Source organism: Sceloporus occidentalis, unplaced genomic scaffold, assembly GCF_023333645.1.
Source record: "Sceloporus occidentalis isolate IW3139 unplaced genomic scaffold, rSceOcc1.0.p SCAF_169, whole genome shotgun sequence".
Classification (NCBI taxonomy): domain Eukaryota; kingdom Metazoa; phylum Chordata; class Lepidosauria; order Squamata; family Phrynosomatidae; genus Sceloporus; species Sceloporus occidentalis.
In genome coordinates, this window is record NW_028317149.1 from 505,221 (window position 1) to 619,421 (window position 114,201).

At 40.6% G+C, this 114,201-nt stretch overlaps 4 protein-coding genes across 5 annotated transcripts; 1 reads left to right on the forward strand and 3 right to left on the reverse strand.

Annotated features, from left to right (window-relative positions):
- Window positions 1-47,337: 47,337 nt before the first annotated feature.
- On the reverse strand, window positions 47,338-52,309 carry LOC149279358 (anti-Muellerian hormone-like). The gene is made up of 5 exons (XM_089501263.1): window positions 51,874-52,309; window positions 50,180-50,358; window positions 49,507-49,627; window positions 48,450-48,651; window positions 47,338-48,229 (listed from the first exon to the last, which is right to left on the reverse strand). Exons 1-5 carry the CDS (start codon window positions 52,307-52,309, stop codon window positions 47,338-47,340), a joined length of 1,830 nt encoding a protein of 609 aa, XP_089357389.1.
- A 1,062-nt stretch (window positions 52,310-53,371) lies between these two features.
- Window positions 53,372-58,083, reverse strand: LOC149279359 (splicing factor 3A subunit 2-like). Of its 2 annotated transcripts, none has more exons than XM_089501291.1 (9): window positions 57,958-58,083; window positions 56,933-57,004; window positions 56,628-56,674; window positions 55,857-55,966; window positions 55,620-55,669; window positions 55,302-55,442; window positions 54,479-54,547; window positions 53,746-53,932; window positions 53,372-53,532 (listed from the first exon to the last, which is right to left on the reverse strand). In XM_089501291.1, the coding sequence occupies exons 1-9, from the start codon at window positions 58,081-58,083 to the stop codon at window positions 53,372-53,374; spliced, it is 963 nt and encodes a 320-aa protein (XP_089357417.1). The 2 variants fall into 2 exon arrangements, with proteins under 2 accessions (XP_089357417.1, XP_089357416.1); XM_089501290.1 differs by having other exon boundaries at window positions 53,728-53,932.
- A 1,426-nt stretch (window positions 58,084-59,509) lies between these two features.
- Window positions 59,510-64,836, forward strand: LOC149279360 (pleckstrin homology domain-containing family J member 1-like). Its single transcript, XM_089501295.1, has 6 exons — window positions 59,510-59,603; window positions 63,309-63,376; window positions 63,550-63,616; window positions 64,357-64,447; window positions 64,625-64,688; window positions 64,771-64,836. Exons 1-6 carry the CDS (start codon window positions 59,510-59,512, stop codon window positions 64,834-64,836), a joined length of 450 nt encoding a protein of 149 aa, XP_089357421.1.
- An 8,798-nt stretch (window positions 64,837-73,634) lies between these two features.
- On the reverse strand, window positions 73,635-107,353 carry LOC149279361 (histone-lysine N-methyltransferase, H3 lysine-79 specific-like). Its single transcript, XM_089501264.1, has 28 exons — window positions 107,273-107,353; window positions 97,844-97,887; window positions 96,342-96,416; window positions 95,416-95,479; window positions 93,024-93,252; window positions 91,422-91,516; window positions 90,957-91,019; window positions 90,290-90,345; window positions 89,838-89,917; window positions 88,846-88,914; window positions 87,476-87,582; window positions 87,279-87,320; window positions 86,807-86,890; window positions 86,112-86,346; window positions 85,264-85,377; window positions 83,527-83,618; window positions 82,877-82,978; window positions 82,487-82,624; window positions 82,225-82,350; window positions 81,370-81,839; window positions 81,023-81,155; window positions 80,762-80,910; window positions 79,905-80,020; window positions 79,098-79,624; window positions 78,587-78,792; window positions 76,154-76,224; window positions 75,391-76,041; window positions 73,635-73,669 (listed from the first exon to the last, which is right to left on the reverse strand). The coding sequence occupies exons 1-28, from the start codon at window positions 107,351-107,353 to the stop codon at window positions 73,635-73,637; spliced, it is 4,254 nt and encodes a 1,417-aa protein (XP_089357390.1).
- Window positions 107,354-114,201: the final 6,848 nt, after the last annotated feature.

The window sequence follows — 114,201 nt, forward strand, 5'->3', positions numbered from 1 at the left end:
CTGCGTATGCCGGGCTTGATTCACTAACCTAACTAAATCAAGCCTTAGAAAATACATTTCTTCTAGGAAGAAATGGTTTCAATGTTCTGTGCATTTGAAGCTTAGAATATAGAATCATTCAATTAAGTTTAGACAGGCTGTTGGATTGCTGACTGTTTTATGTTACATCATTTAGACCAAGTAAGGTTTAATCAGGTTATTGAATCAAGCCCATTATAACATATTGATACACACAATCTATGTTAACAAAATTCCCCTTAATGCAGTAATAGCACACATTTTGCAAAACTGTTACCTTGCATTTTATACTAGTTTTGGTTTTTCTCTCCACTCCTACTATACTAACTGCCTTTTCCCTTACAACCGAAGAAGAGATAGCCACTCTTCTTTCTTCCTCTCACCCAGCAACCTGTCCCCTCGACCCCATCCCTTCACACCTCACAAAGTCTCTATATCCATCCCTTGGTCCATCACTTACCCACCTATTTAATCTTTCTCTATCATCTGGAACTGTACCATCTGCCTTCAAGCATGCGCTAATCACACCAATTCTAAAGAATCCTTCCTCAGATCCCGTCTGTTTGACTAACTACCGCCCTATCTCTCTGCTTCCTTTTATCTCTAAGCTGCTTGAACGGATTGTGTACAACCGCCTCATTAACTTCCTCTCCTCTAATTCCCTCCTTGACCCTCTACAGTCTGTTTTCAAACCCCTTCACTCTACTGAAACAGCTCTAACAAAAGTCTCCAATGACTTGCTCTCTGCCAAAGCAAAAGGTCACTTCTCTATTCTAATTCTACTGGATCTCTCTGCTGCTTTCGATACTGTTGATCACCACCTTCTTCTACACTCACTTGCTTCTATAGGCATTCGAGATACAGCTCTCTCCTGGATCTCCTCATATCTGTCTAACCGTTCCTTCTCTGTCAACTTCTCTGGCAAGACATCATCACCCCTTCCACTTTCGGTTGGTGTCCCCCAAGGTTCAGTCCTTGGCCCTCTGCTGTTCTCTCTTTATACTTCCTCTCTTGGCAAACTAATCAACTCATTTGGCCTCCAGTATCACCTATATGCAGATGATACCCAAATCTACCTGTCTTCTCCTGATCTCTCCCCATCTCTCCTGTCCCGTATTACCAATTGCTTGTCTGCTATTTCTTCATGGATGTCACAACACTACCTGAAACTTAATCTTTCTAAAACTGAACTCATTATCTTCCCTCCCTCCATCTCCACTCCACTCCCTGAATTATCTATCACCATTAACAACACGACTATCTCTCCTACTAACCAGGCCCGATGCCTTGGGGTCATCCTTGACTCAAACCTCTCCTTCATCCCTCACATTCAGTCCCTCGCCAAATCCTGCCGCTTGCACCTAAAAAACATCTCTCGTATCCGCCCATTCCTCACCCAAGAATCCACAAAAACCCTCGTTCATTCCCTTATCATTTCCCGTCTTGACTACTGCAACACTCTTCTGGTTGGCACTCCACTGTCTCGACTCTCTCCTTTACAGTCTATCCTAAATGCCGCTGCTAGGCTCATCTTCCTTGCACGTCGCTCCTCTTCTGCTTCCCCCCTCTGTGAAACCCTCCACTGGCTCCCAATTACCTTTAGAATTAAATTTAAGATCCTGGTACTGACATATAAGGCCATCCATAATACTGCTCCTCCGTACATTTCTGACCTCATTAGCAAATACTCTCCTACTCGATCCCTACGTTCCTCCTATGGGCTAAGGCTCTCCTCCTCACTCATCACCTCTTCCTTTTCCCGTCTACAAGATTTCACTCGAGCTGCCCCATATCTCTGGAATCTACTCCCAAGGAACCTTCAGCATTCTCCCTCCCTCCCAACTTTCAAGAAACATCTAAAAACCCACTTCTTCAGAGAAGCATACCTTCTTAGCTGCTAGAACTTCCTTGTCATCGATACAACCCCCACAATACCTCTCACCCTTTCTCTATGCCTTATGTTTGTCACCCCATTTCCCTCTAGATTGTAAGCTTGCGAGCAGGGCTCTCTCCACCAAATGTATCGGTTTGTCTTAGTCTGTCAATTCTTGTCTTGTCATATCCCTTGAATTTATGTATTGTATTAAGCGCTGCGTAAACTGTTGGCGCTATATAAATAAAGGATAATAATAATAATAATAATAATAAATTACCGTTAGTTTGTGGAACAAATACATTATTTTGATTACATTTTCGCGGTAGTGAGTAAGAAGTGTTGTGACAATTTTTGCAGTCTTTACGTTTAAGATGTTTTACTATTATCTCTGTTGTTGTTATTGTTATTTATCCACTTTGGGGATCTTAATTGTCTAGAGGGTACCTCTGATGACATCATGGTGACATCACTAGAGTAACTGTAGCCTGGTCTCCATAATCATTTACTCTGGTTTATTTCCCTTACTAAATCTTGATTTGTCTACATAAATTTGGTATGGATCGTGAATGCGTTTTGACATCCAAAGTCAGTAGTTCATACCATGAAAGGGCCACTCCAGCCATCATATGCCCTTTAATGCATATGATAGCTGAGTGGTTCCTTTAAGCTTTCGTGTTGACTATTTTGTCTATGAATGCCGGATTCTGCAAAATGCCCCTATATGCATTTGCCCCTTTTGTGTGATACACATACACTGTATATTAAAATGTATTCTTTATTAGAGGGGGTGTCAGGGACATTAGATTGTCCCTCTATTGAATTCATTTGTAAGTACTTTAATATGCTTTCCTCCCACCTGTAGGCAAAAAAGTGACTTACCTTTAAGACAAGCTGCAGCGCAATACTCCCACTATGTGGTGCTGTTTTCACTCCACTGATTGGCTGCCTAAAATACTCTAGTTGAAATCACACGGAAGCACGTGAACTCTGTTAGAACCCCCCTCGGAACCGTCGCTGAGCTAGAGCTAGTGCTGGAGCTCGCTGGTGGTGAGTATATCACATGAACACAGGCTGCAGGAGATGTGTTCAGCGGAACTAATCTCCTGCAAGTCAAGTAGCTTGAAGTGGGGAAAGAGGCAAATGCACTCGCACGAAAACTACACAGAAATTTAAAGGCGTTACTCAGCTATCATATGCATTAAAATGTATATGATGGCTGGAGTATTCCTTAGTGTCCCTCTAATCCACCAGTTTCTGGTGATGTGATACCTCCAATGATAAAAGGGTGCTGTTCCACAAAACAAGTGGTGCTGGCCACCACCCCCAGTAAAGAAGAATGCATATAAAAGTTATGTGAGCACCAGCAGCTACCTCCTTACTCCGTGGTCCAACAATTAAAGCAGCCAGTCAGTGTCATGAATAAAACCCCGCAACGTTTGCCTAGCCAGCGCTAGAGGTAACTGCAGGAACGTATATTGCGTGCAAGGAGATGTGTTCAGCTGTTGAATGTATTAATATAATCGCTATAGTGTCTCTTTGAGAAGCTCTTTCAGTTTCAATTGCAGCAACTCACCTGAGCTTGTTTTTTGTGTTGTATTACAATAAAATGTTTTTGGCAAAATTATAAATGAGGCACAATTTTTACTTAATTATATAATTATTTCTGAAAAGGGTTTGGACATTCAACACAACAAAAAATTATGTTTTTAATGCTGAATTTGGTTATACAAGTACTACATTCAGCAGTGCCTTTAACACCTTAAGGACCGGTGAGATTAGCAAAACTAGTCCATGAGGTCAAAGGACATATCCCCTACGTCATGGTGTTTTATCATCAGCATGCTTAAATCCCTGTGGAGGAATTGAGATCAGGCAGTGACATGACATCAAATGTGACGTGACTCTAATTGAGTGCAGTTACACTCAATAGTGACCAAACCTCAGGGCCGGATAAAGAGCAGAGGAAATAAATAAAATACACAGAATGGACAGAATCTTAACTCCTTGACATCCATGTGTAATGGATAAAGAGAACATCAGTGCTCCGCAGATAGTATAAGATAGAGTGGGAGTACATCAGTACACTAAAAAAAAAGTCATCATACAGGGGACCCCTGAAGCCACAAATTAGTGCCACTAATCCTTTTTAATAAGATACGCAGGTTGAAATAGAGTAAATAACACAATACCTTTACTTTTGCTCTCACTGATTTCTTGGTCTAGAATGTTTTGTCCTCTGAAGTGGCTACAAATTCAGGAGTGTGTTTTATCTCTGGATAAGTAAAAATTAAGTAGTATAATTTATTCCTACAGAAAGTAAAGTGCCAGAAAACAGATGACTAAATACACACCAGGACAGGCTCTGCCACCCAGACACACACACGCACACAAGGACAGACTATGCCACACCGACACCCAAACACACACACCAGGACAGGCTCTGCCGCACTGACACCCAAACACACACACACACCAGGACAGGCTCTGCCACACCGACACCCAAACACACACACAACAGGACAGGCCCTGCCACACCGACACCCAAACACACACACAACAGGACAGGCTCTGCCACACCGACACCCAAACACACACACACCAGGACAGGCTCTGCCACACCGACACCCAAACACACACACAACAGGACAGGCTCTACCACACTGACACCCGCATCCGGACGGTTTCCCTTTGGTATTGATTTATGTGATGGCCGCAGCTGGCCCTCTTGTGTATTGATGCTGCCAGCCCCCACGTGTATTTGTGCACTCCAGAGAGCCCCCCCATTGTGTATTTATGCCCCAGCCAGCACCGGCTTGTGAATTAATGCCCCCACACCCTTGCGTATTGCCCCCAGCCAGACCCACATTGTGTATTTATGCCAGCCACCCCCCTTTAGTATCAAATGAGATTTGGCACCCAGACCTGCCTAGGTCCCAGATTGGAAGAAAATATATATGGTATAAAAAATTATACATTAATTGAGTTAGAGGGATATTGCAGTTGAACAGAGATAAAGCAAAACACAGAAATTGCTCTGGTCCTGTAGTGTAAAATGAAAATATAATTTTTAAAGGGGTTAAATGAAAACATAATGACATTCTTCTTCAGAGTATGTGTGCTATTATAGGCTGTAACTTTAAATATTATGAGCAAAGCAGAGACTGGGGCAGGCATAAAATATAAATATTTGCAGGTATGTTGTTGTGTGGGAGCAAATATGTTAAGGTTGCTGCCAGAAAGCCAAAGTAATTTCTTTCTCCCTGAGCATTTTTTCCTTAAATAAATACAAAATGCTGAGCCTTCTGCTATGCAAATCTTTTTTTTACACAGTAATTGATTTATCAGAGAGTTGTGTGCTGCTATACAAAAAATATCTGGCATTCTTGATCATTTCTATAGCAGGCTAATATCCGAACACAAAAGATCAACAATTTCCCGCAAGCATATTCTCTCAGGGTCATTGTTGCTCTACGTGAAAAAAAGTTAGTACCAAATCGCGCACTTTCTATTCTCTAATTGAGAAAAACAGTTTCTTACCACATCAAGTATGAGCGAAGCATCGAAAGCAGAGAATACGTTCACACCAAAGTATGATGCAAAGTCAGATACAGTGTTTGATTTTGGAGAATGGGAGGACTTTATGTTCTGACTAAACTCCTCCTGCGCTAGTCACATTGGTCCATCAGGAAGTATTTTAACTTTTATGTTTTATCAATGCAGCAGGGAAGCCATCTTTAACAGTGGGTGGTATACATCTCTGGTCATGATGTATTTATTTGATTACATCTCAAATAAAACCATCTTTTCTTCTAACAGCTAAGACAGTCACATTGTGTAGCCAGAGGGTCAGAGTAAACAGATACCGTTGTCAGATAGAAAACGCACCAGTATGGGCTGGACACAGTCAGCATTGTTCAACCAGTTTGCTATATCCTCACATTAAATCTCTGCTTTGTTTGCTCAGTTTTCTTAATGCCTCCAAATGCTTTGTGCCAAGTATCTTGTGTCTAGGCTATGGTGACATGTCTTGTACAAAGTGTGTACACCCAAACACCTGCTTAAAAATGTTCAAAAACGTATATCAATTTAACTAAATTCAAATGGCTAGCTATGGGATTTTTATTTCTGCAATATCTTATACTGAAAACCCTTATTAACAGTATACCACTGTTCCCGGTGTATGTTTGAAAATTATTCACTGGGATAGACCCACCACCACTGATCTTAAGCAAGTATATACCCAAGGGCCCAGGTTGGACAGCCCTTCACAGCGTGTTAGCTGAAGACCCATTCCTAGCAGATCTTGCATACAACACATGAGTGTTAAGCATTTTTGCAGGATATGTTTGTTGAGGTACAGTGTTTAATGTAGACTTCATTTATGCAGAGATTTGATGAAGAGGTAATATTACTAGAGAAATAACCAATCGATAAGTGGATTTCATCTAACAGGATTGGAATATACTCTTGAAAATTATAGTGTTGTATTGTGACAAACATCAGCTTAGTCATTAGAGTCCCTTTTCTGGTTTTCTAGTGCAGTGGTAGCCATTCTTTGGCCCCAATATATTTCAAAGTCAAGATTAAAAAAACTTTTTCTTCATTTATTGTTTAACATTTGAGTAGCTAATAGTGGTCCCCAAAATATAATATCGGGAACAGCCTGTGTGTTCATAATTTTGTTTTGGAATTGTTCCTGTGTAAGTAAAGCTAAATAAGAGCCTTTAATACTCTGTAGCTCTCTAGCTATTGCTGACCAGGCGAAATTCCCACCGGGGCTTCTATGATGGAGCACCAGAAGGTAACGCCGGCGCTCCATCATAGAAGCCCCCAGAAAAAGTGCCGGCAGCAGCGGAGGTTTCCAGAGAGTTGGATCCGGGTCCCCTGCAGCACTGCGGGGGATCTGGATCTTAGTCTTATAGAAAGACCAGATTATAAGACGGCTTTGAATATAAGACGAGGGGCATTTGCTCTGAAAAAAAACAAGTCTTATAATCAAGCAAATACGGTAATACTAAGGGGGGGCTGTTTTTTGGCATTACAAAAGCAATATAAGCAGAAACAAGGGGCTGGGTGGCTGGGTTTAATATACATGGCAGTGGGGGCATCAGTAGAAGAGAGGGTGGTTGGGCATCACTACATCAATACAAAAGGGTCTGGCTGGGGGGAATACACAAGGGTATGGGGGCATCACATTAGCGAACACTAAAGGGATGGGGGCATCAATACACAATGGAGGTGGGGTTGGCTGGAAGATTGTGGGGGGGACACATTATTAATACAAAAGGGGGGCCTGGCTGGGGAATTTATACACAAGGGGCAAAAATATAAAAGGGGGGTTAATGACAAGAGGGGAGAAAACACATTTTTTTATGCTTTGTTGTGGCGTTTGTGTGTCGGTGTGGCAGAGCCTGTCCTGGTGTGTGTGTGTTTGGGTGTCAGTGTGGCAGAGCCTGTCCTGGTGTGTGTGTGTTTGGGTGTCAGTGTGGCAGAGCCTGTCCTGGTGTGTGTGTTTGGGTGTCGGTGTGGCAGAGCCTGTCCTGGTGTGTGTGTTTGGGTGTCGGTGTGGCAGAGTCTGTCCTGATGTTTGTGTTTGGCTGTCGGTGTGGCAGAGTCTGTCCTGGTGTGTGTGTTTGGTGTATCGGTGTGGTAGAGCCTGTCCTGCTGTGTGTGTTTGGTGTGTAGGTGTGGCAGAGCCTGTCCTGGTGTGTGTATGTTTGGGTGTCGGTGAGGCAGAGCCTGTCCTGGTGTGTGTGTGTGTGTGTGTGTGTGTGTGTTTGGGTGTCGGTGTGGCAGAGCCTGTCCTGGTGTGTGTGTGTTTGGGTGTCGGTGTGGCAGGGCCTGTCCTGGTGTGTATTTAGTCATCTATTTCTTGGTACTTTACTTTCTGTAAGAATGAAATTATTAATTTAATTTTTACTAATCCAGAAATAAAACTCCCTCCTGAATTTGTGGTCACTTCAGAGGACAAAACCTTCTAGGCCCAGAAATCAGTGAGAGCAAAAGTAAAGGTTTTCTGTTATTTACTCTATTTCAATATGCAGATCTTATTACAAAGGTATAGTCACAGGAATTTGGATGGCGGTTGGGATTTTCAGAGGTGTGATTTCATTTTGCTCTACAGGGAGCAATTCCCTGTCCTTCCCCCTGAAGGGAGAATCTTTTACACACACAAACTGGCAGAACTGGAATTTATAGTGATTTGAATGGCAAATAGTGTGACTCAGGTATGTGTGAGGGCTGCGTGTGGGTACAAAAGCTCGACCACAAGATAAAATATATGGGGCTTGTGTCCAAATGTTTCCAGGGCTGTTTTTCATTACCAGTCCGGCCCTGCACATCCCCATCAAACTACCTTCCAGTTTCCCTTCTCTCGTTAGCATCCAAACTGCTGCAAAGACAAGCTTATAATTAACCCCTTAACGACAATTGCCGGTCCTGGCACGACACGGAAAAGCATGTGCTTTACGACAACTGACGTGCCAGGACCGGCACGTCTTTAAACGGGTGCAGAAAGCGATCTGTTTTCGCTTTCTGCACCCAAAAAATGTTGCTGAATGCCTCGACCTCGAGGCATTCAGCAACGCCGCGATCGGAACGAAGGGGCCATCTCTGGCCCCTCCACGGGGCGTCAACATCCGCCATACTTTGTATGGCGGCGGACGCCCGTTTTAAAAGCGTTTAGGAGGTGATCGATGATCGCCTCCTAAACTTAAATGGTGTCGCTGGAATGCCTCGATCAGGAGGCATCCAGCGACACCAAACACTTACCTTTCGATGGGCTGTGACCACTCCGGAGAGCGGTCACAGCCGCAGCTGCCGATGATCTTCGCCATCAAGCAAGATGGCCGCTGCCCTGTAACAGGAACCAACAAATTTTAAAAGTTCGCTAGATGGTCCAGACCATCTAGAGAACTTTGGCTCCACTTGCAGGTTGAATACAGGTACTGCATTCACAATGCAAGTCAATGGAACCCAGCTTTCTAATCACAGTGTGATTAGTAAAAATAAATTAAAAAATAAAATAAAATTAATAATAATTAGAAAAAAAATAGTAAAATGTAAAAATCATTTCCCACTGATGTCACTATCAGGGGAACCTCCAAGTTGAAAAAAATTTTTAAAATTTTTTTTTTTTAAAAGACAAAAAAAAAATATATATATATATATAAAAAATATATTTTGGTGAGCAAGTCCTAAAATTAGCATATTAGCTTAAAACAATTCTCGCATGGAAAGAGTTAAAATACTGGCATATTAAATGCCCGTGGGGTGTCTACTTTTAAAAAAGGTATGATTTGATGGGGTAAATTGAATTGGCCTGGTTCAACAACGTCCCAATTAACACCGGGGGAAGGATGGCCACACACCTAATTTCCAATTAGAAAAATGCACACGTACCAAATGTGGCCTTTTAGTTCCCACATAAATGACACACCCATGCATGTGGGATATCACTGCACTCAGGAGATGTTGCTGAACACATTATGGGGTGTCGTGTGACAGCGGCATATACCAGGAGCTGTAAATTCATACATAAAGTAGGTGTGTGTGGGAAAAATACACACACAAAAATACTACTGCAAAGTTTGAAAACATTCTGGTGGTAAAATGTGTGCATGCAAAGAGTTAAAATACCAGCATTTAAAATACCCTGTGGTGTCTAGTTTTGAAAAATATATGGTTTTGTTGGGCACACTGAAATGGCCCGGCTCAAAGATGTACCAAATAGGGCATGGGCAGTGGATCCCCAAATGCCAAAGTTAAACATTGAAAAATGCGCATGCCCCAAATGTGGCCCTTTTGCCCCCAAACGGCCAGGCAAAATCATTCATGTGAGGTATCGCTGTACTCAGGAGATGTTGCTGAACACATATTGGGGTGTTTTGTGATAGTGACATATACGAGAACTTTTTAATTCATACCTGAAGTAAAATGTGTGTGGAAAACCAAATGCAAAAAAATGACTACCACAAAGTTTGACAAAGACTGGTGGTAGATATGGTGCATGGAAAGAGTTAAAATACTAGCATTTGAAATACCCTGGGGTGTCTAGTTTTCAAAAATATATGGCTTTATTGGGCATACTGAAATGGCCCGACTCAAAGATGTACCAAATAGGGCATAGGCAATGGATCCCCAAATGCCAAAGTTCAACATTGAAAAATGCGCATGCCCCAAATGTGGCCCTTTTGCCCCCAAACAGCCAGGCAAAATCATTCATGTGAGGTATCGCTGTACTCAGGAGATGTTGCTGAACACATATTGGGGTGTTTTGTGATAGTGACATAAACGAGAACCTTTTAATTCATACCTGAAGTAAAATGTGTGTGACAAAACAAATGCAAAAAAATGACTACCACAAAGTTTGACAAAAACTGGTGGTAGATATGGTGCATGGAAATAGTTAAAATACTAGCATTTGGAATACCCTGGGCTGTCTAGTTTTCAAAAATATATGATTTGATGGGGTAAATTGCATTGGCCGGGTTCAAAGATACCCGAAATGGCACATGGGGGGAAGAATTACCAGATTTGGAAAAAATGGCTTTGAAATAGCAAAACGCTACCTGTACTTATTGCCCCATAATGGGTAGAAAAAGGCAAAAAAACATAAAAACATTGGGTATTTCCAAACTCAGGACAAATAGTAGAATCCATTTAGCAGGTTTTTTCATTACCTTTTATAGATGAGTAAAAGATTTTTCAACTAAAAGTTAGAAACAGTCATTTTTTTCTAAATTTTTCACCATATTTTATACTTTTTTTAGTAGTAAATAATATGATACAATCAAAACAATGTCATCTAAAGAAAGCCCTTCTTGTCCTGAAAAAAACAATATCTAATGTGTGTGGGTTCAGTAAACGGGAAAGAAGAAAATTACAGCTAAACACAAGCAGCGCAGAAATGTTAAAAAGGCCATTGTCACGAAGGGTACAAAAAGTAAAATCAGCCTTTGTCACGAAGGGGTTAATTAACTAATTTCCACTTTTCAAACTCAATGTTTGACCGTCTACAATCAGGTTTCCATCCACAGCATTCAACCAAGACTGCACTCACTTAAATTACTCATGATCTCCTTGCAGCTAAAACAAAAGGCTACTTCTTACTGCTTATACCCTTGAACCTCTATGCAGCCTTTGACACAGTTGATCACACCCTCCTCCCAAACAACCGTCCATGCTCATGGCATCCAGGACACAGCTCTTTCCTGACTCGACTCCTACCTCTCTGACCGTATTACCGTAATTTTTCAGTGGAACTTTCTCCTTCCCCCAACTTCTTTCTGTTGGTGTTCCTCGGAGCTTAGTTCTTGGGCCTCTACTATTCTCCAGCTACACCTCTTCCCTCAGACAACTGGTATCTTCTTTTAGTTTCCAGTACCACCTATATGCACAAGACACCCTAATCTATATTTCCTATCCTGACCTTTCACCCTCTCTTCTAACTCGCCTCACTGTCTTTCAGGCATTGCATCATGAATTGTGCCCCATTATCTAAACCTCAACATCTCCAAGACTGAGTTTATGGTAATCCCGGCATTCGCTCTGTCCATAATTCCTGATATATCTCTTACTGTTGACAATGCCACTATCTAACTGACAGACCAAATTTGCTGCCGTGGTTCCACCCTTGACCTCATCAAATTCTGCTGCCTTCACCTGAAAAACATATCCTATATCTGCCCATTACTTGCACAAGAAACAACTAAAATATTAATCCACTCCCTGGTGATATCCCTTTTGGGTTGTTGCAACCCTCTACTAACTGATCTCCCCTTTTGCTGGTCCTTAACACTGCAGCGATATTAATCTTTCTCTGTCATCGTCATCTGCCGCTCCACTATGCCATTGGGTCCCCATACCCTCCAGAATCTAATGCAAACTTCTGACCTTGACCTACAGAGCCATTAACAACTCTCCACCCCCTATATCTCTACCCTTCTATCCACATACACCCCTAGCCACTTTCTTTGTTCCTCTCATGACTTAGTCTCTCTTCTACTGTTCATTACCTCATCTTACTCCCATATTCAGGATTTTTCCTGTGCTGTATACCTTCTGTGGAATTCCCTTCCCCATTCCCTCAGACTTTCTCCCTTATCTGAAAACCTACCTTTTTCAAAAAGCATACAATCTTTCTTTTTAACACGCTATTATAAACGCAATGTCTCCATCTTTAATGTAAGCCTCACATTGTAGGTAACAGAAGAATTTAAGATGGCTTTAGTTAGCTGCTATGGAGAGGCCACTACTTGCCTTGTACAGTGTTGGCATTCAAAGCCCACATTGCCAACTACATACAGCTGTGTGGATTTTCTGTATAGAATGTCACTACATAAATATCACACCAGCTTGTAATTGCCACTTCTATCAAAACCCATGTTTCTTCAATGCTACGCTATTCCAATGTATACAACACTGTTTAGTGTCTCAGTATTTTTGTTACTACACCCCAGAAAACTCCTGCAAAAACAAACACAGCCCAAGCTAATATCCAAGAAACAGACTTTGTATCAAAAACCTCCCAAAATTACAAGAAGACACTGACTCTTCCCTTACTAAATTATCATGCTCTTTGGTGAATTGAAATCTATTGTTTCAAATTAGAAGATGGTTTTCTCATAGGGAAATCTGAAGGTCATGTCTATCTTCACTGATACTGCTTTCGATGACTGTAATTTTATAGTATCTGCTCCACAGTGTCCTAGGGAAACAAGAAACAGTCACTAGCTAACAGAAACGTAGCGCTATTAAATCATGTGGAGGAACACAAACTCTTCGTATTGCTGATGCATGGGAGAACATACACATAAATGGCTACATTTTTTATGTCTATATGATTCTTTTACTTTGTTCCCTAATTTTCTCTTTTTTGTAACTTTTGGTTGTCAAGCTTTGGTGACATTTTCCTGTATATTTCAATGGCCATTTGTTACCTTAGAAATCTCTGCTGCAAGCATGGTGAAGCATGGTGAATGTAATAAGCAACATATGGGAAACATAGCAATACCCATGTGATTTTATAAAGCTGTCCTCAAATGCTCCTTCCCTGCAAGCACTCTGTCCTCCAGCACAAAATGTTCTCTTTGGGCCAGTGCTAGCTAGGAGGAACTGGTTCAGAGCTGGCTTTGTTTTCTTGTGTTTCGAAAATTAATATTAAATCGCTTAAATGAAAAGTCTAAGGAGGGACATTAACAAGGGGGGGCTGCATTGGGAAAATTAAATAATACAAAAAAATTATGGCTGGGGACATAATTACACATCAGGGTGGTTAGAAGGATGTCACATATATCAATACACAAACGGGGGGGGGGGGTTAATACACATGGGTCATTATATTAACCAGTACAAGGGGTTGGTGCATCAATACACAAGGGAGGGGGGCTGGCTGGGGGCATCAAATTAGGGCTGAAACAACGAATCGATAAAATCGATAATAATCGATAACGGAAATCGTTGTCGACGATTTCCGTTATCGATTAATCGAGTGATCGATTCGTTGTTGGCTCCTTTTACTTACCTCCGCGAGCGTTCCCTGCTTCCGCTACACGCTCTGCACTGCGTGACGGATGTGACGCGTTCCGGAGGTAAGTATTCTTCATGTCTGTGCGAATCGCTCTGTGCGAGTGGCTCCGTTCGCACAGAGCGGTTCGCTCTGTGCGAGTGGCTCCGTTCGCACAGAGCGGTTCGCTCTGTGCGAGTGGCTCCGTTCGCACAGAGCGGTTCGCTCTGTGCGAGTGGCTCCATTCGCACAGAGCGATTCGCGGGGGTGGGGGTGGGGTTTCAGGGGATGCAGGGCAGAGTGGGGGTGGGGGGGCAGGCCAGGGTAGGAGACTGAGTGCAGGGCAGAGTGGGGGTGGGGGTGCAGGGCAGGGTGTGAGTGTGGGGACAGGGCAGGAGACTGGGTGCAGGGCAGAGTGGGGGTGGGGGTGCAGGGCAGAGTGGGAGACTGGGTGCAGGGCAGAGTGGGGGTGTGGATGCAGGGCAGGGTGTGGGTGCAGGGCAGAGTGGGTGCAGGGTGTGAGTGTGGGGGCAGAGCAGAATGTGGGGGCAGGGCTGGGTGCAGGGCAGAGTTGGAGACTGAGTGCTGGGTGCAAAGTGCCAGGGCTGGGTGCAAAGTGCCAGGGCTGGGTGCAAAGTTCTGGGTGCAAAGTGCCAGGGCTGGGTGCAAAGTGCTGGGTGCAAAGTGCCAGGGCTGGGGCAAAGTGCTGAGTGCTGGGTGCAAAGTGCCAGGGCTGGGTGCAAAGTGCCGGGTGCAAAGTGCCAGGGGTGGGGCAAAGTGCTGGGTGCAAAGTGCTGGGTGCAAAGTACCAGGGCTGGGGCAAAGTTTCTTGAACAATAATAGTCCACCTCTTTTCAGAATGTTTGGGGTTATTTTGTTTCATAAATATTGTGTTTGGGTTTTTGTACTTTGAAAATATTGTTTTTTTATTACATCATAACAAAATAAGAATGTTAATGTAAATTTTAAGTTGTTTTTTAACATCCAGTTCATTAAATTATTTTAAATAAACTAAAAATTTGCATATTGTTTTTTTTTATCCGATTAATCGATTAATCGAAAAAATAATCGGCTAACTAATCGATTATTAAAATAATCGTTAGTTGCAGCCCTACATCAAATAAATTAATACACAAGGAAGGGGGCTGGCTGGGGGCATCAAATAAATCAATACACAAGGGAGGGGGGGCTGGCTGGGGGCATCAAATAAATCAATACACAAGGGTGTATTGCAAAAATGCACAAAGGGGGGTGGCTGGGGGGGCACAAATACACAAGGGTCAATACACACAAACAGCAAAGCAATGTGGAAGGCATTTTATATGGTTATCCCATCCTGATGTGGGGGTCCATGTGGCAGCAGAGCCTGTCCTGGGGTATGTGTTTGGGTGTCAGTGTGGCAGAGCCTGTCCTGATATGTGTTTGGTCATCTGTTCCCTGGCACTTTACTTGCTGTAGAGGGTTAAATAGAACTTTTGTAATTTTTATTTATCCAGATTTTGTGGTCACTTCAGAGGACAAAACTTTCTAGGCCTAGAAATCAGAGGAAAAGTAAAGGTTTTGTGTTATTTCAATCTGAATATATTATTAAAAGTTAGATGTTGGTTCAGAGTTTGTGAAACTCAATTCTTGATTACAGTATACAGGACGCTATTCCCCTTTGGTTTCACAGGCCTTCACAGACCAAGTGGTACTTAGCTTAGTTATATGCAGCTGTATGCATTGTGTTATCTGTGATGAGGTGTTCATTTGGTGACGCAGCGCTAAGATGGTTGTGATGCATTAATGGCTAAAAGTTTTGTTGAAGTTTTCATTATGTCTAATCTCCTTAATTTATTTGGGCCTTTTAACTTTTTTGATTTCTGGGATTTTAATAATGTGATAAAAAAGAATGATTTATAGTTGTTTGGATGTCAAATAGTGTGTCAAATTCTGTTGATCTGTATCTGCTATGTTTCCATACATTATTTATGTATACCTGCAAATACAGGTTGTTTTTTTTTTTATCTCATTCAGTTGCGTGTGCTGTTTCCATGTGTTGTTTATTTGATCTATACCTGAACTACAGGGTGTAAGTAAAAGAGCGGTATGGTTTAGTGAATGAGGGGACAAAGGGACTCTGGGGATGATTACAGGGGAGAGGACCTCTCAATGTCATGGTGCAGTCAGAAGGAGAGAACACTGCACTGACTCTCACTGTCTTCCCCTGATCTGCAGTCAGTGTGGCAAATATATTGGCAGCAGGGTCTAATATTAATATATATTGGCTGCAGGGGCTAATATTAATATATATCGGAAGCTGGGACTAATATTTATATATATCGGCAGCAGGGGCTAATATTAATATATATTGGCTGCAGGGCCTATTATCAATATATATTGGCTGCAGGGGCTAATATTTATATATATTGGCTGCAGGGGCTAATATTTATATATATTGGCTGCAGGGACTAATAATATATATCGGCAGTAGGGGCTAATATTAATATATGTTGGCAGCAGGGTATAATTTCTATGTATATCGGCAGCAGGGTATAATATAAGTATGTATCCGCAGCAGGGGCTAATATTAATATATATCGGAAGCAGGGTGTAATATTTCTATATATCTGCAGCAGGGTCTAATATTTATATATATCGTCAGCAGGGGCTAATATTAAAGAATGAAAAATAACTGTCACTTTAGCTGTTATTCTTCAAAGAGATAAGTGCATATTATGTAGTTAAAAATGCACGTCTAACGTGTGTGTGTGTATGTATATATATATATATATATATATATATATATATATAGTGTATATGTACCGTTTTATAATTGGCCCCCCTACTTTGGTCCCTGGCCCCCCATGTGCCCCCCCTAAATATGAAAGCTGGAGACGCCACTGCACAGAGAAGAAGGGCAACTGCAGAGCTGCTGCTTCTACCTCAGGTATTTACTTTTCTGTTTTTAAAGAATGCATATTAAAGTATTAGCAGAGTACCATTTCCTTTTCCAAACCTGAAATTTTCACATTGTAGTTTATGAGGCCTGTACCTCTGATGTTTTTTGTCCTGGCATTGCCTAGCAGGCAAATCTTATTTTAGCCTTTCAACAGTATATAATTTGGAAAAATATAATAAGAACTGGTATTTTCTGGTCACATATTGATGATAAAATATGTATTTGTAATATATATTTTTTTGTGCTCACTAACTTCATTGATTATTGTTTTATTGTATTTTGTTTTGGGGTGTATCTTAAGTGTGGTTTGTAGCAATTCATAATGGAAGTCTTGCTTGATCGTGTGAGACTTATGGCATTTAAAGGATGAAAGGCAGTCCCCTGCGACAGGAACTGCCGGATAGTGGTGTGCAGTGGAGCATAAACTGCTACTTTCTTCATGACATTCTATGGGCCCCTTTTTCATAAAGGCATGGAATATCATGAAGGTTTTAAAGGGTTAAAACCCTTAATAATAAGGTTAATTGTTCTTTAGAAAGATTGTCAGGGACAGAAAACTGAAATTCCTTAATTGTCAAACTAACGCAAGCCTTTAGTTGTGTAAAAAGAATCTCTGTAACTTAGCATCAGGGGCAGGCTAACCTATTGGGCAGGACCACAAACCCGCCTGCTAATGGTATGCGCCCCCTCGTGCCGCTTGAGGAATAGGACTGGTAAGGCTGATCATCTCCTTTGAACTGGCCTAAAATCAAGGGAGCTGGAGTTCTGTTCATACAGATTTCTGTATTCTGCTCTCTTGCAACTTGCACTGGCTGCTGATGCTTAGCGCCTGGAAATGATGTGAAATTGAAAGCACAATAGTTTCTAAGCAGCGGCAGCTTAGCCACTAAGCGGAAGATCACGCAAAGTCAAAGAGCGGGGTTACTGAGTGCGCATGCTATGTAAAAGTCGCCAATGCTCTGCTGATTCCAAACCTGAAGAGTTCCAAACTTCCACTAGCATTAATATCAGCACAAAACCTGTGCGGCGGGAGCTTCATGGAATGGGTTTCCATGGCTAAGCAGCTACATGCAAGCCTCACATCCTCACAATGCCAAGCGTAAGTTTGAGTAGTGTAAAGCACGTTAAACGTTACCTACCCGGCCAATAAAGTTTGGTGGAGGAGGGGTAATGGTATGAGGCTCAGGGGTTGGACTAGGCCCCTTACTTCCAGTGAATGAAAGTCTTAATGCTTGAGCATAATAAGACATTTTGGACAAATGTTATCTTTCCAACTTTGTGGGAAGAGTTTAGGGAAGGCCCTTTTCTATTCCAGCATGACTGTGCAAGGTCCAAAAAGACATGGTTGCATGAGTTTTATGTAGAAGAACTTGACTGACCCACACAGAGCCTGACCTTAACTCAAACACCTTTGGGATGAACTGGAGCGGAGATTGCGAGCCAGGACTTCTCACCCAACATCAGTGTCTGACCTCACAAATGGTCTACTGGATGAAAGGGCAAAAATGCCCACAGAAACACTCCAAAATCTTGTGGAAAGCCTTTCCATAAGAGTGGAAGCTGTTATGGTTGCAAAGAGTGGACCAATTACTCTTAAATGTCTATGTATTTAGAATGTGTAATTAAATTAGTGTAATGGTCATGTCTCCTAATACTTTTGTCCATATAGTGTTTAATTAATAAGAATTTTATGTGATGTGTGAAAATCTGTTTAAGGTACATTTTTATTCCTACAAATGCTGAAAAATTAGATATGTAGGTGTGTAACCACAAGTTAGGGGCTTAACCAGGAAGAGGTGTGGACATGGGGTGTGGCTAAGGGAGGGGTATTTTCAGAAGAAGCCCATGACTATTTGTTGCCTAGGGCCCTGGATTGTGTCAATCCACCTATGCTTAGGATACAACTTGATAACTGTGGTTTGGGAATGCTAATGGTATGAAGACTTTTCCTGTTAAACTTGTAAAATGATATGTGATTAATAAAGACCCCATAATAACTTGAGAAAACCCCTAGGTGTAGTGGCCCAGAGATCTACTATTTTGACATTGGGACCTGAAGGAGATGGGCCTGACTGGGGAGGTAATGTTAGCTGCACATGTGCATATGGCAAGCTCTGGGCAGATAATTAGTAGAGTGAAGGTAGAGCTCAATTCCCAGAGATCAAAGGACCACCTTGGAGGCTGTATTCTTCTTATATTCGTTTCAGTTTGTATCAAGGGGATCTGGACAAATTTTTACAACTTGTTTAGCTTAATTCAGCCTTGTTGTTTGAATTGCTTTGGTTTGCCTTGATCTGCTTAGACGAGCTGTGATTGTTAGTTGAAAAAAGTATTCACCTGTTAAAATGCCAGGTTCTTGTGATGTTAAAGAATGAGACAAAGATAAATCATGTTAGAACTTTTTCCACCTTTAATGTGACCTATAACGTGAACAATTCAATTGCAAATAAACTGAAATCTTTGAGGGGGAAAAAACTCACAATAACGTGTGCACACCCTTAAACTAATACTTTGTTGAAGCACCTTTAGGTTTTTATTACAGCAATCAGTCTTGGGTAGGAGTCTTCTTTGCAAAAGCGCTCCAAATCTGTCAGATTGCGACGAGGACATCTCCTGTGCAGAGCCCTCTTCAGATGTTCAATTGGATTCCAAAACCTTAATCTCCATTCTTTTGTGGATTTGGACGTGTGCTTTGGGTCGTTGTCGTGCTGAAAGGTGAACTTTCTCTTCATCTTCAGCTTCCTAACGGACGCCTAAAGGTTTTGTGCTAAAATTGCCAGCTTGATGCTGCCACCACCATGCTTCACTGTGGGTATGGTGTTCTTTGTGTGATGTGCAGTGTTGTTTTTGCACCAAACGTACCTTTTGGAATTATGGCCAAAAAGTTCAACCTTGGTCTCATCACAACAAAACACATTTTCCCACATGCTTTTGGGGGACTTGATGTTTGTTTTTGCAGACTTAAGACGGTCTTGGATGTTGCTTTTCTTTGTAAGAAAAGGCTTCCGTCTTACCACCCTACCGCATAGCCCATTCATGTAAAGAATACTGGAGATTGTTGTCACATGTAGCACACAGCCAGTACTTGCCAAAAATTCCTGCAGTTCCTTTAATGTTGCAGTAGGCCTCTTGTAAGCCTCCCTGACCAGTTTTCTTCTCGTCTTTTCATAAATTTTGGAGGGAGGTCCAGTTCTTGGTAATGTCTCTGTTGTGCCATATTGTTAAAGGTGTTAAAGGTTAAAGGTGGAAAAAGTTCTGATATGATTTATCTTTGTCTCATTCTTTAACATCACAAGAACCTGGTATTTTAACAGGGGTGTGCAGCGCTGCGGGGGATCTGTATGCTAACCCTGGCGCCCGGGCGTTGGGCGATACAATTTGTGCATTCTTGCGCTAAACCTCGATTATAGGCCGCACCCCCACTTTAAAGACTTAAAGTGTGGGGGGGGGGAGTGCGGCCTATATCCGGGCTTTATGAGCGTGAATACAACTTGTAGGACAGAAAAGAGTCAGTTCCATAACTCTATTCATAGAAGTTTTGATGTTTACGCTATGTCACAGAAAACCCAACACATCATTTTGATTTTTAGGAAATAGGTATTAAATAATCCAAACAATTAGGATATTTGGTGTAATTATCCACTCTTTAGATGTCTCCTGTTAGAAAACATTTTTTCCCCAAGAAATCCCAGTAATAACATATATGCCATTTTTTTAAATGTCATCTTTGTTATTTGTAGCTCATTTGATATCATAGCTAAGGGCTAACCCCTGTTTACTGCTTAGTTACTGACCATTTAACTTTTGCCACAAGGTATGCAAATGGGTCAAATTATTGAAATATCACAACTTTCTTTTTTGCCCCAGACAGCATGTCACTTCCATACCAGGGTATGATCACTACATCCACTTGGGTCGTATTACCCGATTGGCTGTCATTTCAATCTGGTACAGCTCTGCACCTGTCCCTGTACATTTAGCAGCTTGAACAGCACTAGAGGGGTGTGGACATCATACAGTGGATCTGAAACGGGAAGGTAAGAGACCTCCTTGTGATTTTACTTTCTTTTGACAACAATTAAGTATTTTGATGTAAGAATTAGACAGCATGACTTTGAGTAAGATGCTTGTTGAATCATTCCGCAAGGCTGTCGGTAAATTTACTTATGGAAGAACTGCAATCTATATCTATATTTAGTAGGCTGCTAGCAGGCGCTGGCATATCCGTATTTCAAATAAGGTTCCCTGCCTCCTCTTAAAAAAGAGAGTGAGACAGAACTGAAAATTTGATTCCAGATTTTCGGATTAGCTGTTTTTTGGAATTTATCTGCCTCTGTAAATTATAAGAGCTCAGCAAGAATGTGTTGCAGATATACTCATAACCACTGAAACTGCCCATTCCTATAGAATAGCAGAGCCTTTCTGTTTTATCAACATATGTAGAGTCATAACAAAAATGTAAAAAAAAAAAGAAACGTAAACCACTTTATACATACTGTCTAATATGACAGCAGGAACTCTTGTATGAAACTTTGGACTGCAGCCCTTTTCACTTCAGTGGTGATAACAGCTGCCACAGCTTCAAGGCAGTTGTGGGAAGCAACATGATGAATCTTAGAATAAATGTTAGGTAGACAATAATTTGTGTACATCTCTTAATTTACTTATGACAGATTAAGTGTGACCATAGCCAGGGGCGTAACTAGACGCCTCAGGGCCCGGGTGCGAGAATCTGTTAAGGGCCCCCCTACCCCCTCACCCCCCCCCAAAAAAACATGATTTTTACCCAACAATTTTTTTTCAACTAATTCAACAAATTCAATTTACATATTGAATCATATCTGTAAAAAAATTTAAGAAAAAGGGGCGCATGTACAAAGGGCATAATCCAGGGGTGTCCAAGTTTTTTCTGCAGTGGGCCACTTCATCAGAATTGTATACGTGCGCGGGCCGCACTCATTTTTCACTGTGACAAAAAATATGGCCTTTAATAAAATATGCAGATTAAAATAAAGTAAAATGACACAAAACCTTTACTCTTCCTCTCACTGATTTCTGGGCCTTGAAAGTTTTGCAACTACAAATTCAGGATTCCCTAGATTTATTCTAGGGATGAACTAAAATGAAAATTCTGGACCAAAACATTCAGGGTTCACTTAGCCAAAACTGAAAATGACCCCCACCTTTAAAAATAATAATAAAAACTCACATGTTTAATAAAAGTAGGTAACACACAATTGGACAAAATTAGCAATATGACTTGGCATGATAGGAGTGTGATTGCTAACAGCAATCACACTCCTATCATACCCAGGCAACCAGTAAATGCTGGTACCTAGGCATGATGGGACTGTGCTCGCTGTGATTGCTGTTAGCAATCACACTCCTATCATGCCAAGTCAGCCAGTACATGCTGGTACAGGGTGGCTGTAAGTGATGTGCAGACCCCATACTGCTGGCAGCATCACTACACAAGGGGGGCAGCTAGCTAGGTTTCAGCATGTACTGGCTGACTTGGCATGATAGGAGTGTGATTGCTAACAGTAGTCACAGTCCTATCATGCCTAGGTTCCAGCACTTACACATCCATCCAGTAAATGCTGGAACCTAGGCATGATGGGACTCTGATTGCTGTTAGCAATCACACTCCTATCATGCCAAGTCAGCCAATACACGCTGGTACAGGATGGCTGTAAGTGCAGACCCCATACTGCTGGCAGCATCACTACACAAGGGGGGCAGCTGGCCAGGTTTCAGCATGTACTGGCTGACTTGGCATGATAGGAGTGTGATTGCTAACAGCAATCACAGTCCCATCATGCCTAGGTTCCGGCACTTACACATCCATGCTATCACACACACGCACATTTATTCATATAATCATTAATTCACAGATTCATTCCCTCAATCACACACACTCATTCAAATACCCTCCCCACCCCCTTACCTGCACTGCAGCTCCCTCGATGCCGCTCACAGACTTCAGCAGGGGGCGCGGCCTCCCTCTGCCTTCTCTGCTAAAGCACAGAGGAAGTAGGATGTCACGTGAACTCCGCTTCCTCTGTGCTGTCCAGAAGACCCTCCCACAAGTAAGTAGCAGGGCTTGAGGTGCGGCTCGTGTAAGATCGGTTGCCCTGGCTGCCGATCTTACGCGGGCCGCACCTCGAGGTCTCGCGTGCCGCATTTGGCCCGCGGGCCGCATGTTGGACGCCCCTGCCTTATTTAAAAAAAAAAAAACTTAAAAAAGATTTCGGGTGGCCCCTTGACTTGGTCCCCCCTGCCGCCGGGGCCCGGTCGCAGTCGCGACCCCTGCGACCCCGGTAGATCCGCCACTGACCATAGCCTTACTTATCGTTGCTTTTTTCTATAAAAGTAGATTTCTCACTTGCATTTTAAACTTCTACACAGTCTACTGTCCTATCATTAAGCTTCTGACTGTTGTTGATTGGTTAATTCCCCCTTTGCAACAGTGGCATTTTCTAGCCTAGGGCAGCAGGCCCAGGGAAGCAGCCTATCCAGGGAGCCTGGTGGCATATTGGGCTCCCTGTAGCACCACATCTCAATGGGGAGGTTAAAAAGAAAATCTCCTTAACTAGATGAGGCATGGTGGAGGCAGCTGGGGCACTGCCCTGGCAGCGCCGAAGATAAATATGCCAATAAACCACTAGTTTGTAACGGTGTGGTGAGAAAAAAAAGTTTGAATTTCACAAAAGAAATTTGAGCAGATAAAGTTGTTCATGCATTGATCTCAGCTACAAAATCTATAAAATAGTCTTAAAAATAAGTAAATACACTGCTTCACAACCGAAAAGAACAAGCTACACGTAGTTTTAATTAATTCCTTGATTTTGTTATGCAAAAAGCTGTGAAAACAAGTTGCAAATGATAGGCTAACCTTATAAACCTTATAACCTTATAAAACCAGGTAGCTATAAGAGGTTAAACTAGAGCAGAATTCAGTATAAATCAGATTTCTTCATTATCAGTATGATATGTGACGTAAAAGCTAAAACATCCAACCCATTGTAATTATAAGAAGAACTATAAAAGATTGCAAAAAACATTTAGGGAAGAAACCAAGTCAAATAGAGGATTACTGTATTTCTTCCAATCCCTTTAGATATTGTTTAATATTAAATTTACAGTAAAATGAAATTTTTTTTCCACTTTTACCGTTATATTTGATGTGATATATAATGATATGATATGATATAATATATACACTGCTCAAAATAATAAAGGGAACACTTAAACAACACAATGTAACTCAAAGTCAATCACACTTCTGTGAAATCACACTGTCCACTCAGGAAGCAACACCGATGGACAATCAATTTCACATGCTGTTGTGCAAATGGAACAGACAACAGGTGGAAATTATAGGCAATTAGCAAGACCCCCAATAAAGGAGTGGTTCTGCAGGTGGTGACCACAGACCACTTGTCAGTTCCTATGCTTCCTGGCTGATGTTTTGGTCACTTTTGAATGCTGGCGGTGCTTTCACTCTAGTGGTAGCATGAGACGGAGTGTACAACCCACACAAGGGGCTCAGGTAGTGCAGCTCATCCAGGATGGCACATCAATGCGAGCTGTGGCAAGAAGGTTTGCTGTCAGCGTAGTGTCCAGAGCATGGAGGCGCTACCAGGAGACAGGCCAGTACATCAGGAGACGTGGAGGAGGCCGTAGGAGGTCAACAACCCAGCAGCAGGACCGCTACCTCCACCTTTGTGCAAGGAGGAGCACTGCCAGAGCCCTGAAAAATGACCTCCAGCAGGCCACAAATGTGCATGTGTCCACTCAAACGGTCAGAAACAGACTCCATGAGGGTGGTATGAGGGCCCGGCGTCCACAGGTGGGGGTTGTGATTACAGCCCAACACCGTGCAGGACGTTTGGCATTTGCCAGAGAACACCAGGATTGGCATATTCGCCACTAGCGCCCTGTGCTCTTCACAGATGAAAGCAGGTTCACACTGAGCAAATGTGACAGACGTGACAGAGTCTGGAGATGCCGTGGAGAACGTTCTGCTGCCTGCAACATCCTCCAAAATGACCGATTTGGTGGTGGGTCAGTAATGGTGTGGGGTGGCATTTCTTTGGGGGGCCGCACAGCCCTCCATGTGCTTGTCAGAGGTAGCCTGACTGCCATTAGGTACCGAGATGAGATCCTCAGACCCCTTGTGAGACCATATGCTGGTGCGGTTGGCCCTAGGTTCCTCCTAATGCAAGACAATGCTAGACCTCATGTGGCTGGAGTGTGTCAGCAGTTCCTGTAGGAGGAAGGCATTGATACTATGGACTGGCCCGCCGGTTCCCCAGACCTGAATCCGATTGAGCACATCTGGGACATCATGTCTCGCTCCATGCACCAACACCACATTGCACCACAGACTGTCCAGGAGTTGGCGGATGCTTTAGTCCAGGTCTGGGAAGACATCCCTCAGGAGACCCTCCGCAACCTCATCAGGCATTGTAGGGAGGTCATACGGGCACGTGGAGGCCACACACACTACTGAGCCTCATTGTGACTTGTTTTAAGGACATTACATCAAAGTTGGATCAGCCTGTAGTGTGGTTTTCCATTTTGATTTTGAGTGTGACTCCATATCCAGACCTCCATGGGTTGATAAATTTGATTTCCATTGAGAATTTTTGTGTGATTTTGTTGTCGGCACATTCAACTATGTAAAGACGAAAGTATGTCATACGATTAGTTTATTATTTTGAGCAGTGTGCAGTGTGTGTGTGTGTATATATATATATATATATATATATATATAGGTATCCCTAGGTAGGTGTAAGGTTGTCACTTAACTATAACTGTAGCAAAAGTATGAAAACTGTCCTGGCACAAAGCGTTAACTGCCCCGACCGCATTACACAGCACTTGCACCTCACTTCTTTTCTGTATTGCTGATAAGGAATAGTGTAGCTGTAAAGCTCAGTGTGTCAAGGAACTGGAATCCAGCAGTCTGTAAACTGAGACCTACTAACATTGAGAAAGCACAGCAGCATGGGAATTAACACATGCTGTAGCTATAAGAAATTTTTTGCATTTATGTATTCAGTTTCTGTTTCAAATATAAGTGCTAAAAATGTTTAATAAGAGGTAATTTCGCATACATTGAGGCAAGAGAAGAGCAAAATGTAAATGGAAGCATTGTAGTCCTTAGTAGCAGTATAATAATTACATTGAGAGTGAATGAATGAATCAGTGATCCTAATATTACACTATGGACATGGCGCTATATACACACATAGACATATGCACCTAATATGTGCTAACAATTTTCTTATAGTACAAACGTTGAAAGGGTATAACAACACGAGAATCAACATTATATTGTTCATCACTAGATGTGTGGGTAGGGTTCTTAATTTTTCAAAATTTCAATGTGCCAGAGTTGTTATGATCTAACCCAGTCCAGCTATGTAGGCTTTCTGGCCAAGGCTGCACAGTAGTAGGGTGAGTAGTACACCACCTGCAAAGCTTGTATTTGAAGTAGAACAGCAGCCTACACAATCTTTACCTTATGTCTTTTTGAACAACAATCATAAACTTAATAATAGAGGGTAGATGACGTAGTGGGTAGAAAGAATCAAGCAGCGTATTAAATGGTGTATTCAAATAGCTTTCCCCTTGGTATATGTATAAGACGTAATTTATTGCTTTATGTAGCTCCATCAGATCCAGTAGTGCTGTACAGTGGGTAAACCATACATAACAAGTAGTACATCACTTAGCAATACAGAAAATATTGGATTTTTTTTTCTTTCATGAATGTATGTTAAGAGGGTGTTCCAAAGAAGGAGCACCAGTGCCTTTGTGTTAGACAAGAAGTGAGTAGGGTGTAGGCTTGGGACTGGCCAAAACGTATCGTGCATTTTTCAGTATCCACTGGCTACATAAAAAGGTCTTCTACATGTTAGACATCTCTTTTTATTGTTTCTAAATGAGCAGGAACTTCTGTTGACCAAACAAAACAGAAGGAATAGGTGAAATGTTGGCTTGTCCAAATTGTTTGAGAAAAAAAGTATTAAATGTATATTTTATCATTCACAAAAACACATTTTTAATTTCATATTTAATTTTATTTTTGTTATTATTATGGCAGTTGTCATGACTAAAGTCCACTAAATCACATGCTTTTTAGGGTTACTTTCTGGGAGTTGGTGGCTTATGATTGCACAAAGTTGGGACTGTCCCACAAAAAAACAGGGAAAAACATTTGGCAGGTATACTGAAAATATAAATTGGTCCCATAGACAGGCAATCTTTGTCCCGAAATAGCTTCCCAGTGCCATATTTGTCCCCAGACATCTTGTCACTTGCCAGTACCATTGTTGTCTACAAACAGCTTAGTCCCATATTTGCATCCGCCCAGCTAAATAGTGCCATCTTTATACCCAAACTGCTAAACGGTGCCATCTTTACACCCACAGAACTAAACCGTGCCATCTTTACACCCACAAAGCTAAACCGTGCCATCTTTACACCCACAAAGCTAAATGGTGTCATCTTGCTCCACAAACAGCTAAACAGTGCCATGTTTGTGAACAGTTTAAACAATGTCATCTTTGCCACTAAACAGCTTACAAAGGCCATCTTTGTCCCCAGTTTCTTATTGCCAACCTTGTCACCTAACAGCTGCCCGTTGCCAGCCATGTCCCAAAAAACTTTCCATGGCCAACCATGTCCACAGTTTGCCAACTTACCTGACTGAAGTCTCTTTAGGACACTAGGTCTGGTTTGATCCCTCCACACACACTGACACCTTGCTGGTTTCCGCACTGACGCCACTGCTGGCTTAATTTTTTTTTCCGATAGACAGGGCCGGCTTCTTAAAGTGCCACCCCATGGTACAGCTCTGCTGAGAGCTCTCTTTTTGGGACAATGGATTATCCCAGATTGAGGCTGCCCAGGATGTGAAGTCCCATTGCAGCACTGCCCCTGGCATTCTGTGACGTGTGATGACCCTAGTAGGGTGTGGGCTTAGTTCCACTACAAGTAAAACTTCCTTTTATCCCTCAATAAAAAAATCTATTGCTTAGTAAGTCAAATTAGAGAACTCTTGATGTTTGTTGATTTACATAGTGTCATCATATTCTGCAGCAATGTACAATATCGGATCCTGTTTTACTGGCCCCAGACATTTTTATTTTCAGAGGTGGATGGCGTTTCAAAAGCTGTGCCAGGCCTTGGACTTGTCAGATAAAGCACAAGCCTTTTACTTGCAACACAAGGCACAAGGGCATCCATATAGTCACTTGCAATGACCTTAATACTTAATGAGAGGAAGGATTTGAGACTGCTGTCCTCTCGCTCGTTCTGTTCCATTTCCCATGAGTTAAGCTAGGCACACTTTAGACCTGAGCATCAGTTTAATTAACTATATTATATATACTATTAGTTGTAATAAGGGGAGAAGTTCCTCCCACTAAATGTAAATCATTACGGTAAATGAAAACACCAAACGCCAGTGCTCTTTAAATGTATTCTCAAAATAGAAACAAAGCCCTGATTATACATTACTAATAGGATTTATGTGCAAAGGAATGTTCAATCTCTGCAAGAGATATGGGCAGCACATTGGAAACATACAGGTTAATAGTGTAATTATTCCAGTCAAGTCTATTTTTCCCTTGAGAAGGCAAATCTTAATCCCTTTTTTGTACATGGTGTTCACTGCTTTTGTTGCGATGGTAACAGCATGGTCTCTGAACAAAATGTTTACCAAACAGTTTTAAGCGCATGAAATGTGATTGATAGCACATGTAATAGCAATCAATGGCTATTCGGTAGAAAGTAAAATGTGTTCATGTATAATTGTTGCTATGGTGAAATAATAATGAGATAAATGTGACCAGAATTAAACCCATTATTCAATGTTACCCCCTGCCTTGAATAAAGTGGTTTCATCCACACCACACAAGGATAAGTGGGGCATTTCTAGTTCAATATCAAGGAGGTAGATAGCAGGCGCTGTCACAGTAAACTAACCGGGGAAACCAAAGAAAAGTGTGAGCTAAGTCCTCTAGTAGTATTTCCCTTGAAAATGCAATTTATTACTTTTAATTAGAGTGTAGTGAAGCCAATCATAATTTTAAGTGAAACACCAGTCATTTAGATTAATGAAAGACATTAGTGTGGCACTATTTGCCCCACTATTGCCTAAAAAAAATTGGGAGCTAGGATTAAAGTTTGTCAGTTCCATTGATGACAAACACTCTATTTTTTATGATCCTGTTTTGGAGCAAAGAAAATCACATTCATACAACAGTATAGGAATTTTCTAATAACTATAATTATTGTTATCATCAAAGCTGTAATAATCAAAGCTGAATATTAGTGATTGTTTACAATGACCTTGATTGCATTAAAGTGAATTTAATGCATATAATAGCTGCATGCTCCCTTTAAATGGTCATGGTTTTGCTTTTGAAAATGCATGGAAGGATGCCGCAGAATCTTACAATTATCTGCATTGTGCCGATTCATAGAAGAAACATTTTACCAGACAGGAACGTTACCCTCCAAGCAAACTCTGCCCAGGCATGGTTCAAAATGCTGTCCTCTGAACTACATCTAGTTGTGGTAGGTCTCGACCTCTTGTGAATAACCTGTCCCTGGAAGATTTGCACTGGGTGATTTCAAACAGTTCTAGTTTTTGCATTATATAAGGTTTTCAGGTGCCATCTGTATGATTGTCTAGTAGATTGAGTAGAAAACACTCCAACTCTTTATCATACTCCCTGCCGTAAACAATACAATGGCTCATTGTTAATCACCCTAACGGACACTCTGGCTAATAGATCTCTATGAAGGAACAGACATCATTAGCATTGCCATAAAGAATCAGCTCATAAGTGGTGTTTGGGAAAGTGATCACAGCCGACAACAACAGGAGCTTCCAGGTCTACAAGCGAAGGATGTTTAGTGGAGCAAAATATCAAACTAGGTTTGGTCCCCACCAAAAATCTGTTGATTTAGTATCACTACCTACCATCACCAAAGAGTTTCCGTAACATTGGATCGTTGTATCTGTTGAATACACAGTACCTCTCTTGCTCTAGGAATCATGGTTGCACGCATGCTTGTACCTTCTGTGTAACGCAACAATAATGCCTCGCAGAAGATTCTGTTAGCAACCAATGCAGTCAATTAACCACTAATAGGTCAAATGCAGCATATAAGACTTACAACAGTAATTGTTATACACCAACATGTTATTTTAGTGTGTACTAAACCTTCATTTGAACCATTCATCTTGTCAGGGGGCCCTTGGAGTTTCCCACTATAATATACTATGTGTTGGAGCTATATAAACAATACTAATACAATTTACGTTCTTAATGGGGATTTAAAAGCTTCATGACTTAACATGGTTCTTCAGGTTATATGTTAATATTTTCTTATTGTTGTCCTTGCAGTGAGACACCTGAGGATGGAGAGTGAGGTGCGTGAAAAAGAGATGGCACGTCCCACATATGTGGAAGACCTTCCCATCCCTAACGAAGGCGCTATTAAAGAGTCCAATGTGGAAAAAAAGAAAGGTGCTCATTTATACAATGTTTTGTAATACAAATTTTTTCACAGGGTTTTTTTCTGTGAAATAAATGATTGTGTTAAACAGGTGCTGTGTGGCTCAGTTGTGGAGCAAGCTTTGGAGGAGGAATTAAAAGTTGTAAATTGTTCATGAAAACCTCTACTCAAAGCAGTTCATGGAAAAATGGATACCAGTTTGTAAGGTCTAGAACCTCATTGGCTCATTTTGTCTGCAGCAAGCCCTGCAAATAACGTAAATGGCAAGCTTAATACCATGATTAATGTATTTGTAAAAAACAGGCAGAATAAGTCCATCTGTGTTTTTCAGTGTTCACGTGAAGTTACTCTGTGGAAGGTAATTGCCTTACCATGCTTAGTTACCCAGTTGGCACAGCAGCAGCAAATCATTTTTGTCAATATGCTGAGATGTAACCAAAGCAATTGGGTTACAGCGCACCATGCAATCTGTTAAAATCAATGCACACATTAATGTTAACATTACCCTAATTTATAGAAGTTTTACACCAGATATGCTACCAGGGGTCTTCTACAGAGTTCTGGCAGCCTGTTTTTCAAAGGGTTAATATTACCTTATTTAGAAAGTGCCAGCATACAATACAGCATTCAATGACTGAAAAGTAGTTCTGCAAATTAGTTTTAAGTAGAATACTAAGATGTTTTAGTGATTGTTAGACAAAACCCTAGCAAATGTGTTAGCCTAGGAGTGAAATTATGATATTTACACCCTGCTAGAATGCAAATTTGTGTTTTTGCAAATATTGAAATACCAGGGAAAGATTTTAAATGTTTTTTTCTTATATTTGTTTTGTAGTGAGCCTGTTGACTGATGACAGGCAATAGGAAACTAGTTTGAAACTCAAATCATAACACAATATTGTCATGCAAGACTGTTGGGATAATGTTATGTTGATTGGAGGTATTATGTTTTGCATTGTTTTCAGACTGAAATTCTAGAAAATATATTACTGTGGAATCTTTTTTGAAGTTCTTATTTGAAATGTTTCCTCAGTTAGGTAGCAATTATTTTCATTGACATTCATTGGTGTTTTTTTTAGTTTAACTGTGTAATACCTAAAAAATAAATGACAGATTTTATATAAGATTTTTTGGTCAAATTCAAAGCGTGCAAAAATTGTGAATCTCTCTGAATGGACTATTTTAAAACTTTTTACAATCCTAACTGGAAATCAAACATCCCTGCATTGCTTCCTTCTGTTAGGAGATGTATTTTTGTAGCTCTTTGGCAATTTATTTCTCAATCCTGATTGTTTTGCAGTTGCTGGAACAGAGGTGAAAATCAAAAAAGGAGCATCAAAGGTAAATACAGTGTCTCTTTAACACCTCACTAGGTATGATCTGAGGCTAAATACGCATATCAGGCTATCACTAACAATGAATTTACATGTAATTGTAGAGCACCAGTACAGCCTTTACTGGGTTTCATCTTATTTACTGGCTTTCCAGCCATCATATGCATTTTAATGGATATAGTAGGTGTGTGGTCCTTTAAATTTTTTGTGTGGTTGGTTTTTCAAATAGGGATTCAACACCCTCTCCCTACCCCCTTGTAAATGCTCAAATGCATCTCCCTACTCGTGATATACTCATCTTCAGTCAGATTCAGCACTGGCATGCAGGAGTCTATAACTAGCAAAAAAACATTGGGTATTTCCAAACGCGGGACAAATATTAGAATCCATTTCTCATATATAATATATTATATATATTTTTTTTTATTTTTTATTTTTTTTTATTATTTTTTTCATTGGTTTTTGTAGGTGAGTAAAAGATTTTTCTTTTAAATAAGAAAATAGACTTTTTTCACAAATTTTCACCATATGTTATGCAGTAAATGATATGATACAATCAAAATAATGGTATCTAAAGAAATGCCTTCTTGTCCTGAAAAAAAACAAAAAAACTTGTGGGGGTACACTAAATAAGAAGGAGAAGAAATTTACAGCTAAATATGAGCACCACAGAAATGTTAAAACATTGCCACAGGTTACAAAAAATAAAAAAGTTCTGTCCTTAACAGGTTTAAGTACCGACATGGTACTTTAATATGCATTCTTTTATAGTGAGAAGACTAAACTATTCCTTTTAATACACCATAACCTTTATGAGCTGAATGTCTGCCATAGTATTCTCTGTTCTTATATCTGTTAGCAAAAATATTATCTTGTGTTTTTTAACCAATTAACTCTTTACCCTCCCAGGAATCTGAATCCAAAAGTACGTGTGAGCTGCAAATTACAGAGGAGCTGGATGAGTTTGCGGAAGTGGGTCTGAAAAAAACCAATGATACTGCAGAAAATCCCACTCGTCCAGTTTCCAAACCAACAAAACGAAGTATCACCGAGTCCAAGCCAGGTAAACCCTGACATTTACTTAATAAGTGTTATTTCCTACATGTGAATTTTCTTATGGAAGCAAATGAAAGTAACTCTTATGAGTCGTCTGAATAGAAACATAGGATTTGATGGCAGATAAGAAGCATTTGGCACATTTAGTCTGCACGTTTTTCAAGATGTAAAGACTCAGACCTTAATCAATCCTTGGTATTGTCTTCAGATTCAGGATAGCTTTATATCTGTCCCATGCATGTTTAAATTCCCTCACTGTATTAGCCTCCACCACTTTTGCTAGGAGGCTGTTGAATCTACTACCTTCTTCGTTTTCTTTCCGAAAACGATGACTTTCATTAGGCTGCAACGAGGTAGCTGCTCCACTAAGTACTAAATCCTGATCCAGAATCCGGTTGTCTACAAATTGTTTAGCTACCCAAGACCATCTGTTGCACCCTGGGCTCCGAGGCAATCGGCTCTGCCCACTGGCCTAGCGGCCGCTATCCATGTCCATCTGACTTAAAGGTCTTTCATCATAATCCCACTGATGGTAGCTTTACTCTATTGGCACCAAATGTCCGAACCTGCGGTTCCTCCTCTACTGAGCAGGATTACACTACAGATTATCAGTGGGGTAAAACTAAATTGTCTCTTGGTCTCATACACGCATTACGTTCTATAAAAATTCTTTTAACACTCTTCCTTAATTATACAGGTTTGCCTACTGATTGTAAATTGCAGATTTATGATAAATTGCACTAGTTGTTTATCTCACAGTTGTGCATGTACTTGTTACAGATTCCTACCAAAGGAGTATTTAAAAATTGAATACAGTAGAGCAGTAAATTATATATCCCACTGGCAGAGGTTTGGTTTTTTAACCTAAGTCATAAATAGACTTCTGGCTTACTACTATGACTATTAAGGTTATCTTGCAATTGCTTGGAGCTTACTTTGCCAAAATGGAATAAGATCTATTGTCAGAAGTTTCTAAAAACAGCATAAGCATGGTGAAAGATTTTTTGTGTATGAGTCATTGTTTATCGTGTTAATTTCTGTTCCAAAGGAATGGTCACCTTAGCAGTTAATAGGAGTACAGCGGATAGCAAGAGAATATTTAGTGGAGCTTGATGCAGGGGCGTACCTACAGTATTTGGCACCTGGGGTGGAACCTGTATGTGACACGTCACCTAAATTAAAAAAGTTAAGACACACACAAAAAATTTTGGCAAAAATATTTATTGCATACATTTGTAAACTGTATGTCAATTGGAAAAATAACTCATATCACTATTTATTGAGCCAGACATTGACGGTGGTACAGCATAACTCCTCTCACTATACACTGAGCCAGACATTGATGTTAGTGCAGCATAACCCCCATCACTATATACGAAGCCAGACATTTGCGTGGTAGGCTTCCACCATGCCAGTGTCTGGATTAGTCTGCAGTAGAGCAGCAATCTCTTCTTTTCTATCTTACAAGAGTTTGTGGCAAGATGCTGGATCTTCTGGTGTTATAGGAGAGCTAGAGGAAGCTAGAGCTAGAGGAAGGGAAGCTTATATTTTACTGAGAGAAGTCCAAATGCCTTTCAGGACAACATAGCCCAACTATACATACATAGTTTAGAGCAAACTGTGCTTCAAATAAGAAGAAATAGTGGTAAAAACACATAAAACATTTAATAAGTGTGTCTGTACACTGTAAGCACTGCACAGGGACAAGTGAACAGAAAATTGTATTTTGATATTGAATTGGGTTACCGTTACATGTTATGAAACATATAACATACACAAAACATGAAATAATGCAAACAAAAGGAATACTTAAGCACTAGAACAATGATGCAGTTTTTTCAAGTCCTTCTCCATGGGCCTTCATGTTTTGAGCAGCCTCTCTCCAGTCACAGCATTCGCCAGGACACCATCTTCTGCAGCTTCTCTCTAAGCTTCCTGACTTGAACACTTCTACTCGCTGAGCTCTGCTCACCAAGATGACTCTTGCAGCCCCTATCTAGTTGGCCCAGAATCCCTTGTGCCTTGTAGAAAGTGGTTCACCAGTGGTTTTCCAGAGTTTTCCAGCAAACTTTTATAACCCGGTTGTGGAGGCGACTTTGTAAAAATACAACACCCATTGTTTCAGGTGCTTAATAACTTGGAGATTTTTCTCATGAGAATCTAAGAATCCTATCTCTGCTGAAGCCTTGTATTCCAAATCATTTGTAGTATATTACTCTGCAAATTACCTTACATTGTGAATCCAGATTGAGATGTCACGTACACACATATACACATACCTGGGAACTCTCTGGGTTTGGCCCAGAGAACTCCGGAAGAAGCACCACTTCTCTGGGAAAACACCCGAATCTTCCAGGTTGCAGAAGCGGGGTCCTGACACCTCTTCCCATTCCCACTGGTATTTATTGGGGGACGGTTTTAAAATTGGGAGCATGGTAGCAGGGGTCAGGCTTTTTTAGCAGAATGCTAGCCAGATCATCTTACATTTAATATGCTGGCATATTTTTCAAACTTACTACTGGTCCGTCTCACGCTCAACCCCGTGGAAGTAAATAAGCTGACAAGTGGAGTATTTGAAGTAGTTAGAAGGAGCCCAAATATTTGATCTAATAAGGTGTATGTAGGACAAAAAAAATAACATGCTAAAAAGGTTTAATTGTTAAAATAATAATATTGAGAATGCAAGATTTTCAGTTCACCAAGATGTATAGTCATAAAAGCTATCAAAAAGCTTTGTCTTTTCTCAAAGTAGCATCTTTGTTCTATATTTCCTTTTTGTTTCTGTTACAGGTATATTTGAATCTTAAACTTTTTTTTTCATCACCAACATTTAGCTATACCAAAATTTTTTAATAAATGCTTTAAGACTTTTCCATCCAGATTATTTGCTTCTGTATTGATGAATATGTATGCTTAGAAAATATTGCATTAGTAACATTTGTTTCCTTTGTCTAAGTACCCAAGACTGCAACTGTGAAAAAGAAGCTGGAGCCCAAAAATGTGGGGCCGGTGAGAGATGACGATGCTCCCCCATGGAATGGAATCACACTTAATAGATGCTTGGTTGTTGCAGCTTTTCTTGCTCTGCTCAGTGTTGGGTTCCAGGTTGTGCAAGGTGTGGACTTTAGTGAGGTTCTTATGGGCTTTTGTATATATTGATATAACTGCACAGTGCTTAGTGTGGATATAATTTTGTTCCTGTTCTTGAGCCATCTGGGAGGCCTTGTATGGCAAGCAGGTGCAATCCTGATTGTGTCTCCAGCTCTAAGTTAATTATGGTTTGCATGCTTTTCAGATATTTGGCTTAAGAGCTACAGTTCAGCTGTATAACTACATTTTGACTGCCACTGGTGTAAATGATTACTATAAAGGCAGTTCCACAACTTTTTGCCCAGAAATACCATTGTAGATCCCTAAAATAAAGTGTAGAGAAGCAGCAGGAGAAGTTCCAGCTTATGAAGGAGACATTTTGGCATGGCTGCATTTTTTTGGGCCATGATGGGTTTTGAAAAACTAGTTGTAGGGCATAATATTGAGGTCCTGATACTGTGGGTTTGGGAGGGTCATCAAAGAAAAGCCCAAGATTGTTTTTTATTCTAAAGATTTGTGACACTAAGTGATGCCTTTTCAGAGGTAAGGATACAAAATTAGCTCATTATTTGTAGAAAACATTTGTATTTCACCTTTCAGATGCTGTAGACATGGATGATGAATTAGCAGAAGTAGAGGCTGGACTTTGGACTTCACATGACACCACTGACCAGCAGGTAAAACACAACAAAACAGAAGCAAATGTTGCTGTTTTTTCCTCTAACATTTCTAGGAATGACAAAGCAATCCTGTGGAAATATATTGTCGTTTGTGCGATTTTCTGTAAATTGCCAGCACTGCAAAATTTCTATGATTAGAGCTTAATGAAGTGGACTACATTGGTTTTTGAAAGCTGTTTATGTCTTTCCATTGCCATCCCTGTAGCACATAGTGAGATACAGTATCTCACAAAAGTTAGTACACCCCTAACATTTTTGTAAATATTTTATTATATATAGTAAAGTAGTGAGTGTACAACCTGTATAACAGTGTACATTTGCTGTCCCCTCAAAATAACTCAACACACAGCTATTCATGTCTAAACCTTGGCAACAAAAGTAAGGACACTCCTAAGTCGAAATGTGCAAATTTGGCCCAAAGTGTCAATATTTTGTGTGGCCACCATTAACTGCCTTAACCCTCTTGGGCATGGAGTTCACCAGAGCTTCACAGGTTGACACTGGAGTCCTCTTCCACTGCTCCATCCCAACATCATGGAGCTGGTAGATGTTAGAGACCTTGCGCTCCCCCACCTTCCATTTGTGGATGCCCTACAGATGTTCAATAGGGTATAGGTCTGGAGACATGCCTGGTCAGTACATCATCTTTACCCTCAGCTTCCTTAGCAAGGAAGTGGTCGTCTTGGAGGTGTGTTTTGGGTCGTTATCATGTTGGAATACTGGCCTACGGCACAGTCTACGAAGTATGTCACCGTACATGTTGGCATTCATGGTTCCCTCAATGAACTGTAGTTTCCCAGTGCCGGCAGGCCCAGACTATGACACTACCACCACCATGCTTGACTGTAGGCAGAACACACTTGTCTTTGTACTCCTGACCAGGTTGCCGTCGCAGACGCTTGACACCATCTGAACCAAATAAGTTTATCTTGGTCTCATCAGACCACAGCACATGGTTTCAGTAATCCATGTCGTTAGTCTGCTTGTCTTCAGCAAACTGTTGTGCATCATCTTTAGAAGAGGCTTCCTTTTGGGACGACAGTAATGCAGACCAATTTGATGTGTGTGGCGTATGGTCTGAGCACTGATAGGCTGACTCCCCACCCCTTCATCCTCTGCAGCAATGCTGGCAGCACTTATGTATCTATTTCCCAAAGACAACCTCTGGATATGACGTGCACTCAACTTCTTTGGTCGACCATGGCGAGGCCTGTTCTGAGTGGAACCTGTCCTGTGAAACCGCTGTGTGGTCTTGCCCACCATGCTGCAGCTCAGTTTTAGGGTCTTGGCAATCTTCTTACAGCCTTGGCCATCTTGATGTAGAGCAACAATTCTTATTTTTAGATCCTTAGAGAGTTCTTTGCTATGAGGTGCCATGTTGAACTTCCAGTGACCAGTATGAGAGAGTGTGAGAGCGATAACACCAAATTGTACACACCTGCTCCCCATTCACACCTGAGATCTTGTAACACTAAAGAGGGAGGGGAAATGGCTAATTGGGTGTACTTGGTGTTGCCAAGGTTTAGACATTAATGGCTGTGTTAAGTTATTTGGAGGGGACAGCAAATTTACACTGTTGTACAGGCTGTACACTCACTACTTGTACTACTACATTGTAGCAGAGTGTCATTTCTTCAGTGTTGTCACATATAATAAAATATTTACAAAAATGTGAGGGGTGTGCTCACTTTTGTGAGATACTGTAGCTCCTCCTGTCTACAGCAAGCACCAAAGACATAATTTGCTAAAACCCCAGACCTCCACTGTTTTATACCTGCCTGCCTGTCTGGACTGACCAGGAGCCACTGTTAGGAAGCAGCTTGCTCTTCGGGGCAGTTGCACATTCAGATCTAGCTGCTGCTAGTTTCAGCCACACGGAGCCGTTGTAGGGCAGTTATAATTTGGACCTGACTATGGTTATCCAATTAAACGGACAGTTTTGGAGGGAATTTTTTGTCACCACTTTCTTCATACCGATCTCTATTCCAATGTTCCCAAGTCCTGTGTGGCTGGTGAGAGTGTATCCAGGTAGGATTCAACCTGACTTTACCTATATATACACTCACTGGCCACTTTATTAGGTACACCTTGCTAGTACCGGGTTGGACCCTCTTTTGCCTTCAGAAAGGCCTTCATTGTTCGTGGCATAATTTCTACAAGGTGCTGGAAAAATTCCTCAGAGATTTTGGTCCATATGGACATGATGGCATCCATAATGCGACTCTCCCATTCCACCACATCCCAAAGGTGCTCTATTGGATTGAGATTTGGTGACTGTGAAGACCATTGGAGTACAGTGAACTCATTGTCATGTTCAATAAACCAGTTTGAGAGGATGTGAGCTTTGTGACATGGTGCATTATCCTGCTTGAAGTAGCCATCAGAAGTTGTATACACTGTGGTCATAAAATGATGGACATGGTCAGCAACAATACTCTGGTAGGCTGTCGGGTTTAAACTATGCTCATTAGTACTAAGGGGCCCAAAGTGTGCCAAGAAAATGTCCCCACACCATTACACCGCCACCAGCAGCCTGAACTGTTGATACAAGGCAGGATGGATCCATGCTTTCATGTTGTTTACGCCAAAGTCTGGCCCTGCCATCTTAATGTCGCAGCTGGAACCGGGACTCATCAGACCAGAAAACGTTCTTCCAGTCTTCCATTGTCCAATTTTGGTGAGCCTGTGCGAATTGTAGACTCAGTTTCCTGTTCTTAGCTGACAGGAGTGGCACCCGGTGTGGTCTTCTGCTGCTGTAGCCCATCTGCTTCAAGGTTTGACATGTTTTGCGTTCAGAGATGGTATTCTGCATACCTTGGTTGTATCGAGCGGTTATTTGAGTTACTGTTGCCTTTCCTTCATCTCGTGCGTGAAAATCGCAGTAGATCAGCAGTTTCCGAAATACTCAGACCAGCCAGTCTGGCATCAACAACCATGCCACGTTCAAAGTCACTTAAATCCCCTTTCTTCTCCATTCTGATGCTCGGTTTGAATTTTAGCAAGCTGTCTTAACAATGTCTACATGCCTAAATGCATTGAGTTGCATATTCCCAGAATAACAAAACATCACTTCAGACCAGTGGGTGTTGAGTATTATAACAAAACATTCTTTTTTTCTACCTAGACTCAAGTCTTCCTCAAAAGATTTTGTGTCTACAACCAGTTCTCTGTCAATTATAGGTGGAAATAGCATAAAACAACTTATTACAAAACAGAATAATAGAAGTAGTGCCTTTGCATTAAAGAAGTTACAGTGCATACTCCAGCTTATTCCTGGTTCCGAAACCAGATGGTTCATTCCTATTTTAGATTTCACCTTTGTCTGCAGACAAAGAACATTTCAAGATGGAATCTGTCTTTTCAGCAGGTTAGTTTCTCTCAACAGGGGACTAGATGAAGCTTCTAGACTTAAAGGATGTCTATCCCCATGTCTTTATAGCAGTGGATCACTGGAAGTTCTTTAGGTTTGCAACCATTCGGTCTCTCCTCCGCACACCAAGGCGCTTTACAAAGCTAGTAGTGGTTAAAGTAGCTTGGTTGGGCCAACAGGGTTGTTATATTTTATCATACCTTGACGACTGGCTTAGAAACACGGATTCCAGACAATTCCAGCCCATTATTTATTCACCAAGGTCATCCTATTATCTATAATTATATTATTCTTATTATTCAAATAATATAATTATATATTATTATTATTCTAGAACATCAAGGTTAAGTTTTAAATCTTGACACATCTGTGCTGGCACACTCAAGAAGTATACAGTTTCTGGGTGTCGTTTTCAAAACAGAATGCATGAAAATTTTTCTTCACAGGAACAAAGTACTGAAGAGTTGTCAAGAAAGTTCAGATAGCTCTCAAAACGGCATGTTGGGTACGCAATGAGATTTTTGGATCTGTTAACAGCCACTATTATAGCCATTCCTTCAGCCAGGCTCCATTTCAGACCCTTGCAGGTGAACTTGAAGATCAGAGACCAGAGCACCCTACACTGCTTGATGGCACTTTCTGCAGAAGTCACACATGCGCTACATAGGTGATGGAATGTTCAGAACCTGTTGCGTGACAAATCCTTAGAAAAGAATCTGTGGTGAGAATCTGCTGTCGCGTTGGAGAGCGCATTTCTATTTAGATGGAATCCAGGTTACTTGGATAAATCAAGACGTCTGATGTCTTCAAGTTCCAAAGGAATAAAAGCAGTATGGTTGTCATTCAAATACAGTCAAAAAGTATAACAATGTTGGCATATATCAACAATCAGGGCTGTGTGAGGTCTACTAGATTGTAATGCCTGGCTTTCAGATTCTTTTGTGGGAAGTTATGATAAACTATTAGTGAAGTCCTCCATTCCTGATATACGCAGTTGGGATATATTGGGTGTTACAAACCTAACATAATTAATCTGTGCTACAAAAGACAGAAAAAAGAAATATCCCTAGAGAAAAGTAAAACTTAACTTTTAACCAAAATATTTTTAAATCCTCATAATATTTCCAATATATGCTTCAGTTGAACAATTTATATAGCAGCCACCAGGGCGAAAAAGTGTATCAAACATTACAAGTTGGACCTTGAAGCCTCCGGTGATGCTGCATTTGGTGTGAAGTCCTCCCTGCGTTTGTGCATTATCAAACCTCCCTTGGAAAGTCAGCTCTTTGCAACTCCGTTGTTTCTGCCACATGAATTTTAGGGAGAGAAAAAAAATTACTCTTTACTCTTCTTTTTTCATTCCCTTAATAAACTAGTATTGTTTTTGTATTATCCTGTGTTCTCTTACTGTGTACAACACAGCAAAGTTAGGTAAAGTGGCTGCTATATAGTGTGAGGGGGCTATGGCTTTATATTGGATCCATCTTCTTTGGGACCCTGATTGCATCCACAGGATCTGCCCAACACCCATATTGGAAGCATAGGACTTGCCTCCTTTGCTGCCAAACAACCTGCCTGTGGCATCCTAGCCTCAAACAACCTCCACATGGCATCCTAGCCTCAAACAGCCCCTGTGCAATGCTTTCCCCTCACTTACACATCCATGCAATCACACACATATTCATTCATTCATAAACATTCATTCACTTATTTATATATTCATTCATTCCCTCAATCACGCATACTCGTTCATACAACCTCTCCCACCCCCTTACCTGAATTGCAGCGCTCAGGACGGTGCGTAGACTTCCACAGGGGCTGCTGCTTCCCTCTGTGTTCCTTGCACTCTGTGCGAACAACTTCTCTCGTTCTGCCCAGGGCAAGCAGGGACGGAGCAGGGTCATGTGACGTGACATAAAATCATGTGACTCCGCTGGGTTCCTGCTTCCCCTGGGCGAAGCAACAGACGTTACAGGTAAGCAGCAGGGCCCTTGTGGAAGTGATCGCTGGGGTTGCGACTCCTGCGATCAGGGTTGCTGCAGGCTTTTACCCTGCATTAGAGACGGCTCTGGCGGTGGTGCAGCTGCATCGGCCACTTTCTGGCTGAAGTGATGGTGATAAGAAAAGCCATTTTTAGACCAGTGGGCTGGGTCTTATCCAGGCTATGGCCCTGCAAAAATGCTTGACTGATTTATCTTCTGCCAGACGCAAACCTGGAAATCTGCTTCCATGTTTTCTGTGCCACGAAAATGAACTGCAGATAGGACTTTTCTTTTTTTGCACTAGTGCACAGTCATGCTGGGATAGAAAAGCATCTCCCCCAAATTGTTCCCACAAAGTTGGAAGAATATCATTTTCCAAAATGTCTTGGTGTGCTGAAACATTAAGATTTCTCATCAATGGAAGTAAGAGGCCTAGCCCAAACCTGGCATTCAATAATTAAGAGGTGTGTCCCAATACGTTTGTCCATATGGTGGTTCACAACGCAAGGTCCATAAAGACATGGTTGGATGAGTTTGGTGTGGAAGAACTTGACTGGCCCACACAGAGCCCAGACCGTAACCCTGATTGAAATGCTGTGTCGGGACCTTAAGAGAGCCTTGCATAAACAAATGGCTACAAACCTCAAAGAACTGAAGCAACATTATATAGAAGAGTGAGCCAAAATTCCTCTTTGTGAGAAACTGATAAGGTCATACAGAAAACTATTACTTCAAGGTAATGCTGCTAAAGGTGGTTCTGCAAGCTATTGAATCAAAAAGTGTACTTATTTTTTCACACTTTGCTTTTGCATTGTGGCTTTATTTTTGTTAAATAAATCATGACATGGTGTAATATATCATGTGCCGTTCATCTGAGGTTTTAGTTACCTAATTTTTAGACATGTCCTGATATGCAAAACCATAGAATTCAAAGAGGGTGTACTTTCTTTTTCACATGACTGTAGCTGTAGGTGAATGCGCGGTGTCCTGAAATTTAGCCCAGGATGCGGCCTACCTTGTGGCTGCGGGAACCTGCCATGACCTGTGACAACCTCTGAGTGCGTACAGAAGCCGGTCTGGCCAGATGGACTTTGTGGATTTTTTTTTTTTTTAATCCTAACTAGGGAGCTCAAAACATATGCCGGACTGTTGATATTTTAGGAAAATAGGGGTACCGTCCTAAATCTTTAGTAAAAACCTTTGTAGTCTCATATGGGCCAAAACCCAGGGAACTGCATGACGTGCTGCTACCATTAGGCCTATTAATTATAGGCAGTTTCTGATGGTCACTTTTTGGGGGGGGGTGAGAGGAGAAGGAAATGACTTGCAGGCCAATATGATGCTGCCACATGCTTTTCTGCTGTCCATGTTGGACAAATCTGCTCACTGTCTGAAGAAGCTGGTATGGGTCAATGCCATCTTGCATGACATGATTCAGTCATGGATGTCCTGGTCCACACAATGCGCTAGGACATCCGTGTATGGTGTCCATTGCCTGCGAGTTGTTCTGGGAATCCTGGCCACTGAAGGTCTATGGTCTAATCAGGAAAACAATAAATTGTGAACAGTTTTTCGCATGACAGTTTTGGAGTTCAATCAGAACTAACAGGAGATACCAGAACTCTGGGATTATAAAATTGCACGTGGGCAGTAATCATTGAGTGTTTATGTCCCAAGAGGCATTCATTATTTGTATAAAAACGTATTTTTGAAGCTGTGAAAGGAGACATATGAAGTGATTAATATCAAGGAGTGTGGTCACTAAACTGTTGAGTTTTGTAGAACATTTTAATACAACCTGCTGTTAATGCATGATATACAGCCACCAAGGTCCTTTGTGTAATAGGATACTGAATAGTGATGCTCTTTTGTAATCCCTCATCTCATTATTTTTTTGGAACGCTTCGATTTGAAATGGCAAAGGGAAAATAAAATTCTTTTGTAGGAATTTATTTTCCTTGCCCATACACCTATCAGCCTACAAAAATCCATTATAACTTTCACCTTTACATAGAGATAATTAGTAGTGTAGTTTGGTTGGGGCTGCCCTAGCCCTGACCCAAGAGATTGTACCCAGCCATCCAATCAATGCTGCTATCCTCTTTTCCAAGTAATGGGATATGCCATCATATCCTCCTTCATTTAAGGATGCACATGTCTGAGTGTACTGTTGTCCCGTGACTTCACCCTGCAGTTACACAGATACTCCCATGATCAAAATTCAAACTAATTTTGTATTAACACATTTTATCCTAGCATAGCAGCATATATAGTTAAATATCCATGTCCAGAAGATACTTATTTACCACTAATATTTACCACTTTCCTTTTCTCAGCAGCCTGAGCCTTGGTTTTTTGAAGGTTGGTTTAGCACATCTCCAGGAGAGGAACCTGATGTAATGGAAGACCCAGAGGAACCTGGAGAACCAGAGGAACTGGAAGAACCAGAGGAACTGAAAGAACCAGAGGAAACAGAATTACCTGAAATGGAACATGAACTAGCAGAAGCTGTAGATGTTTCGGTAACACCAGAACCTTTAGAATCAAAAATTGAAGATAAAAAAGAAAGTCAGGACAAACCAAAACAATCTCATCAGTGGGGTTTGAAGCCCAAAAACAAGTACATGGAAACAAAGGCAATCAAAATCCGCAGGGCATCTGAAGGTGCATCCCAAGAAAATGTGCTCTTCCCATTTATGAAGCGACCTAAGGAGACATCCAAACACCCACGAGAGTTACAAGAAAAAGCATACAAAGATAAGGGTTCCAAGAAAAAGGATAAGGATAAGCAGTATGAACATCCAAAGAAGCAGGAAGACAAAAAGCAATATAAGAAAAGAAAAGAGGAACCAAACAAATATGTCAAACACGACAAAGAGAGAAAAGAAGAGAAAGATAAAAAGAGGTTTAAGGAACACCAACAAGAGAAAGGCTACAGGAAGCAGCATGATGTCAAGCATCATGGGTAAAAGACATTTTAAACAAAAATCTCACAACAGTTTGAAGTGATTCTATTTATATATATATATATATATATATATATATATATATATATATAATATAAACAATTTGTGATTTAGTGGATTACATTTTGCTACTGAAACACTTTGATTATTCTACTCTCTTCATTAAATACCGGTAGTATGGAATACTGTCATACTAGTACTTTGTTTCTTTTGCATATTCTTGGAAATTTGTATATAACTTAACTCGGTCCCTATCACCACTTGGCACACAGCAATCACCAATATGACTAGTATGGGAAAAAAAGATGTTTAATCGCACATAGAATAACATTAATACTGTCACAAATAATTCAGTTTTTAAACAGATTAAATTCTGTACAAAGTATTACAAACAAAAGCATTCTCTTAGAAATGTTTTGGTCAGTGTTGAATACACAAGCTGCTCAACTGTTTGTAAATGTTTTCAGAGTTTTGTGCAGAATCTACAGAACAGACAATTGAGCTGAATTAGATTATTACCCCCAAGCCAACATTGTATAAAGAATTTTTATGACGTATGTTTGATGTGCACTTATTTTTTTTTTATATTGTTAAGAATTTGTTTAGAATAAAGTATTGTTCATCAAACCACAGTAACTATATTAACCTATAAACTGCTAATCCAACACAACTTGGATACAAGTGATGGCTGTCTTTGGCCCCAACAATGCAGTTATTCAGGATTTCAAGGTATCCTCACTTATGTTTAGACTATAAAAAAGGATTTGTCAGAAAGGCTGAATGGATATGCTCAGGGGGGATAAACTGAAAATGGAACAACCGGGGGCCTAGACAAGTTATCTTGTATCCTACCGGCCCTAGTTGGCCCTTTCTAATGCACAGTGAAGTCTGTGAGATTAAATTTCCTCTTTAGTGAAAAACTCCCCAGGAAGACCTAGTTCACTTGAAGCAATTCCAGCATGCAGTTACTGAGAATATTAAAAAAAACAATGATCTCAGTGATGTTTTTTTGTGTATATATACACAATATATAAATATTTTGTTGCACTAAATAGTAGAATTCATAACTTTTAAAAAGAGCTCAAAATATCTAGCAGAGCGCAGTGTTTCCCAAACCAATGATCAAGTGCAGCATTTTATTACCGCATTCTATTCCAATAGGGATATTTAAAAAAAAAAAAAACAACCTGGACCATCGGCATGCCTTGAGAACACGATAGTGAACGACAAGATGTAGGGAGATATACAAACATGCAAATACATGAGAATACAGATTAAATAGACTGAAAGAGGATAGAATGTTTGAAATACAAATGAAAGGAAACCGTGTCATAGTCTAAAACTAGAAGTGACATATCTGGGGGTAAGTATGCTACTTAGATTTGCTCCAAATAAAGATTATAGATTGTATTGTATAGATTATGCAAAGAGGAGATTTAAATCTGTAAATCTTTGAGGTGTTAGCAAAGATGGGTATGTGAGACTGAAGACCAAATATGATCGGTTTACCACAAGCAGTATCATAGAAAACCAGATGGTCAAACAGTCTGTCAACAAAAGGGACATTTTTCAATTGATCACTCTTGATTTCTGAAAGGCAGTGATTATTGTCCTTAGCTGTAGTTCATTTTTGTATAGGTGAATTATTATAATTGACCCTCTGTTAAACATACTTAGACCATAAAATGTATAAACTGTTCTTACATTCCTTTAGAAGAACATCAAAGATGCCATCAGAGTGCTGTACTCGTCTTGACTTTGTATCATACCATAAGCTCTCCTAGTTACATCATTATTGCAATGATTATTATTAAATGATTTGATGAAAGTCACATTCATACAACTTGGTTTAAAATCCCATATATATCTAAAATTGAATTATTTTCCTTATTTTAGTATGTTTACATGTGAATGTATAAATGTAGGCCAATGTGATGGCAGACACAGGTATCAGGAATTTATTGAGCTGTTAGTTATGCTACTCTGTCACAAAGAGAAGTGGCAAATATTGTGGTAGGAAAAAAAACCAAACACAGATTGTAAGTGGTATACAAGCACAAATTATTGTCTTACCTTACACCATGCAACATCTAATATAGAAGTACAATTCACATTTGGGATTTAACAGGTAGTTCACAAAATGATTTGAACAAATACTGTCATGTTTAAAGCCCGAAGTTTTGGGCCCTACATTAGTAACATCAAAAATATATAACAAAGATTAGGTCAGATGTACTGTGCTCAGAATAATTTGTACGAGCCAGAGTTCTTGTAAAAGGCTGTATAGGAGGAATGCACCGATCAACACTATACTGTGTCTAAAAGAGCAAAAGAGGGAGGCCATGCAACGATAGGTAAGTAACCAAATCTTTGTGTTCATGTTTCATACTCAGACATGTCCATATTTGCATACATATATTTTATTTTGCTTGCCGTGCTCCATACACTGGAGGGCTTTTGTCACTTCTGCCCCACTAGAAGCATACAATATTGTTGGCAAAATAATGGACAAGACTCAAGTACAAGACAAATCCAGGGTAACAGGAGATGGATTTTAATACTCTATCAGTTAATGTAAATATACATTATATTTTATTCTGGAAACTATTAACTTGGTTGCAGATACTGCAGAGCCCAGTGGATTTGTGGGAAATTATTTGCCAGTAGCCCCATTTAAATAATGCATTTGATCATTTGCTGGATATTCACAAAAAAGCTTAAAAAATGAAGCTATTGCTTGCATGTTAGGAAAATAATTTAGAAACTGCTAATGCTCTATCAACCTGCTGTTAAAGACATGTAAAGCATAGACTATTAGAAACAAAGGTAGTCTCTAAATAAAAAAAAAAAAAAGCTGTCAGTACATGAACAAGAAGTACAGTACATTTTTTGCAGAAGTATATTTCACACTAACATCTTCAATCAAGGCATTCAGCATCCTAAAACCAGTTGACAAGAGCGTAGGACTTCATGCACTTATCGGCAGCCACATTCTTTGGCAACCATGTTAGGATAAAGTTGAAGCCTAAGGCCGTTTTCATCTGCTACCATAAGCCATTGTCCTTGGTATTTCACAGGTACACAGCAGGGGGGTCTAGTAAGATCCAATTGCCTTCTCTCCTGGAGCTGGATTAGCAGAACAACATGGGCCTGGTAATCACTCTGGGTCGTTTGTGGGAAATGGCAAGGTCCCACACAATTGTTTATGTTTATTTTATCTGGGTGGTGAATGTTCTTATATTCTGCATATGGTCTAAGGTTGATGATTAGCTCCTGGAGACGACAGTGAGGTTTGACTCCAGCCCCCCGGTGTTGCCTGGATAACTTTGTGCGGTCTTGCCAATAAGAACGTATGGTCTGCAAGGCTTTGAGAAGCATCAGTGAATGAAGCTTCCTGTGCTGGCCTTTTCCCAACTGGGGCAAATTCTCTTCTGTGGACAAATAACTAACGTTAAAGGGGCCATGGCAAAAACTTAAAAGATGTTGAAGAATTTGGACATGTTCTCCTCCGGATAAGAGCTCTTCTAATTCTTCCAAGATATTCTGAATTTTCACTGTCATTCTTTCTAGCAATGCCCCATCCAATTTCTCTTGGAATTTAGTGGCCAACAGACATTTACTCCCTGGTAGAAAGAGAAAAACCAATGGCTCTTGAGACTCAACCAACCACTCCAATGCTTCAACCTCTGTAACATTGAAGAGATGAGGACGCAAGTCTCCAAGGCTGTGATCGGTAGGGTCAAGTGGAAGGTGGATAGTGGATGCAGCTTTACCTTTAGACCTCAGCATTATTGATGAAAAGTGGGACAGGGTCTCCAAAAATTCATCTTTCTCAACAGCAGGAAGAGTTGCCATGCTTCCTTGCAAACTAAAAACAAACATATATGAATGAGAATATCTAAATGATGGACTCTAGATAAGTGGTATGTCAGAATAACTTTGCAACACGCAGCATAGAAACAACTTATATATAATGTTTATATTTCTATATATAGATCCTTATATATTTAGAACTTGTGAGCAATCACAAATTCATTTTTGGATATCACCAGCAGAAAGATATAGATATGTCAGACATAAACCCACACCTGATATCAACGTTCCCATGGTCAGCGCCACCAGGGACTGGGAGGGAAGCTGCTGCTTGGTGCTTGTGTCCTACAACCATGAATAAAGCTGGATACATCTTGGTGAGACACTTGTCCGTACCAAAGAAAAGCCTCTGAGCTTCAGTTTTTGATAATGCAAGTCCTGACAAAAACGAGACATAAATGAGAACTTCTCTTATTGCTGTGAAACATGAAAAAGAGTTCAAAATTTACTAATGTCAAAACATGGACTTTTAAAACATATCCCATAAGTGAACACCTTAGGGTAGATAAGCTACCCTTTAGAACATCAACAACCCTCCAGTGTTCATACTCTCTGCCTCAAGTTGTGCACTCCTTTCCAATATTGACTGTTTTTACTGAAAATATTAATAGGGATAAGAACACGAGATGTGGGATAAATCATTTACAGTGGAGATCAGTAATTAATGACTGGAATTTATTAGCTGCTTGGCTAGGTAGACATGACAAGTAGGTAAGAAGAATACATGGACTACAGTAAATGTAAAAGTTGTGCCTAAACTCAATGTATATGAATATTATTGGATTTTCCTATGTTATCTTCATTGCACCAATAAATTTGTGTGTTAGAGGCAGGGGATGCTACTTGAAATTCTGACCTATAATCTGTAATTATTTTACCATTGCAAATGCCAGTCAGTAATTTCCCGTCGTCTGGCCACAACTTGTTGACGTCTCAACTTACGCATGCTGTGAACACCAATAAATGCAAAGCTCCATAACTGTTACATTTATTTGGCATGGTGGGTCAAGTGGAATGTGATATGCTACCCATAGGGAATCTGTTTCAGCTACATCTGTTCTTTTCAGTTAGTATGTAGCATGTATCCTTCAAATAACTTATGCGTCCTATACAGATCTTCTGCCCACATATTTTAACTCTCCTTTCTGTTATTTTATTGTAGTCATTGCTTTGAAAATGTTCAACTTACATATATATTGAAGTGTAACTGTTTAAGTTTAACCAACAAAACTCATAAATTTTTTTGCTTTTCTCCTCCATCACGTTACTTACCGTTTGAATGATCTTTCATATGAACACATAGGCGTATTTGCAGATCCTGAGAAATGATATTCCTTACATTCTCTCTGACTCTTAGGATGAGATAGTGAGTGTCCAACGACATGCAGACAACCTACAGACAATGGGTCATAGTGCATGAGAGACAGTAACCTCTGTACTCAATAAGTGTTCAACTTTAAAAGCTCAAAATTTAGCCCAGGGGGCATGTCCAGCCAAGTTATCCAGTAATAAAGCACCCCAAACATATCGGACAGTGCCATCAATGTGCACAATTCACTCCTGTCCAAATAGGCAAATACAAAAAAGAAATGCATAGAAACCCCACAAAAGAAGCACAGGAAAAATCCTGTTGATACAACCACCGAGGTGCCTACGTGTAAAAATAAATAAAGGAATTCAAGCACTCAAAAAAAAAGCTTGCATCAAAGAACCAAGACGTTTTGAGAAGGGCAACCGGAGGTCACTTGTCCTCCTACCCAGCCCTTCTCTGCTCTTTACTTTGTATATAGGAACTGGGTGTCATACCCCGGGCAGTATGTATATTCATGGTGCAACATGAAGAAATGATCATAGTAACTACACCATATTTAAAGAAAATGTTATTGTGATTGTTTAAAAATGCGGAATAGAGTGTAAGTCATATTGTTAAATGGCTGTTTCTTACCTGGCCATGTGGATCACCTTCCACCGATACAAGAATTTTGGATGTGTGGCTCTTGGCATTGCGCTTTTGTGTGTCCAGGTAAAAGACAAGCATCAACATGTGAGAATGTTGTATCAAGGGTAAGATGTGTTCTTGTACTGTACCCATAAACTGCAGGCTGGTGCTGGGCTCCCACTCCACTAGGGGTGAAGAAAATAAGCACATTGATTTCTTGTAAGTCAGTGTCAAGCCAAATGCATATAAGTGACAGTTCATGAAAATGTACAGAACAGCAACAATGCAGCATTATGTGTAGACAGTATAAAATAAATAAGATATATGTTGACAGATAAATGTTTAGCGCTAAACAGATCTAGAATTTTTTTTTAGATTGAAGGTATAATCTATAAGACAATGAAATGAAAGTATGTGTTAACTCATGAAACCACACAAGTGTTCTGACAAAGTTGGAAATTAAAACTGCCTGTAAATATTCAATGACTGGATTGAATATTTGAGGGTTAGTGGCAGGGAAGTAGTGGCTGAATCAGCGCTTCATTTTTATTTGGGCGCAGAACAGAACTATACACCAAAATGGGGAGAGATGTATATTAATCTACATATCAATAAAAAGAAAGATGTGTAGTCTTAAAAATACACTGCAGTGCATAGAGAAATGTACTGAATGTTGCTGTAATTAATATGCTATCTACAATATTATAGACAGTAAGTAAAATTGCAAACGGTCTGAAAGAGAAGGGAAATATTGTGTAGGCGAATGGATGCATGTGGCAGATAACTGCGGGAAGAGCTTAAAACATCAACAGATTTCTATATTACCGGTTGAATGAAATATTGTACGTTTACAAAGACACAAAGGAGTTTATTTACTAAAGAGAGTTCGCAGGAGTCGTGTTGCAGCCGTTTACCTTCACCATTCATCATGACGGCTCAACCCTGTGAGCTTCTGCTGCAGAAAGAGCTGGCCCTGTACAATATGGTTTTTTCGAAAGTCTCCTTACCCGTTAGATTATGCATTATACAGGGTCAGCTCGAAAGTGGAGAAAGCCCTGCATAATGCATAGCTTGGTCACTGAGTTGCATGAAATTCCATTATCTATGCATTATGCAGGACCACCTCAAACCTTCTTGCAGGAGGCACTCACTATAGCCAAGAGTCTTCAAATGTTGATAGGCTTTGTTGGGTGAACATATTGGGATTTTCTCTGCTTTGCAAAATGTAACACTTTTATAACTTAACGCACAAATATCTAAATTCTTTTTGGAAATAACTTCACCAATCATGAAAAACGTAGCCTCGTTCACGTTTTTCAAAGATTGCAGAATTACCAAAAGACAAAGGCATTCACAGACTGTAGCTATAGAAACTGGTTGTATGTGATGAAATCGCACAACATGCTAAAGATCCCAGTTGCTCTATTGTCAAGAGGAACAGCAATTTTCCTGAAACATATGGTTTGTCAAAACCTCAGTGGTCCCTCTTTGTGTTGTAGAGATGCACAATGTACTGGTCGCCCCAATAATATATTGTTAAACAGAGGGAAGTACTTGTATATTGTTAGCACAGGGGAAGTAATTTAGGCATAGAAGAAATAGATCAGCACTTGTGGCTGTGAAAAGAAAGATACATGGGTTGCAGCTAGTTTTATATATGGATAAAGTTAAACATGCGAACAGGTAGAAGACCAACTTACATTTGTCCAGGTGAAGGACCACCAAATGCTTCCCTTGAGGCTCTGTGAGAATACTTGCAAGGTGTTTCATTGTTGTTAGCGTGGCTAATGGCTTATCATCTGTGCACATCCCAAACTTGTCCAGGTTTCCCGTTTCCCATGATTCTTGTTTGACTCCATCCAGGAACGCATTCTCAAGGTTTCTGAAAACGCCATGTGTCTCCAGATTGCCCCAGCCAGGTCCAGATCCTTGACTCTCTTTCAGCCCACATTCAAGGTCCTGCGAAGCATCTTGTGCGTCATCAGGATTCACGGTTTCGTTTAACACTACTTGCTGAAGACTGGGTTCTTCTATCCTATCCTCTCCTGTCCATTCTAGATCCCTATCCCCAACTTTGCTTGGCAAAGTTTGGCACAAAAGGGGCAGTGACAGCAACCACCAGCTTACACTTAGCATCCCTATTACCTTAATGGGGGGGGGGTGAGAAAAAAAAGACAAAACCAATGGCCGTCTCAGCAAAGTAAAGTCTATTTGTTGAAAAGCACCATAAGACACTGTGGCATCTTGCAAACCAGACAGTTTACCTTCTGGAAACAGAAAGGCTGCACCTTGGAGAGCAAGGGGTGTTGTCACATCAGTGATGCTTTTGTTACGAGATGAGGAGATGCTGCCAAACTTTGCATTGCAGGGAGGGACGTTCCCGCGTTTTGGGCAACGCAGAGACCTTGAGCTCCTTGTGGGATGCGTATTCCCAATCTAAGTTGTCCCATTTATTTATATTTGCAGATGGAACGGCATCCCTTAGTTTATTTTTAGAAAGCAGCTCCTGTGAAAGATTCCTTGGTACCTTGTCCTTGAACATAGACAGGGTAACAATACCTCTATTGAAAGAAATGGGCTTCATATTTGAATTATCATAGAACCCTCTAGTACACCAAACAGCAAGTATTGAAACAATCTGATGAAAGGATGTTATTTCCCACAATTCTAGGGCACGTGAATATACAAAAACATGATCAAGTCCCTTAGAAAAATATATACCAGTTAGTTTTTAAAACGGCCCCAAATAACTTAAATCTATGCATCAGGATTTGAATTTCATCTCAGTGTGCATGCTGCTTTTCGTTATCAGTGTAGCCATTTTCTACCTATTAATCGTGTTTTCCGTCAATTAAGTGAAAGTCCATATTCGCAAAAAGCATTAGAAAACAAATTACTTCGAAACACTGCAGTTTTAAGGCTCACAGTGCGTTGACACTAACAAAAATGACCAACTCTACACAGCCACCTTTGTTTTCCCCCCCAGAACAGTCACTCAAAAACTTATTCTCAAAACACTATCTATACTTCTATTTATCTCGACTGAGGATTCCATATTTTCAACCGAGGCGATAACCAAGCCATTTATTTCAGAAAAACAGAAACCCAGAATCTATTCAAGTGATGCACTTTATTCAATGATTCAAAACAAAAACAAAATAAAACCATTGTACAAAATATTCTTTAGACTAGAGAGAATCAGTTAGTAGGAGGCGGTGGTGGGATGTTTGAAGGTCCTTCACTGGGTAAGGGTGGTCTTAACATGGGTGGCATAGGTCCTGGAGGTAGAACGCCAGGAGCAGGGGGTGGCACACCAGGAGCTGGTGGGGGTGGCACGCCAGGAGCCGGAGGTGGGGGGACTCCAGGTGGAGGGATACCTGGCGGCGGTATGCCAGGAGGAGGAACTCCGGGGGGAGGGACAGAAGGATTAGGAGGAGGTGGTGGTGGAACTCCAGGAGGTGGAACACCTGGGGGAGGCAATGACGGAGGTGGTCCAGGTGGTGGTACTCCAGGAGGCGGCACTACTGGTGTAGGTGGAAGTTGTGGGGGAGGACCAGGGGGAGCTGGTGCACCAGGAGGCATTGGAGGCAATGGCATTCCCCCAGGAGGAGGTGGTGGCATGGTTTCTGGCAGAGGAGGACGCGGTGGCATTCCATTTAGCAATGGGGGTGGAGGTGGTCGTTTAACACCAGGAGGTGCTGGAGGTAAGCTGGGCACCGGTGGAGGCTTTTCCATCTTAAAGTGGAACTGCAAAAAGAACTGATATACGAAAAAGAAAATTAGTCACTGCAGATATTGGTTAATAACCAGCTGAACAATCATTTCACTCAAACATGTATGCAAAAGGGGAAATGTATTCTATAAGACCTTCCCATTAAACTAAAATTATAAAGGCCAATGAGGCATGTTCATATTTTTTAAAGGGTTCTACAGATCTGTGTTTTTAATTTAATATAATTTCTGTAATGCACATTATAAACAGAAAAATTTTATTTGAAAGGTCAACTCTAGTGAGCTTCTTCCCAAAAGCAATGTCTGGGTGGCTCTGTATAAAGCAGATTTAAACCAGAGAGATGTCTTTCAATAAATCTCTCCATATGAACAATATCAAACTAAAGGTGTTGCGCCATAATGATTAAGGATTATTTATCAGATTTAGTCACTACTCTCATTTGTGCCTAAAATTCAGTTACTTAAAAACAAAGGTTTTCATTTTTTTTTCATATGTTACAGGAAACACAGAAGCAGTTTATTTGGAGGCAAAGCATTTGACTGTCACCCACATTGCAGTGATTGGTTTGTTACCTGCTTGGTTTCCCTGTTCCAATGAGTCCAGAACTTCCCTTCTACTTTATCAATTTCCCTGCTTGGGACCTGGAATAGCGGGCAGACAATGAGAATAAGTTTTATGGTAAGCATGAAGTGCAGTTTTAAAGGCAGTCTTATCTTATCTATCAACAACAGTAAAGCAATCCCAACACAGATGTACAAAAGGAAAAGGGTGCTAGCTCTCTAGCAGTTCCCCAACAACTGTTAAATCAGTAACAAAATTAATTCTATTGCCCGCTTTATTAATTTCTCATACTATTACGAGTTGCTCCACTTAAATGCTAGGTTTGGGCAGTCTTTCGGGCTGCATCTATGTGTCAGTAGGGATTTTTTCCTTTCTACATGTAGTATTCAACCATTCATTTAGTTTCTGTAGCATAAAGATGATCTCCCACACTGCCACGTGGGTATGACACGGAGGAAGGGTTATTTAAGGTCCTGGTCCTTAGTCCATCGTTAGGATACCTCCATGGAAAGCTTTTTAGTCAAAACATTGAGGGTTGTCCTGTGTTTTGTTTTTTTTATATATGCCCTTGTCTCTATTGTGCGACTGACTGTATATTTTGTTTTTGCATTACATTGATTGGTCAATTGAGACCTGTAGGCAATTAAGTTATTGGACTATATAGGTTTTTGATATATATGCTGGGAATAAAAGTATTTTTGGTATATTTTTATGGTGGAGCAGCTCATCTTATTACGTACCACGTACTGCCACTTTGGGCTAATTCTGTCGATATATTACAGCAGCAAATATATATATATATATATATATATATATATATATATACACACACACCTTAAATGCAATCGTCTCATAGGGTTCTGCTGCCATCAGAAGGTACTGCCAACGCCGATCTGGGGGCTCAATCCTCTGCTCATATGCAGACATGAAGCGGTGTCTGGGAAAGATACTTTCTGCTATTTCTGGATAGTCAATCTGAACAAAAGCCAAAGAACATAGTATTGAGGAAAAGAACGGCACATATTTCTCCAAGGTGTAAGACAAATGATTTTGGAAATCTGAATCCATTAAAAACCGTCAAAGAATAAAGGGAGCGGCAAGTCAACTGTGAAAGAGATTTAAGTGTGAGCTATAGTGACAAAGACTTCTTACCTGGAACAGTAGGGACTGTTGTCCTGACTCCGCATCTCTCTGCTTCGTAACTAAGAAAGGATCGAAGAACGGAAATAAATACAAACTTTTCACTGAATCGCACACCCCTATTATGACACCTTGGCCAACAACTTCAAAGGTCGCACTTCTTGCTTTCACACAATAACATTTGTCCCACACTTTGAGAGTACCCAAAATTGACACTGAAACTAGTTAAAATTATTGAAAAAAGCTAACCTTTATATCCAGGCCGACCAATCTTTACAAATTTCTTTACTTCAACTTTCACTTTCTCTGGGGCAGGTTGTGCAGGAGCCTCTTTAGCTTCTTTTGCTGCTCGTCGTGCCCTTTTAAAAATAAAAAAGCGTTTAGAAGTGTTGGTAAAGTAGATTCAGAATCTGCTGTGAGGGAGGCAATGTGTGCTATGAGGAAGGCTTTGTACAGCTAATGGAGATAACCCTGCTCATCTCCAATTTCAAGTTGTGTTGTAGTTATATGATATATATTATATGCAGTGAGGCAATTTGTTTTACAAGGCTTGGCGGCCAAAATGACTGCAACAGATTAACCATAAAATTCTCATCTAAGAGGTAACAATATAGGCATGTATATTGGGCCTAAATACAGAGACTTTATTTTTTATCAATATTAGCCTAATAAAAGGTCCTGCAAACCATGCATCACAACAGGTTGATTTTTCAGTATGAAACAGCAGGAATTAGCCAAGCATTAAAACTGAAGGAGGAAACAAATCTACAGACACAACGGTATGCCTAGCCTTAAATGTCCCTCCTTCATATTCAGCACATAGTCAATAGTCAAGTCGAGGACTGAGTCAACACAGACTTCAGTATGTTTAACAGTTGTCACCTCAACCCTGCCGTTACTAGTTGCTACTAATATTGCCAGTCCTCAAAGACGTGACTCTAAACTGTACAATATGACAAGGAATCCCAGTAAGGTGATGCCATATGTGCAGATTACAAAAGATTTCAGAAGGTAACTTACAAATTGGTCTGGTGCTTCTTTCCTTGGGTGTGAGCAAGGTAGCTGCCCTGTAGACAGATTAGAGAATGTTGCACTCGAGTCAGTGATATGGCAAAGACAATTTCTAATTAGAATAAATTAAGAAACTTAAAAAAATAGAAAAATGTTTTGGCAAAACACCTTTTTTAACATCAGATAAGAGCAAACAAGTTTTTCTCATACGATAAACCCACCTCCACTTTCTAGGAGTTTCATCAACAGTTTCTCAGAGCCCCATCTTTAAAACCCCAAACCCCAGCTAATTTTAATTTAAGAATTCCACTCACCTCATTATTGTGAAGGGTAAGACAAAGTTTGCATTCATAAGAACCCAAGTGATTCTTCATAAAGTAAGGATCCTTTAAAAAAAAAAAAAAAAGCAAATAGGCATATGAATTATAAAATATTTCACTTGATTTGCAGTATAGTTCTTCCAAAAAAGAGCTATGTGCTTACTCAAAAAAAGAAAATAGATTAGTCGTAGCAACTCTTTACAAAGAGACAATGTTAGCAATAGTGAGCAATACTGAGGGGGTATAAAGAAAATTACACCCAAAACTCTAAATACAGCAGGGTGCACAATTTTTACATAGATATTAGGATGGCTGTATATGTTCACATACAATGTGATTTTTAGATGAATTATGAGTATTAAATGCAATACCTCAAGTAATTGGTAAATTGTCATTTTGTTAAAATTTATGTTTATGCATTAAAATCTCATCTAGTCTACGTAGTAGTGATACAAAGTGTTTCAAAAGTAAAAGTACCACTTAAGAACGGCTCTGCTAATATAAATATCATTTTCTTGCTATGCATGCTCACACTTCTGCTTTACTCTTTGACAGAGAGGGATAGCATACCAGTACTACAAACATGGGGTACCTCACGGTCAATTCATTGCCCACTTATGGATCAGCTTTTAAACAATAAACAAATGATCAACAGATTTTCAGAATGAGCCTCTGTATGTATTTTGCAAAGAGTTCTCGGAAATTATTTTTGAGTCTGTTAACTTGGCAATAAGTTAACTAAATGTGCATATCTGCTCTACTGATGATTGTGTTAAAAAAATGCCTGAAAACAATTAAAACACACTTTAATGTTGTGTTATAATTATTGTAATTAACATTTTAAAAAAAAGAGTCTTGGTTGTTAACCAATTTGTTCTAATACACACAAGTTGTACTCCCAAACACTATAATATTAGGTTTAAAGTTTTTATTATGGAAACATTTGGTAGAATATAGGAAAGGCAAGCGTTACATAGCATTTCTTTAAAATACTTTTGGATAAGCAAACATCCGGGTACCTTATTGATATCAATCGTTTCCAAAGCTAGCTGTCTGAGACGTTCCCTCCTGTCCCTGTTGCTTTCAGAGGCGGATGCCACCCCTCCGCTGCCGGTCTTTCCACCAGCTCGGTGTTGGAAATCCATGATTGGGATGTTTTTGATAGCCGAGCAGGATCAAAAACCTTTTAAAAAAATAAAAATATATATATATATTGTTAGTAATATTTGCTTACATTTTTATGTCTTTATTTCTTCCCATATGACATCTGGAATTAGGAGCTTCATTACAACCCTCCGCAAAGAGACAGACAGGCTTGATTATACATTATTTAATCTGCAGCTAACCCTCGTTATGTGCCACCGTTTTAAAAGTGATCTCAAGTTAAAACTATGGAAGCCACTGCTTCGTGCCCAGTTCGCTTAAAGCAACATCAGACTACCGTCTGCATAGCAGCATGCTGTTAATATTGGATAAAATGCAGTCGTTTATAGGAAAAAAATAAAAACCCTTGACAACGAATATGAAAGCCCCTTTAAGTACTTTCATATAAATTGTTACATTTCACCTCAGGGAGAAGCTGCAGAGCTCCTCCACGATAGTTGCACTTCCTGCATAGGGATCAAAACAGAGCCAGCACTAGGGGTAACTAGCTAGATATCAAGCGCAAGGAGATGTGTTCGAGTGAACGTCCTCTGCACGAAAAATAGCTGTGGGACAGGTAAAAGGGCGAATGTAGAATGGGGGTACATGCGTTCGCAAAAGGGACTTGTATGCTATCATATTCAACGAAGCGCATATGATGGCTGGAGTGTTACTTTATTCCCCAAAAATAAACCCTACGGCCTGGCTATAGAAGTGGGTCATAGTGAGCAGATATTTTAAAACACAGACACACGCAAGGAAACAGAGTTTAGGCGCATTAGGGCCCATGTGGGAGCCGGGCTTTTACCCCTTCCGGTTTTGATGCTTTGGTTACTAATACCGCGTATCGCTTTCCTGCTTGTGTAGAGGGCCGCTCTGCAAAGCCCCAATATGTCGTTCGCCACCCTAATCTTTGTTTGTCTGCACTTACCTCCTCTCCCCACCGTTTCCCACCTCTGCACAGCCTACTACGTGCCGATAGCGGATCCGGAAGTGAATGCAGGGACAAAAAAAAAAAATCGGACGTGACGAACCGTCTCAACAAAAACAACTTTACTCAGGCTAACACAAGGCTTATTTCCGGGTGTGAAGGATACATAGCGGGTATGTATACAAATATTTGAATGGACTTCGTGTGATTTGCATAGGTGTGTAAACGTCCTTCCATGTTTGCTGGATTGTTGGGTGGTACAGGGTGTTTATTCAAACTATAGGAAGTATCTGTATGTGGAATTGAAGAAACAATCTATAAACAGTACTTTGCAAGGGTGGTGGGGTTGGTTTCCCTGATAAGCTATAAAGTCTGTTACAGATGCGATTGCCTCATTTCTGGTGTGTATCCCCTCCCCAGTATTATTGAATATATGTTTCCTTGTTCTCCAGTCCACGAGTTCCGGCGGTATCCCCAGGTCATGCTGCCGGATCAGGATGCGTTATAATGAGAAGGAGCTGCTGTCCCTCTCCAGGCAGAGAGCTGAGAAAGCAGATGAACTGAATATGAAGGGCCCAAAGAAAGGGTGTGGTGAGTGTATCCCCAAAATACAACATGTCATCACCAATCTTATGATTAGATGCCTAACTTTTCCAAAATGTTTACCGATTGAAATGAGCCGTATATAACTAATACAAACCCAAGAGACAAACTTTTTTCAGGATCTGCGTCTTTATTCATTCCACTTAACATACCTCTCCCGAACAATTCAGATGATCAGATTTGTGCACCGTTGTAAGGGGACGTGGTTAAAGGTAGGGTCAAAACACACATTACTTCTGGGGCTACCAGGGTGTATATACAGTGCCCTCCACAAATATTGGCACCCTTGGCAAATATAAGCAAAGGAGCCTGTGAAAATTGTCTTTATTGTTTAACCGTTTGTTCTTTTCTTTAAAAAATACTCTGATCTTGTAGATATCAAACTATTCCAAACACAACGCAGGTCTAAAACAAACAAATAAATGTATGCATGGCAACATTATTGGCACCATTATAGTCAATACTAAACCTCCCTTTGCCAGCTCTGAGTCTTCTCCTATAATGCCTGATGAGGTTGGAGAGGGATCTGAGACCATTCCTCTTCTCTAAATCCTTCAAATTTCAAGGTCAAAGCAGGTGGACTCTCCTAAGTCCAGCCCGCAAGCTTTTAATGGGGTTCAAGTCAGGGGACTTTGATGGCCATGGTAGGACCTTGATTTTGTGGTCGGTACCATTTTTTGTGTTGATTTTAATGTATGTTTTGGATCCAACCATGGCTTATTTTAAGCTTTCTGCCAGAGGCAGTCAGGTGTTCATTTAACATCTGTTGACATTTGGTAGGGTGCATGTATCCTAACAAAATGTCCAGGTCTTCTGGCAGAAAAACAACGCCAAAACACTGAAGAGCCACCACCATATTTTATAGTCCCATGAGGTACTTACTCCATATCGCTATATCTCTGTGTGTGCCAAACTCACTTTGGTGTTTTTTTGCCCAAAACCTCTATTTTGGTTTTATCTGAGTTTAGAACCTAATCCCATTTGAAGTACCAGTAGTGTCTGGCAAGCTGAAGATGGTTGAGCTTGTTTTTGTATGAGCATAGAGGCTTTTTTTTCTTGAAACCATTCCAAACAACTTGGGAAGTAGGTGACGTTAGATTGAAGTTTTGTAGACTTTCTGACCCCAAGACACAACTAACAACTGTAATTCTCCAGCTGTGATCTTTGGAGATTTTTTTGACCACTCGAACCATCCTCTTCACAGTGCAGTGAGACAATATAGACACACGTCCTCTTCCAGGTTGATTCATAACATTTCCAGTTGACTGGGACTTCCTAATTATTGCTCTGATGGTGTAAATGGGTATTTTCAATACTTTTGCTATTTTCTTATAGCCACTGTAACGGGTTCACCAAGAGAGCTGTAGTAACTCCCAGAGATCACCCAGATGTATCCTCCTGTTGTCCCTGGAATCACTTCCAGCACCAGCCAGCATGCGCACCTTGGAACCCTGCTGTGTGTACCCAATAAGTAGATACAACTACCTTGAATTGAGTACAGCAGGAATGAACAGTTTATTCTTGTAAAACATAGACTCATATATCCACAGAACTTCATTAACACAAATTTACATTGATAAACAGGTACATGTAGACAACCCAACCTTTAATCCCCTTTAGCTACTGAATCTCCCCCTGGCAGCCATCCTGTTAATGGGATTAGTTTACACAATGGAGTTCCTGCCTGTGCAATCTTTGTATGGCAGCCAGGCTGGAGCCATCTCTGACTACCTTTGGGCCTTGTATGACAGGTCATTCTGTCACAACCACTTCCTATTTTGTGAATCTCAACAGCTTTTGGTGCACATCACAGCTATATTTCTTGCTCTTACCAATTATGGTGAACGACTAGGAAATATGACTAGAAAAATATCACTGGGAATATACTTCAAATATATTTTTCTCATATGAATTTGTAAGGTTGCCAATAATTGTGACACACGTATATCCACGCTATCCAACCAACAGACCAAGTTCTCTGCCTTGGTGTCACCCTTGACTCTGCTCTCTCCTCCTTCATCCCTCACATCCAGTCCCTCACCAAATCCTGCCACCTCCACCTGCAAAATATCTCCCAAATCCGCCCTTTTCTCACACAAGAAACCACCAAGTTATTAATCCACTCCCTTGTGATATTCCGCCTGGATTACTGCAACTCCCTACTTCCCGGTCTCCCCCTCTCCCGCCTTTCACCGCTTCAATCCATCCTCAACACTGCAGCTAGATTAATTTTTCTCTGCCGCTGCTCCTCTTCTGCTGCCCCGCTATGCCAATCACTTCACTGGCTCCCCATACCCTTCAGAATCAAATTTAAACTTCTGACCCTGACCTATAGAGCCCTCAACAACTCGGCACCCCCTTACATCTCTATCCTCCTATCCAAATACACCCCTATCCGTCCCTTTCGCTCCTCTCACGACCTGCGGCCATCTTCTACTGTTGTTACCTCTTCTCACTCCCATATACAGGATTTCACCTGCGCCGCACCCCTCCTGTGGAATTCCCTTCCCGTTTCCATCAGACTTTCTGCCTCGTACGCGACTTTTAAAACCTCTCTGAAAAGCCACCTGTTCATGGAAGCGTACGACATTCCTTCCCATTACTCCCAACCATCATCCTACCTACCTGATGACATTTAATATGTAACTTCTAGCTCAGCCAATTATCTTTGGCTTTTCTCTTCCAAAATAAGCAGTGGCAGTTTTTATTCCATCCATAAACATTGTTTTATGTGTTTGTTTTTTATTTAGAAAATGTTTTACAGTCTGTAGAAATATTAAATGACTTCAAAGCATCCAAATTCAAATAACAAATATGCAGTAAGCATAGTCTTAATAGATCAGGTCGAAATTAATGCTACAAAATATTATATATACGAACACACCGTATATATTTCTAGTACCGTATTAAAGTTAGTTGTGTCAATCAAAACACATCCTTTATCCCCTTACCCGAGGTTTCCTAAGCTACAATCATGTTGGGCTATCATTTCAAAAGTTGGGTCCAATAATGCGTTCTTGAGAATTGGTTAACCAGCCCTGGAAAGATATCAATGTTTCCAGGATGATACATAGCATTGTATATCATTGAGCTGTGGGCAAATGCTGCAGTAAGAAAGGATCAGGTTTGACACCCTGTTTCTCTAATTTATGGTAATGTAACTAACACCACGACTGATGCAAATATAGTAGTAAGTAGTGATGCGTTGGTCCAATTATCCTTTGTCATCTTGTCCTTTTTTTTGTGGATAGTACCTAAGAATTTTTTTATCTTTTTATAAAGATCCTCTGGATTGTAAGCTCGTTTGAGCAGGGCCCTCCTCACCTGTTGTCTCTGTTAGTCAATTTGTTATGTTACATACTACTTGTTATGTCCTGTCTACCCATTGTACAGCGCTACGGAATTTGATGGCGCTATTTAAAACAACAATAATAATAATATCACATCTGTTATTTCAATATTTCATCAAGTAATAAAAGTAAATAAAACAACCACGTGAGTGAACATTAAGAAAGGTAATGTGATTAATACAAGTCCTAAATCTGCTCTTAGTTGTTGTAGCATTATCGTATCACTCAAAAATATGTTGTTTATGGGAATGCACACATCTATTTTGGTGTTTGAATGATTGCATCACACTTGTCCCAACACACATCCCACGTCTTACGCAAAATGTCTCATCCCTTCATCCAGCCCTGAAGAAACGACTAGTGAAATTGGTAGCCAATTTTCTCTTTTACTTCAGGACGGATGAAGAAGAGGTAAGAAACTCCCTCTTTACAAAGTCTACCAATATCCTGTAAGCGTTTATGTGATCGCTGCCCCTCTGTTCCTTTTCTGCTTTATCCAAGATGACCTTTGAATATGCAGGTATATTATTAATGTTATGTCTGTGACTAAAATATCTTCCTTCTTTTTTTACTCTTCTTCTTAGCCCATAGGAGCAATGCTGCTAGAACACTGCAAAGTGATAAAGGACGTGGGAACAACATTCTCCATATGTGAGTATAAAGAGGAGAGAGAGACTGCCTCTGTGTGTTGCTCAAAATGAGGAGAGGGGACGCTAAGGCACACTAATACACGGGGCACATGTTTTAAGGTAGAATTGCAGGAGTCTAATAAATCACCACAAGAAATACGGTTTCCTTCAACACTATGCATGGCACTGGAAGCCAGAAGGAACTTCTATTAACATATTATTATTATTATTATTATTATTAATAATATAACATCATATTTTATAAAAGGAGTTTGAGATTAAAGGAATAGCTTATCAAATTTTTTTCAGGGATTTTTGTTTAAAAATAATCGGAGCGTCACCAGTCGGCCTGTGTTTCAAGGACAATCACTCTGCATGGCTGCTAAAACAAATTTAACGTGACTGTTCCTTTAATCACAATGAATTTCAAATACTGTGTCCATTAATGTCTGTGCCTGGAATGTATCCAGTCCCCTCCTAAAGGCCTCTACAATATTGGTCTGTGGGATGAAGAGGTCCCCCGTGGTTGCTACTGACCTTGATTCCAGACCTTTACAATGGGATAGTTTTTTTTACAGGGGGAAAAACAAGCACAATCACAGACATTCTAGAAAAAAAAAAAGATAGAAAATAGCTATTAAACACCCAAGAAACCAACCAAAGCAAGTCTGTAGGAAGAAAAAAAATCACAACTGTACTCGATCTTAAAGAGAAAATGTTGAATGGATAAGATAAGCATTTGTAAACTTCTTGCTTCTACAGACTTCATTGATGAGCCAGACAGAAAATACACTTTTGAGTGTGCGAGCTCGGAGCAGCGTGACGAATGGGTAGAAGCGCTGACCAATGCAAGGTGGGTGCCAAAGAGCAGTCCTACAAAATGTCTATAGAAACTTGTTATTGTGGAGGATAGGCTTTCATTTTGGTGAACTTCCCTGACTTTCCGCTTAGATACAATGGCTATCGTGATTTTGTTTATTGCAATGCTTGAAAAAGAAACATCCTCAAAGCACAAAAATTGTTGTTTTAGTTACGAGTTTATGAGGAGAAGTCTCGTGTTTTATCGGAATGAAATACTCAGGATGACCGGGAAGGTGAGTAACTGCTTTTGCGACCTCCTTTGTCAAATGTTTCTTTTTCTTCCCTTGCCTAATATTTTCTCTCCTTTGGGTGCAGGACCCTTTGGAGCAGTACGGGATTTCAGAAGAGTCTCGTTTGCAGATAGAACCTGCAACCATCTGAGCCATTGCAGCCATTTTGTCTTCCCCAGTTCTTCACTTTGGCTGTATGTTCCTCACGCCTGATACTTCACTATCATGGTGTTTCTTTAATGAACTGAGGCCCCTGACCTCATCAGTAGTGAAAATGACTGTTTGTGCCATCGGTACTATGCCAGTTTTAGAGTGCCATTATTATATGAAGAACTCAGGAAATACAAACATTAATCACTATGCGTTGAATATTGCCCATTTCATGTTTAATAATTGACCCACTAATGCCTCAAAGCATCACTAAACCTTTTGTTGCCAATAGGGCAGAATGTTTTCAACTCCATCATAGAAGCCCCGGCGGAAGTGCCGTGCCGCAGCAGAGGTTGCCTACGCGTATCGCGCAGACGTCCACTGGCTGCCCCCGCTAGACACCAGGGAGTCTGGAGCATGGGGGCAAGTATAGGGATGCATTGGTAAATCGGGGGGGGGGGGGCAGGTTGGCAAATAAAAGGAAATAAAAACAAGAAATGCATTAGCCTCTTGAAGAATTCTTTGCAATGATATTGTATCAAGCATCTGTAGCACTTTTTTTTACGCTTATCCACATGTCCACCTTAGTAATTTTAGAAACAAGTTGATTTCATCTCACAGTTGTGACAATCTATTTTAAGAAGAGATCATGCAGATTTGTTTTTTAGAGATCTACAACCACATGAAAGGCACTGTTGATACAATTGATACAACCTTGTCTGTGTATAAGCCATATACCAACAAAACAGACTTAAGTTGGTACCACGTATATTCTGGTCATCAACATGTGAAATGTGTATATTAGCCCAAGAAAGAAAATAAAAACCTTTAACTTGTCACATGTTACACACACACACACACACACACACACACACCCACACACACGAAATGTGTATATTAGCCCAAGAAAGAAAATAAAAACCTTTAACTTGTCACATGTTACACACACACACACACACACGAAATGTGTATATTAGCCCAAGAAAGAAAATAAAAACCTTTAACTTGTCACATGTTACACACACACACACACTATAAATTAGAGGTGCCAGTGGCTACAGACACGCTCTGAGGCTGCACTACTGAACTGGGAAAGTTGATGCCATTGCCCAGTTAGGAAGTATATAGTCACATGGCATACATTATAGTTAATCTGTAACCCCTAATATTCAAAAGTGTGGTTGATGATTGTAAATAATGTTGAAGTTTGATGTACTGTAATAAACATCGCAACCGATTGAAAATATAAACCCTGCTGTTCATTTGTGACCCTTGATCTCTTCCTGTAATGAAAATGTAGCCTGTAACATTGACAATATTGAACCTTGTAGAGTAATAAATTATCTACCACATGTATGCTTGTTGTGTTTTGGGATGATTGGGCTTCAAAGGAGGATTATGAGTTTTAATGGGCTGTAGACAATTTAATTTAACCCCTTGACTGCTAACGACGGCATGGTGCCGTCGCTAGCAGTCCCAGTCAGGTGCTAACGACGGCACCATGCCGTCGCTAGCACTACCCTACCTTGATGGGGGTCTGTGGACCTCCATCACCACCTACCCCGGCGAACTGCCCCTCACATTGAAGGGCATCACCGGGACCACCCGATCCAGCCGGGGATGTCGCGCGTAATGACGCAATGACGTCACCGTGCAACTTTATTGAAAACTGACAATTGTCAGTTAAAGAGGTATGGAGGCATGCTGCTTAGATGCCTGTATCCTCCTAATATTCTCCTCCTAATATTGCGTTTAGGTGATTCAGTCACACCCGTTGCTAACAGATGTATAAAATCCATCACATAGGCAGCCAGCACCATAGACAAACATTGGCAGTAGAACGGGTTGTACTGAAGAGCTCAGTGACTTTAAACGTGGTCATAGAATGCAACCTTTGCCACAAATTGTTTGTTTTCCGTTTGTAAAATGCTTGCCTTCTAGATCTGCCACAGTCCTCTGTAGGTGCTATTGTTGTGAAGCGGAAGTGTCTCAGAGCAACAACAGTGGGGCAGCTGAAGCGTGTAAAAACTGCCTGTCCTCTGTAGCATTGTTCACTCCAGAAATCCTAACTGCCTCTGGAAGCAACATCAGCACCAGAACTGTGTGTCGGTCATGTCATGAAATGGGTTTGAATGGCTGCACTTAAGTCAAAAATCACTAGGCGTAATGCCTAACATCGCAAACTGACTTATAGCCTCTGAAAGTGTCATCCTATGAAAAAATGCAATTTACCCCATCAAATCATATATTTTTGAAAACTATACACCACAGGGGATTTCAAATGCTAGTATTTTAACTCTTTCCATGCACTAATTCTACCACCAGTCTTTGTCAAACTTTGTGGTAGTCATTTTTTTGCATTTTTTTTTTTCACACACATTTTACTTCAGGTATGAATTAAAAGGTTCTGGTATATGTCACTATCATAAAACACCCCATTATGTGTTCAGCAACATCTCCTGAGTACAGCGATACCCCACATGAATGGTTTTCCCTGGCTGTTTGGGGGGAAAAAGGCCACATTTGGGGCATGTGCATTTTTCAATGTTGAACTTTGACATTAGGTGATCCACTGCCCATGCCCTATTTGGGACATCTTTGAGCCCGGCCATTTCGGTGTGCCCAATAAAACCATATATTTTTGAAAACTAGACACCCCAGGGTATTTCAAATGCTGGTATTTTAACTCTTTGCATGTACACATTGTACCACCAGCATTCTTTCAAGTTTGCAGTAGTATTTTTTTGTGTGTATTTTTCCCCACACACCTACTTTATGTATGAATTTACAGCTCCTGGTATATCCTGCTGTCACACGACACCCCAATATGTGTTCAGCAACATCTCCTGAGTACAGTGATACCCCACAGGCATGTCGGGTTTTTTGGGACGTGTGCATTTTTCTAATTGGAAATTAGATGTGTGGCCATCCATCCTTAATTGGGACATTGTTAAACCCGGCCAATTCAATTTACCTCATCAAATCATACATTTTTTAAAAGTAGACACTCCATGGGCATTTAATTTGCCAGTATTTTAACTCTTTCCATGCGAGAATTGTTTTAAGCTAATGTCCTAATATTAAGACTTGCTCACAAAAATATTTTTTTATGTATATATATTTTTTTTTTCAGTGGGAAACTATCTTTACATTTTACTGTTTTTTGTTCTTTTTTTCTTATTATTATTATTTTATTTTTTAATTTATTTTTACTAATCACACTGTGATTAGAAAGCTGGGCTACATTGACTTGCATGGTTGAATGGAGTACCTGTATTCAATCTGCAAGTGGAGCCAGACTTCTCTAGAGGGTCTGGAGACCCTCTGGTGAACTTTTCCAACTTTGTTTTTTTTTTTTTCACAGGACGGCCGCCATCATGCGGTTGGCGAAAACACTCGCAGTGACGGTTGACGACACCCCGGGGAGGGGCCAGACACGATGTCGAGGCATTACAGCAACACTGTTTGGGTGCAGAAAGCGAACGTAGATCGCTTTCTGCACCCATTTAAAGTCATCTCTTCAGTATGACCCATTCCACCGCCAATATTTGTGTATGGAGATTGCTGCCTATGTGCTTGGTTTTATACGCCTGTTAGTAAAGGGTATGACTGAAACACCTGAGCCAGACATTGATGGTAGTGTAGTATAACTCCCATCACTATATGCTAAGCCACAGATTGATGCTGTGGGCCTCTGCCTGTGCCCCCTCTCCCCCTTCAGTAGCTGCACCTAAACACTGAAGTTTCACTCATACAAACCTGCACCCCCCTAAGCTTACAGCTATGGCTCGCACACACTGTGTGAAGAAATGCCGTGTGAATAGCCGTTCAGTTTCCTGGGATATGTGGCACCCTCTGCTGAGTGGCGCAATTATTGATAATTTTTTGATCATATCATCTAATTTCCTAAAAAAATAAAAATATATGGTAAAATGTTAACTCATCAAAATGGCTAATGAAAAACCTGCTAAAAAGATTCTAATATTTGTCTTGGGCTTCGTAATATCCAATATTATTATAATTTTTTTTTTCTTGGATCACTTTCTAAGCTTATGTGATGTCATGACGCGCCAGGCACCTCTTCAGGCATTAACTTACCATTTTTACGTGACATGTCTGGCAAGTCATTGGTCATTAAGGGGATATGTAAGCATAACCCCTGTTTAGGTTCATCTCTGCATGGCATGTTTGGTCTCCCTGAAACCACCACTTCACAGGCATAGTGATGTCATGTATGCTGGGGCCCAAAAATTATCCACTCATATTTTGGATTATGCATTTCATAAATTCAGCATTGATGCCCATTGAGTGACCTCTTCACCCCCTAGGGAGATGCATTCGGGGTGTCTGGCCCTTCATCCTTCCACTGGTAATATATTCCTTTCGAAGCTAACAGCTTGGCTAATTGAGTTTTATATATTGGGAAAAGTGTGAACAAATTTTAGTTTACCTGAGCCATGCAGTCAAATCCATTAACCCATTCTGTGCCAAGCATGTCAACTCATGGAATGACACCTCCCCCTTTAAAATTAGCATTAGGCCACCAGTTGTTCCCTGATTGCGATCAGTAACGACACTAAAGTCTCGCCCGTGGTAATGCCTACACCTCAGCTAAACACTCCTTTTTCAGCGTTGCATAGGCCAGTTCCCTGCTCAGGTACATTATTGGGTGCTCCCCAACTTTGGGATTCATGTGCCCAAGGATAGCTCCCAGCCCAAATTAAATGCGTCTGTCTGCATCACAAACCTCCTACTGAAATCAGGAGCATTACTAAGTGCTGCCTTAAGCTTCATAAAGGCCTCATCCCAGTGTAGGGTGCAGTGCACTTGTTTGGGTAAATGTTTCTTGGTCAGGTCTGTATGTGGCTTTTTTTTTTTTTTTTTTTTTTTACTGTAGTCTCTGACAAACTGTCAGACACTGAAAACAGTACCCTGCACAGTCCCTAGAATTTATATCATTGTTTTTTTTTATCTTAGAGATATGCCAGGCATTGATGGCTACTACTTCACATGGTTCAAGATGCAAGGCCCCCTCCTGCCTTATGTCCCAAGTACTGAACCTCAGTCATACGCACCTGGTTTGATAGTAAGCCCTGTACTTGCTATGCAGTCCCTCACACTCTGTGTACCAAGTGTTACTGAATATGGCAATATAATCTATATATGCCACTGCGTATTCCTCCTGGCAGCTGGTTGACCAATCTCTAAATAGTAGCAGAAGCATTTTTTGTCCCAAAAGGCATCACACAAAACTCATACAACCCAAATAGAGTGATAAGTGCAGGCTTCTGGGGTCATAGGTATTTGCCAGTATCCTCTGCGTAAATTCATTGTCAAATACTGGGCACCTGCTAGCTGATCCAGCAACTCATCTATTCTAGGCACAGGATAGGCATCAAAATTGTGGTTATAGTCTATCTACAGTAATCCACACAGAGTCTTGCAGACTTATCTTTCTTTGGCATCATAACCACAGGGGCTTTTGAACTTGGTAATTGGCGCTAGGTTACACATTTCCTCAATTTCCCACGGAATATGCGCCTCTACCTCAGAGGATACCCGGTAAACTACCTATCTTAGGGGCAGTTGGTCCCTGCTATTTACGTGATGCTTAGCTAAGGTGGTTTGCCCTGGCTTCCCAGTAAAAATCCCTTCATAGGAGGTAGCCCCTGTAACCTCTGTTCAGCTTAGAGCTGCAGACTGATTTGGGCCTCTTGGTGAATCTGCCTGGTTCCTAGTTTCTCTTACAGAGTCTAGCAAAGGATTACCATCTAGCTTTTCTTGTGGTGAACTGCAAGCACTTAGTACCAAAGTCTCAAGGCCATGTTAGGCTTTCAGCAGGTTAATGATAGCTCTGAAAGAGAAAGGTAAGAAACAGAAGGGCTATCACATAAGTAGTGGTTTCTACTCGCTGGAGGATGATAAACAACCCTCCTAAGCAGCCTTCAATTTATTCTGCCTGATGGGTATGAGCCAAAATTCTGTGCCCCCACCTCATAAACCTGGTCCCAAGCAGTGCAATCATAACAGTGTTTCTGCCTAGATTTTGCTGCCTGTAGGTTGTACTAATCCTGTCAGTGTCTGCATTGTGTCCCTAAATTTCAGGACATATCCCACTAAGGAGGTCCCAGGTGTGTGCCATCTCCAACTAGATCCAGAGGTCTCCTCATTCTGCACCCATACAGTATCTCAAAACATGAGAAGCCTGTGGACCTCAGCAGTACCTCCCTAGGTTCATGCTGATGAGTTTCCTTTAAGGACCAAACAGCCATCAATAAATGGTTATCTGGCTTCTGCTTCCTGTTGCAAGTCACACTGTCATCCAACAGAAGCTGCTCCAAGGTAGGAATAAGGGGCTGTGGAAAAGTGACTTGGGGGTATTTAGTTAATGGCAAAGCAGGAGGCAGAAGTGAGTGTGTGTTTGTATGGCAAGTGTATATGTACGGTTAAGGGAGAGGGTGTGTGTTTGTATGGCAAGTGTATATGTACAGGTAAGGGAGAGGGGGTGTGTTTGTATGGCAAGTGAATTTCCAAAATGTATGGCTCAATATTCGAAATGCATGTTTAAATCACAGGTACATTATTACACAAAGACCTTTAATAAACCAAGACAAACAATACAGATAATAAAAAAGTTTATTAACAAGAAGTCCAAGATATTCAAATGTTCAGCAGTTTTAGAGGCTTTGATTCATTTCAAACAAATTCATTAACATACTGAACAACTCCCATTTCTAACTAAAACAGTCCTCACAGAAAAAAGGTATTGCCATGTTTTGCGTAGTTTTCTTTCTTGAGAAAGAAAGCCAAAATTTTAAAATGGGCTCTTCATAGTCCACTCTACAAAAGATAAAAACCAATTCTGTTTGACAGGCTGATTAAAAAATGGATTGGCGCAGACAGAGCGATCAGTGTACCCCATATAAATAAGCAATCTAAAGTTTTCCAAAAATATAGATAAGGGAATAGGAATAATGGTGGTAGGATGAAGGCCCACTTTTTTCCTTTTCCCCACAAAGTAAGCACAAGTATTAAATGTCTAAAGAATTTGAAGGGATACTGAGAATCAATGCCTTTTAACCTTACTTACCCACTAATACAAAAAAGAAAAACAAAAAGTACAGGAGTAGACCAAAATGAATTTAGAACATAAACTGCCAAGCACAAATATTTAAAGATTTTTTTTTTTATTTTTATTTTTTTTTTTATTTTCTTGTTACTCTTTCCATGGAACAGATTTAGCTTTTGCTTCATGCAGGTTATTAAGGCAAGTAAAGCAGTACAACTCCATGAAACAATACTTTTTTCCCCCCAATGCAGAGATGTCTCACTCTGAGCACAAAATAGAGAATTCAGAATGGTTAAAAACTAGATGTGGTCGAAATTAGAGGGATACCGTTAAGAAACAAAAAAAACAAAAACAAAGTACCTACCATTTATAAGAAAGAAAAAAAAAAAAAAAGTTTTCAGGGACGGTGTTGAACAACATTGCTAGTAACATGGGATTCATCTGAATATCTTTGGAACTGTCCACACGCATCAGTTCAGTCTCTAAGTTGAGGCATTTCTGGAACAAAACTCAGGTCAGGGTAACGGTCAGCCCCCCCAAAAACTGAAATTTCTTAAAAAAAAAAAAAAAAAAATCCTCTGCAATACACAGCGGCTCTCCCTGGTATGGGGGACCCCCCACCCCAAAAAGAAAACTTCCAATTACATTAGCTTATCGACCCAATCTGGTCTTTTATCCACCGATTTCGGTGGTTTGCTGTGTGGTGCTGCTTCTCAATTCTCTGCCACCAAATTAAGCAATATAGCGAAATGGTATACCCATGAAGACTTGCGCTCTTTGTGAGCAGTATTTGTCCAGGGAAAAAAAAGCAGTGTGCTCAATAGATGACGTTTATTCCCATTTAGGACTCCAGAGAGGTGCTTATATTTACAAGACCACATAAAATATATTTATATAAATGAAGAGCCTATATACATATAAATATATGTACCTATACACAAATTTAGTATTTACATTTACACAAGCACATATGCATTATAGTTTAAATATGTTCAAAAAATGAACAGGGAATAAGTTACTTAGAAAATAACTTAACAGTCCTAGTTTGGGTTGTATCCAACTCAGTTCCAGCAAAGGAAGTGACAGCTCTGAGATTGACCACTACCATGCCTTAATAACCTGCGATAAAACAATTTCTGCTGCCTTACCTCACACATACACTCATGATTAGCTGCCATATCATCCAAAAACATAAAAAGACACAAGGAGGATAGTTCAATCATCTGAGCAGACCAAAAGAAAAATAAGTCAATATGGTAGGAACATTGCAAAATGTACTTTGGTTACACAGGGACAGAAATCAATAAATAAGTACGCATAATATCGAGCAATGGACCCAGAGTCCCAGTGTATATCTGAAGAGCACCGCAACTTCAAAGCACCAATTTTCGGAGGCACAATCTTGTATGCGTAGCACCAGTTTAATCTCTGATCGGGGATAACGGCACATGTGCTGCCCAATCCCCAATAAATCCCAAAGCCATACACCATATCACTTTTCTGCTCGTGTTTTGAGCTACGTCCTCCACCACCCATGTAGATAGGGGTGTACGTGTGTAATATATATATATATATATATATATATATATATATATATATATATATATATATATATATATATATATATATATATATATATATTACCACACACATGCCCAAACAAATCCTCCACAAATCAAAGTTTCATAAATTACATTTTTTTAAAAAAAAATCCCCACAGTTTGTTGCCATCATTTCCATTCACAGTGGAATAATGTGTCCTTCTCTGCGGAAAAAAACAAAAAAAACAAACAAAAAATGACGTGATTGTAAAGTTAACCAGTGGTTACTACGGGGGATGAGTGACGCAGTCTCCCCTTCCTCCAAAAATTGTGTACAGCACCTTTTGGAGGAAGGTGGTAAAAACCAAATAGACAAAATTAGCAGGTCTGTCTTTGCATAGGTCATTCGGAGCGAGGTAGACATTTTAGATACCTGAAGGGAAGAAAAAAAGTTGGATTTTGAATTAAAGTAATAACAAAAAACACACTTAATGATTACAAATAGAATGATTACAAATTCTATACAGGGAGTAAAACATTCACATTTAAAAAAAAAAAAAAAAAAAGTATTTTCCAATGAGGTTTAAATTAGAACTTGTTGAAAATAAGGTGAGTAGATGTTTGTAAAGTGGCCCCATCTATCTGCTTTCGCTCTATGAGGAGGCAAACAGCACTCAATACTTAAAAACAAGTCTTAATGAAGGCATTCCACAAAGAAAACGTAAACACTTAAATTTAGCCTTGTTAACTCCCTAAGGAAAGGAGGCTGTCGTACTTTTTTTTTTTTTTTTTTATTACTTACAATTAATGACAAGCATTTTTAGTGTGATCGCTACGCCTTTGCCAAAACAGTTTGGCCTTCCCACCTTTGGATTACCGAAAAAATAATTTCTGTTTTAAAACCATATTCATATACAACAATATTTATTACAACTAAAAAATACATTGTTAAAACGATGGAGGGAAACCCTACTTTTTTTGATCATAGCTGTCACAAGATAAACACAAAAACCCTATATAGTCATTTACTTGTGTTGTGTATGGATTTTCAGCAATCCTTGGCATTTGCAGAATAATTCTGGATAGAGAACTGCGACTTTTTCAATTTTAATATGTAGGACTGTAGCTTTACCAGTTTTCAGAGACAGCAACATTTCCGCTACAATCCAACATGACTTAGCACGTTCCCTTGGGATCACTGCACAGCTCAGGGATCTCTATGGTAATGAGAGGGTAACCCCCACAAAACAGGCCTTGACATATTTGTTCATATCCTAAGGAGCACAAGTTGATTTTTTGGTGTGATAAATGTAGGATTTGGGAACCTGGCAGCTTTCTTTTAATGGTACAGACTGTCTGATTTGTTGACCCAATTTCTCCTTAGAAAATATTGGTCACAGTTTATGGTCCAAAAAAACAAACAAAAAAAAAACCGAGAACAATGAATGTTGCTATTTATTACGGAGTCCCATGAATTCTTACTACACAGAAGAATCATGTAATTATAAAAACAAATGAAGTTGAAAAGCTATTTTAGGTTTGGTTTAAGAAATACAGTAAACGATAGGATATGGACGTCAAACATAGCAGTCATTAACGAGACATTTAAATTTCCCATATTTTTCTCGCTAAAAGGATGACAATATCGTCCAGTAGGCTGTTGCACTTTGGACACCCAAAGATGTTCCTTCCCAAAAATCTCTACGAGACATGCTAGAATATATTAGAATATAGACCACTTTCTAAAAGAAAATTCATTGCCTTCATACCATAGCAACATTTAAAAAGGGGCATATCTACAGGCTGCCTCAAATTAATCTCATACTTTTACATAACTTTTGGTTCTTTACCTAGGAGGCCATAAGATGCTACTGTTTAGTAGCACTTTAATAAATTACTGCAAAATGAACACACAAAGATAAAGTCGGGGATGTGGATCACTCACCTCCTACAGTTCCACCAGTCACTCCAGGAGTAGTGAAACCAGCCATGCCATGGGAGTTGGCCAGACGGCCTGCCGGTCCAGTCACATGTACAGGCATGGAACTGAAGATGGACTGTAACACAGAATTGCTGGCCACTGAACTGAGGCTGCCCTGAAGGGCAAGCTGAGAGCCAGCTGCCAAGCTGCTCAGGAAATGGTGTGGGTGGAGTGGGGCTGGGCTCGAAACCTTCCCATTTAGAAGGGCTCCAGATCCCTGTGTCATGAATAAGTTGCCAGGCAACCTTCCCTCGCCATCCCTCTCTCGGCTACGAGGGGCTCTACTACTGGAGCGGTCCACTCTCGCCGCTGGGACCCTGTCCTCTCTCTTAGCACCTTCAGAAGCCAACTTTTTATTCAGGAATAAGTTGCACTCTGCTGCTGCCCTTTTCATTTCTGCCCTGGTATGGTCACTGATGCTGCTAGCCGACCCTGGGCTCATACCCCCTGTCCCTCGTCGTGCACCATCACCAGAGGGATAGTGGGTACTGTGGCGGGGGGGTGAGGAAGGGCTTTCAGGAGCGCGGCTGGGAGCGGTGTCTGAGATCGGGGAGAAGGTAGATTTCCATTTGCCTATGCTCTCGCAAGAGGATTTCCTGCCAGGGTACGGGAGACCTGAAGTGGTGGAGGGGAGAGTGAGGATCAGAAATGGGTGGGAGGGAAGAAGGGATAGATAGAGAGGTTCATAATGAAGAAAGGCTATGAAGAATATGACATCCATGCATACCTCTTTCTCCCTCACTTCTCTGTGGCGATTCTTTGTTCTCAAAGGACAGGCTGGAATTCTTCCTCTCATTTCTGCTAACATGGAAAGAGAAATAGAGATATAAGCACAGATCCCTATTTTTGAACTCTTCAGCTAGAACAAACAATATTAATATATCACACACAAATACCATTTTTACAAAACCTTCTTGTTAACAGTAAGTGGATACCATGGTATAATATTCACCGCGAAACATACCTTAACACCTGCAATGTACAATTGTCTTATAATATGATTCTCTATTGTTACAATAAACGGAGAATTGATTAAGAATGCAGAGATGTATTTACCTTCTACGCTGCCATAGGCCAGACCTAGGACATTGGCCCCAGCCACCCCCTCCGTGGACGGCGTGTTGCCTGCATTAAAAAGCACACTGTACCTTCATGACATGGAGCACCAGGACATGATGTCATATCCCAGCGCTCCATGTCGTAAAGGCACAGTTACTTCTAATACAGTCTAGGTAGGCTGTGCAGCAGAGGGATGGCTGGTCCCTTGGACCTCCTGGCCTAGGCCAGAATACGTTACTGTAAGAATGAGAGTTCCTCGTGTGGAAGTGTGTGGGAATTTGGCAGCCAGGGACAACGCCAGTGTATTTCAGCATCTGCATCCAAATACTTTTGTTGCACTATTACCTTAGAGCACATAATATTAAAGAAAAAGCCTACTGTTTCAAACAGCTTCACAGAAAATTAATGTAAACTAAAGTAGCTGCACGTTTTAGTTTATGTCATTCTCTACATGTTTACAATATTTCTGTCCGACGATCCAATTTTTTTTTTTACCGTGTCCATACAAATAGTCCCCCCCAGGACAGATCGGACATCCTTTAGATACCATGTTAAGATGTATAGTTCCAACATTTAGTGTGAATTTTATATTACCGTATTTGCTCAATTATAAGACAACCCCCAAAATTTGCATATTAATTTAGAAAAAAAGAAAAAGCCTGAATACAAGACTACCCTATAGGAAAAAGGTTTTACTAGTGAATATTCACTAGTAGTAATAATTCACATGTAAACTTTTTAATAAAGTGATATATATTTTTTTGATTTTATTTCCTTTTATTTGCCAACCTGCCCCCCTCAGATATGCCTTATTTGACTCCCATATACCTACGCTGCTGCCAGTTAGTTCTACCTGGGCTTCTATGTCTGAGAACCGGAAGGTCATGTCACGCCGGTGCTCTGTCATAGAAGCCCGGCGGAAATGTTGGCAGCAGTGGAGGTTGTCTGTGCGCATCGTGCAGACATTCACCTGCTGCCAGAGAGGAGGATCCAGGTCTACTGCAGCACCGCCAGGGGATCCTCCTCTCTGGCAGCCGGTGAACGTCTGTGCAAGGTGCGCAGACAACCTCCACTGCAGCCGGCACTTCTGCCGGTGCTTCTATGGTGGAGCACCGGAAGGTCATGTGATGCTGGAGCTCCGTCACTGAAGCCCCAGAGGAAGTGCCGGCAGCAGCAGAGGTTTGTCTGCGCGCCTCGCACAGACGTCCAGCGGCTGCCAGAGAGGAGGATCCAGGTCCCCTGCAGCGCTGCGGGGGATCTGGATCACAGTCTTGTAGTCAGACCTCTTTTAAGACTATATAAGACTATATAAGCATTTGCTCTGAAAAACACCTTGTCTTATAAATCGAGCAAATATGGTATTTTGCTATAATTGTCAACAGCCTGGGCTCCCCGCTGTGAGCCGAAGCCAGCGTGGGACTAATCAGGAGATGTTGCTGAACATAAATTGGGTTAGTGTTCAGTTGTGGGACTTACAGTGCAGAAAAACATTTCAGTAATTTATTTTACTATAGGTGTTTCATATATTTCTAGGATTTTAAAAGAAGGCCCTACCTCTCGAACAAAATGATGTATGAATTGCGTGGGTTAAAAATGCCATATGTACTACAGTACATTTAATGGCTGGAGTATACCATTACTTTTGACTAGCAAAAAATAAATTAAGAGGCTTAGTTTTGTGTCCAACACAAATATCTAACAAATTACTACAAAGAAAGCCAAGAAATAAAGCAATAGTAAAAGAAACACTAGTCTTGGAGTTATCTGAATTATTTTTACTAAGGTAACCATGTCATCAATGTTACATATACCCTCAACAATAAAAGGGGACACATGGTTTCTTCACATTCCCATTGGTGCTATACGGTAAGGTATTATGCTTATTTATTTTTTTACGCCGCCCTCTCCATTCCTTGCAGCGTATTGTGCAAAATAGCAAAGGTAGATTATACACATCTTCAACCTTCTACCTGGCCGAAAATTTTGAACACAAAAAAGGAGGCATGTAGCTTTGCATAGAATGAAGGTCATCATATGTCTGAAACAAAGGACATGACTGTTTCACTGTTAGTAGTGCAATTGTCATCTATTCAGTACTTGCCTTGCAGCAAAGGATTCGTCTTCCGATTCAATGTCATCTTCAGATGTAAGGGGAGAGTAGTGCATCCCATTAGATGCAGGAAGTGGTTTCTCTTTCTTTAGCACTGGGGATAGCTCATGATCCTGATAAGGGGCAGGGGAATTTTTCAATGAATTCTCTGGGGATGAGATGGCTGTGATTTCCAAAGGCTGGTTGATGTTATTTACCTGAGGTGAAAAACAAGATGAAGGAATGAAAAAATATGGCAAGAATGTAATGGGCATGCCCTAGAAAAAGTAGCCTTGAAATGTTGCTATTAAATCACAACTTTGTATTTGTAAAACTTTCAGCTTTACTACGAGTGTAACAAAATGTTACATGGTAGATTTCCCATTGTATACATGGTTAAAAGTTTAGGATCATGATTATGGATAAAAGCCAAGACCATTGATCATTATTAATCATTAGGCACCCAAAAAGGTTCACACATATGTATTTGTTATTTAAGAGTCACATCAATATAATTGTGTACCATAGAGCTGATGCTCAGCGGAGAACCTGAAGTATAGCCAGTCAGCCCAAGAGATGTTGGAAGGGACTTGCGTTTTGGGGATACCCCGAAACTGTGGCTACTTGTTGAGGACCTTTTACGCCTGCTCCCTCTCCGCCTGCCATCTTGCCCCGTACCACATTCCATACGAATGGTGGCAGTCAGCGGGCTGTGCTTGCTTGATGGTGACCTGCCATTCGAGCTTGCAGCCCCGCTTGTGATGGTGAAGATTATCCTCCTCTTGGCTTCTATGTCTGTATCACTAGTATCCACCTCTCCCTCACCAGAAACTTTACCAAGATCTTGGAACATGCGGGGACTGGTAGAGGGAAGTTGGGTAGGTGAACGCTGAAATGTCTGCTGGTGATGTGAAGGGGTAGAGCTTCGGGACCCTCCAGAGTTTGAAAGGGTGCCTGAGTTTGAAGAATCATCCATACAGTCAGTCTCTGATCCGTGGCTGTTAAGAACTGGCCCATTCAGAGAAGAAGGCCATGTTGAGTAGAAATAACCTAAACATGAGATATATAAGGACAGCCAAAAGTTATTTGTGGCGAGTAAAACATTACAAAACACAAAATGAAAACATACAGCATGATACAACAGTACCTGTATCGAGAATTACCAAATGGAAATGTGTATAGTGGCAATTAAAATGTTTTCTACTGGCGGTGCAGCATTTTAGGGTGATGAGGCATATAGAACTGTTACAGATGTGCACGATACACAAAGAAACCTAGTCTAGCAATAGAAGAGAAAGAAAGGATGATAGTTATAAGGTTATGTACTTGCCTGAGTTAGCCAGCGGCTTGGAAACAGCAGCATAACTTAGGCTGTTAGACGTAGCACCAAACTGATTATCCAAGATACAGCTCTCTCTGTTATGACATCCAGGACTGGGACTATTTCTCTGGGAAAGACAAAATAAATAAATAGATGACAAATTAGTCAATAAACAGTACTAGAAACATAACTGTTTGTCAAACCAGTCATGTATGAGCAGTAAAAAGAAAAACAGGCACTTGCATGTGCCTGTTACACCATGATTTCTTCTGGCTGGTTGGGAAGGAACTCTTACAGTTTACGACGGGTCACACGTGAGGTAGAATTGCCTAAAGTGATCCCCAGGCTTTATTGAATATATATATATTTACGGGGGGGGGGGGGGGGGTCAGTAATTTATTTAAAGCCATACCTAACAGCAACAAAGTAGTCTTTATTTACTAATGTATCCCAAATTAAACATTAACTTCATAGAAATGCAGCCTGTGTTGGTGTCGTCTATTTGATTTCCCATCTGGGCCTTCGCTGTCTTTTGCTCACAATGTTCTTACAAAGGCTGCAAGCGTCACAATCAGAACTTAAGGCAGAAGGTAATGGTGGGGAGGAATAACCACAAGCATTTTGCTGCACTTAGTGCTCAGTGTACCGAGCTGCCCATTTCTCAGTCTCTAATGTGCCTTGGCTTTTGTCTCTGTTTTGCCTTGCCTCCGTGTTATATCTACCGCTCTAAGTAGAACTAGAGCATCACAATTACAAATTAAAGTTTTAAATCTGGAACATATTGCGACATCAAAAAGTAACAATGCCTCACTGATTTACGAAAAGAAATACACATAAGTAGCTGTAGCAAGTACTACATAAAGTGCAATACCTTCTCCACGCGGCTAGGCAGGACAACGCTGGCCAGTGGGATACTGACAGGCAGCTTGTTAGGTTGAACAGTGCTCAGGGGAATGCTAATGGGCAGACTGGTGATGGTCTCTGGGTTAGAGGGGGAACAGCGATCTTGCAACATCTACAAGAGAAAAACGCCAGTCGTAAAAAACCTAGAACACACTACAAAGTCATGATTAGAGCTGCATCTTGAAAACTTAAAAAAAAAAAAAGAAAAAAAGAAGGTTACTGACCTTGTCTGTGGGCCTCTCCCCCAATGGACTCCCTCTTTCAGGAGATGAAGGGTGCGATTCATGAGGACTGAAAGAGGAATCGTTTGGGATCCCAGGACTGTGGGATGTAAAGCTGCTCTCTTTCACATCACTGCTGCAAAAAGAAGTATCGTTAACCCCTGAATAAATGTGTGTTGACATATATTAGAGCAGAACAGATTAGTTTCAAAACACATTTATAAATACAAACACACAAAATACAAGATGTTTAAACATTTCAGCATGTTGGTAACCAAGTAATTTAGCCAACAGGACATTGCGGCCCCTTAATTAACATGGATCAAGTAATCAAAATGTCAGCGTTTTACCTGTGATTAATTTCAGAGCCTCGTCCATTAACAGTTGGTTCCTGATTAAGATGGCGTCGCATAGCAATTTTGGCAGGCGAGTAGCGTGTGTAGTCTGGTTGGGACTGCCCGTTAGCCTTGTCCCCTTTGTAACGCACCAAATGGTTTTGATTGCTGGGCATCGTGTCAGGATGCTCCGAGTGAGAAGGCGTGCTCTCCTTAGAACAGGGTCTGCTTCCCCCAACACGGCAGGAATTGTACAGCTCATAATGGGAAGCGTGCCCATTCATGGATACTTCTGGGACCAGACCATTGGTGTGGGAAGTTGAAGGCGGTACAGAACATGGTGCACAGGGGTCTGAAGGGAAACGGGTATTGAATGTACCCTTGGAACGTCTGTGGTTCGGTGCGGGATCATCCGACAAAATGGAAGACTTCAGTTGGAGAAGTTCGTGCTGTCTTTGAAACTTTTCTAGTTCCACAATGCTAATCTAAAATAGCCATGCAAAACAACGTGAGAAAGCCAGAAAAGCAAAACCATAATGAGAGTCTTGTCATTTTAAATTTGTTAAGCAAAACACCTTATAAATGTACACCTCAGAGTCAGTGAGGACATGTAATAAGGGGGACTGAAGCCAGATGTCTTCTATATCACTTGACTCATTAATGCTTTACGGAGACAGCTGTTATAACAGAATTAAAAACATTTCCGCATAAAGGCTCCTTCAACCGCCTTCACTGGCCAAAAGCTCAGCTGTACAATATTCAATAGGACCACCGATTTAATGAAATCAAATTTGCCCTTACGCTAAACAAAATGGTGCCAGCTAAGTGATAAATAAATGCGAAAGAAGTTGCAGAACAGAAATACCACACCTGCAGCTCCAAACAGTGTTTCTGCTTCTCCGATATCTGGTTCTTCAGGGCTAATTTTTCCTTCATCAGATTGTCCAGCGACAAAGTGTTCCAGTCCAGCTTTAACTCCTCACAGCGTGCCTTCAACTAAAAGACGAGTAGTGCAAAGTAAGAGCACTGCTAGATGTTTGCTGGTCTATTCATAAAACGTAATATGACAATATCACACTTTAACCACATCACATGCACAATGCACTCACTTAGCCACACTTATGGCACTCACCAGTTGCAGACTTCGGTTCCTCAGTTCTCCGTTCTCTTGTTCCAACTGTCTGCTCTGTTCTTTCAACTGCAAGTTGTGAGCAGAAATCTCCTTCTGGGCCTGGATGAGGTCACTGTAAGTTAGGGCCTTGACTCCAAGCTGAAAGGTAGGTGAACATGCACGATTGGCAAGACACAACAGTGCCAATAGAGGACATCTTTAAAAACCTTGCAACAACCCTAGACTTCTGTGCTGCACACCCCACTCATACTACCATGGTCAGATAAGGCATACAGCTCATTAAGCTATTACACTAATATACTGATGGCATGAATCATGTTTAATTATATCCACAGTCATCAGAGAAGCCCACATTATGTAGGCCTCTCAGCAGCTAGGAAACGCAAATACCTCATCCAACTTTTGCTGGAACAACTTTTTGATTTCCTCTTTCTGAACCTGGCAGTGAGAGAGTAGTTGCTGAGCAGTTCCAAGGAGCTGGGAATTCTTCTCCTATAAAACAAACAAAAACATAGCAATCATTCTAAAATTAGTCATTCGAAGACAAGCAACGTCCAAAAGAATTGCACATGCAGGGTCTGTTCCAACTCCCTCAACCTCGTTCGCAGGGGAGATTGTAGAACAGCACTCATAGTATGCATAGTTCATGACACTTCAAGCGCGGGGGCTGCTTGATAACTTTTTTACACCACTTTGGATCCAGATTACACAAATTGCAAACCGGTTTGAAGGCATTGCCATATTACTGAATTTAGAAGAAAAAAGACTGAAATTACACATCGAAAGAGGGACACGTGTTTTAGGAAGCACAGTTAGAGAGGCAGTTTTACCAAGAAGCTTTACACGGAAATTACACTGTAAACCTGTCACAGCTATTTTAGAAGAATATATTTTCACAATTTAACAAAACACATTATTGCCAATTTTAAAGCCGCACAGTGTTATTTCAGTCCTAAAAAGTGACACTTGGGAAGCACGCAACAAAAATATGAATGCTGAACATGAGTGAATGACACTGACTGGAGGGGCTAGTCTAGTACCTTCTCATGTTCCAACAGCTGTTGTAACCCAGCTTTGTACTGATGAGTCTTCATGTAAGACATAAGTTGCAGGTACTGAATCCGAAACGAATCTGGAACAGAAGAAAAACCAAACTAAACAGGCACATAAAAGATATCCCCATCGCCACATAGCAGGAAGAAATATTTCTGAAACGTACTAATCGCATGCTTCAATGGTGGGGAAAAGCATTTGAAAATGTGGCAAAAGACAAACAGAGGGTTTTACACAATTTTAGAGAGACATTCCTGAGCATTTTCAGTGGTCTTTGAAGCAAGCGGTCATTAATCTGGCCTCGGGGACTTCACGGCTTGGTAGGGTGTCACGGGGAGCATGCTTTCACATACTGTACTTCCAGAGTTTCCTCCCTAGCAAACTGACTTGTAAATAAATAAAGCAGTGGCCTGTGTGTGCCGCTGGGAAGTGTGTAGCCGCTATGGGTTGCAATTCTTAAAGAAGCAACAAAATTGTGCATGACTGCTTAGGATTTAGGCTAGGACAAGTAGAAATGATTCAAATAAATGCTATGATGAAATATTGTGGCAATGAATGCATTTAAGAACCGGGAGGTAGTTGATGAGGGTACAATACATATTAGCGCGGGACATACATTCAATTCAACAGTGAAATAAGATTACAGTACGCTGGCTACGCAAACTGATGCACATCCAGATATGGGACGACATGACAACATACTGTCTTTTATGACCTTAATGCTATTAACTATAGAAATCATTTTGCAGCAGAGTAGTCAAGAACTACCATGCAGACGTGCTGCAAGTGCAGACATCACATCATGTTTTCTTGATCAGGTTAACGTGGAACTTGGTTACACACATTACAACGCCTACACCCACCCCACCACACCCCCACCTTAGGTAGAACCTGGAAGACCAACCTTATTCCATCCGAGGGGGAAAGAAGGGAGTAAGAAAAAGAGAACCATGAAAAAAGTGGGTGGAAAGATGAGTGAAGCCAGAAGGGGACAAAGAAAACAGAAGAAGAAGAAGAAGAAGAATAAATAATAGAATGAATAGCAGATTGAAAGAAGGTGAAGACAGAGTAACAGGAAGACTCCATGGCAGAGAGCTTTGCTCCGGCCTGGTGGAGGGAGGCTAACCACGAACGCCTGAGCTGCTGTGCCGCGGGAAGCAACTGCTAAACGGGCAGGTGATTTCAACGCCGAAAACAGCTGCTAGAGAGAGGCAGAGTATGAGACAAAGGGACATACAGTTTGTACATAGCCCTGACCTAGAGTTTTGCATCTGTAATAACTGTCCAAGTACAAGTTTGCAAAGATATTTGCCCAGCTTGAAACGACAGATATTAATCATAGGGATGCAAACCCAAGACAGTCGGAATGTTATAAAAACTAATGCATAACTGTGACCCTGCAGAAGGCACAAGTCATGAGTATTCGCTGGGACATTTTAAGTCATTGTGGGGGTGAGACACGTTTCATGTCTCTGCCTCTCTTACTTTGTTTGTCAGGCCCAAGTCAGCATTCATTCATTTTCCAATGATAAATCTCTTCCGATTAATATCACCTGCAGAAACACACAGACCATCCTTGAACCCACCTACCCTCCCACCCCACCAGAAGAGCACCTTGCAGCTCTGTAATCCCAGAGAAAGCTCTTTTCTGACCTCGTTGGAGCAAATTTCCTGGATGGGGTATCCGAGGGTGCCCAGTACTGCCCTAAGTGTCAGATTCTTACCAAGCAGCTTCTGCAATGCTGGGGGTGTGGGAGATGACAGGAGCTGGTTGGAAGGCTGGCGTTGCACTTTTGGAGGTAGTTGGTAATAGGGGCTGTGAGGCGACTTGTATGTGTCTGCAAAATTCAAGATAGGGAAACATAACATAAATGCCTTTAAAATGTTATAGCCAAAACACCACCGTGGAAAACCAAGCAATAAAGTCATTATAGTTAGTATGCACTTCAACTTGATTCTATTACTTTACTTTCTATATATATTAAAGTGAGCAACCTCAGGATCATTTCACAACCAGTGGCCCTTAAGAGTTTTTTTTTTTTTATAAAGTTTACGGTGAACTGCTGAGGTAGCCTAGCTTACAATACCCAGTACTTCTCAGCATTAAAAGAAGGAATAAAAAACTTTGAAGGGCATTAATTTATGATTTAGGCAAGATTTCCTAGATGTTTAGCAATATCAATGATCTCAAACCGTGTACGACTTTAGACCTTTGCCTATTGGAAATTTATACACTTTCAATTAGCGCAAGAATCACAACTTCTCTTTTTAGAGTTTTTATGTTTTGAAGCGTCATACTGGTCGTGCTGTATTTACATTTAACACAGTAAAACTTAGTTCCTTTTCCTCATCCAATCAAAAGTGAGCTCTTGAAACTAACAAAATTGTCTTACAGCAGACTAAACCATCAAACACTCAAAACGCTTTAACAACTTTAGGTTTACAGATACGTCCGTGAGTAGAAAGCTGAGCCCACGGACTGCACAGATTACCCAAACAGGCGAAAAAAGTCACAAAGGAGTGGATGGAAGACGCAGTGGGCAAACTTAGACATTAACATGATTCCACTTACCCTGAGGGGGTGGCTGTTTTGGGGATTGAGGGGTAGGGACATTTTGTGGATGAATGGTTTCCAGTGCAGTTTGAGGCTTAGCGTGCTTGCGCTCCCCTGCAGCAGGAAGTAGTTTCTTGGGACGTCCTCTTTTCCGCCCTGCCATCTTCCTCCCTTTCTTTGTAAGCTTTCGGCGGGCCTTGGCTGGTGAAGCCTTCTTTAGAGCAGCAGTTTTCTCCTCCTCTGCTGCAGCATCCTAAAAGGCATATGATATGTATCCTAAGATTCTAGGAATTTATTGCTGTTACCATCAGTAGTCTAAATCATTAGGTGAACAGCAGCTCTTTCACTCCATCAAGACCAATGGTGTACTAGGAACATCATGAAAAGATATTACTAAGTTTCCTTTGCCAACCACTGCATCTAAAACACTATGAGAATCAGGATATCCACGAAGACCATTTCAAATAACCCCAACATATAAAACACATACACGATCTGTGTGTTCAAATGCTGCTTTATTTGAGGACCACTACTGAAATAACGCAATTGGGAAACAGAACCGGATTGCTGGTTTGATGAGACGTATATGATCTCCCCTGCAGGATACGTAGCAGTAATGACAATAGTGATATTTGTGGCAGAAGACCCCTTGCGAGTTATCTAGTGTCAATGTTAAAATGCTGAACCCAAAGAATATGTTCTGGTATACCCACCTTAGGTTCCTGAATTTTAGTGGGCGTGGTGTTATTGCTTTTTCCTTCCCTCTGCTGTTTCCGTCGTGCCGCTTCTTGTTCCTCCTGCCACACACATAATGGTTGGACTTAAATGGGAACACACCACATTTTTTCCACTACTAGTATCGCTTTTAAAGTTTCTAAAAATTGTGCCTGCTTCAAAACAATTCACATGTTTTTAGACAGCTCCATTTAAGTCTAGGTGCTCTAATTCTGCCATCTTCACCCAATCTTCTAGACAAACATACCCCTTATACTGCCATGAATATAAAATCACCTGCAAGCTTAGAGAAATAAACTTTATAACTAAAACGCATGCACTGAGCATGTAAAAGGCAAAACACACTCAGCCAGCACATTTACTGTTATTTGTGTTTGTGTCTGCTATATGAATAGCTTTTTTAATAGCAATACCAAATAGAGCAAGTGCTTTTAGAATAGCGAGACTCACCCTGAGTTTTGGATTTTTCAGACTAGAAAAATAATTTTCAAGCTGAAAGAAAAAAATAATAAATTGTAAGACAGGTCAAGAAATGAAGTTATGCAGTTTGAGAGACTAGAAACACTGTTTGGGGAATATAGGAGAATGACACACGGAGTGATCAGTCCTAAGCAAGGATTTTACAAAGAACTGTTAAGGTTACTCACTAAAGTCCGGTCAATAGTGTGCAGGTAGTAGGAGACAGGCTTGCCAGTCCAGGAAACGGACCCTTTGAGCGGTGAAAGCTCCACGACTCTCATTATGGTGCCAATATCTGAAATGATACAAAGTCCATGTTGTAAGTGCCTTTTGGAGGAAAATTCTGTAGAATCCACTATGGATGCTAGCAGTTGCCTTACTTTATGAGATATAGTCTATGCAGTCTAAATAACCAAAGGATGATTTGAGGCTGTATAGCAGCTTTAATAATGGCATGAAAGTTAATGTAAACAAGAGCATTGGTTATTAGCTAGCATAGGGTTAGGGATATTTGCTGTGGGCATACAAAAGGGGGCATATGGGAAGGTACTGGAGGTTAAACCCCTTAGTGGTAAGATTATATATTAGGTTTTTTCTTTTTAGTACAGCGACAATGTTTGTAACATTTTTTGCAGTGTTGCCGTTTAGCTGTATTTTTGTACATCTATTGTATTTTTTCAGGGCAAGGGCTTTCTTTAGATTCCGTTATTGATATTGTTCATGGTCTATGATAAAATATGGTGGGGATGAAAAAAAAAAAAGAAAAAACACAAAACTTTCTGTTATTTGAAAAATCTACAACACCTAACGAATAAAAAAATGCAAACGGGTTGTTTGCGACTGAAAGGCCATATTTGGGACATGCACATTTTAGTTTTTCAAATTTGAATTTTGACATCTTGTCACCTTGCCCCATTCCCATTTTGAGATACCTTTGAAATCAGCCAAATCAATTTACCCCATCAAACCATCTAACTTTGAAAACTAGACATCCCAGGGTATTTCAAATGCTGGCATTTTAACTCTTTCCATGCTGTGATTTTTGGGAAGACAGCACCAATTTGCTCAATAAAACACTGTTTTCACTTTTTTGTGGTCTACCTTTCTTTGTGTGCTGCTGAATGCCTCGATATCAAGCCCTTTCAGCAACACAGATCTGAGTTTAGGAAGACATTCTTGGTCGCTCCCTAAGCTCTTCTTTAGCCATCTACTGGGGTGGGCCTTTTCTGGATAGCCTCACTTTACCAAATTGTTGAGTAGACATTATGCATTCCAGAAGGTAGCGTTCTAGCATACGCCACACCCAGATTCGTCTGTCAGTTTTGGAGCTAGTGAAGTGTGATTCATCAAGCCAGAGAACGTTTCCACTGCTTCAGAGTCCAGTGGTGATGTGCTTCACGCCAATCCAGTGCAACGTGAAGAGAGACTTATGTCTCCAATACACTAAAGAAGGTACTGACCCAACATCACCCAACCAACATACTAATGGTTGATGAATAATATAATACAGCAACTTTCAATGTCTACGCTCAAAATTCAAAGACAGAAATGGACTCACCACTCAAGTTTCGGCTGTTTATTCGGAAGTTCAGAGGTGCAAATGGTTTGGAGGATACAATTCTACCACCTGAGTGAGTAATAATACAAAATAAGAAAATGCAGACACAAAGAAAGGGGGCGGGCAGTCCCTGCAGAAGTGCACAAGTAAGGCTATGAGTCCCAGTGCTGGTTTAAGCTCGAAACCTGGCTCAACATGAGCAGGAGTAAAATGTCACAACCAGACGCTGCTTAAATTCTTCCTCCCATTCCAGCTAGGAGTCCTAGTGAAGGCCTTCCACATACCCACTTAAGACCTGAATCTGCAGAAACCTAGCTGCCTAAGCTTATGAGCCGGCCTTGTGAGCCAGCACAGAGCATAGGTCTGGCTAGGCTGCTGCCACTCCCTGTGTGTCTTGCCAAACAAAAAAAAAAAAGGAATTTCTAGAAGAAGTGGTAGAGGTCAAAGTGAGGGAATGTAAAACATATATGGGGTAAGGCTACAATGAACATATCAGTTCTCATCTGATGTCCGATAATGAAGAAAAAATACCACTACAAGAGCTTGTGGTAAGTCTAATCTACAGCAAAGGCTAAATCTGAAGATCTCTAAAGCTGTTCATCTTAAAAAAAAAAAAAAAGAAATGTGCTACTGAAGTGGTTAAGGCCTGGTAAAAATGGTAAAAACTTGCTGAAATCTAAAAAACCGTATTACAGCTGTCTCTTTGCCAAAGAATCAGGTTATTTGCCAACTCAGAGTACCATGACTCAGGAATGCTCACGCTGATTTCATCAATAGAAGTGGGAGTCTGCCAAAACCCACTCATACCTTACAGCTGCCCACTCAGACCATCAGCACCGTAAATGTCATCTCATGACTCAGACAAGCAACGTAGGTTGAACTAACGATATAGACAATGAAACAGCAAATAAAAAGTTTGTTCCACACAGCCTTTTAAAGCTTTGCTTTACTGAAATACATTTTTTTCAATCTTTAAGCAATTGTTGCATTACCTTCCTTCATGTTGGCAAATCTCTCCTTTAGCTGGTGGTCAACCTCAGGACCAAAGGCAAAATTATTCACAAAAATTACACTGCAAGATAATAGTATTGTTATTTCTGGAACAGTCAATGCGATTTAGATAAATAATGAATTTCATTTTTTATTTTTATTTTTTTTTTTTACATAGAACTATGATAAAGATGTTTTAATGTAGGACTGTAACCCTTTTATAAACTGGAAGCAGCGGTTTCCTGCAAGAAAAATAATAATAGGCATGGGACATGGACTTGAATAAGAGGATGGAAATAAGGAAAAGGATGTTGCTCCAGGTAACTGCTGTTTAAGGGCACCAAACACAGTAAGAGGAGGAAGTAAGTTAGGTAGTAGAATGGCAAGCATTTTATGATCTGTGTTAGGGATTAAGGACGTAGTAAACAGACAATGTGTGTAAACTGATGCCCACCTTGTGTTGGCTATCCTTTCCCTCCACTCCTCTGACAGGAAGTCTCCGCGCTCAAGCTTCAATTAAAAACAGAATTATAGATTAAAATAAGTGCATTACTACATGATGCATATGTCCCCAAATAAAGCGCTAATGGTGTACACTACACTGAAGGAAAACAGCAGCTAGAAAGAAAGCGACCCAGCCTCCACGTGATTCATACCTAAAAGGTACAACGCCGCAGAGTTCAATCTTAAATACAATTGCATATAAAACACAATTTCAGAATGCAGTAAAAGAAATGCTGCTCTACTATTTCCAACTTGAACAGCTTGGAATGTGAGCAAGCATAGTAACAAATAGCTGCTTTCTTAAGGACAAGACGCAGCAGTGACCTGTCATTTCCATATACTAGCCCAAAGAAAGAAAAGAAAAAAAAATAAAACACTGGGATGGCAAGATAGTTTTTTTTTGTTATTTTGTTGCAAACTTAAAGGGGGGAGGGGACAAAAGTTAAAAAATTATTTCCCTTCTCATAATCATATCCCAACTTACATATAATATACAAGATCGTTTTCTACATTATTAAAGATGCACATTTGTAACTAATTTAACGAGATCAAATGTCCCTAAAGAGAACTACCATGGGAGGTGATCCTAAACATCAGATATTCTTGCATATACTCACTGTGTATTCTGCATGCTTCTTCCCATACCACTTCATCCACTTTCTGAACTCTTTGTCCATGGTCTACAACATGGTACAAAGTCGGTCAAAAACAGAACAAAAAAAAAAAAAACAAAAAAAAAAACAAACACCACACTATTAGAAATAAAACTATTCTAAAGCCTTGTTTCCCGACATTAAACACTTAATTTAAACTTTATGGCTAGCTTGGCGTGAAGCAAATCAGTTTGTTCTGGTAGTATCAGTACCTTGGAAATTGCAAAATGTTTAAAATAACTTCCTAGAATTATGATAAATTACTGTGTTAACGCCATTATCAGCTTGACATTCAATTACTCCCCTGTCATTTGCAGTCTTACCCAAACACAGAATGAAGTAAGAAAACGTTAGATGAACTTTTAAATAAAAGCCACGCTGTAGAATACAACCACTAGACGTGTCCGTCTTTAACACTGTCAAACTCACCTCTGCGTACGTGGCTGGGATATCCGCCTTCTCTACACCATAGTGATGTTTGCATCCGGTTGCAGCGGCTACCTGTAGAACAACCTGCCCAACACCTAAAATAAGTAAAAGAAGAAGCATTTGTTAAGCTACCTGCAAACTATGACATTAAACTTGACAGACTAAGACGAACAAATACATATAGTATTGAATAAAACGGCCTTTTGCGTTTTAACTAAACGCAGATATTAGACACCTAATTACTAGTGATGTGCTGCTGGTCAAAAATTATGCCACTTCACAGATCACACCACAACCTATAACACTCCTGAAGACCCCAATCAAGAAATACTAAATGATCTAAATATAGGTATAACTTGGAATCGCAAAGGTAGAGAGGAGATGTGATAGAAACATTTAAATGCAAATGGTTCTCATCAAATTAGGTGCATGCGTTTTACATCATCAAACCTCTAAATGGAAGAAAAAAAAATGAAATAAATGTCGGTTAGGGTTTTATTAGATTAACATGCTAGTAAGAGCAAATAATGCTTCCACAAGCCATCCATTGGAGAGCTTTACCGATCTTGCGGCGAACAATGCCCGTCTCTGAATGAAACCAATAACAAACACGGGCCGCCTTATTCTTTGCTCCTGGGGAAAATATTTCACGGACCTTAAGCGTATTTGTACACCAAGGCGCGATCAGCTTTTAGTTATAGTTGTAAAGGGTCCCCTAAATCCAGATTAAACATAAGATCTTCATGACTAATCACTTCATTCTCTATTAACTTGGTGGTTCTTTGCAGTCTTCCTGACAAACCGGTGAATATGAAGCATGTGTTCAAGTGAAGGCACAAGCCATTTGCATAGATTCATATTAACCATCTCCCGTTATTACATCAATGTGTTTTTTTGTTAACGCAAGGTATTGTGTTTCTTCCTGGAGCTGGTACTTGACATTGTGTACCATCGCCATAATGTGTGTTTACAACCTACCTTACCTATATTGAAACTTCCCTACTATTGAGATTAAAATGTTCTCAATGTAACAGGCAAGCCAAACTGAATTTAGCTTTCTGTCATTTGTTTTTTTTTTACCTCTTAAAAGGATGAGTTCTATTTTCAACATGCACTTCTATATTGTATATGATTAGTATAAAAACAATACCAAGGACCTAAAAGTAACCACTTGTTGACCTATTTTCAATATCTGCTTCCTACCCTCAATTAGTGTATACAGCCCCCTTGTGGAAATCTAACACCCTGTGTCAGCTAACCAAAATTGCGGTCCTAAATAGCGATTCTCCAAGTCAGAGATTTTCTTTCATAATATCTATTCTACAAAAGTCAACGGAAATAGTTAAGTTGCCGTCTTAGCTATACCATATAATACCACTGAAAAAGTAACATTCTGCATCAGGTGACCTATCAACTGAGCACTAACCTAGGCCTGACCCAGGACATGTCCCACAGCCACTTCCTTTATGGTCAACTTCCTCAACGCTGAGAGCCAGGATATGGCGTATCTAAGCACACCGTCTCTTGGCTCAGAACAGACGTATTTAATGTAAGCATTTTATGTTTGTAGAAGTGAGTTTAGAATCATCCTTCCCGACTCACCACTCCCCAAGTCCACAAAGAGGTCATCTTCAGTCATCTTTATTTCATCAATCATTTGGGCCACTAGGTCAAAGGAGGTCTCCCCATACACCTCTGGGGAAAAAGGCTCATAGTTGTTGAGTTTTTCAGGGTCAGTAACAGAGTGATTGTAGACCTGTTGCAGAATATGCCGTAGAAGACCTGTGGATGGTCGCGTGTTTAGCTTCATTGGTTGAGTGGTGCCTTTCCACTGGAGGGAGAGAGAGAGAGAGGGAGAGAGAGAAAAAAAAAAAGAATGAAATCACGAAAGATGAAATATCGGGCGAAAATAAGGTTCTGCGCGATAATCCTGTGAACAACCTTTCCACACCACATACCTCATACCCCAGGTCCATTGAATCAAACATGCCAGTAAGGAAAACAGACTACGGCTCTATAACTGGGCTCAATTTTGGTCTCATGTTCTCAGAATGAAAGTCTTTAAAGCTAAGTGTGCCTGTACATTAGGGAAAGCGGTATGATTTCAAACAAAAAACTATTTGATTCATTTTACTTTTACACAAAAGACAGGTCGTGCTTTATAAACATAATTTATGGATACAAAATCAGCCAATTCCACTTTTTTTTCCCTTTTTTTATAGGAGTAGAGGGCTTGAGCTGCGCTAGCTTATAAAATCAAACACGTAAAACATTTTACACTTTGACTGGAGAACCTTTTGAGGTCTTTAAAGACCTCGGATAACCCTCTTGAAACTAGAGTGATCAGTAAGCAGGGCTCCATGGCTGGATAGACCCTCTGAATATAATTTCATTTTTAATGAAACAGTCCGCAGACACTGCCGGGAAGCAGTAAAGCAGAAAAAAAATGTATTATGGAAGAAAAACATTTGGTAGCATGGCCGCAAATTCTATATTTTTGAAAACTAGACACCCCAGTGTATTTCAAATGCTAGTATTTTAACCCTTTCCATGCACCATATCTACCACCAGTCTTTGTCAAACTTTATGGTAGTAATTTTTTTTGCATTTGTTTTTCCACACACATTTTACTTCAGGTATGAATAAACAGGATCTGGTATATATCACTATCATAAAACACCCCAATATGTGTTCAGCAACATCTCCTGAGTACAGCGATACCTCACATGAATGATTTTGCCTGGCTGTTTGGGGGGGGGGGGGGAAGGGCCACATTGGGGGCATGCGCATTTTTCAATGTTGAACTTTGGCATTTGGGGATCCACTGCCCATGCCCTATTTGGTACATCTTTGAGCCGGGCCATTTCAGTATGCCCAATAAAGCCATATATTTTTGAAAACTAGACACCCCAGGGTATTTCAAATGCTAGTATTTTAACTCTTTCCATGCACCATATCTACCACCAGCCTTTGTCAAACTTTGTGGTAGTCATTTTTTTGGCATTTGTTTTTCCACACACATTTTACTTTAGGTATGAATTAAAAGGTTCTGGTATATGTCACTATCACAAAACACCCCAATATGTGTTCAGCAACATCTCCCGAGTACAGCGATACCTCACATGAATGATTTTGCCTGGCTGTTTGGGGGCAAAAGGGCCACATTTGGGGCATGCACATTTTTCAATGTTGAACTTTGGCGTTTGGCAATCCACTGCCCATGCCCTATTTGGTACATCTTTGAGCCGGGCCATTTCAGTGTGCCCAACAAAACCATATATTTTTGAAAACTAGACACCACAGGGTATTTTAACTCTTTGCATGCACACATTTTACCACCAGCATTTTTTTGTGCGTATTCCCCCCACACACACACACACACCTACTTTATGTATGAATTTACAGCTCCTGGTTTATGCCGCTGTCACACGACACCCCAATATGCGTTCAGCAACATCTCCTGAGTACAGTGATACCCCACATGCATGGGTTTGTCAATTTTATGGGGAACTAAAAGGCCACATTTGGGACGTGTGCATTTTTCTAATTTAGGAGGTGATCGTTGATCGTTAATTGCCATTAAGGGGTAAAAAAAGGGCTTTTTTTTTTTATTCAAGGGGAATGACAGCTGCAGATGTCATTTTGGGCAGTACGCAAACAAATTTTGAACCCTCTATTTTCAGAGACAGATATTTTTATGGTTACCTGAATAACCTTTTTAGTTACCTAAACACTGCCGTGCCTATGTACAAGTGTATAAGAAGCGTGTCTACAAACCCGGGCATGTCCAAGAATCGATATTCAACCAATTAATCTTAGGTTTGTAACTAGCCAAATGATCTGTTGTATGGGATTCTCTACATGCGCTGCACTCTCACCTCTAACTGAAGGGTAAAAGCTACGAGATGAAGAAAAAATAATGCTGTGCAAGGCCGATGATTGCATCAGGGAGGAGGGGGTGGGTAAGGGAGAACAAAAGCAAAGGCAGTCCTACCAGCTGATGGATGCTGTCAATGGCACGGTTGTACTTCTCACACAGTCTCTGCATGCTCTCAAAGCTGAAATAGAGACAGAGGGGTAATGAGAGATACATGACCACACATTTGGCACGGAGGGAGAGGATGAGGAAACCAGGGAGAAATACAAAAACGCCAATACAGGGAAGCAAAACAGAATAGAATAAAAAGGCAAAGCTGCAACGTCCCACCAAGTTTAGTCAAGGTGGTATATAAATGGCAGTGTAAGGCAACTTATCAGGGGGTAACTCCCAATAGAAAGCAAATTAAGATTTTTTTTTTTTTATTTTTTTTTTTAAAAGGGAGCAAAAAAAAAAAAAAAAAAAAACACCAAGACAAGACCTTTGGAGCACACTCACATAAAACCATATTATATGCAAGTTCCAGTGAGCTGGGACATTTCATTCTAAATGACCATTTGGAAGGGCTGCTCGCAGCAAGTGTTTTCACCTGTCAAAAAGCCTACACAGTTGGCCCTACATGAAAGTAGCTAAACTTTCTAGACAGTCTATGAATAACTTTGTATTATGCAGGGCCAACTATAGATTAGGTGTAGATAGTGTCGGTCATTCATAATTAGCGATGAGAAAGTGGGAAAGCCACAACTCTCCCTTTATCAAGGACCAAAGCCATTTATCTTTTGATGGAGGATGAGCTTGGTTTCTTCAAGTATCCTCACCCACTGAATTATGCAGGGCCAGCTCAGGTCGTCTTGACTAAAAAAAAAACCTACCAGTGTTGGCCATTCATAACAAACAGTGAGGAAGCGAAGACAACTCTCCTGCAAACTCTCCCTTTAGTGAATAAACCTTATAAGAGTTAAGATGTTGTAGTTCACTGCAACTCACTCTAGACAACATAATCCACAGGATTATACTCATCTCAGCGTTCTGGTAACACTCACCTTTTCGTATCATAGTCTATGAGCACGTAGTTCTCCATGGCCAGTTTGAGGTCTGGAATTTCTTCACAAACCCATCTAAAAGAAACAAGAAATAAATGCATTGTTTGGAAATGTGAAATAGAATCATAACATATAATAGACCAAGGGTTTCCTTTATACTATCTAGACTATTCACTTTCAAATCTTAAATTCAGCATAGTCCCCAGTGATATTAATGCCAATACACTTGCTTTACGTCTACTCCACTTAGCAACAGCCTTTATCCGCTACAGCGATGCACTGAAAGCAGTTCTTTCCTCACTTTTCCTTTTTAACCAACACCCAAGGGAGCCAATGGTTTGATGAAGATAACATACAAAATGTTGTCCATTTATAAGCGATAGGTGTTTGAAGATGGACAGGCAAACGTAAACAGATTACAATGCTACCATTCACAAAACAGACAAAGTAAAGCAATACAGAAGTTATAAAATGAAAGCTAAATGTCCACAATCCTTACAATGAAGACTTACCCATAAAGAAAAAAACCCAAAAACAGAAACATTCAAAATGCACCAAATATTAAACGCTCACCCGTTCAGAAGAGTCTGCATATCACATTTTATATAATGTTAAATATTAGTGTATTTTGTTAATTCATTGACATTCTGACCACAAACTAAAGCCAAGAAGAAAAGAAAGTTGCATACAGTGTTTATGAGTGGCCTATAGCCAATGAATATATGCGGGCTTTGCAAGTTTTTATTATGAAAGCTACACATTGCTCTTTTAAGTTCTGTCAATATAATCACACGGAAATAACTTATCGTCAATAATACACTACATTTTCTATGGCACTATTTGGAACTGCTACTGTATCAACTGCAATGACATACAGTACCCAAACACTAGCAAAGTCAGACATGCCATATGCGTTTGTCTTTTTTAAAGGGCAGGATTTAGATTCCATGGCATAACTTGAAAATAGCCCATTTGATGATGAATACAGTAACAGCACAAGTGTGTATTCTTATTTATTTTAAGTAGCGTTTATGACAAAGTTATTTTATATTACTGAGGTGGTAACAATAAAATTAGGAATGGGCGATACTAATGCAAATTACTGTATATGCGTACGAGGTAAAGAACAAGCTCTCGAGCTGTTGTGGACGACTGATAACCCTAGTGACAGAACTAGGATGTGAATCAGTACGAGACCATAAGCAACAAATTAGTGGCACCAGAGGTACAAATCTGCGGGCATGTATTTTACCGACAGCACACATTGTGAGACAACAGGCCAGGTTCTTCTGCAATTTCATTCTAAAGGCATTTTATTTTTTTGCATTTGCAAAGAATTTTATTATACATATTTCCAGCAGGCTGTTCTTAAATCTTAATGTAAATAATTAGCACTAGGATTACAGAGGGAAAAGGGTCATGTGAAAGTTTCACCAGCATTTAAAAAAAGGTTATGCTAAGCATGTAGAAAAAAAACGACAACAGCGAAGTTCAACACTCACCTGATGGTCTCAATAATTTCATGTGCGGCATCGTGATGTTTATCCTGGAGAAGGAAAAAAAAAATATTTACCGATTTTAGACAAATAATTTCCCCACGCCAATTTTTGTAATCACTTTTGATTTCGATAACTATGGCATTGCTACTCCTCACCATTAATCAAAGATGGTTTGTACCAACACACACACATTGATTATGTTAATCATACCATAACATGGGTTTATTAAATGTAAAACCTAGGCATGGGGAATAACGGCATAAGGGCCAATGGATGCTCTATGTGCACAAGTGTATGTATTAGCTGATGCTGTCAATCACAAGTTCAGCAGCACTAATACCAGGTAGATTGTCTCTGGGTTTTAGATACCCTTAAGCAGATTTCCCTGGCAGTACGTACACATCCATATAGGCTTGCTGCACTTTAGACTTTGGCACCAACTTAAAGTAACGGTTGTGTTCCCATTTTTTTAATGCATACTGGGCCCATTTTGCATGAACTCCAATGCATTTTTATTTCTGCATTCAAACTGGAGCATGCATTATTGAACATTTTCCTCCTCTGTAAAATCCTGAAAGCGTTAGAACTAATTGAACACGCTCAGTAGTACTCCAACTGAAGTCTCTGAAGAAGCAGCCAATTGCACATATGCTAGCAAAACATGAATGTTTTTCTGCTGGTAGCCAAGTAAGAATCTTTTGTTGTATGGGGTATTGTAGCAGACGGTTTTGCCATCTACTTACTTTAGAAAGTAATCATTTTTTCCAGGATGTCCACCGACCAGAAGACCCCAGAGGGTCCTTCAGTTGACATACCAAAAAAAAAAAAAATACATTATATATTTTGCTACAACTAAGCATGCAGCTTGTTCAACATGTAAGATGCCGTACAAGACCCTAAGAGATCACGCTGATCCTCACGTATGAGGACTAAAGAGGTTGCAGGCGAGAGGAAGGAATTTATGGACTGGATGAGGTCTGAAACGTAGGGTAAGCTGTTTCTGCTTAGATATTTAGCCTCCAGTTCCAGAAGTAAGGCACTCATCCGCTTGCCAGGATTTTGAGGCCTATGGAGGGGAGCAATCGTCAACTTCTGAGCATAAGTTCTTCTTCTGAAGAAATTGAAGAATCTTACTTATTTTTTCCCAGTGGTAGAGGTGAGCAAGTTGGACTTGGCCTTGAAAATTATTGGGGCACAAGCCAAAAGCAAAGTATAACCCTTTTTCAGGATTATTCCAGGACGTCAATGTCTTTTCCAGTGCATGAGACCCCGGCAAAAATGATCAAGGAACAATGGAAGCATCCAGGATGGAACTGTCCTTCCAGTCGAGGACACTGACCATTTTCTGACCCTGCGGACAGGAGAGTGGAACGTTCACTTGGTATTTGTCAGTTTTAAGCCCTGTATTGCCTTAGCGGCCAGGTCAGTCAAGACTTGGACGAAGAAGTTGCTGGAGATCCTGAGCGCAGGAGCTTAAGAAAGAAGTTGAAATGCGTTGTAGATTTTCTCTGTGATGTAGCTGTACAAACGGCGGCCAGGTCCTCTGCTCTGATTGTGCTGGAATTATGACTTTCTTGGGCAAAGAGATCTTTGGGCCAGAGCTAAAGTCTTTGCTGGAACAATAAGTTCTGGTTAACTTAGTAACATAAGTTACCAAAGTAGAATAAACGCACCTCAAAAACCTTCTTAAAGTCTCACCAACTGCCTGAACAACCCACGAAGCAATAGAAAGTGCCCACAAGTGCTATTGCCTGGTTGATTGTTTAGGCAGGTGCTGAAGCTCATAGCAATGGGAAGACAACCCCTCTCAAGGATTAAGAACATCCTCGACTAGGTCAGCGGCAACTTCTATGGCAAAAAGAGCAGAGGCCTCTCCAAACAGATTTTGTAAGGCTGCTACGGAAAAACATGTATAATTTTGTTAGGCATCCCTCTTCAGCAAATGCAGACATTGCAAAGAAGGTTATTCCATTGTTGTCAGTTACGCGATTTGTGACTTTCACTGCTCATAAACCACGAGGCGATTTTTTATGGCAATTTCAGAGTGTCCAGCTGGTTGATTAAACAATGAGCCGCTGTATTGTCTTCCACAGGCAATATGACGACGCAGGGCATTGTATTTTGTTAATTTGCACTGCCCCACTATTGTTATAGCTCTAATGGTGCTCTATAAATAAATGTAATTGCTAGGTATTGGTGCTGTGCTCCGGAAGCTTGCTGCCCACCCTTATTACCATGGAAGTGACATACAAAGACAAGAATCAAAACAAATCCGTGGAAGAAGGATGCCAAACTGTATTGTACCATGCAATGGGAGAGGGAGAGGAAAGAAAAACACAGGTAAGATGATGTAATAAAGAAAGAAATGGTAACACACCAGCTCAATCTTTGTTCAAATAACTGTTCTGCAAGGTACAGATATGTTATAATCCCAAGAGAGCCAAGCAACAAAAGAAGACTGTGTAACAGGTAATCAATAGTGAAAAAGGGGGGGGGGGGTCTGTGGCTCGCAGCACTTCTTTCCTTTTAAATGCAGACAAACAAGCAAAAAAATAAAAAGTGATCTAATCGTTTTTGTATCATTTCATAAATGTGCATCCACGTGGCTGGGCAGCAGGTCTGGGCAATAAAGCATCTGCTCCGAGACCGCTCTTGTGTTATGGAGTAACATACAAGGCGTCTGCCTTTCATTTGTGTGGGGGGGTTCAACCATCAGAAAAATCAAACCATAAACTATCCCACAAATCGAAGCAAATAAATGTCCTTTCACAGAGGCAGGTGATTGGACGTCAACTTGATTTTCTCATAAAGACCAGACGGTTTGGACAAGATTAACCATTAGGCTTCCATATTAGTTTGAAACATCTACTCAAAAGTTTAATTAAAAGATAATTCATTATCCCCATCTTATGTGTGCGACTATCTGCCATGTGATTATGTTGTGGACCCTCACCTACATAGGCTTCAAATGCAAATCTATGTGTATGCGCAATAATATTGTATTTGGTTTTACATTTTTGGTTTGGCTTACATAAGAAAATAGTAAGTATATAATATGCATGATCTATTAACAGCTTTAATTGTGCCAGAAAAAAAAACTACCGTATTTGCTAGAATATCAGACAAGGTTTTTTGTATGAAAAAATACCCCTCGTCTTATTTTCGAGATCGTCTCGTAATCCAGCCTGAAATAGAGGTCTGACTGTAAGACAAAGAACCAGATCCCCCGCGGCGCGGGACCTGGATCATCCGCTGCTGCCCGGCGTTTCTATGACCGAGTGCCGGTATGTCATGGCCTTCCAGTGCAGCAGCAGAGGATCCAGGTCCCTGCAGCGCTGCGGGGATCCTCCTTTCTGGCAGCCGGTGAACGTCTGTGCGGTGTGCATACATTACCAGCAGAAGTGCTGGGGCTTCTATGACCGAGCGCCGGTGTCGTGATCTCCCTGTGATCCGCCATAGAAGGCCAAGCGGAAGCAGTGGAGGTTGTCTGCGCACATCAAGCAGACGTTCACCGGCTGCCAGAGAGGAGGATCCCCCGCAGCGCTACAGGGACCTGGATCATCCAAGGGGACCTTGTTTCCCATGGAGAAAATGGTGTCCCAAACCCTGGCACCCAAAAAGGAACAATATCAAAGACACTATTGATCTCAAAGGCTCAAAAATTATACATTTATACATTTGTTTTGATCAATCATTTTTGCAGCTGATGGGACTGCACAGTGCACATCAGAGTAAACGACTCCAGATAGGAATGACTGTGCTTCATATGGATAACCAAACCAAAAAAAAACAAACCACACAAATGCATTGAAATGTATAACAGACTATGACATTTGAAAATTTTCTTTCCCCAAATAAGGAAAGCAAGAGCCGGACTATTTTAAGCCTTAGAGGAAAGCGAGGCAGAAATGGCAGCCAATAAGATTACACAGTAGTACTGTCAATGTTTCAGTTCCCCCTGTGAGAAGGGAATGTATAAACAGCTCGTCGGCGTCATACATTGCTGGAATAGCAGAGCTGTGAGGCTCAGGACTGGCAAAGGAGGGAAGTTCAAACCAGGGCAACAAGCAAGCGGACAGAAAGGCAGTCATCACAGAGGCATTTCAGTGAATCGGATTCAACAAGAAATGCATTCTAGATATTAAGGAGCAGTGTTTCAAAGAGCAAATTCTGACACTCATAACATACATGACTATCGCATGGCATTCTACAGAATCAGAATGCAAGTCATTCCACCTTCCTTCACGACCCAATATTGTAAGCTGCATGAGTGACTTTTCAGTAGAGATCATTAAGTGTATTTATTGAAAATACCTACATTTCACTTGGGCATAGCTGAGCTCCATGGCAACTCGTTTCCATTTTCACTAGTGCCAAGCCCTAAGTATTACACAAACGTAACTAACTAAGCAAACCTATCACTTTTACTTTTGGTTTCTAAAATCAGTAAAATAGTTTGGGAGACATCTGGTTTAAAATTAACAGATTCGTTTTACTTTTGGAAAGTTATGAGTCAGGATTTCCCTATCCTAAAAAAAACCCCAACTTACTTATTCTTATAGCACTCTAACAGAGGGTTGCACCAAAGGGGAATAAACATAAGGTGCGCTTCTAATACATATAAAACCCCATTACATGTGTATCCATTGCAGTGAACTAACAAAGTAAAAGAGGTATAATACACACACACCTGTCTATCTATATATCTATCTCTAAAGGGACAGTTTAATGTCACTGATACCCCAGGGGTATATTAAACTCCTCTGTTATTAGTTACATATGCCTTCTTGCAGTCCTGTTGATGTAGCTTCCATCTTCTTCTGTGGTCCAACCTTTCTTGCAACGGACCACTTTTTGTTTAATTTGAGACACTTGGGCACTGGCTCCTTCAAAGGGAAGCATATAGCTCTGAACATAGTAATGTTAGCATTGCCAAAGTATTTGCCTCATTTTGATCCAATAAACTTCCTTTATCTGCAGACTTGGAGGCTGCAATTGTCAGCCATGTAATATTTTGAGTGTCTTTCACCTGCGCAGAACACCACATTCAGCTTTATGGAAATGCTGGCCTTTTATTAGTCTACTGCTTAACGCATAGCTGTACGATAAAGGATGCCAGGGTGTTTACTAGGGCTGAAACAACAAATTGATTATGAAATTTGTTGTCAACGATTTTATAATCTATTAGTTGAATCGATTTATAAAATGATTTTTTTTCAGAGCAAATGCTCTGAAAAACTCCCCTCCTATAATCCGACCTCAAATAGAGATCGGATTATAACACTAGAATCCAGATCCCCCGCAACGCTGCAGGGGACCTGTATCCTCTCTGCCACTCAGTGAGGGTCTGTGCAAAACACGCAGACATCCTCCGCTTCCCCCCTCCGCTTCCGCTTCCCCCCTCCACTTCCGCTTCTCCCCTCCACTTCCCCCCTCCACTTCCGCTTCCCCCCTCCACTTCCGCTTCTCCCCTCCACTTCCCCCCTCCACTTCCGCTTCCCCCCTCCACTTCCGCTTCCCCCCTCCACTTCCGCTTCCCCCCTCCACTTCCGCTTCCCCCCTCCACTTCCGCTTCCCCCCTCCACTTCCGCTTCCCCCCTCCACTTCCGCTTCCCCCCTCCACTTCCGCTTCTCCCATCCAATTACCGAACACAGGCGTCACGTGAGCTTCCAGCGCGGCTTTCATCATCGTAGCCCCAACGGAAGTGGAGCGGAGAAGCGGAGGCTGTCTACGTGCATAGAACAGACCCCCACCGGCTGCCGGAGAGGATCCAGGTCCCCTGCAGCACTGCAGGGGATTTGGATTTTAGTGCGCAACCTCCGCTCCTTCCCTTTACTTCTACCTGCCCCACCATGGGTTAATATAGCAACAGAAGAAAAACGGAGCAAGTAAGCACCACTGGGTAAGGTAAGCCTGGAGTATTATCTTTATTTTTACGCTTATTTGCCCTGTGTTTCTTTTATTGATATATTAACCCCTGGTGGGGCAGGTAGAATTTTTTCGGGATCTATTAATTATGTGCATTCTTTAATTTGTGTTTTTTATTTTTTCATTGCTGTAATATATGATTTATTGTTTGTATTGTCCATATATTTATATATATTTATATTGTATTGTGTATTATCTATTCTATAATTATTAAAGCATATATGTTATGCCTATTTTAGCGCTGTCAGTTTTTCTTATATCAGGGAGGCAGAGCGGCATAAAGGGGCTATAAGGCATATCAGGGGGGCATATAAGAGGTATAGGGCATATTGGGGGCAGTTAGAGAAATAGTGTGTTTGGGTTCCTTTAAAACATAGCTTTATTAATGACACATCTTAATGTAAATTATACATTTTTATTTTAAATAAACGGAAAATTTGCATTTATTTTTTTTTTTTTTATCTGATTAATCGATCCATTGAAAAAAAAATAATCGGCCAACTAAATCGATTATGAAAATAATAGTTAGTTGTAGCCCTAGTGTTTACCGAGATTTTCAGTAGCCTGGGCTAAGATAACTGAGCTAGAGCACATGCTAACTGCCAATATGCATCTGCCTGAAAACATGTAAACAAAACAAAAAACAGTATAATATATTTTGGAAAGGATATTAATTTGTTACCAGTATTAAAAACAAAAAATAAAAAAAGGTCCAGTTTAAGATGCTTTCATGTAATATATGTGGAGAATTCAACCTGGTCAGATATACAGAAGTAAAGGGACAATAGCAAGATTATCTATCTATATCTGCTTTAAGACAACACCACTTGGATAGTAATAATTCATGAAATATTCCTAGAAGAATTCAATGTTTTGAATTAGCAAAATACTACTTAATACAAATTATTTAAGTAAGGATGTTTTGCGATGGACTGCCAGGTTAGGGGACACAAAAATAATCCTTAACCCAATCCCCCCCCCCGGGGTAAAGTTTTTTTCTTAGTGGTTTTAAAGCACTGTATTACTAGCCATCGGTTACAATCACAGCTGAGACTAGTTGCTGATTCAGTAAGTATAGCAAGGTCTAATAAATGTTAACATAATTTAGGAGTTAGTTGTTTAGAGGAAGACACTTGATGAAAATATACCCATAATGCTCAAATAAGAGCATTCAGCTATTATCTTTACGTTTGTGGGCACTTTATGAATCATACAAATGAGTCAAGGCGACAGAATAAAACCCCTCATGATAGGCACCAGGACATTTGAGATGAGATCATTTCCGAATGAACATCTGTGTCACACAAACCGATTGTAGTCCCCCACATCAAGATGTCGGGGGCAAACGAAAGGCATTTGCACAAGCAGCATCAGGTTAAAATGACAGAGCAGCCATGTGGGTGACGGGTGCTGGGCCTGCGTCAGAGACAGATGACTCATTAGGCGTTCCTTATCCTGTCTGACCAGCCTCCTACAGGGATCTGTGTTGAGCTGGAAGAGATTTAACCATTTCTATACATAGCTAGTTCTGCTGACTGACCCATTAACATATCGCATCAAACACACATACAAGCCTGAAGTCCAAAACCGAATTCATGAAATGAGAAGAAAAAAAAAAAAAAAAACTGAAAAAAAACTAAAAGCCAACACCATCTGCAAGTCCAACAAAGTAATCATGTTGACAGACACCATGGCAACTACAATATATTCTACACCCATCTAACCCATACTACACCCAGCCACAGAAACCTCACGCTTACAGAAAGGAAAGGAAAAACTACGCGTCCTCTGCTGTCACAAGAGCGTGTCTGTTGCTTCCTGTTGGAGAACGACCACACAAAAGGTAACTGCAAAAAACTCAATTATAAAGAGGATCTTGCACCATGGATACGTTTAGCTAAACCATCATTACAAATTACAAAATCCTTTGCTTGCTTGTGGCTCTTTGAAAACATTACCGCGCACAGGGCCTGTGGGAAGGAAGGGAACCGTTGCTATCAAGCGGGTAAACGCTGTGTGGCTCCACCACAGCCAATTGACGTCCAGGGTTCTATTAACCGTATGAGAGCCGGAGGCGGGAGCAGATTAAAATTAGAGAAGCAGAGAAACCGCTGTTAAGAGTAGAACATAAACCTGAAAAGAAAAGAAGTTGACCAAAATGTTTTTATCCAACACTTTTTAGTTAAGATCTACACACTATCACAAGAGATGGGGGGGGGGGGGGGAATAGCTGTACAGCTCTGACAAGATGAGACAAACATACACTGTACCAACCTATAGTCTATGTAGGTGTATCCATTCATAGAGTTATACAGTATCTATTGTGGTTTAGCTGGAGTATCATTATAAAACATTTATAATATGTCTTTGTAACATTGTAGGTTTCCCCAACTGAATTAAAAACTGACAATTAGAAAGAATAACTCTCTCTGCCACCAAATAGAAACTGAGTGCCAGCTTGCCTGAAGCAGCTACAAAACCAAAGTGGTTAAAAGAAAAAAAAACTAAAAACGTATTTGCAGAATACACCCAAAAATTGAAAGGGGAAAGCCTGCACACTGGAGATAAGTTAGGGTCGATATACATTATTGCGTGCGGAGAAAGAGCGCGCGGCAAGCCAGACGTAGCGCATTGAAGTTGAGAAGGTGAAAGGGTTATAGGGCAAAATGCTGATTAGGTTCTGCAGCTTTATCCAGAGCCACAGACCTGCCAGCAGCGTTAACGGATTAGCGCTGAATGCCCTCCTGCTGGACCCTATTGTACTGCAGTCTAAAATAAGGGCCGGAGTGCTCGAGGTAACCAAAAGGAGCAAAGGTTGAAAGCAGACTGGATAGCACGTTGAAGAGAAAGTGCAATCCATACACGGGCGGTGAAATAACAGGTTTGCAAGTTAAAAGCCAAACGTTTGGATTCCCCAACACAGAAGCCGGATTTAGGGCGACAATTCCACACAATGTGCCCCGTAGCATTCTGACAGCACCCTTGCAATCCAAAGATATTAGCACAGCCATGCAATTGATGCAAGCATTTTACATAAACATGAGGAACGGAGCACATCTCTACATCACACGCAAAATGCACATGAAAGCGTCCCTACGCACACACCCTGAAATAAAAACAAACAGAAAGGAACACACCCTCCAGTATCGGGTGACGTACACACAATCAAGGTTCAAACAAACTCAAATGTACCCTATGTGCACAAAAAGAGTAAGTTAATGCCTGCCATCATGTGTGTACATAGACAGTGCCATACAGGGCCACTCACATCTGCCCAAAAGCCTGACTCGCTCTAATTCTAACATACGAGGGGGTGTACACACACATATAATTATAAAAAAATAAATGTATTCCATAGCATATTAATTATAGAAAATATACATGATATTTCTTATATATAACAAACATCATTTATGTTTTACACATTTAAGTATATAGATATTAAAGAAAGAAAAAACATGCCCTCATAGAGGCCTACATCTTTAAAAAATCCCCGGACTCACGTAAACAGGCAGCGGCCAAGGGTAGATAGCAGGCTCGGCTCCCACAGGGGACTTGAGCCGTAGTTCCAGCTTTTCGCCCATGTCCTGAGAGCATACTAATCCAAAAGCGCCAACGGTCACAAGAGGAGGTCTGTTTGCGCTCGAAACGTTCCTCCCACTGCCGGTCCCCGGGTCTCACTTCACTTTACAATCGGCGGCTCCACGGCGCCATCTTGGACCCGGCGCCAAGCAACAATGAGCCGAGGGTCGGAACAAACCAATGCGCTCGGGGAGGGGTGGTAGGTGGGGCCTCAACTGCTTCGCCTTCCAGTGAGAGAATTAAATAAATAATCCCGAGGGGTGTCCTCACATGGCCTCGTAGCCTGAAGTCTGGGGGTTAGTAGCTGCGAAAGCCATGAGGACGTGTTTATCATATTATCGAAGCCTCCTGTAGCTACTAGGTGATGGTTGCTCCTAAGGGCGGTGGATTAAGGATGTAAACCCCGAGTGTTCTGGCACCGGTGACACATTGTACCCGGACGGTCACAGGGGTCTACCAAATTCTTGTAATAGCGGGGGGGGGAACGGACTTTAATAGCAAAAACCGCGTTTTGCTTTAGTTGTTTGGTTTAGAGAAAGGTATGGAAATGAGTGGGTGTGGCAGTGGGTGACCTGTATGCCTGCAAGGAAGACTGTCGGTGTGATTTAGGGTTGTAGTACGATGGGGAAGGGAGGAGAATGTTCTATATGATCAATGGAGGGATGTTCCAAATGCTAGACAGAGGGGGGCGGGGGATACAGCTGACACCCAGAACGTGCAATGCGTGCAGTATGGGGGAACCCTGTGCTTTTGCAAGAATGTGTTAACCCTTTAACGTTCGATTTTACATTGTGTAGAAATTCTATATATTAAGTAACGCGCCTCCTGAATCTTATATATATGTATATATAATATATATAATCCTCAACCCACACCCTCAAGATTGTAAGCTTGCAAGCAGGACTCTCGCCACTTAATGTATTGGTTTGTCTTAGTCTGTCAATTCTAGTCTTGCCATACCCCTTGAATATATGTATTGTATTAAGTGCTGTATAAAGTGTTGGCGCTATATAAATAAGATAATAGCATTGTACAGTACTACAGTGGGAGCCTTTTAGCTAGGGCTGCAACTAATGATTATTTTAATAATCGATTAGTTGGCCGATTATTTTTTCGATTAATCTGATAAAAAAAATGAAAATGTTTATTTAAAATAATGTAATAAAAAACGTACAATTTACACTTTCATCTCTTTATTGCAATGGCCTCTCTTCACCTTCTTATTTTACTGACATAATAATAAAAGCTACAAGAACCCAAACACAGTGTTTCTTAAACTAGGTTTTAATACAAAGTAATTAGTAAATATTAATTCATATGTTAACTATTTTTCATATTTAATAAAAACTATGAGAAAAAAGCCTTGTTTATATTTTCTGTTATTTACCAAACTGCCCCCAGTTATGCACATCTGACCCCCAGCTTGCCACTCTGCCCCCAGATATGCCTTATACCTCCTATATGCCAGAGATTCCACTGTGCCCCCTGATATGCCACTGTGCCCCCGATATGCCTTATACTCCTTATATGCCAGTGATATGCAACTGAGCCTCCTGATATACCTTTTACCCCCAGATATGTCTTATGCCCCCCTGATATGCCTAATATCGATATGCCACTCCGCCCCCCCCATAAATGCCCTGCACCACCCTGAAATTCATTATACTCTCTGATTCACCACTCTGCCTCCCCAGATATGCCACTCTGAAATTCATTAAACCCCCCATTCACCACTCTACCTCCCCCTATACACCACTCTAACTCCCCCAGATATGCCACTTTGCCTCCCTGAAATGCATTACACCCCCATACACCACTCTGCTACCCTGAAATTCATTATACTCACCCATACACCACTCTGCCTCCTCCCCCCTCCCCATACACCACTCTGCCTCTCTCCCCCCCTCCCATACACCACTCTGCCTATCTCTCCCCCCTCCCACACACCACTCTGCCTCCTGTCAGCAACGGAGGTTCACAAGACACCAGGGTGTCGGGTAGAGAGGCAGAGTGGTGTATGGGAGGGTGAGGAGGCAGAGTGGTGTTATCGATTAGTTGTTGCAGCCCTACTTTTAGCCAGTATCTTCCAAGGCCCCCAGAAAAAAGACAAAAGTAATAATTTGATGTAGCTTTCCCATATGAAAACATGCATTCGTATTGTTGTTATGATCAAGCTGGAGCCATTTGGCATGATATTAATTTAATAAGCTATATAATAAAAAAAAATCATGGAAACCTATATCATAATATGTGGACAGGATTTTGGACAATGGCACCAGTGACTTAAACAACAAAACATGTGAATGAATGAAGTTGGTCACCACTAAAATAAAAAGCTTTAATAATTGACACTTATGTAATTTGATATTTTTAACTGTTAGCTTAGTATTTCAGCATTCCATACCAGCAAAGCAGAACACCAAGCTCTTCTCTGCAGGCCTGCTGTCTCCACCGCCAATCCCTCACCCTACCTGCAAGCATGTTTGTTCCTCACACACACCCGGTAGACGTTTACTCACACTTCCAAATAATAGCACCCCTGCTGGTATACTTGCTGCGCACAACCTTCACCCCTGCAGGTATACTTGCACCACGCAAGCCAAAACAGGCATACTCTGTCCACTGGCCTCAAACCAGTTTGCTTCCCAATACCAGATCGCAAACCTGACACCCTACTGACATAGATGGATTTACAAAATTGTGGCCTACAATAATCCAGTTTTTGCCACCTGTTTTTTTCCTAAATAATGCCTAAAAAGAGATATAAAATGCTGCTGTGTCTTGCCTATGTAAGACACCAGCTATAACAAGTTACACCTTTCATCAAGTTACACCTTCCCCAAGAAGAAGTTGTCTTGTTGAATCCTAATTGAAATAGGCCAGACTTAAAAAAGGTGAATTATTATTATTTGTTTTTATATATAGCGCCATCAAATTCCGTAGCGCTGTACAATGGGTGGACAGGACAAAAAAAGCAGTATGTAACATAACAATTTGGCTTACAAAGACAACAGGTGAGGAGGATTTCAAACGAGCTTGAATATGTAATGTTCCCAACATAAGCTGCTGGCGGTAAAAACATGTCTGTCTTTTGACAATAATTTACAAGAAGACAATATTTAAGTCTTGTTCCCAGAGTGTCCAAGTGAAGTCATAACCACAGGCAATTTTCCATTTAAAAGCTTTGTTAACCCTTGCAAAAAGACAGGGTATGCTCAAGTATGTGGAAATGGCCAGATTGCAGTGTTTACATTACTGATTGATACTTCTAGTTTATTTACTATAACAATTTTTCTTTCCTCCAAATGCCACAGCAACCAGTGTTAAAATCTACAGTAGAACCACTATGCTGCCTCAAATGAGACTTGGAACCATCATTTCAAGCTTAAAACCTGAAATGCGCATGCTTCACTTTCGACTGAATGATGTCCCAAAAAACCTGGCATATGCATATTGGATATTTCTGTACTCAGGGGATGTTGCTGAGGGCAAGCTAATAGATTTTCCTAACATATACAGTCTAAGGAAAATAACACTGTTAGATCTGAAAAAAACTTTGGAAAATGTTGGTGTGGAAACATGCTAGACTATTCCAGCATTCTGTTTGAATCCAAAACAAGGAGATAAGGTAAGGTTTTTACTGACTGATCTGGAAATTTTACCTAGCCTGTTCCATTCTAAAACATTGCTGCCTATTCCCACAGGGTTCCCCCTAGGCATTCTCACTGAATCCAAGATGGCGGATGCTAGTCCATTCGGCATCTTGCTGAATCCAAAAGGGTGGGTACAACTCTGCCTATACTGCCTCCTTAGAGAAGTACAAAAGACAAACAGATTTCCTCTGGCAGTAGGACAACAATTCACTCATTTAGGACTTAGTCTTAACCCCTTAACGTCCATTGCCGGGTCAGACACGTCATGCAAAACGGTCACTTAAAGACCTATGACGTGCCTGACACGTCATGAGACTTAAACAAGCTTAGTGATCAACGATCACTTTCTAAGCTTAAACGGTGTTGCTGTAATGCCTCGATGTCGAGGCATTCAGCAACACCGAGATCGGCATGATGGGCCATGTCTGGCCCCTCCCCGGGGCGTCAACATCCGCCATACATTGTATGGCGGCGGACGCCCGTTTTAAAAGCGTTTAGGAGGTGATCAACGATCACCTCCTAAACTTCAATGGTGTTGCTGGAATGCCTCGATCAGGAGGCATCCAGTGACACCAAATACTTACCCCAGGGCGGGCTGTGACCGCTCTGGAGAGCGGTCACAGCCGCGGCTGCACGCAGTCTTTGCCATCCGCAAGATGGCGGCGGCCCGGGAAAAAAAATAATAAAGCTGAAAAATTTCGCTAGACGGTCTCCAGACCCTCTAGAGAACTCTGGCTCCACTTGCAGGTTGAATACAGGTACTGCATTCAACCATACAAGTCAATGGAGCCCAGCTTTCTAATCACTATGTGATTAGTAAAATATTTAAAAAAAAAAAAAAGGAAAAAAAGAAAAAGCTTAAAAAAAACATGGTAACATTTAAAAATGATTATGCTTTAGAGGAACTATCCAGTTCCAGCAAAATGTAAAAAAAAAAGTCCAAAAAGAGTAAAATAAATAAAATAAAAAAATAAAGTTTATTATTATGAGCAAGTGCTAAAATTAGCGCTGTATCTTCCCAAAAATCCTGACATGGAAAAATTTAAATAAAAGCATTTCAAATACCCAAGGGGTGTCTAATTTTAAAAAATGAATGCTTTGATGGGGTAAATTGGAGTGGCCGGGCTCAAAGATAGGGCATAGGCACAGACTGACCGAAATGGGGAAAAAAAAAGCGCACTTCCATTGTGGCATTTTAACCCCAAACACCAGACAAACCCATACATGTGGGGTATGACTGAACTTGGGAGATGTTCCTGAACACATATTAGGGTGTTGTTTGATAGTGACGTATACCTGGAGCTAGAAATTTATACCCAAAGTACAATTTGTGTGAAAAAAATACTACCACAAAGTGTGGCAAAGGCTGGTGGTAGAATCTGATGCATGGAAAGGGTTAAATACTACCATTTTAAGTACCTTGGGGTGTCTAGTTTTCAAAAATATATGGTTTTATGAGTTAAATTGTAGTGGCCAGGCTCAAAGATAGGGCATAGGCACAGACTGACCAAAATAGGGGAAAAAAAGCGCACTTCCCAAATGTGGCCTTTTAACCCCAAACAGCAGTCAAACCCATGCATGGGTGGTATCACTGTACTCGAGAGATGTTGTTGAACACATATTAGGGTGTTGTTTGATAGTGACGTATACCTGGAGCTATAAATGTATACCCAAAGTACAATTTGTGTAAAAAAAAATACCAAAAAAATACTAACACAAAGTGTGGCAAAGGCTGGTGGTAGAATCTCATGCATGGAAAGGATTAAAATACTAGCTTTGAAATACCTTGGGGTGTCTAGTTTTCAAAAATATATGGTTTGATGCTGTAAATTGAATTAGCCGGCTTCAAAGATGGTCCTATTAGGACATGGGGGCAGAATGACCAGATGTAAAAGTTCCAAGTAAAAAAATGTGCACTTCCTAAATGTGGCGTTTTACCTCCCAAACAACCCGACAAACCCATGCATGGGGTGTATGACTGTACTCGGGAGATGTTGCTGAACACATATTGGGGTGTTGTTTGAAAGTGATGTATACCAGGAGCTGTAAATCCATACCTGAAGAGCAATTTTAGCGATAAAAAACACAAAATAAATTACTACCACAAAGTTTGACAAAGACTGGTGGTAAAATTAGTGCATGGAAAGAGTTAAAATTCTAGCATTTGAAATACCTTGGGGTGTCTAGTTTTCAAAAATATATGATTTGATGGGGTGAATTGCATTGGCCGGCTTCAAAGATACCCGAAATGGCACATGGGGGGAAGAATTACCAGATTTGGAAAAAATGGTTTTGAAATAGCAAAACGCTACTTGTACTTAATGCTCCATAACGTGCAGAAAAAAGCAAAAAAACATAAAAACTGGGTATTTCTAAACTCAGGACAAATAGTAGAATATATTTAGTAGGTTTTTTCATTAGCTTTTTTGGATGAGTAAAGGATTTTTGGGGTAAAAGTCAGAAAATGGGGTTTTTTTTTACATTTTTCATCATATTTTATTATTATTTTTATGGAAAATTAGATAATATGATTAAAACAATGGTATCTGAAGAAAGCCCTTCTTGTCCTGAAAAAAACAACATATAATTTGTGTGGGTTCACTAAATGAGTGAAGAGAAAATTACATCTAAACACGAACACCGCAAAAGTGTTAAAACAACCTCGGTCCCAATGGTACAAAAGGTAAAACACAGCCTGGTCCTTAATGGGTTAATCAAAAGTTAATTCTCGACTGCCTATAAATACTCCTCCTGTCAGTTTGTGCTCTGTGAATTCACTGTCCTATTTGTTGTACCTATCTCCAATAATTGTGTTCTGTTTTTGAACACATTTGCACGTGTGTGCGGACTGTCTCCTGCATCTGGACACCTTATCCTACGGTAATAGATCCCGGCTCAACAATATTGGACCCCAACCCCAAAACAACACTCACTATGAAATAATCCCTTAAGCCTTTGAATCAAGGCTAGTGGTGTTACTAGAGCCATCCAATTTATTAGCCAATATCATTTGACTTGTAGTTGTTACACCTCCTTTCCAAAGTTCAGCAACCATATATAATTAGTTTGCACCAATATTAGTGTAGACAGCAAAAGTGCAACAACACAATGTACAGACACCATGGAAAAGAACGTTCGAAATGTTGGAAAGAAGACCACAGCTGCTAAATTAGCTGACGCATGTGCTGTATCTGACT

Excerpts from the sequence above, each read along its gene's own strand:
- LOC149279360 (XM_089501295.1), top strand. The coding sequence starts at position 59,510 with ATGCGTTATAATGAGAAGGAGCTGCTGTCCCTCTCCAGGCAGAGAGCT. Across the intron at positions 63,377-63,549 it reads TCAGGACGGATGAAGAAGAG|CCCATAGGAGCAATGCTGCT; the intron begins GTAAGAAACTCC and ends TCTTCTTCTTAG. Across the intron at positions 64,448-64,624 it reads GAAGCGCTGACCAATGCAAG|TTACGAGTTTATGAGGAGAA; the intron begins GTGGGTGCCAAA and ends TTGTTGTTTTAG.
- LOC149279358 (XM_089501263.1), bottom strand. The coding sequence starts at position 52,309 with ATGCTAAGTGTAAGCTGGTGGTTGCTGTCACTGCCCCTTTTGTGCCAA. Across the intron at positions 49,628-50,179 it reads AAGGTGATCCACATGGCCAG|GTTGTCTGCATGTCGTTGGA; the intron begins GTAAGAAACAGC and ends CATTGTCTGTAG. Across the intron at positions 48,652-49,506 it reads TATGAAAGATCATTCAAACG|CAATAAGAGAAGTTCTCATT; the intron begins GTAAGTAACGTG and ends CATGTTTCACAG.
- LOC149279359 (XM_089501290.1), bottom strand. The coding sequence starts at position 58,083 with ATGGATTTCCAACACCGAGCTGGTGGAAAGACCGGCAGCGGAGGGGTG. Across the intron at positions 55,967-56,627 it reads AAGAAGCACCAGACCAATTT|GGCACGACGAGCAGCAAAAG; the intron begins GTAAGTTACCTT and ends TATTTTTAAAAG. Across the intron at positions 55,443-55,619 it reads AACAGTCCCTACTGTTCCAG|ATTGACTATCCAGAAATAGC; the intron begins GTAAGAAGTCTT and ends GCTTTTGTTCAG.
- LOC149279361 (XM_089501264.1), bottom strand. The coding sequence starts at position 107,353 with ATGGGCGAAAAGCTGGAACTACGGCTCAAGTCCCCTGTGGGAGCCGAG. Across the intron at positions 86,347-86,806 it reads CTAAAATTCAGGAACCTAAG|GATGCTGCAGCAGAGGAGGA; the intron begins GTGGGTATACCA and ends TATGCCTTTTAG. Across the intron at positions 80,911-81,022 it reads GGGAGAGGCCCACAGACAAG|ATGTTGCAAGATCGCTGTTC; the intron begins GTCAGTAACCTT and ends TTTCTCTTGTAG.